The sequence below is a fragment of the Dicentrarchus labrax genome, unplaced genomic scaffold (genome assembly GCF_905237075.1).
Source record: "Dicentrarchus labrax unplaced genomic scaffold, dlabrax2021, whole genome shotgun sequence".
Classification (NCBI taxonomy): Eukaryota; Metazoa; Chordata; class Actinopteri; family Moronidae; genus Dicentrarchus; species Dicentrarchus labrax.
The window spans coordinates 833382-964259 of record NW_026136714.1 but is presented as its reverse complement, the minus strand read 5'-3'; the positions used below and the strand labels follow the sequence as shown (position 1 = coordinate 964259).

Sequence of the window (130878 nt, the reverse complement as noted above, 5' to 3'; positions counted from 1 at the left end):
GGTTTGTTTGTAAAATATAAGATGATTTGTACAGACTGACTTTACTTAAAAATAATATAAATATAATAATAATATTAATATAATAAAAATACTACCAAAAATAATAGTATAATACCTCTTATAACAACTCATTTGTATGAAGAATATGCATTTAAGTTTATTCAGATAAATTCTGTTAACACATTTTAAATAAGTTTGGTGAAGTGCTGCATATGAGTGTAATATATAATATATTTACTAGTTTTATCTTTAATTAACTGACTGGAATTGGTGCGAGTTACCGTAACAATAAATACTTGAGTTACTTTCACTCAAATTCACAAACAGATTGTACAGTGTTTGTTCTCATTCCTCCAGAGGGATGTCTGAATGATGTCTGTGCAGAGTTTGACTCTAGAAAGATGTTTTGATGTCACTAAAAATCAGATTTTAAGGGGGCGGGGCCTACGAGTATGATTTCTGACATCACAAATAGTTCAGGAAGTTATACCTGGTCCAGTGTTCAACGTACACAGTGACATCCACCAGTGCACACACACTGAGGATGGACTTTACAGTAAAGGAGGAGACGTCTTGTGTTCAGCAGGAAAACTGAACATTTGTATATATTTATAGAGTCTGGACTTTTTAAAGAGGCAGAATAACTTTTTAAAGGATTTAAATGTGTAAATTCTATTTTCTTTTGCGTAAAAATCCAACATTGATGGTTGCAGGCAGACTACTTGTGTATGCCTGAAGGGGATCTTTAAATATGAATGAGAGTGTTCCTTGTTTAGACTACTGTCTGTCAGAGCCTTTATTCCACCCAGTCTCTACCAGTTCCTCTCCATTTGGCCCTCCACTCCATCAGCTTTATGAAGGCTGACTGCTGCTTTCCTCTCTGAGGCTGTTTCATCTACATCTGTTACCCCCCCCCCCCCCCCTCGTCAGCCCTAAGTGAGCGCCCCCCCCCCCCCTCCACCATCCCTCCTTTGTTTCACACTGATGTGCCGGCCCCCACCAAGTTGTCTGCTGGGGGATCTGCTGACACCAGCACTGGACATCCAGATCAACAATCTGCCGTGTTTATGCGCCAGTCTTTTCATTCTGAAGCTGAAGCACCATCCGGGGGATACTTAAGACGTATGGCGTGCACTTAACCACGTCAGCGAGCCTTTACGGGCATCTGAGTGCAGGTCGATGTGGTGCTCTTTGTTCCGACCGTTATCAGAGCAATTAAAAGGCCCACAGTACCCATTGATGTGGAGCTATGCAGATTAAACCCAGTGGATGTGTGCGTGTCCAGGGAATTTCACTAAGTGCTCACTTTCATTCTGGTTTCTCCTGCTGTGTGGGGAGAGGAGGAGGAGGTCCTCGGCCAGCTTGTTTGGCAATAAGTCAATATAGAGAACAAAGAAAGTCACCTGTGGATGGAGGCCTGGAAGGTTCCTTTTCACTGTGTGATGGACAATATTCCTCCTGGACGAGTGAGGTTGCAACAACATAAAAATATAGCTACTGAAGGACCAAATGTGCTTTAAAATGTGAAAAAATGCCACTGTTTAAAGAACTGTGCTCCTTACAAGCAATGAAAACTCAGTTATTTAAGACAGATTTTATAAAATAAGTATTTTGGAGTTTGTACCTGAATCTAAGATCAATAATTAGCACAAAAAAGAGATTACAATAAGACACAATTTCTTCAAACAACATACTACCATAATAAGAAGTGACTTTGCCTTAAATGAAAGCAACGGTAACATTTTTTTTTTATGATTCTTTATTAAAACAATGAAAAACTAAACAGCTGCTTCATTTCCAACATTGGGAAACGACGACTTCCTCAACAAGTTGTGCAAGTTTTACTCTTAAAATAAGGAAAATAAAATGTGGCTCTATGGTCTCGACTGAGTGCAGCAGCATATAAATATATTTTCTGAAGTAATGTCCTCCTTCAAAACAAAACCATGGATGAAATGTTAAAAAAAACAGGTATTAGTTGGATTTAAAATCCATTTAGAGCGAGGCATTGTCATTGGCTGCCTGGTAACATGGTTACCTGGTTACCTGCCCATGGTTACCAGGCGGCCAATCAGTGCCTGGCTGCCAAAACTCATCTCATTTCATCAGTGTAGCAGCATCTGGAGGTAGAAAATGTCCCCATATAAAAGAAAGATATACTGTAAGTGAGCCCTGAAATATACGGACACTCCCTTTAATGCAGCTGCTGACTGTTTGCTGGTTTACTGAACACATTTCAATAATTAAGTTGTCATTTTGTTTTCATACCTTTATACATATTTGAATTTACTTTATTTAGAGCAACGAGCAGGAGATGTTTGAGGCCTAAAATGGCTCATGAAGACACCTCCCCTTTCTAATATAATCATCTTTTAAAACAAACACTGAAATATTGAAAGAAATGTGCCATTATTTTACCAGATAAATACATTGGTTGGAGGAATATTGAGACCTGTATGAGGGATGTTTTGAGTTAATTTATGATATAATGATTTATGAAATACAAAGAAATGTGATCATTGTGTTTACTTATCTTTTCACTCACCTGCTTCCTCCTGGATTCGGCGTCACAGGGCGCTGATTGGTCGCCTTTCAGCAGGTGATTGAGATGTCCTGTGTGTGAGTGAGATGGCGGAGAACGAACCAACCACAGCGCTCTCAAGGAAATGTGTGTGTCTGATCCTTTTTTTTACATTTTTTTTTTTGTTGGAAAAGTCAAGCGGAGCGTGTAGATAAATAAATGATATTTCAGTTACTGTGAAGAGACGATATCTCCGTGTGTGCTTTATGAATCCTCACCGAACTCCAGGCGGCTTCATAGAAGATTCATTAGTCATCATTATACTGAGATGTGTTAAGAATCTTTATTAGAGACATTTGAACAAAGAACATGTAGATATCGATTGTAGTGAAGGAAGTAGATTGTTCTAATGAAGAGTTTAAATTGCTCATGTGGACCAAACCAAATGTAATCTTAAACTAAGAGTTGCCGAGCACGAGGCGGCCATTAGGAACATGGACTCTGCCATTGCTAGGCACTGTAGGGAGAAGAACCATGGTTTGATTAACCAGCTCTTAGGAAGAGAGGCACAACTGAACCTTGATGACGCACAGGATTGGAGTCGTTTCTTGTACTCGTATCTCTCTCTCTACTTTCTATCGAATAACAAATCAGTGGTTTGAACTGAAGGACCGAGTTATGGAGAACTGAACTGATCTAACAATGTGTATCACGTCCATATTGACAAAAGTTTAAACATTTATATTCGTGTAGGCGATGTAGGCAGCTTAGAGTGGACTTTAAACAGGTTCTATACATCCAAAGAACTTCTATAAAATCCAGAACAGACCAGAATTGGGGTTTTTTTGTCAAATTGTGGAGCCACAACAAACTAGTGAAGAGGACCTGCATCTTATCGGGACCCTGCTTTTAATTGTTTTACAGTAAATATACAATATACAGTGAACAGAACAAAAACATTCATTTCAGAATTACACTGACTAAAACAAATCCTTTTTGTGTTGAAGACAAATATATTTAGCTGGCTGTCAATCACCTCGTTTTCAAACGTTCGGAGGATTTCGACCAAAAATAAATTAGTTCGGATCCTGAAAAGTTGGGAACCAAAAACAGCAACGTTTTCCTCGGGAACCAAAGTGGGCGTGTCTACGGGTCGTGTTGCGGTGCCCTCAGTTTGTGTCCGATTACTTTGGTCCCACTCAGAACGGCTGGAAACGAGGGCTGGTTCACTGGATAGCACCACAGTTCCAAGAATCTTAAACGGAACCGGTTCAAGAAGCAGAATTAATTTGGTGGAAAAGAAGCCTAAACGGACTTTTCTCACTTTATTTGTTACCAGGTATTTAAATGTTAGGTATATTTCCCGTTCATCCATTCAAACGTTACATTGGGGTTAGTTACAATGTGTTGAATATTCCTGGAACATCACTGGCTTAATCACTGTTTCCTATTGTGAACTATTGCGTGTATGTCTATAAATACAGATTACATCCCTGAAGGAAGTGGGGATAAATCCTCCTGATGTATTATCATGCATGGTGTCCCGAGCAATATCCTGTGGCAAATATATGATTTTATCTTTACTGGCTTTAATGAAAAAGCTGGCTTCTGGGAGATAAAATCTCATCTCAGAATTTGAATTTCATCACACTGACCTTCTCGCCCAGCAGTGCAGATTCCTGTAAAGATCTCTCTCTTTTTTTATCCTCATTAAACTGAGCAAATGAACAGTGTGCAGCTGGGGAAGCCTGAGGTCGGACATGCTGCTGCAGGAAGCCTCCCAGATAATGAATCTCACTGAATCAAATCCTCACACCGCCACAACTGTTCCTGCAGGATGGTCTCCCCCTCCCTCCTCCCCCCTCCTCCACTCCCCCCTGGACTTTACGGCAGTCATTAGCAGCTCATATCCACCCAGCCTGTGTTGTTCAGTCATGAAAAGGAGCCAACAGCCCCCCCATTTTGAAGCTTTTTAAGGCTCATTGAGATGGAGAACGAGAGTCGTGCGATGCTTTATGATGCCGGTGGGTAAACCTCAGCAGGTGAGCTGGAGTCACGGTAATACAAGGTCTTTAATGCATGCTGGGCCTGTCGAGACTACAGAGTGCTCCCCATTAGATCAACAAAGAGCAAATACAAACAAACAGCACCAGAGGATGTGCTGCTTATCAGAGCCGGCCGGCATGCAGATGTGCACCCGCAAACACTTTTACAATCCACTGATTGGTCCAATACACTTCCTGTATGCAGAACCTGGGCTGGGTGAAATACATCTACACCTTCCAGCTATGTTTGGATACATTTGGTTATTATATAATATAAAACCAATCAATGACACTGTTTAAAAAATAGGGGACATAAAGAGCGATAATAAGAATGAAAGAAATGAATATAGTTATAATATTAGTAATAAATCGAGTTAATAATGGTAGAAACAATCTTAAGATATAAAAAATCTGAAAACAAGTGTGAGAAATAAGAACAATGATGTAAAAAAGAGGTGAACTTAATTATAAACAAGATCATAAAATAATTTTAAATATAAAAATATAAAACTGTTTTCTTGCCGTATTTAAGGTGAATAATCCAAAATTACATTAGTTGTTTAATTAATGGGTAGAAAAGATTAAGAATATATGAATATTTACACAAACCAGACATCGGATGACGTCACTTTTAGGATTTTATTTTCAGATCACATCACAATTTGAAGACAGACATTAATTGCACACTTACGTTTTTACTCTCTCTCTTTTTCTTTTACAAAAATAATATTTCCACTTGGAGATGAGATGAAATACAAAATAAATAGACAATTCAACAGTAAAACAATCATGGAGCAGCACACTTTCAGTCCCCTACAACCGGAGCCTGAACCCTGCCGGTTCTGAGCGGAAGGCAGCAACAGGCGGCTCCTCCTCGCCATCTTTCAGTCTTTGCTGTTGTTGTTGTTGTTGTTGTTGTTGTGGCGGTCCTGTGGCCCTCAGCCTCGTCTGGGCATGCATCCTCAGAGCTGTGAGCGGCGGGTCGGCCCGCAGCCCCCGTGCAGTCACTCTCAGTCAGTTAACGCTGAAGATCCGCTCACCAGCAGGAATAAGAGAACAGCGGGTACTGGCTCCACTCAGCCACGTTGCCATGGTGATAGCCGTGGTGCACAGCTTGCGTGGTGTAGTCAGCGGTCAGGTGGTGAGGCGGGGGGTACTGGGCGGGACCGGGGCCGCCCCACTGACCCAGGGGCTGCTCGGCGCCATATGGGCTGTAGATGTGGTGGCCGATCACCCCCCCGGGCTTGCCGGCCTGGGCCATGGTCATGTTTAGGACCCCGGTGTAGTCCTGCGGGGTGGGGAGGTGCTGGGGGCCGCAAGGGGAAGGGCCGATCTCGTGTGTGCGAGGCTTTGAAGAGTCGTGGTTGGGCACGGTGGCGACGTCGGGGACTCTGGACTCAAAGCTGCTGCGTCCGGACCCGCTGTTGCTGCTGCCGATGCTGGAGGACGGCGAGGGAGACTTTCCGTACTCGTGGAACCTGAAGAGGAAAAGAAAGCGGTCAGAGTTCTGTTCATCGCCACAACACTGAGATCGTATTTGCTACATAACTTTATCGTCATTCACCTGTACGGCTGGTAGGAGGCTGGAGCAGGAACAAGCTGCTCTGTGTTGTACATGTCTCTGGGGTCTGCCCCAGCGGGGGAGTCCGTCCTCACGCTGTGCTCCTTCTCTGCAGCCCACGGGGAGTAACGCTCCTCTTTAACTGCCTCATCCTCTTTCCTTTTGGGCAGGTCGACTTCCTCTCCGTCGTAACCCTCGTAGGATGACGGGCAGAAATCTGAGAAGACGCAAGTCATCAGGTTAACTTCAAGAGTAAAGGACACAACAGATAAAACATCATCAGGAGGGAGAGAGACTGAATACGGTACCTGGTGGACTGTCCTCCTCAGAGTCCCTGTTCAAGATGTCCGACATCCTGGCTCGTTTCTCCAGGCAGGCTGGGCTCTTGTTGGCACGTCTGCAGAGGAACATCAGATTCATTAAACCAACACTGCTTACATACATCACTTAAAGCCCCCCCCTCAATCAGAAAGAACTGTTCCTTCTTGTTCCTACAGTGTGATGGTTGAACGATGTCTGTTCAGTTTGACTCTACAAGGATGTTTTCACATTCAGCTGCTGATAGTGGAAAATTTCTCTGAGCTCATTGAAAATCTGATACTTAAGGGGCGGGGCCTACGAGCATGATTTGTGACATCACAGTCAACCCTGGTCCACTCTGCAACTTATACAGTGTGCTGTAGATGCTGTTTAAGGGTTTTAATGTGAAAATTATGCACAGATTACTGTTCAAATCAGACTATTTGTATGTATCTTAATAAAAGTCTGGAGGGGATCTTTAAGGAAATCCGCATATTTTCAAGTAAAGCAACCAAACTGTGTGTAACTTTGTGTGAAACCCACCTCTTTTTATTGGTGCCTTCATCCCGGAAACCTTTTGCAAACGGGTTGTGATCGATCTTCAGCTTTGTGATCTGTTGGTGGGGAAATTAAATCAGTTAAAACCTCAATAATGAGTGACCAGATGTTCTGCTGTGGGGGGGGTTCGGTTTGCAGGGATAAGAAACTGACCTTGGTGTTCTGGTAGGCTGTGACTGCGGTGAAGGAGGTCTCGGGGAAGGTGAAGGTCTGGAAAACACTCCAGCGGACGCTGAATAGGTCGTCAGCCTGGACGATGTGGAAGCGTGGGTGGTAGCGATGCATGGAGTGCAAAATGATCTGCAGATAGGGAGAGGGTGATTCATTCAGTTTTAAAGCACTTTACAAGTATCCACTTCTGTGAGTGTTACCAGTTTGTCCACCAAGGACTTCAATTATCCACCGTCCTTTTGAAAAAGTAGTGTGGATATCATTTAGAATTGTTGTGAAGCGCTCCACTTTGAGGGCTCTTACTTACATGGCCGTGCTGGTCGAGTGTATTGTTGGTGAGCTTGAGCTTGAGGAAGGAGACGGACTGCTTCATCCAGTGGCTCCCTGGGGCCGGAGAGTCGGGGTGGAGGTAGGTCCTGCAGGGAGGCTGGGGCTCCGCTTTTCCTGCCACCTCCCATTTCTCTTTATTCCACTGTAGGAAGGAGACAGATTGTCAGTCAGAGATTGAGAGAGGGGATTCACAGAAGGAGCTTCACCTTCTTCCCTCCCCGCAGTGTGAGAGTGGGACGATAGAGAGCGGAGAGAGTGACTGCTGGCTGTACCACCCACAGAGATAGGAGGTAGTACAGTGGGCTCCCAGCAGGGGATAGAAAAACAGGAAGAGATAGCACCCTTTGATGTGCAATGTCAGGAGAAGGGGGGTGGGGGGTGTCTTGTCTGGGGATACTGGTGACCACTGAGGGGATACCTCCTGCCAAAGCCATGGCTGTGGTGAGTCAAGGCTGCTTTTTACAGGCTGATAATAAGATGAGAAAAAGAAGTGCTGCCTTACCTTATACCTGAATCCATCCTCAGGGACCATGTCCACCAGTAAGATGTACTTGGCACATGGAATCAGGCCCGAGAGGTTAATTTTACAGTGTGGGAACATCCTCCTGGAACACAGCGTGCGAGAAAAATCAGCAAAACAGCAACAGAGGATGCAAACATTTGGCATTAAATGGAACTTTCTCTGTCGTCTTACCTGCCGGGTTTAGTGATGATCATCTCTGTCCCTATTTCATGGAAGGTCTTCCAGAGTTCGGGGTCCTCCAGAGTCATCCTGATGTTGCCCTGGTGATAGGCATCGGGGCCAGCAGCCATGGAGGAGGGAGGAGGGCCGCTGAAGTTGGGCTTCAAGTCTGGAAGTAGATAAAATTCATCACAGCCTTGCTTCATGACCGAGAGAGGGGAGTCTCTCTCGGACAAAGACAGACCGATCGGGGGAGTGGTGAATGAGTGAATCCAGTGAAAGAAAGTCAACACTCACCTCTGATGGACTGCATGCTTCAGGTTCAGCTGTAGCACAGTGAAAGCTTGAAGAGGTTCATGCACCGAAGGCCAATAATCAATCCAAGTGTCCGTGAAATCCAAGTGTTTCTTCAGCTCCTTGTGTGTAAAAAAAAACCAACAGCCAAGAAATCCAGCAGCTCAGGGAGTCAGGAGGTTAGTCAGTGTTGTTGCAGGAGATAATTCAGAGCTGGTGAGTCCTTCAGAAAGAGGTGACCATGACTTTTAAGGAGAGCCGAGGGGTGGGTGGGGTCAAGAGAGCCGTTCCCAGGCTTTGAAGTGGCACAATGATGAGTCAGTGCCCCGCTGTGATTGGAAGGTGCTGGAAATCAAAGAGACTTAACAGAGCCTTGATACCGTCCCCACAGGAAGGGGGACGGAGGAAACGCATCTTTATTAACTGCTAAGAGACTTTAAAACAAATATGGACGCACTTCCCTGCTGCAGATCAGGGCTCGCAGCGGCACCACAATCTGTGTAAATATCATTCACACACACATAACCACGCAGCAAAATGACATTTAGTGTGTTTGTGCAAAGTGTTAAATACTCACTGTCACACTCTCTGACACAGCTGACAGAAATACAGTGAGAGGAACGTTTAAATGAGGTCCTCCTGTGTGTTTGTGTGTTGCATTCTGGTGAAAAATAGCAGAGTTTTCTTAAAGTAGAACCTTTATTCCAACACTTAATACAGAGCTTCCTTCACTTGCATCTGAAATTAGATTAAAACTAAATGCCATAAAATACATTTTATGACTTTAAATAAATGCTCACTTTTACACTTTTCTGCAATGTCAGCTTTCTCCATCAGAGGACTGACGCAGTGGGTGGGAAACTCTGTGTAAACCCATAATGGTGTAATGACAACATGCTCTCTTTCTGCAGGTAACTTTTACCTGGGGGGCGTCCTCTGAAGCCTGCTGCTGGTTGTGGTGGTTAGTGGTGGGGGGGTTGTGTATTGGGGTGTCTAGACAGGCCCATGCTCTGATAGATAATCTCATTAGGCTAGTTTCCCTTGAAGGGGGCCAGTTTCTGCATGTGGAGAAAGGCCTGCGTATAGGCAGGCAATTAACAGCCAGTTAGCACCACGAGCCCAAGTCAGCCCTGAATGGGACAGGAGGGGTCTGAGAATAAAGACCTGCCACAACAACCCGGCCGTCCTCCCACCATCCGCATCCAGGCAGAATCCACTGATGTCATTCACAGGCCTGTCTCCGTCCGTACCGTGTTACCACGGGCCAAAACAAATGCTAAACACCGCGGGCGTTAGCACACACACACACTTTTGTTTTCACTGACATGAAAATTTGAATTGAGGTGACTTTAACATCTCATTCAACCTCTTTTCTAGCAGAGACGCACCACTTCCACTCACATTGTATTCTCTGTATGTGTGCATACAATAGCTCCTGTGAGCTCGGCTCTCTCTCACACGCTTTCTGGAACCGTGTGGATGAAAAGGTTGGAGACCGTGTACAACGTATGGTCTGTGTGACCATGAGGGGCCCAGACCGTATCGGTGTACAGCAACAGCAGCCAGGAGGGCAAATCTATGGAAGCCTGTTTCTGCCAATGTGAAAATATTGAGAACATTTCTCGTTATAATGACTTGTGACTGTGGGCTTCCATACAAATCACAATGTGCACTTACACAAAGTCAGGTTTATAACACTGTTGTTATATGTTGCAGTTTATTTATTTTAAAGGCCTTATTTTCTATTTTTCTATATATATTGATATTATATTGTCTATCTTCACAATACAATCTAATTATTGGTGTCTTAATAAAAGTAAGGAACTATAAGGTAGTATTATCATATTGTTGTCAATGGGGGGCTAGCCATATGCTCATGCTATTTGGAAGACATTGGCACGGGTTTTACACGCCTTATTTTCTATTTTTCTATATATATAGTAACATAATGCACATATTTGATATATTTCGTATCATTTCTCTTTGTTTAGCAACTTCAGCAACTGTAACGTCACCCGATATCCCTGCTGGGATCAATAAAGTCTCTGTCTTATTTGCTTTTTCTATAAATCTAATGAGACCAAAATCTGTTCCTTAAAGAAGAACTTTCACCTTGAGAAAGCCCGTAAACGCTGCTGTTGGGTTTCAGTTCTGAACGGAGCACACTGGGACTTTTAGAAATGGTTCTGTGTACTAATCTCTCTCTGGTTTCTGAGCTTTGGCTTTTACCAGAATCTCCTCTTTTCCATTGCCCCGTAGTTTGTTTAACTATATTTATATTTTACTGCAAATGTTTCTAGAAGATAAAATGTGAACCAGAAAGGGAAAACACAGACACATCCATCGTCTGAGGACGACTGTGTGCTCTTTCCCCGTTAAAGACCTCATTACTCAGCCTTTCTCCCGTCCCACGTCCCCTTCAATAGCCCACTTAGCAGTTTATCAGTCCCTCCTGGATTTCACAGGCTTAAAAGGCCTCATTTCACGGCTGCTTTTCAGAAAACTTGTGATCTGTGTGTTGCCTTTTGTTGCAATAAAACTGTGAGAGAAAGTGAAAATTGCAAAAAATAGTTCTTCTTTTGTATAATTCATTAAAAATCGCCTCCAGGTGAGAATAATCGCACTTTTTGGAGGGTAAATGTGAAACCTTGTCTGTGTGGTCTGCAGCTTCACAACTACAAACGAGGAAGTGAGTTTGGTGACGCATGGTTTAACTTTTTGTGCAGGAAACCACAAAAAATTGGTCAAATTTGTGGAAAAGTTGCAGTGATTGGACAAAAGTTGGGGAGAATTCGTGGGATTACTTTCGACTCTGGATGGCATTATGAGGAATATCCTTAAAACCCCCGTACTCCAGCAGCATACATTAAAACTGAGCCCATAAATCAATCATAAAGTTTAGAAAATGTTAATAAACCAAGGGGAACACTGATTCTTTTCTCGCCTCTGAACAGCTCATATTTTCATTAAAGGCTAAACCAAGACGTTTATGAGAAGCGATGTAGTTTAAGGGCACTTCTAAGACATTTTCTGTCATTTTAAAGGTGATGTGTGCAGTGAAGGCAGCGCGGCGCTCTGCAGAATCAGCAGTTAGGTGCATAAAGAGAGCCAGAGAGTCTTCCCTGTGAAAATATTGACGAGCCGCTGAGAGCACGGGGGTCGATGCGGAATAAAAAGGATAATAACATTCAGCTTGTAATGATGCACTTAAAGAGATCTCTGCACAATCATTTACTCGCGTTAAATGCCCCCCGACTCTCCCAGCACCCCCCCCCCCCCCTTCCCCCCACCCCAACAACATTGGCCTTGAGGAAGTGCGATGTGTTTTTATCCTCCTTATGTGAAACCAATTGTTGCCGAGGAGTTATTAATCACAGGTTCAGTGTGGCTCTCCTCACTTCGAGCCTCTCCTCTGGGCCTGCAGGGGGAGGGGGGGGTCCCCTTAAAGCAGGGGTCTGAAATTGACTTGGGGCCACTGTTGGTGTTTTCATCTCACAGGAGGGCCACTTCAACGTTAAAGTACGACAAGAAAGTGCAATATTCTGAACATATTTCCATTAGTGAGCAGTTTCTGCATTTTACATCGTCTTTGTTGTTTTTAATTGTGTATGAAAGGGTATTTTAAATTAATATGAAACAACTAGAACAATAATAATTACAAAAAACATCATGTCGGAGGGCTAGAAATGGGCCCCTGGCGGTTTGGGATCCCGGGCTTACACGAGAGGTCCCGCAGCTCTGAGACGGAGAACGGTGGGAACGTAAAGAGATTGTGATGGTTAATTCTCTGCAGGACTCTGGAGCTCTAGCAGCAGAGTGTCAGGTCTGAGGTGTACATTTCAGCAGCGGCAGTGTCAATCCCATTACGCACTGGGTCTGGAGGTGACAGGTGTGACTGGTAAAGGCCTCAGCACGTGGCCCGGGGGCAGAGAGGCATGGCGGGGAGCTTATGTAACAGCAGCAGCCCCGGGGGCGATTTGGATCTGACACATCAGGGAGTTCATCTGGAGGAGACTGATAGGGGCCGCTCACTAAAAGCATTTTGTTAAAAGATCTAAATATACCGCATGAAGGCTCCTCAGGTTCCAGGAGTACACTGTAAGAAAATATCTGTACGTTTACGGGTTTTTAGCGTTTATTTTACAGATTTCTTTCTGTATTTTTTAAATACAAAACATGAAATATTAATAAAATTTAAAAAATGCCTGTGAATTTACATGTCTTATGTGAAAATGTCCAGCAATAATTACTGTTATTACACAGATAATGACTTTTATTACAGTTCTATAACTTTTAAAATTCAGATTCAAATAAGAAAAAATCTAATAATAATAGCACTCTGCTGTAAATTTAGGGCTGATTATTTGTATTATAGCAGTTTTTGTCTGGGAAATATTTTTAATTAAACACTAAAAAGCCCCAAAAATTACAAGATTTTACATCAAATTAAAGCCAAAAACTTATTTTAAGTATAGATAATTGCTGTATTTGTTATTTTACTGTGTTTTTTGTGCTCCAGCTGCTGGAATATTACAGAATAAATAATGAGGGTTGACAGGAAGAATCCTTCAGGACTGCAGCCCAACATCTCCGGTCTGATTCCACTGTGGTCTTCCTCCCCGCGTCCACTCCCATGATCACCTTCAGCAGTGACGTTCCACCTCCCAGGTGTCAGTCTTTGGCCATTTGCTTTAACTGCACAGATCCCCTTGTGCTCAACAGTTAACAGCTGCCAATATACAGCCAGGGCCCGGGGATCAGACGGCTCTCCGGCAGCCCAATAAAGAGCCCCCCGGAGCAGACTGACGAGAAATCTCACACCTTTCGCTCACATTAGCCATGCAGCATGCCCTTTTGATGCTTAATTGGCCACTTTGAGGGGCTTGTGGAGATAGCAGCCCCATGGCTGGAAACAACATGTCACAAGGCAGGACTCAGGAGAAAGGACTTTACCTGACAACTGCTGGATTAGGATTTGGTTTTATCTGCTCTGAGTTGTGATTAGAGGATTCAGACTCTGAACTCAACAGATCTGATTTTATTAAGGTATTTTAATTCCTCATTTTCACTGAGATTATAAAAAAAACAAACCCTTTTCCTGTCTGGCGTCCCCGTCCTAACTCCGGAGTGGCCGTGATCTCACATGCAACCGGCTACAGGGGCCGGGTGAGCTCACATTTGGCCCCCCACATAAGAAAACAAACCTCAGATCTAGCTTGCCTGGCAAAGGGGGCAAATGACAACTTCACAGCACTTCATAAGAAACTCCTGGAAGTTGCTAATGAAGACTAATGACTTCCCTCGTGTCGGAGACTTCACACCAGCGTGTACGAGCCCTTTGACCACAAAGTCAATGTGGTCAGCGGGGTGGTCCGCGGCCCCCGCCGGAGGAAGGCGCTTCATATTTATTCTAGACTGCAAAATGATTTTAAAGCAAGATTTTACAAATAACTTTCCAAATGTTCTGTTAAAGGATTTTTTCCTTATCATTTACTCTTATTCAACTAGAATAAAAATAATCATTTATTTAACTCTAACAGTGAAATGTGGAGATCCACAGTGAGGGAATTTATTGAATATAACACTGAAATATTTATCTTCATTTCATCTTGAACCTCATGTTTCTGTGGTTGTATAAATAAGTTTGTTTCTTCTTCTTCTATTCTTTACTTTTACTATTTATGTGTGTGTGTGTGTGTGTGTGTGTGTGTGTGTGTGTGTGTATAGAGGTTGTTTATGCTGTGTCATCTTGTTTGTATTCTTTGTAACAATGCAATTTTTTTATGTTCATATTTTTGCTAAAATGGGTGGGCTTTTGATTTGTACTATTGTGCAATTAAACTAAACTTAGAAAAAACCAAACCAAATTAAACTAACTAAAACTAAACTAAACTTAGTAAAACTAACTCAACTGAACTAAATTAAACCCTTTGAGCCAGTGTTTGTGACTTTGGGCTACATAAATCAGAAATTACTCTAAAATAAATTAATGTTCTTGTCATTTAAAAAAGAAAGTGAATATTCTTTATATTCTTTGTTGAGTGAAACAGCTCCTTCAACCTTTGTGTGTCTGAATTGTGTTTAAAGCCACTTTTACCTGCTGGAATAAAGGAAAAGAGCACATTCATCCTTCCTTAGTGAACTGATCCTGGTTCAGTCCATCATTCCAGTTTGTTTATAATGACTCATATTAGAGGAGACAGATTTCCTGATCTGCTCCATTTTAGTTTTACACAATTTGCTAATTCACTTTTAACTTTTATTTGACATTAAATAAATAGCTACAAATGTGTCGAGAAGAAATAAGTTAACATTGTGCTGTGATTGTTGTTTTATGGGAGTTTATTTGTTGGCTCCACAGCAGTTTTTATAGGTTTTTAATTGAATTCTGCTTAGTTTTAAAGTAAGTTTGCTTTATTTAGTTTTTAATTGTTTCAAAAGTTTAGTTTAGTTTCAGTTCTTTTTATTATAATGGAGGGGTTCAATAGTTCAGAACAGATATTACAACACAAACACACTCTCAGTCTCTATAAACCCCATCGCCTCCTCGTGTCAGTCGACGTATGTTAAACACGTTGGTTGGATGTTACTGTCGTCTGTTTGAGAGTCTTAAATGTTCTGATAAAAACTGTTTTTAATGCATTAATAATTCATTACAACAATATTTACTGCCTGCTGGTGCATTCAGTCCACCTTCATTAAACATTATACCTGTAACGACTGTGTGTGTTAACACCCTGTTAATGTTTAATGAGCAACTGCGCACATTTATCTGACATTATAAAAGACCATAAAACCACATTACTGTTCTGCCCCGTCTGTAACACAGGATTATGAACCCTCGCAGTTTAAAGACATTAACTGTTACTGTACTCACCCTGAGGAAGAGATACAGTTGTGTGTCCACAGCGGGGTTTCTGCACGTTACATTGAAGACCTCTTTTACATCTAAACTGCTATAAAAAGTATGAAGGATATAAAGGAAATCCTTTATAAAGGCGAGACTGAAAATATAACTATATAATAATTCTGAATATTAGAGACTTTTTTATTGAAATATTTAGAGTTTTTAAGACCCTGCAGACCACAGGTCTAATAAAGCAGTTAGTCACAGGTGGTGTTGGTAAAGTGGCCCCTCAGGTGGAGTACTGCTGAGACTTCACACAGACCACAGATGGAGCGAGGGACCCCTGTGGAGAACATTTTATGCAGATCTGCTCATTTAAGTAGCACACAGAACAAAACATGTGTTTCTCAAATATATTTTTGGTTTGACATCTATAATGCATTCAGTCCAGACATAGAGAACAGTTCCCCTCCGGCAGCCTGAGCCGGGGGGGCGGCGGGGGGGCAGGGCCGGTCCCTCTTTAGCTGTGGTACATTCCCAGAAGCTCAACAGAACAATTATAGAAAACTATCTTACACCAAAAAAACCAAAAATAAAACAAAATACAAAACAGTTTCTTTATACCAAGGGTGATAGTTTACAATTATTCATTTGTGTTCACTTTTTAAAAAGGAGTTTTAGACACTTTCAAGAAACACAATCAGTAAATATCTCTCTTTTTTTTATAGAAAACAATCTGTAAAAAACATTCTGTTGTCTTCCTCTGAGTTCAGCTAGAATTGTGACAAATTTACCAAAATGGTTTCAATGGAAAGGCATCAGTATCAGAGTCTCCCTCCGCGCGCGCTTCCATCCCACCGAACTCAGGAACAGCACGTCTGTCTACGCTTCCTGAGCCGACCGACATCGGAGCGACCCTCGCCTCACGCACGCTCCTCCAGCTTAATACTCGAACCGTTAAAGCCAGACGTGTTGGAAAGATACTTGGATTATGACACGTACAAAAGCTAATTCATAACAACTGAAACCTCCGCCCCACGAAATTCAGATCAGTGCTGGTGACAGGACGTCTTCCTGGTAAGAACTGCTCCTCTTAGCTACAAATGCACACCAAAAGAAAAGGAAAAAAAAAAAAATATATATAAGACAAAATATTACAAGTAATACAGTGAGTACAAAAGTAGCACAAAGTGAAGTGCTAGCTGAAAGACATCCCCAATGTTGAGTGTAAACATTTCCAATCTGCTACAGGTTGAGAGGCTCCGCAGACGGACCTCGAACGCAGCCGACGCTCCTTCGCCTCCGTGTTCATTGAAATACATCGCGTACCGAAAGCAGTGCGTCTCGCAGGATGAAATTCTCATGCCAAAGAAAAAACAGATCAGAGTTGAGGACGGCGGGTTCATGCGGCTGAGCGTCGGTCCACACTGAGGCAGCTCGGACCGGCTGCGGCTCGGAGGTACGGTCGGCACACCACGTAAAGAAACAGATGCATAAACACGAGACCGGTTGGCTTTAAAAGGTCTGTGTCGCCAGCAGGTCCAGTTGGGTGCAGATGTGTGATATGCATATAATGGCACATTACAGACATGCTGTGAGACTAAAAGCCGCCGCCGTCTGTCACATGACAGGCGAGGAGAATACTGCATTTTCTTCAGTTTGGGAGCTTTTTTTTTTTTCTTTTTAAATAATGCACGTGAGGGAGTAATAGCATCAACACAGACAGCTGCAGTGACGTGTACCATTCCTTTTTTTTAAGTTTGTGTGTGTTTTTAAAGACGGGGGCGCGGGGGTTTGGCGGAGCGCTCGTTCAGTCTCGTTCAGTCTCAGATGTCCATGTAATCGTCCTCCTCCTCCTCGTCCGACTCGCTCTCCAGAGACGACTCCTGGCTGGACGTCTCCTGCACCTCCAGCGCCGGCTGGCTCAGAGTGTCCTTTTTGACCGTGGCTGCGGACTGAGATGACAGGATGACGTTCTGTGTGGGAGGAGACAGCAGGGGGCGCTGGTGAGTGTCAGAGCACATTACAGTTTAAACACAGGTGCTTGGTTAGGGCTGGGTACCGGTTCCGGTTCACTTTTTAAAACCGGTCGCGATACCGTGACTCTGAAAGCGGTTCCTGAACGATACATTCTTTAATTTGAGATACATTTGAACAGGAAATGACATTACGCTTTATCAAAACTAAATATGTCGGCGATCTGAAGCGTAGATCTGAGTGAGGGACTACAATACAACATTGATTATTTCCAGGATATTTTCGGCATTTTAATAATTTTCCAGGTGTTTCCATGACTGGAAAACTAGTCTCTAAATTTCCAGGTTTTCCAGGACACATGGGAACCCTGGAAAGTTACTTTCTGTGTGCTAAAGAGCAGCTCGCCCGGGTCAGACAAATATTCACCGTGTCAACCTTTGCCGTCAGAAACGCGCTCCATCGCCGCGGTGGCGAGGAGAGGACGGGCCGGCGCCTCCGTCCCGGTGGACGTTATGGTGAACAGTCACCGTGTACACATACAGGTTACTGCAGAGGCTAGCTAACAAGCAGCTGCTCACTGGAGACTCACTGATACTCGATGGTTGGTTCGGTGCCTTAAACGTTCGGTACCCAGCGCTTTCCGCTCACACGGACACACTCACCTTGAGTCTTTGTTTGGTTTCCTCTGAGATGCTGCCTTTGGGGGAGAGGAGTGTGGGTGTCGGAGGCGTTACTGTGATTTCTGGCGGGAACTTGGTGACGGTGGAAGGGATGAAAAGCTTTGGCATGTTGGGCGGGACACGGGAGCGGATCCGGTTGGGGTCTGGAAGCTTCGACTCGTTGCTGGCATACTGCTGCTGGTCTGAGAGAGAAGAACACGTTGCCAAACATTAGACCATTTCCAGGGCGTATGAACCCCGCCCCCCCTGCCCCGCCACACCGCGGACTCAACGGTTCTGACCTGGGCAAGGTTGTGCGGTGCTACATGTGGCGGGTTCTTCCTGGAACCAGCCCGCTGCGGACTCTTGCCCTTGAGATACCGTGGCGAGTTTCATCTGTTGACAAAGGTGTGACTCCTGCTGTCGGTACGAGAGTCCCTCCGAGGGCTCCTCCCGCTCCTCTGTGGGCCAGAACAACACAAACAACAACGACCGTGTTAAATCAGCACTAGAACCCATCACAGATATATCGGTGTCGGCGGATGTTACCGATATTTATTTATTATTTCCAGGATTTTTGGTCATTTTAAGCAAAATCCAGGTGTTTTCCAAGACGGGAAAACTAGTCTCCAAAAGGTTTTCCATGTTTTCCATGTTGGGTGGGAACCCTGTGTTATATAATGATAAAAAAAAAAATGCATCCAGTAATATATTGGTGTCACTGTGAGGTTTATCCAGCAGAGTGCGCTGTGATTCACATTAACAATGTCTCTTTTCATTTAGGGCTGAAAGATTTATCACAATTAAATGTTTCCTGTGAGTGGATATTGATAATTATTGATCATTTAGAATAAAATGTAACCTCTTTATTTATGTGTTAATTCATGTTTTGTATGCTGCCTTTGGATTGTTTCTTGAGATTTATTATTAATAATTTATTAATATTATTATCAATATTCTATTAATTTGAATGGTTTTCTAACTTGCTGTTTATAAAGTGTCTATTGTCAATATGTACGTATTGTTTTATTGTGCAGGACTATTTTCATTCCATCTCAAACATTCCCTGTATCGGTCGTCCATAGTCTGTGAATGTGTCTGCTCTAATATCGGTACTGGTCTCAGAAATCCTGTATTGATCACGCTCTGATCAGCTTTACAAAAACAACCACAGTCAAACTGTTTGTGTGTAAATTAAGAGATGAAATGTGAAAGTAGAAACACCCCCCCAGCAGAGAATGTGAAAGGTGTTTGAATTATCTGTTATTTAATCTGGAAACACTTTTAATTATTAAGAAGTATTATTTATTTGTGTTAATGAAGAAAAATCTAGTTTATTATGAATATTTTGAGAAAACAATTATGTCTTTCTTCTGTTTGTATTTGTACGTTGATTTAATGAGACGAGCTGTTGAGTGTGTTTATGTGGTTACAGTTAATTAGCTAATTAACTACAAGATCTATGAGTATCTGTAATGTGTCATCGAAGGGGGCCGATTCTTCCCATATATGATACCTGAAGATCACACAGGACTCTGTTTTTCTGCATCGGTTGGTCGATCAGTTCGACTAGAAACTTTGAATCCTCGAGCGTTTCTTTGCATTTTGTCTGGAAGGTGACGTGTAATTAATTTCCCGTCTGATGGCGACATTAAAGTTCCCTTCCCTGGAGCCATGTGAAGGGAACTAAGTGCAGACGTCCCCCTGCAGCTCAGACGAACACAAACCAAAACAAAAAATGATCTAATACGCTTTCAGGCTTCTCCACTAACGTTGCCTAGGAAACCATTACATAATACACAGTGCTGCAGTGCTGCTTGATGCTAACCTGTGTGTGTGTGTGTATGTGTGTGTGTGTATCTTTAACAACAGATCCACACACACTGATAACATGCAGCTAATAGTTACAGACAGCAGGCTTTATTGACGAGCTTATGGTTTCAGTCCGCTGCAGTCCGCTCTCTTCCTGATGACATAAAGCCGACGGGTCACATGACCTCCCGCTGTGTAGATAGGTGATACGTTGGCCGTGAAGCAGCATTGAGGGTTTCCAATTAAGGACAAAAACAAAGACGTATGCTGCGGAGAGCTCTGCCAGACAGATAATTCATCATAGGTTTGAACTTTGATGCAAAAATAGAAAATGTTTAAAATATCACAATAATAAAGGAAAGAAGCATTTTTGCCTTTTCATCAGTAATGTTTGGTTTCATACAGATTGAACAGTCTTCTGCCCCTCCAACTGACAATACAGTCGCTTTTGGTTGCTCTAAGTGCCTTTTTAGTATTTTATAATCTTTTATTTTCACATTTTATAGTAAGTTTTATTCTGTTCCTGTTTAACATTTATGCACATGCATGTTTTGTATTTTTATTTCTATATAAAATAGTAACCAGTGTGCTGTCTCTGCCAGCTCTCCCTCAGAAAAGAGGTTTCAATCTGAGGCGACTTCCAGGTTAAATAATAAATAACACTTTACATTCTATCGATGTGGCACGCACTCTAATTTGTACAGCAACTCTTTTGCTATATAAATAAACCTGACTATATGAAATACTGTAAGAGAGGATGGGAAACATGTTAATAGAACAGCACCCATGTCCTCATATACTACATGTGTCAAAACACAGCTGGTCGGGCTTTTTGTTGCATGGAAATAAATGTTATTTGGTTGGATGGTTCCTCTGGATTCTGTGTAATACTGGGTGATACGGATTCTTAAAGCAACAACTGTGTTGAGTTTGTTACCTGCAAGATATTTACTGAGGTCAGATTAAGCTACGTTTACAGAAACTGCAGTAAAAAAAAACAACAACAACAACCTTTTTGACATGAATAATAGGGTAAACACGGCTGTTACCAATGATCCTAATTGAGGTTTCATTCCATTTAGTGTAGCAGAGCCTCTCCAGTGAGTCTACATGCACAACAGCAGCACCCTGACTGTTTGAACTTATTGCAACAGCACTTTAATTAGTGGTTAAGGCGTTGGTAACACCTGTGTTTACCCTACCATTTCATTTCAAAATGGCTGCTGTGAAAAAGGTCCAAGAGCTGAAAAAAGAGCCCTCTGACACTTGGTGCAGGAATTTCATATTTAGATATTAAACATGAGATTAACTGTAATGTATCCTGCAGAATATTCTTTATGAGGATCAGCAGTTATTATGACAAACCCCTCCAGAAGCTCGCGCAGCCAGAGAGAGAGTCACAATCTGGAGGACACTGATTTCTAAAACTCTTGTTGGGGGAAACCCAAAAGGCAGAATATAACCAGGCCAGAGTCTGCTGTTATGTAACAGATCTGTGGAAGTCCACAGGCGCCCCCCGCTGGTCACACGGACTACAGCACTTTTAGGATCTTCACCAACTGAACTGACAACTGCTTCACCTCAGCAGCCCTGCTAGACCACATGATTTAAACCAAAAACATCAACTTTAAAGTCCTCCTGGCATCAGAATGCGCGCTAAGCTAAGATGAGTTTTATGACACTGTGGCAAACACAAACACATACGGGTGGAGGCGTGTCGGAGCGGGGGCCACTGTACCTGTGTGTGGTAGGAAGGCCATGGCTGCAGCGGGGTGGCTGGCTGCTCTCCTGTGCTGTGGCTGATCGTGGAAGCCCGAGGCTTGAGGTCTGGACAGCTTGCTCAGGGGCTCGTACACCACTTTGGCTTGGCCGTCCTGGGCGGACAGCGGGTGGCAGGCGGCGTGGCTGAGCAGGACCGGCGTCGGCAGGGAGGCGGGGAAGAAGATGTCTCGGTGGTCCTTGTACTTGGGTGTGGTCGGGGCATCGCCTGCAGACTGTTGGAGACAGAAGAAGAAGAGCAGTGGTGGTGAGGAGGTGTGACTGACCTTGGGCATCCCATCTGCAGCGCTAACCCTCCTGCTCAGGTAGATTTCTGAGAACCGTACATCCTCTCTCTCTCTCCCTGGAGACAGAGCCCGGTCAGAGACTCAGTGCCAGAGAGGGAAAAAAACAAGAAGAGTGAGCCACAGTCGATACCACTGCACGTCTCAAACACACATCAGCTACATTAGTCCCTGCTCTTTCACAGAAGAAGTAATGAAATCCTTTACAGAGTTGCGCAGTCGTCCCGAGGGGGTTCAGAGGCTCACTTGTGTGCTGGACTGTGTGTTGGGTGCTGGCGAGGAGCACGGCTCTACACCACACTAAATCCCTCTGAGCCACTTTCCTGCCTGTCCTTTTGAGGACCACTTATAAAACACAAGAGCTGCACAAACAACCTGTGACAACAGCCGCCCTGCTCCCACAGCCGCTGTCATGGCAACGCAGAGGAGCACAGTCAAAAGAAATGAATACACCTTCTCTAGTTTTCTATTTAAAAAATGGATGAAAAGTTGGATGAAAACTAGCCTTCATAAGCCTGGAAATCCAGCTCTTCAGTTGTAAGCCTGAAACATGATTTTATATTCACAGAAGTGTACTGCATTAATTATAAAAGCATGAGTATGACTTTATATTTGCTACACAGAGCGCTTCTATGTCAGAGGTATGTTTGATTATTAAATGGATTACAGTTTTGTTAAGGTTTCAAAAGCCTCGAGGCCACATCACGCTGCTGACATGGCGAGCAGGCTCTGACAGAGACAGTATGTTAACGCCAGATAATTTGGCAATAACACAGCTCTCATAGCATTTTTTCTCAGGCTCTCCACTGGGAGTTGAAGTCAAATTGTGCTCTGAATCAGAGCCGTGTATGATGCAGCTCCCTACGGGATTCACACAGGCAAATCAAACAGAGTAGCCTTCCAAAAGCTTAGGCAGCAACAGATCCTTCAGCCCGACACAGAGCGCCACAGCAGCTTCAAGCATGCTCCGGCTCCGACGCCAGCTTTGATGATTCATATCTCATGAATTAAACATCGCCAACAAAGACACCAACAAGTCAGCTGGACCGTGTGCATTAGAAAAACACTGTACCTGAGAAAATTGCAGCACATAGCATGCAGCCAGGCTGTAGGCTCCTCGGGTGTCTGCTGTGCGGTACGAGTGGGCTGCTGGCAGCCACACCGAGGTCCCACAACGTGAGCTGAAAGATGGTTCTTTGCAATTATCGAGATTGGGCTTTAAATCAGATTAGAGCAGCTGTAGATGTCGCATACAGGTTCGGTCATCTTTCCAACACAATTGAAAGACCGGCCGACCGAACATTTTAATTAAATTGCCTGCCCAAATGGGACTGACAGCGGAGCTCCTTTGTGAAGCAAATGTCTGTATTCTTTGATGAGTAAAACCTCCACGTCCTTCCAAAATCTGCTGATATACAGGAGACTAATAAAGTACCTCTATCCAGCCTCTCAAAGAGACACACCAACTGTCCAAGTAGGAGAGAGTAAAAAGATGATGAAAATATATCTTTGAGTGACAGTAACAAAGAGCACAGGTCATATAGTCTTGACATGCTCTCCTCCTGATACGGGGGTAGCTAACAACACGCAGAGCCCAACACAGCCGGTGTTTCAGATCAGCACTACGCGGGCAGATCGTGCTCTGCACTTGTGGGGGCTTGAGGGAATGTGTGAATCTGTAAGAAGCAGGCAAAGAATTCTTCACGTCCTCCAGCCGGGAGCTCCGAGGTGCCTACTCACATTTCCTGCTACACACAAATACAACCGAATGCAAAACCACGACATGAGCTGCAGTAATTACACATAAACAGCGGTTAGATTAGACTGCAGGACGAGCTGGTGTGCAGAGAAACCCTGTCGTATTAGCACCGTACGGGGGCTGGTGTGGTTGACCTGAAGCAACCCGATCTAAGGAGCAAAGCAGGGAGAAGCACATTTCTCTACACAGCGCGGAGGAATGGAATAAAATCCCAAATGGAAATTTAAAAATGAATGTGTGAAGTTAACATAGTGAAACATCTTTTGAGGCCTTTTATTAGGTGTAACAAACGTGATATTGGTAGCATACTGTATATGTGTTACTCTCTCTTCCTGCCTGCCTCCTAGCCTAGACTTCAGGAGTCTTATGGAAACACAGATTTCATTGAATTTAACTTCCAACATTCCCTCCATCTTACATTAATGTCATTTGTCTTTAAATCTTGGTTCCATAAATGTAAACTAGACTGCATCAAACTATCTATAAAGAAGGTTTCTGTTGGAATCTGTAAACTCTACAGTTAATTTATTACTTGTTTCTGGATCACATATCATTTCCTTTAAATCGCTCTGCTGTCCAAAGGTTTGGAAACACTTCTAAGTTGCATATTCATTAGACAAACCAAATTTGTTCTGCAGATCGGTCCAAGAACTAAATGTTTGCATTCATTAAATTAAATTAAATAGTTGCTATCCCTCCGGCCTCTCTGTACAGCAGGTTCATGGTGAGTTTTAAAGCGCTATCTAAGGAAGGATTGTTCCATAAAGACTCTTGATGTTGCTGTAAGTTTCTTACTATAACATTAACAGAACTGAAGCTTTTATCCTTTGATAATGTAAATGTCTATGAAAGAGGGTTGAGGACAGACTTGGTGCTCTTCCATTGTGTTTTTGGCTTTATGATGTAGATAAAATGCTTGAGGAGTAAAGTGATATAATTCTAGATTCACTTCCAGGTTTGCCTTCATTTGAATTCTATGAGTTCTTTTTATTTAATTATTACTGTTATGTTATGTTAAAGAATATTTTGCTTGGGTAATTTGTACTGTTGAAAACAGATAATTATGAACAGATTTACTTAATTATGGTCAAAATGTGTTAACTTGTACGACAGTCAAGGTCACACAGTTAGATTAATTTACTGTAATGGACTTGTTTTTCCCCGCTCTCTTTCCTGTTTTCTTACAGTGTAATGAAAAGGTTACCTGGTCTTCTAACCTCTTTCTATTTCTTTAAAAATAAATAACTTTCAATCCAAGTTAACACATTTCTTTGTTACTATACATCCCTGTGTTCAGAAAGTGAATTCCCTTATTTTTCTCTCTCTCTCTCTCTTTAAACATTTTGGAAGCCATGTCATTTTAATAGTCAGGAGTCTTCCTGTAAAGGTTTTAGAAAGATTTGAACTGAATCTGTCACCAATTTAACAACAAATGGTCATAATGAAATAAACCTGTATGTTCAAATTTAAGGAAGGTTTAATTTTGATGAGTTTGAAGTTGGTATTATAACTTATTTATATTATATATATGAATTGTGTCTTCTGACATTTTAATTATAAACACCTTTTCTTTCAGTCCCTTTCGATTTCTTTCATCACCTCCAATTAGATTTCTAATGTTTGTCTGCATGAAGTAACCGATTATAAATTAGACTTAATTTCATTGCATGGAACTTAAAAAATTAATCTGAAATACATTTTTTAAATTTTTGTTGCAGACCTGAGGTGCAGCAAGATATTAAGGACATTTCTACATGGAAACAAACAATTGAAGTGCCCACACAGCTGTTTCAGTAATTACATAAGATAGTGATTCCAACCAGGCTTTTACACATTTGAGGAATGTTGCATGTAGCTCTGTGCCTCATCTGCACCATTATCTCTACGATGTTGAGTTTAGGCGTTAAAATTAGACAAACCAATGCACAGACAAACACGAAGGAAGACAAACAAAAAGACTCATGCAGAAAATAAGATGATAGGATCAGTGAACTAGGAAAAGAGAGATTTCATTTTGCCCACAGCTACTTCTCATGAGCCCGAGGTTCGGGGAACATCACCGTGACAACAGGATGTGGGCAGAGAGACCCTTGTTGACTGTGTGGGCAGGAGGAGGGATGTGAGGAAGAGGGAGTAACCGACACAGGATGAGGCAGAGCAGCTAATGATTCGATGAGGAATATGAGTGCTGAAGACAAAGCGGAGTTAATAGTTGGTTTAGCACCAGCAGAGCACATCAGACATACTTATTTAATGTATTTAGAGACTTCTGTCATTTTGCCTTGTAAATCATATGCAGACTGCCCCTGCAAATAAGCAGCATGCATACCAAAGCTCAGCTGAAACCGATGACAAGTTTGGCAACTACTGTGTGAGGCTGAGGGGACAACAGGGAGCATTCACACCACGCTCTGGGCTATATTTAGGCCTGGCAGGCTGGAGCAGGATTGACTTGGATAAATCTTGAGAATTTACTTCAAGTTACTTATCAGTTTAGCACATTTTACTACATATGCTACATGTTACTTCCCCACATATAACACAGCAACAAAATATTCATCCTTAAAGTGGCAATCCTCGAGATTTGAGTCCCGGGTGATTTGTTGACACCTAGTTACTGCCAATAAGAGCAGATGTGCTTTAATACTACTGTTATATACCGTGTTTGATAAAAGAAGTCAGGCAACAATTGGCCTTTTTCTCCTCTTTTTTCTTTGAGCAACTGTGATCTGATTTTATGCTGCACACGGCATGAGTCTGCAAAAGTGAAAGGAGTTGGTTACCTTGCTGAGAAGTTGAAGGTGTGCAGCCTGTCGCCTGCAGCTCCTCATCTAATAGCTCACTGTGGCTGCTCCTTCTTGTTCCATTACTCACTGCAATATTTCAAACTCATCTGCCCTCAAAATTTTCCCAAAACGACCGCCGTCTTGGTTTGTAGACGACATTTTTAATGAACGGTAGCGTGTGTGCTGACAAACACATGGCATTTCCTGTGACTAGTAGATAACAAAAAAGACATTTTTAATGTGGAGCTGCAGCAGTAGGACATGTTTGGTTTGCAGGAACTTAAAGGACCAGAGTGTAGGATTTTACTGGTGTAGCTGCAGATCACCCTCCCCTCACCCTCAAAACACAAACACCCCTATCTAGAGCCATTCTAAGGCAACAAAAACATAATGATTCCTATATTAGGCTGATTATGCACTGATGAAAACAAACCTATGCACATTATATTTTTCCTTTCTGCCAACAGAACATCAGAAAAACTACACACTCAACCTTTAATACAGCATTTCGTATGTTACACATGTAAGGTACTGTATTTAAATGTTACAGTACTTTCATCACTGGGCCATAAGCTCAGTCACCATTGTGTTATCTCATTTGGTGAAAGGTAGTGACTTTTATTTAAAGCAGTAACAAGGAACTTTTTATTGATTCGTGTGGCCCCTGGTGGACAAAAGCAGTTCCATTGATTTTAAGGGGAATGTGCATTCATATTAACTATATAGAAATAACCAGTCTTCTCCTTGATGGTCTGCTGTGCTTATGTAGGTCACACAGAGGCATCAGTATTAAACTGAGACAGTTCCATAACCAGTTAAAATCTTTGAGATTGCCACTTTAAACTTGCTATTATGAGCTAAATAGGAGTAAATGATCAATTAGCATTTAACCTGCTTGGTTTGGCAGATGGGGAATGTACAACATCAGGATGGAACATTTTAGTTTGGCGGGTAAAGCTCGCCATGCTGGGGGGACCAGGCTTTAATTAGCCCCGAGTTCAGTGCCATGATGGTTGCAGCTAATCAGAAATGATGTGCTTGGGCAAACTTTTACCTGCGGCAATCAAAGACATAATGTTGTTACGAAATGATCATTTAATGGCTGCATATTATGTAAAACAGTGTTCATCAAGTCAGCAAATTAAAGCTGCTGCCTTAAATCATTTGAGCAGGAGGGGGAAAAACAAGCATTTGGCATCAACTTGGATAACTCAGGGACAGATAGTACATTTAGCTCTCTGCATAAAGTACAGTGTGAGCTACGATGCACAGGGAAGAGAAACTGTAGAGGTAGCAGAAAGATGGCAGGTGAGCGTGCTGAGTTTTTACCTGTCTTTGGGCAGAAGTGGCCAACTGTATCTGGCAGAACTTCACAGCTTGGTCCAGAGCTACATCCTCATCAACCTGAGACAGGAGAACAGGCAGAACGAGGACATTAGGGCAGAGACACACATCTTCATTTGCACATGGTTATATTCCACACTGTCAAATCCTTTCACACCTCTCTTTCTATTCAGTTCATTATGCAACGTGGGAGCAGAGAGCGTACTACTGCAGATTAATCATATATACGTCTGAGGTGAGCTGTCCTGTGTACGAACCACGTTAATTACTCACCAAGTCTCCACAATAAATGCCAAACCAACAACTAATTCTTTTCTGATTCTGTATCAAAGCCAGCAGGATTTCTTCCGAGCTTCTGCCTCTGATCGTAGCACGAGTAAAGAAAGGCTCACATTAAGGGCCCAACAGCTAGTGGATGTGTGGGAGTTGGCAAGCTTAGCTACAACCCAACATCGTACACTTAGCGGTAATCTTGTTCACACAGCTGTTATGTTGCCTCCAGCAGCCTGTTGAATGCAGCGGTTCAGGGACACCCCAAACGGAGGGATTTTTCACAGCAGCCTCATTCTACTTTTAAAAATGATGCCAATTGTTAAATGGACTGAGTCAAGCTTCGGCGCATCAGAGACGACAGCTCTTAGCTTTTCAATTCATGTCTGGCTCACTGCAAACCACACACAGACGCCAAGTGATGACTTATCAATATCACTATTAAAATAAATATTAGAATTTCAACAAGGCTTGGCTTTCACATCAATAAAAACCATCCACTTAATGTGACATACAGAGTACTTCCTGCCATCACAATAATGTATGTCTAGACCACACAGCTCAGAGGCTCTTTGAAATGTTCCACCTTTAACGTGAGCTGCAAGAAAGGAAAATATCTGACTGAAATACGCAGAAGTAATAACACAAACATAAACACGGATGAAATAGATGAAAGGCACGGATCTGAAGTGTAACTGCATGCAGCTGTGCAATGCATCCGACCATAAAACCACAAAGAGTCTGCAGTTTGTGCAAGTAGGTGCACTATCAGAAATGCTTCTGGAAAATGTCCAAGCGTATTAATTGCATAACTCATTTGGTGACAGGAAACATGTCGTGGCTGGTTCTGGCTACTCTCTCTCTCTGATGGGTGTGTCTGAAATATTCCCGTTGCTGTCTCTTGAAGAGCACAGGAACAGATCTTAGCTGCAGCACGAGAACCTAAAACAAAAAAACAGAAGCTGCTGAAGCTCCTCCAATTTCTTCTCTCTCCTCAGCTGCCCGTCGCCTACTACTCTCCCACTCCTGCTACAGCTCTCTGGCATTACACAGCCAGTGACAAGGCAACTTCTGTGGGGCTGGCATTGATCTTCAGCTCAATATGGCTATATAAGCTGATGTGGGCTGTTCTGTGTACGCCATAGAAAGCGCTAGAGTTGGAGGAACATTTGCTCTAGAGAGACACAACTTACACTTCCTGTGCAAGTTCACATAATGACCTACAAATTTCACAGAAGTTATACAGACAGCAACCCTCTCCCTGCTTCTAAAATCTGAATTAAAATACATGATTATACATTTTCTTAACAGACAAATGTCCCACAATATTGCTATAATCTTGTATAATATCTGTCTCTGTGTTGGCACTGTGCCAGTACACATTATTACTCTTTGACACCAGTTCTACAGCCATTAAATACAAGTATTTCACCATTAGAGCTGCTATCTACATCTATTTTGATTGAGTAATCAGTTTGAGTCATTTTTAAAGGATAAAAGTGATTTAAGCTTCTCAAATGTAAATATTTCTTTAGTTTCCTTCAAGAAACTGAATATCTTTGGTTTCTTTTGGCTGTGGGAAACAGTTATCAATATTATTCACCATTTTCTGGCCAAAACAACTGATGGATTAATGGATAATGAAAGAAATGGTTAGCTGCAGCCCTATTCACCATTCAACAGTCTCTGTATGGCAGCATAAACTGGCCGACAGACACTAGGAAATGATTCAGCACTTCAAATCACTGCAATTTATAAATTGCGGCAATGCGGTGATGAGAAATTTATCAAGTTTAATCAAGAGCGGTAAGAAAAAAAAAATCAACAATGACTGATATCAACAGCAGCCAGCTCCCCACATACTTGTAACATCACGTAAAAAAAAAAAGTCGCAGTTTCTTAGAAATACCCAGTTGGGCTACTTTTAGAATCAAAAACCTGTTTCAGGAGAACAGCAGAAAGTAACCCAAATTCAACCTGTGACTCTGGTCTGAGTGTAGAAGCACAACCGCAGTTCATGTGTTGGATTTGTCGCAGCGCTTGAAAGCTGAAAGAGGGGAAGTCCCTATTGAACAGTGGGTGTAAGGTTTCTAATTCAGTTAGAAAAGGGGTTTCCCAAGACCAGAGTATTTTAGGAGGGCTTATATCGAGTGTGAATGACTTTGCAAAAATTATAGAAGCGCATGTATTCACAAGAATTATCAGTGTGCGCACAGGAAGTGTTGATGAGGCCCACCTGTTTTATGAGCATATACGTCTCTGACATGATCTTCTCAATGCGTCCCAGGTCGTAGGTCATGACTTTCTGGCCTTGCTGCCAAACCCTGTAGGCATCGAGCAATAAGGTTTTTCCAGACTCCACATCCTCAAGAAGCTTCCTTTTTCTGTTTGGCCTCCGTAGTGACCCCTGATCAGTCCCACTGCCTGCCACAGTGACCTTGGGTGCTGAGGCTTGGAGCTGCTGCTGTCTGGAACTAATACTTAGCTCCTCTAGAGACAGCTCTGGTGTCCGGCTGCTGTCAGTCACTTTCTGCTGGGGCTCCGCGGCACTCAGGGAGGTCTCAGCCTCTGTTTGGTTGCCCTGAGAATCTGTGATAGCAGAGGGCCTCCTCCAGCTGACAGGGTCCATCTCCATGGGTTCCTCAGGCCCCGCTTTTTGCCCCTCACTCCCAGAAGTCTCCAACTTCCCAGGGAAGCTCTCTGGAACCTTACTACCTTTATCTATGGATGGCAGCGGCGGGGTGAGTTGTGCCTGGGAGGCTTCCCTGGGCCCTGTGTCAGTGGCACAGGCTCCCTCAGTGAGCCCAGGCTTCTTAGGCAGTGCATGTTTGCTGTCCTCTGAACTGGGCCTGTTGGATGCGTCCGTTGTGGTCATCTCCCCCATGGAGGGCGCAGGCGCTTTGTGAAGCTGCTCAGACACCTGAAAGAGAACAGAACCTGTCAAAACATGCAGTGGGTGCATGCCAGACGTCTGAAACACTGAGCGGCTCTCAGCTCTTAGTATGTGTGTAGTGATCTGTGCTTCCTTACCCCTGTGAGACTGTTCAGATTGTCCTCCAGGACTTTTACAGTTAGGAAAAATGCTCTCTTGGCCAAAACCTGGCGATCAACATCCCGTAAATACTTCCTTTGAGAAAGAGAGAGAAGCGAGAGGAGAGGTGTCAGGAAACAAATACATAAGAGAAACAGAAACAGCAGGATTGTACAAACAGGGTCCCTTACTTTCCCTGGTCAGGGGTTCTCTGCAGCATGAACGAGACTTTCAGCAGAGTATCGTGATCCTTTAGCTGAGACAGCACCTCCAGCAAGAGGACAATGGATCGGTTCATATGAGATGCAAAACTTCCTGGGCGATCAATCTCATCTACCGGAATACGCCAGATGCCCTGGAGGTGGCGAGGAGAAGAAAAAGAGAAGCAGAAGGAGTTAAGTTTGACAAGCAACAAACAGACTTTCTGACCCTCAGACGGGCTTAAACAGGTGATGAACTTCCTTTTAAAATAGAAAATTTAATTGAATAGAAAAGTCATCTTATCAATACCAGCAGAAGAAAATTCATATCGTGCTTCCCTACACAAAAATACTGCTGGCACAGACACACTTGTTGGTGTGACTGTGCGAGGAGGAGGAGCTGCTCACACGTAACTAGTTTCAGATCTGACTGTACAACAAGCCAACAGGCTAATTTGTTAAATTCTGAAAGTTTATATTTTCATGACGGCTCTCTAGGTTTTCAAAAAGGCACACAGAAACAATTAACATGGAGAGATGGAAAACCTGAAAGTTGAGGAGAAAACCAGAGGAATTAATGGAAGTTAAAAACATGGCAGTCAGAGAAGAAAGCCCTAATGAGGGGATGGAAAGGCAGCAGGAGAGATCTTGTGGCCATGTAGGAGGTGGGAAGGGAGGGACGAGGGGGGCTTTCTCTCTGGGCACACATGATAGGCAGCCTCATTAGTGCTCAGCTCTGTCCAAGCAATGCAACAGACCAGCAGACTGGCTGCCAACAAACACAGTCCTCCTTTGCAGTAAGCGTGATGAGTGTTTTACTATTTTTTTTCTGATGGACGAGTCCACCTTTTCAGCGAGCACATGTCCCCTCAGCAGGTGAAGCGAGGCGAGGTTCTGCTCTCTGAAGCTACTGATGCGAGTGCAGATGGTGGCCTAGGCTGTGTACAGTCATAAAGCACATGGCACAGAGTACAGCTTCTGGCCCCAGAAAATGTGTGTGAGACAAAACAAAGATGACCATATCAGGATGGAACAAAACAAATGAGATGGCTCTATCAGCTGCTGAAGGCAGCAGGGAGCGCGGTGCTCCTCCTCACAGACAGCTCCAGATTGTCAGATGACATTTTCAAAGCCACTGGAGAGGAACAAAACAGGAAAGAGAGGCAAAAGAAACCCATCAAAACAGAATCATGCTCCCGAGGAGGGACTTACAGTCTGCTCACAGAGAATGTGTCAAATCTAAAATGTAATATCCACACTCATCCCAGGAAACACCCGCCCATGTTTAAACCTATAATCTGTAACATTTACGCAGTCATACAAATGTCTATAAACTCTACAGGGATGTGCTATATATAGTTGAGTTATGTACTTCCATTATCACAAATGTTTCCAACAATGTTCAAACTCAGAGAAATCTGTCATTTCATTCAGGTAACGCTGCGTTTCACCGGATAACTGTGTGGATAATTGGACTCCTGAACGATGAACACTGAAGGAATCCTAACCGGGAGAAGCTGACTGCAATGGCGGTGAAGACAACAACTGCCACGATCCCACACTGCTTCACAACGTCAAACTTCGTCTTTTTATTGATAGGAAAGCTCAAGAAAGACATGGAAGGGGGAGAGCAAAGGGCCACAGGTCGGACTCAAACTCATGCCCAAACTCATACTCTGTAGGTACATGGGGCGCCACCGCTATCAGGACGCCCCAAAACTTCGTCTTTAGTTATTGTTTTGATATGAGAGAGAGCCCCTTGCGGGAGAAATGACATACTGTATGTTTAATACAAGACTTCCTTTGCAAAATGCTAAACCAAGGATGTGTTTGTTTTTTGTTCATGGAGGCAGAACAAATCTCCTCTTCTTAGAATATTTATTTATTATTTCAATTAAGATGTCACAGGATCCAATTCAACCAAAAACTCTGAAGAACAAATGTATGGCTCCAGTGCCGGTGTGAAAATGAGAAGATTTATTATTATTATCTGATGCAATCAGGCAGAGCTTGGGAAGGTTTTAACCTTTCAATGCACAGATTACCAAAAGCCTCCAGAACAGGAGCGGGACAAGTATGATGAGGGGGTGGGCTCCGCTCACTTAGAAAAAACATCTCTAATGGAGGAGAGTTGTTCTTCATCAGAAAACCATCCAACCACAGCAAATCTGTTTAGGGGGAAGCAGAGCCATGGCTTTACACAGATTATACTGTAGCACAACAGCTAAAGCAGATTTGTAAGACTTTAACTGCAATGATTTTAAGCATCTTTTTTTTTTTTTACCCCCCCGCTTTTTTTTGTGGGCAAAAATATGACAACTGCTTGATATCTGGAGCAACAGCTTTGGCACAGATGTGGCCAATACATCAGACAGAGATTAAGATGCATAGCAAATAAGGGATGACCAAGGGATGAATGCACGACGAGAGTGGTACATGTAGACTATTTCAGGTTTTAAAGGGTTTCTGTGTTTGGTTGTAGAGGTTGAGGAGAAAGAAATAAACAGTGCACACGTCATATTATAAAGTAATCTTAATTAGTCACTCATTCATGTGTTACAAACAGCAACATAAACGAGTACAGGGACTAAGATCTGATAGTGCCACTACTTCCTTGTGTGAACGTCTGAGCAAAACGCACAACTGGTGAACAACATCTGGAGGAAACCCGTCAACCTGTTGGCTTATTTGCTTCATCTTCTCATGTCTTAACAAACCTTCAGTAGCAGGAAAGGCCCAAAATATGAACCACAGTAAAACTTACTACATGCAGGGAAGTTTCACTCACTGTTAATGTGTTTTGTAACAACCAGCAGCTCACCGGTAACAACAATTTCACTATAAATCCAAGCAATACGTGCTAATTCTAGCAGCATTTGGCAGGTGGGTGGTGTAATTTTACATCGGTCTATATTCTTCTCTACATTTGACATGCAGAAATGCAAACAGTTAAGACCTTCAGGAGGAGTACATGCATTTTATCTGCTCTTCTACAAGAGTGCCACTGATTTAAAAAACACCACAGAACACAAGTATAACACAAACTCTCACACAATGACACAGGAAACTCTGCTCGCACAAAAATTAAAACCAACTTGTGCTCCATTTTCTAAAAGTCAGAGGGAAAGGGAGAAAGCGACTCACCATCACCAAAGAAAGCTACTCCACGGTGCCTGTGTTAGTATTCTTTTGGACAGTTTCCTGCTGGCGGTAGCAGCACCAGCAGCCCTGGCAGTGCCTCCACCCTGAAAGAGGCTCACGCTCAGAGAGCAAGGGGTGGGCTGCATTTGGGTGCTAGGGCAGCGAGAGCTGCGGGAGAGGAGAAGAGGAAAACACAGCTGCACACGGCAGAGCAGGAACAGGAGAAAAGGAGAACGGCAGCTACCTTGGCAGGAGGAGAAATGGGGCTGGAGTCAGGGCCTATAAGCTCAGTATGCCACTGACAGACAAGCTGACTCGTTCTTCTCCTGGTTTCAAACCCTGCCATCTCAAAACAAAAACACCCACGCACTCCATCTCCGCTCTCCCCTGACCCCAGCCTGCTGGAGTTCTTCCCCCCCTCCTCCCTTGTCTTCTCTCGCACTATACACAGCGTACAGCCAATCCTCGTAGGCCTCTGCCAGCCAATCGCAGGCGAGCAGAGAAACTCCCGCCCATTAGTGCACACCCACACAATACACACACAAACAGAGGAGTGAGAGAGAGAGAGAGAGAGTAATGAGGAAACAGAACGAGTGCAACAGAGAGAGGAGATGAGTAGAGCGAATAAGAGCCAGGGGGAGGGGTAGAGCGTGATCACCCTGAAGACGGAGCAACAGGAAAAGAACAAGAGAACATAAACTGACTGAAAAATGAACTCAGCGCCACCACATCAATGTAGTGGGAGGCATCGAGAGGGTGGCGCACCAATAGTGAAAAAGAAGCAAAAACCTGAGTGAAAAAAGGACAGGTTTGTGTAAGTAAAACCCCACAGAAACCACAGGCTGATGAACACTGCTGTCTATACACACACACACTCACACACTCACAGTATTTCCTCAGCCAGCAGCATACAGCCCTCACCTTCTTCCTTTCCTCTCTTTAAACTCTGGTCGTGTCTCTCCAGCTGGCCACCATAAACATATTAAGCAAACACACCTTGTTTTTCCTGCTTCCTGTTGTGTGCGTGAGGAGGGGAAAATAAAATGCTGAAAAATGTCAACTCAACTGAAGACAGAAGCAGAAGAAAGCAACTGAAAAACATACTGGCAGCAAGACTTAATCCTCCAACATGCAAATCAAAATATCAACTTCTACAGAATGTATTCATTGGGCCAATACTCCTCCCCTAAGAAAAAAAAAAAACAGGTTCTCCTGAGTGGAGCTCCACCTACAGCACACTGCACAGCTGAACACACAAATGTTTGAGTCATACATCAAACCGAGGCAACTAATGCAAGTGTAACTGTTCCCCTGAAGACTGTCCTAACCTAATATAACGAGACACTGAGGCTTACCTATAAGCAAAGTTACATTCAAGCAGTCAAATCAAACATGATTGCTCATTCTGAAAAGACAAAACATGTTCTCTGAGAAGTTACGTGACCAGGATGGATTTGAGTTTTTCTGAAATGCAGCAACAAGGACATCCATTTTCTCTGGAGCTTCGTAGAGAGTGAACGCGTGAGTGGGTGGAAGAATATGTAAGCAAGAGTATGTGTGTGGTGTGTGTGTGTGTGTGTGTGTGAGGAGTGTGTGTGTGAGTGTGTGTGTCGGGTTGAGGGGGAGGAGGGAGGAGGTAACACCGTGCCTGAGTGAACACACAGGGACTCCTCACGATCACTCGACAGTAGTCCTGAGCAGCCACAGGGCCTGGTATTAAAGCTGCATTAGAACCAATATCATTCGATTCAGCCTTGATATTCTGTTAGCAGGGCCGGGAATGATTGTATTACAATAATGACATTATTACAACAATTTGCAATAGTTTGCGAGGTCTATGTTACATCACAATATCTGTCTTATTCAAAAGCTTCAGCGTGTAACATTTAGGAGGATCTATTGGCAGAAATATAATATAATATTCATAGGTATGTTTTCATTAGTGTATAATCACCTGAATATAAGAATCGTTGTGTTTTTGTGACCTTATAATGAGCTGTTTATATCTACAGAGGGTCTTCTTACAGTAGCCCAAAATGGACAAACCAAACACCGGCTGTACATAGGGTCTTTCAGGTTTTCGCAGGAAGTGTAGTTTGTCCCACACATTTCACAGTCTGTTCTTATTCCCAGGTCATCAAATACGAACACCAGCAGTGTTCAGTGAGTTGCAATCTGAAATTTCACCCCTAGATGCCGCTAAATCCTTCACACTGGTGCTTTAAGGTGGAGGATGTACCACTAACATAGCCTCACAGAGCAGATTTCTTTAACTGTAGTACAAGCAGCTGAAATGAAGCAGAGTAGTGAGTATAAGCCATTTTAACATGCATACTGAACACTTTCCCAACACTTCTGCCTCAGTGTCACAACACCAATTTTCACAACATCAGCTGTCAGTGTGTCAATGATGTATTGCCATAGACTGTTAAAAGATCCAGTGTGTAGGATTTAGTGGCATCTAGTGGTGAAGTTAAGAGATTACAACCATCTGAATACCACTCAACCTTTGAAGCTTGTAGAAGAAACTACGGTGGCTGCGACACTCGCAAAAAACACAACAGTGCCTTGAGTGGAGCCCGTGTTTGGTTTGTCTGTTCTGGGCTACTGTAGAAACATGTAGCATGTCGTCCAATGTGGAAGAGGACCAACTCCCTCTGTAAACTTTTTACACCGCGTACCACCTCAGAAAATATCAGCCTACTCATAACGGTGGTACTCAGTAGTTCCCATTTGGAGCCACGACTGCAGTGTTTTTGAACCACACATTTGACCTCTGCTTTCCATCTTACCATCTTACCATCACATTTTAACCCCTAACTAATCAAGGATGTATGCATGTGCTACTACACAGCACTCATACTGAAACTCAATATTTCAGGAAATGCAAAACTTATTTTGAAAAAATATTTTGAAGTTTTTAAAACTAGAGGCGGCCTGCATACCTCCGGTGATAGATGTACCATAGTTTGAGAACCAGATTATACACTAATAAAAACATACATATGAATATTATATTCCATTTCTGCCAACAGATCCTCCTAAATGTTACACACTGGACCTTTAAATGAGCAACTAGATAACCATTATTAGTTTATTATAGGTTTAAAAGTGAGGAGGCTCTCCTAGAAAGCACTCACGCTCACAACCGCACCAATAAATTATGCAACACAAACTCATCTGGATCATTTCTAAACAGCAGTATATAGGTTACTTCATGCGGGCCACAGTTAATGTAACCCAGCCAAAGCGCGGAGGAAAAGTGGGGCATCATGACCTACATTAGGGAACTCAGTATTCAGCAACAGGCTCAGTGAGGTGCGTACTCAGCTGAGAGTCAAGTCTCCTTGACATCAAAGTGCCATGCGCGGTGCCACATGTTCGACGTGATCGACAGTCAATTTGTGGCTCTTGTGCGGGTCGTTCTGTCACTGCAGAGACAACCTGAACACATACAATACATTCATCAAACGCTCACAGTGAGTGATCAGTCAGGCTCCAAGCTGTCGGCCACCAGCTGAGATTGACTTGCCTAAAAGTATACGGGTTAGAAGAGAAGACTTGAAGGGTTCTGCATCAAATTCCGCTTCCACCTGGCAAATCCTGTGTGCTGAACAATACCTTTCTATCCACAAGCAGAAAGCTCCTGTCTGCTCACGAAGCTGACAAAATGAAGGGTGAAGATACAAGCTATGTAATGTGTTTCAGAAAAACTTCTTTTTTTTTAATTAACTGTCCAAAACTCAAACTCAATAAAAAAAAATGTTTGATTAATATTTAGAAGGGTTTACATTGTCCTATGGTAGAGAGAGAGGGCTTCGTCTGAAGGGAACAGTAAAGCTCCAACAGTTGGTGTGCCAGGGTGGCAGGTTTGCCTCCAGAAGGGGCTCTGTGAGAACCCAGTGGGAGCCAGAGCGTTGCAGAGCTTTCCTCCAGCTCAGACCTGGCCCACATCGCTTCAACAGTCTGTTACCAGAAGCCTTCTGGAGTCAGCACTTGACTCTACAGCCTACACCATCAACTATGTCCAAAATGATGTGCACCGCCAAAATATGTCCTGACAGCTGACTGATACGAGGCGCTGACATGATGTGATATTCTGCTTGTATATCTGCTCTGTAACAAAAGTGAGAGCATTTAGGCTTTGACAAATCACACAAAAAGTATGCCAATATCGGCACGTATTTAAAAGACATAATATCTGCTTCAAATGAACAGAGGTAAATAAACTGACATGCAGAACAGATGACAGACTCAGTAATCTCCTCCACTGGAACCCAACAGAGGTCTTGTAATTCTGAGAGGCAGATAACTCAACAATCTCCCACTGTGTGACTCCATTTATAGCAGCGCTTGTATCGAGTGATCCATATTTAGGGCTGATTTTTTTTGTGCATCCAATTCAATTATGTAAATAATGTGTGTGAAAAGGGTAAACCGAACTGTAGTACGCCAATCATCCGCTCACAGCAAACACGCAGACAGCTCATTAGTCACAAACGTGGGGAGACACTTCACAGGTTCTTCCTCTGGGAGTTTCCATTAGCTAATACTGTGCAGTTAGCTCTTACGGTGAAGCTTTTTTTACTTACAAGTATTTTATGAACAGTGCTTCTGTGTGTGGTAGTTGTGAGGTATTCTGTTTATGTTTGCAAATGGAAGATAAATGTATTCCAAACCCTCTTCTAGCTGTGAAATGATTCTATATCTGTGCACTGATAGGCAGCCAGAGGTGAGATAAACAACTGAAAACCAACTAGCAGACCAATAAGAGAATGACTTCAGTGTCCACACATTTACCCAGCAACTAGGGATGCCCCGATCTGGATCAGTGTCATTTAAAGCAGTGTTTCCCAAACTGCTTTTTCTGGGGACCCACTTTCTAGGAATGACCAACCATGGCGACCCAATTCACAGTGAGAAGAGCAAATCTGTGCATAAATGGACTTTCCTGACCCTTTTTACTGCACTTGAACCGGTAAATCGCTCACTTAATGAGACAAAATGAGAACGTTAAGGAAAGGTTACCTCATCAGTAAAACAATGTGCATTTCTTTTTTATCACAGTGCATTTCACAGAAGTTAAGGAACTCATTTTTGCATCATCAGCAACACATGTGAGTGTCCCCATCTAGAACCAGTGTTTGGTTTGTCTGTTCAGGGCTACTGTAGGAACACGGCGGTTCAACATGGAAGGTGACCCGCTGTAGATATAAACGACTCATTCTAAGGCAACAAAACCACAACGATTCTTATCTTCAGGTGACTATACACTAATGAAAACATACCTATGAATATTATATGCAATTTCTGCCAATAGAGGGTCTTAAATGTTACACACTGGAACTTTAAATACTGAGTATCCGTTGATCCCGAGAGACAGACAGCCGAGAGTTGACACCAGCTGCACTGTGCATGAAAGCTTGAGGGGTAAAAACATTTGTGTGACAGCTGATAAAAACCAAGGATAGGATCGGGCTCAATCAGCAGATAATCAGCAGATACCGATCAGTTACAACATGCCTTGATCGGCCCAGATACAGATCTTTAAACATTAGTTCAACCAAGGTGCTTTTTGGAGTCTGTCAGGTCAGTACACGCTTAAGCGAAGTCTGACCTGACATCGGCACACAGCCAACGGCTGTGCAGGCTACCAGCGAACATATAATACCTTTAATTCATTTTCTGTTTAACTAAAGAATACTTATGGTAACACCTCCGATATGAATATCCAAGCCTTGCAATAGCTACCATTTAGCCCGTCAGATAATAGATTACAAGTAGGAATTTCCTTAAAAGTCACTCTGAGAAACATAAACAACTTTAAGTCCCAAGTCAGACGAACTAAATGTTTTCTGTTACTTACGTAACAATGGTAATGAGATCTCTGTGTGAGTAACGTAATGCCAATAAATCCAGCGATGACAGTCGTCTGACGTGAGGTGACATAATGACATGAACAGGAGGAAGTAAACACACAGGCAACTTACATTGAACAGGTTTGTCTTGTTTCTTTCACAGAAAAGTCCTTGTGCTGGCATGTGCTTCAGCTGTTGCCATGGGACACTGCTTCCTAGCAACACATCTCGAGCCCACTGTAGGTTCTGTGGTGAGAAATAAATAAATAAAAGAAAGATCACATACATGTGTATGTACACTTTTATATATACACGCACACACAGAAATCCTGATGAGGAAACCGAGAGGATACCCCTCCTTCATCAGAATAGATTGACAGAAGTGATAAACAGATGTATCTTTGCATGCAGTATTTAATATCTGCTAAAAAGGGGAAAAAAAAAAGAGAAAAGTAAATTATGCTCATTTGCAATCAGGAAAATGCAGACCTCTTTTCCCAGCGTGATGACTCACAAATCAGTGTCTACACCAGAGCTGTTTGAATAGATAGCAAGCCAACGCCACTTCATGTTATCTCTCACAAACCCGGTAGCATATAGCATGAAATTACAGGCTCCCTCTCCTCCCATCTCTGGAGTGAGGATGAAGTGGGCCAGTCAGAGCGAGTGGAGCGGTTTTTCTTGAAAACAAAAAGCGGCAAGATGCTTTTAACACTGGATGTGTCGGGTTGTGAGGGCAGCAAAGCAACCCGTGTCAACAGCATCACATCAACTGTCCGTGTCATCAAGTCGCTGCCTGGGTGCGTTCGCTTTCATCCAGGCTTCTGATGACTCCACTGGAGGCGAGAACGGAGGGAAACCTCACCACCTGTGTGAGCTTCCGTTTAAAAGTTATTCTATTTCAAATTGAACCTGAAGGAAGCTCTTTATTTAACTTTGTAATTTTAGTGCTTGTGACTATTAAGATGTAGCATATTAGGAGGACACTACAACTGGGAGCCATAAAACCCAGATTCAGTACTGTGGTCGAATGAGGATATTACAAAAGGGGCTCGAACATCATTTTATTACATTTAAAGATTCCACTGAGATTTTCAAGTTCAGCTTTGAATGTCTGCAGTCATATTACTATAAACAATAATGTAAATCCTCATTTTAAATAAAGTGATTCATTGGATTAAATGAGTACGATGGAACACAAGATTCAGAGTTGGACTTGGAGAGAGAGAGAGTGGTCGAGCTGGGTGAAGGATGAACGGAGAGAGGGAGCCCGGTTAGCGAGAACAAAGTTGTGAATCAGAGAAAATAAAAAGTTATTTGATTGTTTCACAGCGGTTCTCGAGCACAAATAAACAGCTGTACAACCCTGCAGGAAGAAGCCACGTTGCCCGGGGTTTCTGCAGGTTTCAACAGGATATATTTAAGACCTTTTTAGAGCCGTTATAAACACAATTTAATATTTTAATATTTTATGATTGGAATTGGTTCCATCTATGTTTCATTTTGTAGTTGTTGCAGCATGATCGATACAAATTCCCCAAAAAACATGACGGCGAGACTGAAAAATGCAACTTTATACAAATAACTTCAACCTGTCAAAGTTACATTTAAAACATCTGAAGGCCTAAATTTCAGACAATTGGATTTCAGACAGACATTGTGTGAATATCTGCAGCCAAAGCCACACTTCATCCCGTCCAGTGTGTATGTGTAGAGCTCAGCCTTGGTCAAACAGACACACAGACAGCAATGTAACCTCGGTTGGCACATTTGTGTGCGCAGCAGTCAAACATTGATTTAGAATTCGAATGTCAACGTTATGAACGAAGCTTCGAACTGCTTGTAACAGCCCTGTTAGAAAAGATAAAATATAAATAGCCCTTTTCAAACCCAATTCACCCTTATTGAGTAGGGACAAAGGCTTTATTAAAAAGGTTCGACAAACGGAGGGCTGACAGAAGGATGCCACCACAGTAAAGCTCGACACAAACTCCCTGTGCCAAACTGGCTGAGAGAGCACTGCGCTACCACCCACGCACACCTCTGCCCACAGAGCCTTATAGCCAACACAGGCTGTTTCAGCAACTCGTGTATCACTGCAGACCCGGCAGAAAACCCAAGGAAAACAAGATGAAACAGCCATGGCAGCTCTGATACAATTGTCACTAAAACAAATTAATGCAAATGTCACTTTTGAAGAAATTGTAGGAATTCTTAGCGAGCCCCATCTTCTGTAAATGTCACCATTAATGGCAGGGGATACTGATTATAGGTGTACGGCGTAGGTTTAATGGATGACTCGGCCTTTGAAATGCAACGAGGATGGACCAGTGCCATCAGTTAACAGGGGCGGACTGACCTGATGAGTCTTGCTGTTGGAGTAGAAGAAGGCCAGGCGGTAGAGACTCTTGTAGTGCTGAGGGAAGCGGCTGAGGCAGAGGAAGAGAGCGCGGACGCACATTTCCACCAGCATTCGTCTTTGGTCGGTGCGTTCCGCGGGTAGCGCCTTGGGCACCTCGATCACCTCAACGGGGGGCTCTGGCTTCCTCTTTCCCTCGCTGGCTGGGGTTTGAGGAGCGGCCTGTTGAGAGGGGGCTGACTTTGGAGGGGTGGCTGGGACAGGCAGAGGATTGGGACAAGGGTCAGTGGAGACCTTGGGGGCTGAAGCCTCGGGGAGCGTCACCACCACAGATTCGACTACTTCCTGGATAACTTTTTCTTCGGTCTGGATGCCAGAATGTTCTCCATGTGAGGCTGAAAGTAGGATTTAAATCAAAGACTTTAGGACTTTAATTCCACTGACTGTGCACACATTGAAGTACTTTTAGCTGAATGTAGTCAGTTAATGTGACATAACAGACAAAACAAACTAGTGGTACAGGTGAACGATCCGCCTCTTCCATCCGAGCGTACCTGTGTCCTCAGATGCAGACTGCCCATCCTTCACAGGAGTCGTGCTTTCTGATGACGACGAGCTGGCTTTCCCAGAAGCGGGTTTGTGGCTGCTGTCCTGGGAGCTGGCGGGATCTGTAAAGGCATCCTGGGTGGAGTTGGAGTCAGAGAGCATCACCACCTCACTGTCCTGACTGCGCTCTGCCAAAAACAAAAAACATCATGGGTGATGCTGCCAGTTGCACGGACCCAGGTCCAGACAAATTACTTCAGCCTTTAGGAGTAAACACACATATAAATACATTTTTCAGGTCCAAAAAGTGACAAAAAGTTACGTACTATAAGTGTTTATACAGTAATTTGTTGGTCAGTAAATTGAGGTTATTTTATTGTATGAATTTAAACCAATTATCCAAAATGAAGTGTAATTGCACACTGTAACAGCAGGCTGTGTAGGTCTGTTTCAAGCTGTTGGTTGATGACTTGTTTTTAAATGCCAAACATTCCCTGTTGTAATGTGGGGGAAAAAATAAATACAATTATGAAACAAAAATAGGTCATGAGCCACAAATCCTTATTAGTGCGTCCCTAATGACACATTGTTATAAAGGAGAGATGGTTTGTTTTTGTAAGTGGTCCAAAACCAAAATGCCAGCATTCCTCTTAATTGCCGTGTTGTGCAGCCTCAGCAATAAAAAATAAAAAAAGTCCTTGGCAGGGAACTGTAAATAACACAATCAGTGGGGCAACAAGCTTTTGCTATTTCAGTGAATAATGCACACAAGGGACTTTTCAAAAGATTCACAGTCATGAGCTAACAGCAAAGTTACTATGGTACTGTAACATTTGTGTAAACTGACAACTGTATATTGGGTGCTTCCTACAAGAATGCACTTTATTTAGGGTTAAAGACACAGCCTCTTAAGAGAGTTTGGTGGGTTTGAAGAGCAGTACCATTCAGGGAAGCCAGCCACATTGCAGACCTGGGCAGGCAGTAATCATGGTCAAACTCTGGTGAGGCTGTTGAAGATATGGGGAGCTGGTTTTAAAATAGAATCAAGAAAAAGCTGTATGTCTGAATTTATATTCAAAGAAATCAGCAATTTTCCTCAAAAATCAATCATTTACCTTTCATGACAAGTGAGGACAGATTTAATGCCACTCCCCTTGAATATGTAGAACCTGAGTCAGACACAAATATCTATGAGACCACACAAAACGTGCAGTGCAAGCGTTTGGAAATGTCAATCAATTATTCCCTCCTAAACTTAAAAACACATAACAGATCTCCAGTCAGTAAAGCAGCAACATGAATAAAAACACATGATACAAATCCAGAAAGTTGAAGACGATGAACAGGAGATCATAAAAACAAAAAAAAAGGAGCATTTTCCCAGATAATGATTGATAAAGCAATGTCTGAATCAGGCCCTACACCACCTTGATGTCACCTTGATGTGCTTTCAGACTCAAGCCAGAAACATTGGACACCTACAGGCAAACATGTGCATGGTGGGGTACTTTCTGACTTCAGTCTCAGGGTTGCGTGCCGATAACAGGCCAGCCGCATTCTTCCCGACTCTGCATTTTCACACTAATTGGCGATAATTGGAAATTATATCCAATTAGTGGAAAACAGCATTCACGCGAGCTTTTTGAAAAACATCTCCGGGGAGTTTGACTTTCTGTCAAATTAAGCCCACACCAAGCTCAAATTAAAATGTGACCACATGATACACCAGACATTTTTTAGCGTATTGTGATAGAGGGACTGACTTTTTGTCCAGTCGTGAAGACATTCACCCCCATTAGAACTACATGCATATAAATGGCAAAGCAGGTGGTAAAAAGCAAGCAGGCAAAGAGGTAGCAGGCAGGTAGGTAGGTAGGAAGGAATCTGGAAAGGGTGACAAAACTGGCAACATGGGCAATATGGCTGCGTTATTTGCACATTCAAGCTAAACATGACACATGGGGTGGGTGGACAGATGTCACTGGTTTTTGTCATATGGAAAGAATGACCAGCATTTCGGCCTCTGATTCAAAATACTCTGCTCAGGGTTAGAACTAATGAAACTGTTGACTCCCAATCCCTGGAATTAACTTCACCATACACTCAATGTGACAGTATGTGGCTGTTTTCTGTTAATTCTGACATCGCGGTTACACAGTAAAACACACAGTAAAACATCCTCAGACACACACACACAGACACACACACACACACACACACACACACACACACACACACACACACACACACACACACACACACACACACACACACACACACACAGTGTCATAGTGTTCAAGACAATCATGATTGCAACACTGCAAGTACAATAGCTTACATAAAGATGGTTAATGTGACTCAAAAAGGCCACTGTGGTTGTGTGCAGATGTACATTACTGGAAGCAACAATGTACTTCTAACACACTAACTGTTTTTCATGTTCAGCTTCATGAGAAAAACAAACATTTCTACACATTTGGGTTATAAACACTGAAAACATTCCTGATTATCAGAACTGCCATACATGCACATGACAGCTTTTATTCTTAACGATATAATAAAATCCCCAAATAGTCAGAATTTTGCGACTTTCAGCAAAACCTAATATGATGACTTCTGTTTATAACTTCACCATATAACTGGATTATATTAATTATATATGATGGATGAATTTAACTTTTAATTCTGAACCTTTTTCAGTGCTCAACAATGAGGATTGCCCAGTTGCTTGGGGAAAGTAAAATGCTGCACAATTAATCAAAACATGATCAAAATTGCAATATGCAAATCGCAAGCGCTGCAACCTTTTAAATCAGTAAAATATGTGATAAAAGCAGCATTATAATGAAGTACTGTAGAGCTGCGGAGAGGTCCTGACCTGCAAATCTTGTTCTCCAGATTTAAGAAAACATGTTTGTTTGGTAAAGACACAAACAAATGATGATTTTTTTGACGATTCTAACCTTTTATTTGGGCTGAAAATTACATTTGTGATGAAAGAAATTATAATTTGTGAAGCAAATTCAATATGATGTTTTTACCATCTCGTGCAGCTCTACAAACATCATCTCAATTTGTTACAGGAGAAAGTAAAAATTGACTTCAGGCAAGTAGATTTGTGACCCACTTTCCCCAAACCCATTAACGTTGAACCCTGTTTTTAGAGAAGTCTGTGATTGTTGCTGTTTGTGTAATGTACGTGTTTCTTCTGCTGCACTCAGGGGCCTCTTGAAAAGGAGATCTTAATCTCAATAAATTACCTGATTAAGTAAAGGTTATAATAACAAGGGAGGTGATTGCTGATAAATATGCAACCACTGTAACCAAGACTTAGTTATTATTGGCAAAGCACTCTGTATTTAACACCTGGAATATCTGACAATGCAAACAACTGTTTAACCAACTGTGCCAAACACACAGTGAAGCAGCAATCAGGATCACTGACAATTTATAATTTGGTAGCAATCGACAGAGACCTGATTGAGGCGACACAAAACACCCACAGGGCTGCAATATGGCACAGATGTCTCCATGATGCTATAGGCTGAAGGAAGTTACAACAAAGCAACAATTTTAGGAGAAGCAAGATGATTGGTGAGCAAAGAAATAAATCCAGCAAATAAGCAGCGACTAGAAATTGATGTTATTCCAGCGCACACACACACTCACACACACTCTCTCACACACACACACACACACACACACACACATATCTTAATGCTCTGCAAAACTCTAATCTCTTTGTTTCAACACTGCTGCTTTGTCAGGCATAGCGAATTAGTGAAATAATCAGCAGCCATATTGCCCATTTCACCACATCCCAATCACCCAGTGCATGGGGATCATCGTAACTGAAACCAAAGCCATTAAGCATGGTGATTAGCAATCTGAGCACTCCCCAGTGGGCTTCCTGTCCCAGTGCAGAAAGGGCAAAGAGCCCAACCCCAGAGACAGTGTCTAGGACTGGGACTGTACCATCAGCCTGCTGCTCCTCATGCCGCTGCTGCTGCCACTGCTGCCGTCGGAGTGTTTTGCGTTTGGCGTAATCGTGGTCAAACGGCGTGGCCACGTAAGGAGGGGATGTCAGACCTGGGGTGGCAGCTGATGGATGGGAGGAGCTGAGGACGTTCCCTATGCAAACTGAAGAGCAATTAAAGTCTTCGTCCATCATGGAGGGGGGTTTCTCCCTGTAATGAATCAAGAACGACGTTGAGATCGAACGTTCAGCCATGAGATTGAATTCTTTTTCGTCATTCCTGCTGGGTTATACATCAGTAGCTTACTTTTCATGGGACCTAGGCATGCTTGGCATACTCTTCTCTTCCCCCCTCGCAAATGGGCCGGTAGCAGCCTCAACCAGCAAGCTGAACAGCAGCTCGTGGTCCAGGTCAGGCTCACTGCCCTCTAGTAGTTTTAGGATGGTGGCACTGAGGCGGAAATGCAGCTAGAAGAAAAGAAGTTGGAATCAGGAAGTTTAACGGTGTCTTTAAATGTGAATTGCTTCCAAATCATTATCTTACATAACACAATCAATGTGACACAACATGAAACTACTTGAGCTACCAGCCACAGGTAGTTTACCTCCAGGGCCTCCATGGCCAGGTCAGGTGGATTGTGGTAATGGATTTTCCGGGGGTACCTGGCAGCTTCTTCATGCAGATAGTGTGCAGCCTACAAGTGTGAAGAGGAGAGACAGTCACGGACACAACACAATCACCTGGCAATACAAAAGAACAGACGAATGTAGGGAAGGAGCGCAGTAAGGAGTAGAAGACAGCTATGTGTGTCGACATCAGGGTTCACTGCGTTCACACTGCAACCCCCCACCCCACCCTTCATCCTCTGCTGACCTCTGTGACACAGCGTTTCATACAGGTTCTTCTGCCTCCACTGATCTAATCAGAACAACAGAGCTGTGACTAACTCCATACATTGTTCATTCGAAGAAGAAAAAACATCTTGCGAGGGTGGAAGGGCAGTGATCTTTGTTTCTGTAGGTGGGTTATGAAACAACTCCAGGGAGAGCGAGAAAAATGTCTGCAATCACCTTAGTACCGAAGGATTATTCCAATTACTTTCAACTAAGGCTTTAATTTCCCTGGCTGTTATCATAATGACAATTATATTGAACCTTTCTTGTCTTATTTCACTGACTTCTAATGTTTGCCCATTACACGGAAGTACTCAAATATTTGTTTATTATTAAAATTGTGTTTAATCAAGGACCTCAGGAAATGATTAATTTGAAACTCACTCTGTATGCAGGTCACATTGCAGTGTGTACTATTGTGTTAAACTGCCTGTATTTCTGTATTCACTGTATTTCTGACAGAGGGCTACTTCTACTACAATTCTCACCTAAATCGATCAATTACAATAACTGGAATAACGCCAGAGTAAATGAACACGTCATCGCTGCCGGTCAGGTAAAACTTGAACTTATAACCTGGGGTCGTTTACCTTTTTGTAAAGTTGCAGATATTCCACTGGTGTCTGTTTGCGTTTCTCGGCAATCTTCCCCAGCATGTAGTGAATGAGCCACTCTTCTTCGTCACTGTCACACTCGCAACGGGAAGCTCCCTGGAAACACTGGAACGCTGTTTCCAACATGGAGTCTCTCCTTTCTTCCATCTGAAACGACACACACAGACACAGACACACAGACACACAGACACACACACACACACACACACACACACACACACACACACACACACACACACACACACACACACACACACACACACAGTGGAGCCTTCGTGAGTTATTTGGCTCAGGGTGACGGATCAATTGACTCTACGACTCAATCACATGTGGAAGCAAGTGTGGAAGCAGAAGTGACATCTGTTTAGCTCGCACGTAGAAAATCTGACACAAAAGCTGACTTAACATAAACTGACAGGGAACACAGATGGGCAACAAGATAACTGTGCTCACCTGTTTAATCACCTCTGGGGGGAGCTCGTTGCGCCACTGCTTGAGCTGCCGCGAAGCAAACGTGTGCAGCGCATACGAGATGGTACCGTACTCGATCCACAGAGACAGGTTGGAGCTGTCTATCTCCAGGGCTCGCTTAAAGCAGTTAAGGACGGCCTGGGAGTGTTTCCAGATGGGAACGTCACTTTTCAGCTCGTTGGAGTTGAGCTTTTCCTGGATGCGGCTCGCCCTAGCTAAAGCCATACCTGCCCAGGAGTCAAACCTGAGGAAAGAAATGTTTTTAGTAAAGTCACTGCACTTAATGAATCTGAGTATCATTCGTTCTTTTCATACTTAATATAGAATCCAAAATCAGAAAATGAAAAAATGATTTGTTATTTTGTCATTCTTTTATAAATCCAAAACAAAACTACTTTTGATTTTATGTTCAAGTCTAAAATGGGAAATGAAAAAAACAGCTACGGGCAGAAATTGATTCTGTTTTTTATATTTCTGTTTCCAATTAGTGTAACCAGGGAGTTTGGCTACTGACTTCTTTGTGTGTTGGACTTAATAGTCTAACTGTAACAGCAAATACACACAGCGATGGTGCTACCTGATCTAATGTAATGAATATGACCTGGAACATGAATATAAGTGTTATAAAATGTCACTTTAAAGTCTTCACAGATAACGAAGAAACAGCAAAATGTAGCATATAAAGTACAAAAAATAAGCAGTTATTATGTTTTTCTGTTGGATTCATAAATTAATAATGAAAGAATGATTCATTTTCAGATTTTTGATTGGATATTGAATATGAAAAGAACAAATGATACACAGATTTTGATGTATAATTGTAAAATACAACATAAACCCTAAACATTCGCATTTATTTGCCAATATTCCTACCATACATTTTACCTTCAAAACAAAATTGGATTATGTTTTATAATGTGCACCAGCATCGACACTAGAGCAGAGAAATGAGCTACCTGTTGGGACACACGCATATATCATGCATGTAGAACTTGATGGCTTTAGACTGCTCCTTGTTCTTGAAATGGTAATCAGCCAACAGGTAGTAGATCTCATCAATGATTGGAGGGGCAGGAGCGCTGCCCTCAGGAAGGCAGGGGGCCTTAAAGAGATCACAAATTAAACATTTCTTTAAAAATAATCATCATGATTCTCAAAATGAAGAGAAAAACGTTCAACTGTTTAGCATGTCTGACTCAGTGGTGTTGTTCATTCAGTGTGGGCCCACCGACTGACCTTTTCTGTCATGCACTCAATGTAGGCTGCCACTTCATCCATGGTGAGGATGGGGGTGTCACTGGTGGGGGCGATGCCCGCAAACCTCCTCAACAGATTGGCCAATTCTGCAGACACCGTGCTGGTCTTGTAGCTGTCAAACTCAGGCAGCGACTTTGGTTTGAAATACTGGAACATAAAGAGGGCATCGCACCACAGCAACTCAACCTGCAAAACACAGATTCATTCCACAGTGAACATTAGTGTCACGGTCCACGGTAATAGAGTGTAACACACAGCACCGGAGCAAATTAGTGGCGTTGAGGTCTCCTGGGGGCTCTTGTCTTGCACTGTGGTATTAATTACAGTCAAAATGCCAGTCATCTAAATGCACAGCTGTGGGAATGACAGCCACCTGGTGGCTGGACACGTGCATTACAGAAACACACAAGACCAGAGGCTGCAGCCACAAAGCTTCCCGGGGCAAATGAGCAGAGTTGGACAAGTTACTGAAAATTAGTAATTAGTTAGTTACTTCTCTCAAAAGTAATTTAATTACTTTACCAATTATCGCATATAAAAGTGATTAGTTACTGGGAAAGTAACGTTTGTGTTACCTTTAAATGTATGCTTCAGTTATCTTATTAATGCACACAGCTGTCAGCTATATCGTGTTTCTGTGTTTAATCAAGTTATTAATCCTCCCAACTACCAGAGGGGACAGCAAGGACTAGCGTTCAATAAGCTACACTTATTGTCTTGGTTAGTAGACAGGAGGATTTAGTAGAAGACCCACACAGATGTACACATTAACCGAGTTTTGCTACTGTAGTTAGTTCATTTGTGATTATATTTTATGAGCAGAAAGCAAGATCACATTGCCGGAGCCTTCTAGGGCACCATATGGTCAGGTGATGTTAGATAATAAACCGGAAAATCGCAGGGATATGCTCGGATTTGCTTCTCCGTCGACTTCTTGTCCACTATTTTCAGTTAAGACAAAAGTAATGAGCACATTTCAGTAATTGTAATTGCATTACTTTATCTGAAAATGTAATCAGTTACTTTACTAGCATTACTTTACAACGTGTTACTGCCAACACTGGCCCTGAATCACAGTATTATTAGAATTATGAGACTGTGGGAGACTCATGTTCTAAATTCAAGTCAACCTGGCTCACCTCTGCTGTTAAGACGGCTCCAAAAGGTGAACAAATGAACGTTAGGAGTGTCTGGCTTCACGAGGTGGAGACAGAAGAGGGCACAAAAAGCTAAACCACAGATCTGACTGTGCAGGTATGTCGTTTGTGGTTCATCTAAAACGTGTTCACATTTCTCCCTCAGTGAATTAACGCTATTATGCCATTAATGCAATTTCATGTCCCACCCAATTTATTTCAATGACACCAGACGTGTGCACTCTGCAAGCCGACAAAACAACATTAATGGATAAAGCGGCCATTAAAAGCAGGCTTCCTCGGTGCTGTGAGGGTCAACGAGAGCACATGTTTGCGTCACTGGCAGCCTGCTCCCGTTCAAACACTCTACGCGTGTACGTCTGCCAATACAGGTGAGAAATCATACCAATTAGTCAAAGCCTTGAGGCATTTTCACCACCTCTTCACTATTTCACCGCCTCTTCAACGCCATTTAGCCATTATCTAAATACCAGCTCACACACATTTGGACTTTTTTTTGTTTTACATTCTCAATTACATAACATGTTGACTTTTAGAAGCGTCGGAGGGAGTGACCTGTGGAGATGAGTGGTCCTCAAGGTAGCGGGCCTTGCTCTTCTTACTGGGGTAGCCATAGAGGCAGAAGAAGCACTGTTCCAAAGCCATCTCCAACTCCTCTTTGTAGGGGTGAGACGTATTGCTGGATGAGGCTGCAAGCTCTTTTTCCAAAACCCGAACCTACACCAAACATAAGAATAAAGCTCCATCAGTCACACTAACACACAGAAATATAGGTCAGGTCTATGAGCAAGAAAGCACAGCAGATATTATTTCAATCTTTCCATTTCTTTTTGAATTAAAGAAGGCATTCGCAGTCCTACAGACAAATCTTCAAACTTACAAAGAACTTGAGGAGGGCTCCCTGTGAGTTGCAGCACAAGGAGCGTCGGCCGAGATACTCATGGGCTGTGTTCAGAAGCATCAGGGAGGAGGGCAGCATGGGAGTGTCTGAGTCATCTGAAAGTGAGACTCGGCAGGGTCACTGAGTGTAGCGACTACCACGGCGTTAACACCGAGGGAAAACTGAAGGCATGAAAACAAGAAGTCAACAAACCTTCATCATCCCCTACAGACATATGCTGTCGAAGCATACAGTCAAACGCAGCCTCCTCGTGTTTGATAATGCGATACAGGACAATCCAAGGCAGCACCGAGAAGAAGTAAGGCTCCTTGGGATCGTCGGAAGTGCTCATGCTAAGATCGATCAGCTGAGAACACAACAGAAACCACACAATGAATTAAAATCCCACAAAGGCTTATCAGTCTCTTATTACAGTATCACTTTAACTGCGTTGCATTTAGCTTCTTTCTAACCTGAATTAGGTTGTTTGCCAGTCGAGCCATGCTAGAGAAGTGGGGGACTTTGCTCAGGAGCGCTGGGTCTTTGGTGAAGCAGACCTCAATGCCATCGAGCAGCTTTCGAATGGTGCTGACCCACTCCTCCTTAGTGGGGGGTGGGCTGTTTGAAGCAGAGTTGAGCTGCTGCAGGGCTTCATTCAAAGCCAGCTCGCTGCACTCCAAACACTGCTGGTGGTCCTCCATCTTCAGCAGCGAGTTCTGGCCAGAAAATTCAGTGAATAAGAAGCGTCAGCCATTGAGAACGTTATATACAGAATCAAATTGATACTGTTGTAGCATATCTTACCTGCATTAGCATCAGCTGAGCCGGCCGCTCTGGTGCTGAGCTCACAAACTCCAGAGGTTTACTCCTGCTGCCATAATTAAGAGTGGGCTGCAGCAGGCGCACAACAGACTCAAAGTCTGCAGACTCAAACAGACGCTGGATCTCCTCCAAAGACTGACAGCGCTCCAGAGACTTCAGCCTCTTGTCAATCTGTCCATGGGGATAGAGGAAACCCAAAATAAACCCACACACAAAACAGCTAGAATTCACTATTATGCAAAAAAAAGAAGTGAAGATCAACAGAAAAACTGAGATACTCAAAGTATGGACGAGCAATATTTCTTTTCATATCTAATGAAAGTGTTAAGGACATTTTATTTTATATATGAATGATAATATGTTTTATCAGCCAGCACACTGACCTCCTCCACAGAGATTGCTGCATCTACACGCAGGTTAGGCAGGTTGATGGTGTAATGTTTCCCTTCAGGAGTTTTTGGTTTGCTCTGCAGCAGGCCTGTACAGACATCATAGCTCTCCAGGGCCAACTCCATGTCTCCCTGAAAAATCAAAAGGCACACTTTACAAGTCACATCTGGCTGAGCTGAGTGGAAAGGACTCACACAGCAAAATGTAGACTGTACCTGCAGGGCCAGGAATCGTGCCTTGAGCCAATAGACACGCACCATGACGTCCAGCCAGTGGTCCTCAAACAGATCCTTTTGGGATGAACCTAAGGCCAGGAGTAATAAATCACCCTGGAAGTGCTGCCCAGGAAATTCTGAGTCAGCCGCATCACTGCCGGGACCAGTGCTGCTTCTTCTCGGAGACACTAGACAAAGAAAAAAACATTATAACAAGTGTAAACATCTGCATTTGTTCCCCACAAGTGACTCATATTTTAAAAAATCCTGTACATTATCATGTTTAGAACTGTAACTACAGTGCCCCCTTCAGGACAATCCGTTTTTCAAAACTCAAAAAGGGAACAAAGACATTTAGCCCATTTAGGTGTGATTAATATTTTATCTGCAGTGCTTGAGATGTGACATGTAACACACTGACAAACCTTACAGCAACCCTGTGGGCTACGTAGTGTAGCTTCGACACACTGCAGCACAGTAAAGCATCAAACAGGTTTATCTAAATCTAATCAGAGCAGATGTGTGTTAGCTGTTACTTACCAGTCTTCCCTTTGTTGTGTGACCATTGTTCCAACTGCAACTCCATACACGCCAAGCTCATGGCCAACATTTCCTGTACATGTAGCAGATATAAAGACATATTAGAGGTCATTATGTGTGGCTAATATGAGGCTAACTCTGATGAAAAACTATAGTTATGTCCCTGATTTCCTTTTAAGAAGAAAATCTAAACCTGTACTAGACCCTGGAGTCTGCTGACAACGGCCAAGTTTTGATTGCAATGCTCTATTATGTATCATATGTGTTTTGATTTGATCGCAAACTGATCAAAAAATCATGCTGTGATCAAAAACGTTTGACATTTATGTAACTTTTGTTCTGGAAATTGCTCAGGAAACCTCTTTATTGTCAGTATAGCTAGGAAAGCCATCCAGAGGCCGTCTAGTGTGTGGTTGTACAGTTTCATGAGGCTGTGATTATCTTAGAGGTCCCAGTAGGTCCCCGTGGAATCTTTAAGATGGAAGTACAACAAAGATTTTACATTTCATATCACACCAAAGTGAACCCTTTAAAATAAAAACTCTTAATAACGACACATTGCTGTGAGTCTCGGGCTTACAGGAAATCTAAAACTGCAATCAGATTCAAGAAATGAACCAGTTTATTTACCCGGATGTGGTGGCTGCTGCAGTCCCGAAGCAGAGGGTTAGGAAGACCACTGCTGTGCTTCCTCCAGGTCTGATAGACCTCCAGTACGACAGCAGACAGCCCCCGAGGCCACTCCTCCAGGAACTTCTGACCCACTGCTTTCAGATAGCGCATCATCAGGTCCAGTATGCCTCCATTGGTCATATTATTGAGCAGGAAATTGTGGACATCCTGTTGCTCTACAGAAGGAAATGAACAATTTGTTGATGTGACAGAAACAGCAACAAGGCATGACAGTGTGCTGTAAATACACATCAATGCTACGCTACGTACCAGATTCCATGTATTCAACTGAGTCAACAGGCAAGCAACTCCCATGTAGAGGCTGCATGTCCTCCTTCCCATCACACTGCGTCTCCAGATTACTCAGACTCTCATCGTCGTTATCAGGATCAAACTTCCTTAGCCTAAGACCAACCAGAAAGTGTTTAATCAACAGAACCAGAAGGAGCCATGTGTTTATGTATTGTGTATTAGGTTTAGAGTTAGCTACCTGGAAGGCAGGTATTTAAAAAGCAGTTCCTGAAAATCAATCTTCTCTTCCTTCTTGCATTTTGTGTTTCGAACACGCGCCGAGCGTCGCTTGGCTGTCTCCCCGCTATCTTCCACTGTGCGCTTCCTTTTCGGAGCTTTCTTCACTTTATCCGTCAGTGACACTTCCATTGCTGTCGCTGTGAACATGCAGCAGGACAAAGAAAAAGAACATCTCATAGAATATTACTTAGACAGCTGCTAAGAAAGCAAATAATTAAGAGGAACTACTCACCGACTGGGGGAGCAGAGGTGGTGACCTCCACGGTGGTCTGGCTGGGGGTGATCTGAGGCTGCATGCCGGGCTGGGGCAGCACTGCTGGCTCAGGGAGGACCATTGGTGGCAGGGAGGAGCTGGGGCTGCTGCTCAGCACAGTGGTCTGGCCCATACTGACGGGGCTGCTGGGTTGGGGGAGGTTCTGCAGGCAGTTTGGGTCGCGGTACTCTGATAAGTCAATTCTGCGGCCAAGACTCGGCCGTGGGGGCTCACACGTGGTCTGATGTCTGTACATCGCAAGAAGGCTTTCGCCCACATGCTTCCATCTGAGATACAAAAAGAGAACAGTTCATTAAGGAGGTCAAAGTTTAGTTCATTGTCAGTGGAGATCAACCAACAATGTACAGTATATCCCTTCTCAGCATGTTCTAGCTCTGCCTGAGTATTTACTGGTCTATCCTCAGGAAGACAAATTCAAACTAAACCCCCCAGGCTGGAAAAAGAAAACACTCAGAGCGACGCAGTACTCACGAGAGGCAGCGGATGGGCTGAACCAGGACGAGATCAGGTTTTGGTTCACATTTAGAGAGAGCCTGTCTGCGCTTCCGCATCTCCAGTGCCTCTTCCACGATGGATTCACGCTCCTCTTTCTCCACTTCCACATAGTGAATGGACATATCACTGCAAATGACCCACAGCAAAGCACAGAGGTTCGTCAGTGATGTGAAAGCATAGAGCTGCAGCTAGAGCAGTCTGAGACAGATAGAGGAATAAAAGGTGAGGTGACTTCACCATTTCATGAACATCTGCATCGTATCCCTCTTCAGACAAGGCTGCTCCTCAAAGATTTTCTCCTTCAGCACCAGGCCTTTAGTGTAACAGTGATCCCTCTCTAGGGCTTTGGCGATGAAGTACAAACAGCCTGGAAATAAGCATGCATATGACAGTTACTGTTCTTTCCGTACTTGAGCTGCATTGGTAATGAGAATGGATACGGCACAAAGAGCTTATGATGATGTATTACATACAGGTGTAGTCGCTGAGTGTGTAGAGAATAGTTATGAGGTTGTCCAGGCAGGGCCAGTGGTCTGGGTTGCAGTGCAATCCCTCTTCGAAGGCGTGTCGAGCCAGAGGAATGCGCACCAGTCGCACAGCAACCTGACCGATTTTGTACCACATGTTCACGTCGGTGGAATCCAACATAACCGCCTGAGAGGACAAACAGAGCAGACAATATAGTATGAACACCCAGCACAGTGTTCTTGATGTGCATTAAAGGCATACTGAGTAGGATTTTCCTTAAAAAAACAACGTACAGACTCATACAATCATAATCCCTCTCAAGCTGCCTGTATTTTCTTATCTTGCTCTGTACGGGACATTTATGGGCGTCAACCTTTGGGCAGCACAGTGTCTGAGGTAGCAAATAGATTGCTGTCTCTCTCTCTCTGTCTGCTCTCCAGCGCTGGCACAGCACTAAAATGAAGTGTGGAGATAGGACTGGCCATGCGAGACAATGGACGCGTAAACAGCTGCAGCTCTGTGGGTCTGTTTGACCGAGGGCGGGGCTGAGTTGGATACAGCAGACAGTGCAGCTTCGACACAAAATCCAGCAATGTGCACATTTCTGTAAGACTGGGCGAACGGGTGGGGGTCCTTTAGAGCGTAACTAAGGCTGCAACTAACAATTATTTTCATCATCGTTTAATCTGCTGATTATTTTCACGATTAACAGATCAATGTTATGCTGTGTCTGAGTCTATAAAATGTCAGAAAATTGGGAGAAATGCTCATTTCAATTTCCCAGAGTGACGTCTTCAAATTGCTTCTTCAAAACCCATCATTAATGACATAAAAGTCCTCACATTTCAGAGCTGAAACAGCAAATGGTTGACATTTTTTGATGATCAAGATAGCTGTATATACCATTGCTCTCAGTTGAGTTGAGTAATGGTGCATTTACAAACAGTACAGAAAAATCCACCTCAATATGCCTTTAAAGACACATTTAGTTGCACGAAGCGGTATGACGCCAAGAACGATAAACTGTTTTATAGTTTTACCTCCAAATAAAACTCCATAGCGGTCTCCAAGTCATCCCGCGTTGCAGCCATACTAGCCAAGTTTTTAAAAGTAGAATATTTCAGCATCAGTCCGGGATGCTTGAGACCCACTCGCTGATCATCCGAGGGCAACGCCTAAAGAATTAGAGGATAAATCAAATTTGGCACCAAAAAACACAGAGTAAAGCAGATTAATTCTTCTCCTGTACAAGGTCAGGGTTTGTATGAACGTAAAAGTTAAATTCAAAGTTTATTTAATCAGTAAAACTGAATTTTGGCTCTTTAAAACTGAATTTTGGCTCTTTAATCTGAATTTTTAGACATGAATTGTTGGCACAGTATTGCAGAGAAAATAAGAGAAATATTTGGGACAGCTCTACCGGTTGTTTTTGCACAACTGAATTTGGATATAAGAAGTTAAATTAGGGGAAATAAATCCTGACCATGTCTGGATATCACTCAGAATCATTATTGTGATTATGTGACAGCACTACGCCGGTCCCAATTACATCCCAGATATTTTTATACTCTGCAACCATATAAACAAAGACTTTGTGACAAACCTTGACAGGACTGTATGCTGAGTGATATTTTACCTCTTTGAGCAGCGGAGTTTTGAGGAGTTCATGATAAGCCTTGGCAGACTCCTCCAACTTGTCATGTTTTTGCAGATCTAACGCTTTGTGGTATAAAGCGAATGCCTCGGCTTCCTGTGGACAGAGATCAAAGACAAATCAGACAACTTCATTTTAGATCTACAGAGTCTGCATTAGTGGACGGGCCCGCTGATTCTTCTGCACATAGTCTGTACCTGAGCCTCTTTTGTCTGACTCTTGGTACTTCTCAGTGGGTCTTGGGATTCATCCGCAGCTGTCGAAGCAGCATTCAGTGCTGCTATGCGAATCTGTAAAGAAACACAGGAAAAGAAGGCAAAGCCCTTAAGCAGGCAGATATACAGGGGAGGGTAGAACAGTCTGCACAATCCAGTGATGTGTGAGTCGGCTCTTTTCTTTCTCTGATGATTGATACAGGACAGGATAATAGGATGAGTCTAGTATTTGTTAAATATGATCCAGAAATTTCTCACTTAACTAACTGAATAATTTAAAGATCCAGAGTGTAGGATTTAGTGGCATTTATCAGTGTAGTTGCAGATTCACGTTCCTCCTCACCACTACAGCGGCTGCAAAAGTTGTTTCATAAACTTTCTAGAGACAGTTTTGGTTCTGGGCTACTGTAGAGACATGGTGGCCCAACGTCTGTAGATAAAAATGTCTCATTCTGAAGTAACAAATTCTTCTTTTTAGGTGATTATATTAATGAAAACACATCTATGAAAATCACATATAGTTATATAATAGTTACACACCGGACCTTTAAGTGATATATGTGCACACATCCCAATTACAGGTCAAAACGTTGTTGAAATGTTAAATAAATAAATTATAAAAGCCAGAAGAGGTACTAAATGAAGAGAGTGGACTCTTCTTGCTGAGCTGAGCTAAAAAGAGACAGAATTCGCATCACTAGGACAAACACAAGGAGTACTGACTCAGAACAGCTTCCCTGGATAAACTCCATGTTTTAAAAGGTCTTACCATTTTAATATGTGGAGAACGGACCGCCCACCTTCACGGTTTGCAGCTTCTGATTGGATCTTAGGAACATATGGAAAGAGAGCAAAATGAGAAAGATAAAAGAAGGAAAGATTCAGCAGGAAACAGAAAAACATACAACTCATAAAACCTTTAGAGAAAACGAATGCTGGAACGTTACATACACACATATCTATCTAATTACAGCCATGGGAAACAATGGTTGTCACAGTATTTGTCTCAGCACATATAAATCCCTGTATTTTGTGTTCGAGCTCTCAAATTCTGACACAAAAAAACTCTTATTCGTCCATAAATTAATAAAAACTACCAAGACGTTTAAGATCCAGCAGAGAGACACATTTCCAACAGACAGTAACCTACAATGGCTTTTATTTACTAATGCCTCGTCTTCATTCGTTATTCATTCACTCAGTGCAGCGCTTCAATTATAGATCTAAAGCCTGAAGACTTGAACACAAGCTGTACTGACAGAGCCTTCACTCTCTGATCCACTATTGTCTCTCTCTCTCTCTTTATACTGGTATATAGGAGCAATATTCACAGGAAATAATCTACACAAACCTCCTGCAGCTACTGGGCTCACTGTGCAGTTGTTCTCTACTCTTACTGCTGTGCATTAAAATACAACGTGAATATGAATGAACACAAGAGAGAGAGAGAGAGAGAGAGAGAGAGAGAGAGAGAGAGAGAGAGAGAGAGAGCTTCTGGGGCTAACCAAGCAATGCAACCAGGTGTAGTCAGACGTTAGCACAGTTGCTAACAGAAAGGAGCTTGGGATTGACTAGCTACCCCCCCTTAAACATAGCCTGGTTAGCTTAGCACTGCTGGTAGCCTCGCTGGAGAGTCACACACACACACATCAGGAGGTAAATACGTCCTCCATAGCGACCTTAGCATCACTAGCAGGTGTTAGCTACGTGAGCTAACGGTTAGCTACTGTTTCACCGGGTGAGGAGCTCGGCGACTTACCGCTCATTCCCGGCTCATTCCCGGCTCATTCCCGGCTCATTCCCGGCTCATTCCCGGTTCAATCCCGGTTCACCTACATGTGTGAACGTTGCTGTTACGACAACGAGCCGGTGAGACGTTACAAAAGACAAACAAACAAACAAACAAACAAACAAACGGCGGGGAGAGGACGAAAGTTTCAAACTTCATTTATTCTCCATCCTTTGTTGTTGTCAACGTCAGGGGCGTTTGCGTCACGGCGTGACGTTCGCTGCCCGCCGTTTAGTAACGTCGTCCCTGATTGGTCAATACGCCGTGGGTGTAGTCATGTGACCAATGAAACCAGACCAGCCGCACACACACACAGCGGTGAAGTCAGTTGGAGGTAAATGAGCTGCAGGTACTAAATGAAACGCAGAATGTGTGATAATATAGACACACGTAACTATTTAACTTTAGTTTTTACTCATACATTTGAAAGTTGCGTTAAAATATATCTTAAAATACAGTTTTTGGCCTATTTTTATAGTAAAAACACCAAATTATATAGACAACAATTTAACTTTACTTTTTACCCATGTGCATTGTGCGATTCTGAAAACAAGTTTTTTAAACCTTTCAGAGTTGTGTTAAACCTTGACTTAAAGTACATTCATTAGCCTATATTTATTTAAATTATAGAAAGCCACCTTAGCACATAAGATAAGATGTTCCTTTATTGATCTCCCATATAGAGGGAACTGGCACAGCAGCACAGGGCAATGTCGTACACAGAATAAAGAAAATACAATACAAATCTAATAAAATATATAAACTGTATAGAGTAAAATAGAATATAATACGCCTGTGTGTATGTAAATGTGCACAATTGTTTGCGATCTCATAATGCTTAATTACAAGGGTGATCAAACCAGCAGCCTGTATAGCCAATACGGGGAAAAGGACAGTTGTCACTGCTCAGTGGTTGTTTTCTGCAGCCCTAACCAATCCCAGTCTGATGAGGGCTTTTTTCTGATCGACTAAACCTGCAAAGACCTGCATTTTCTATTCAGTTTTCAATCATGCAACCACATATCCTACAGAAAGCACAGCATTACTATAGCCTCATAGACATCTGCTGTATTAAATATGCAGTTTATGTAAATCAGAGAATAACCAGGAAGCATACACATCAATAATTCCTTATACATCAGCACACTCTGTCCTATACATTTGTAGTCAGCGTTTGTGACGTGTAACCTGCAGGGGACACAGACAACCACTAGAGGGAAGACTTTTATTTTATAATCCAGTTTTCCTCTGAGATTGATGTGGTATTTTTTTAATCACAGGATCTTCCAAACTGTCTGATCTCCAGATGATTTTCCTTGCATTGGCTTACCGGGACATTTAATTGTGACACTTCAGATCTAAATAATATTGTCACTTATATATGTCATCTGCTTCAAAAGGTGCTTTTCCTCCCCTCTTCCATCATGCAGTATTTCTACACCTACATGACAGATACATTATGTCTTTGTCAGGATTTTTATTGGAACAACTTCTGCAGTTTTGGGGGAGTAACAGTATACTGTTTTTGTCCTCAGTGACCCTGTGTGTTGCAGTCCCTTGTTGCTTATCCCCGCCTACTCCACCCACCCACACTCATCCTCACCCCACCCCATCTCTCCCTTGGCAGAGACTGGCTGGCTGGCACCATTATCAATTCCTTCTGTCAGCATGCCTGCAAAAAATAGCTTACGTCATAGTCATTACTGGCTCTATAAAAGCCAGGGTAATGCAGATTCACAGTGCAGTCAACCCAGCCACATTCCTAGACGTAGAGCAGCCCGTCGCTCAAGTCATGACGTCCACCGGCTTTGACCCTTACTTCCCTTCTACTTACAAGAGGAGAGTGGTTGTGCGCAATGCAGGATATGGAGCTGGTGGAGGAATAGGATCCAGGTCTGCCTACTTCAGCCACTCTGCCCCAATAACTTCCTATGCATCCTCACGCAGAAGTTATCCAACACACACCAGAGCTATCTCTGGCTACTCCTCCGTGCTCTCTGCTCCAGTGTCTGCGGCCGCCACTGAGCTGCGCCTTGACCAAGCAGCCCAGGTCAGCTCCGAGTTCATAGCAATAAGGACCCATGAGAAGGCTGAGCTGCAGGACCTGAATGACCGCTTTGCCAGCTTCATTGACAGGGTCCATGAGCTGGAGCAGCAGAACAAGTTGCTGGAGACCGAACTCCTGCTGCTCAGGCAGAGGCAGGTGCAGCCGTCCAACATCCGGGCCCTGTATGAGCACGAGATCCGCCAGCTGCGCGCCGCCGTTGAAGATGCCCGCCATGAGAAGCAAGCAGCCCAGGCCCACAGGGATGAGATGGAAGATGTGCTGAGGAACATGCAGAAGCGCTTTGAGGAGGAAGTGGTCGGCAGAGAGGAAGCAGAGGGCAGGCTCATGGAGGCCAGGAAGGAAGCAGACGAGGCCGTACTGGGCCGGGCTGAGCTGGAGAAAAGGGTTGGGACCCTGCTGGACCAGCTGGCCTTCCTGAAGCGCCTCTGTGAGAGTGAGATTGCTGAGCTGCAGGCCCAAATTCAGTTCAGCTCAGAGGTGTCAGTGGAGATGGAGGTCGCCAAACCTGACCTGTCCGCTGCTCTCCGAGACATCCGAGCCCAGTATGAGAAGCTGGCGCAACACAACCTTCAATCGGCCGAAGAATGGTTCTGCAGCAAGATGAATGTGATGACAGTGGGCTCCGGACGCAACACGGAGAGCGCCCGTAACGCCAAGGATGAGGTTGGAGAGTACCGCCGGCTCCTCAGTTCCAGGATGCTGGAGATCGACGCCTGCCGTGAGATGAATCAAGCTCTGGAAAACCAGCTGCAGGACGTGGAGGAGAAACAGAGTGCTGAGATCTCTGCACTGCAGGTGAGGAACACGAAGACACAGAGCTCCAAATATCGGATTGTTTCTTAAAAATCTGTGAATTTCTACATTTCTGCCAGTGAGGCCTGTTATTGAGCATGAAATGATATGCCAATGTTTTCCTGCAGCCCATAATGTGCCACTAACATGTTGCTTTATCTTCTCTGTGCAGGACACAATAGGTCAACTGGAGGATGAGTTGAGGGCAAACAAGAACGACATGGCTCGCTACCTGAAAGATTATCAGGACCTCTTGAACGTGAAGATGGCCTTGGATATTGAAATTGCAGCCTACAGGTGAGACTTTCCGGTGTTTTGTATATTGTGTTGTGATTGTGGGGTTTAAATAAATGCCACCAGCGCCAATAATTTAGCATTTATTGTGATGTGTGTGTGTGTGTTTCATTCTGTTAGGAAGCTCCTTGAGGGAGAGGAGAGCCGTTTAAATGTGGCGGGAATGGCGTCTGCCAACGTTTACTCCCAGGCCATGTATGCCTCTCCGTTCTACGGAAGAACACAGTTCTCTGTGCAGTCTGAGCTGAGCTCTGCAGCTCCGTACCTGCTGAGCTCCCGCTTCTATACTTCATCACTCCCCACCGAGGAGACAATATCCGCAAGCCAAGCACAGCAGGCGGAGGCCAGCCCCCCTCAGGAGGAGGAGGAAGAGCAGGTTGAAGAGGAAGAGAAGGAGGAAGAGGAAGTGGAGGAGCAGGGAGAGGAGAAGGAAGAGGAGGAAGAGAAGGAGGAAGAGGAAGAGAAGGAGGAAGAGGGTGAGGAGGCAGAGGCAGAAGAAAAGGAGGAGGAAAAACAAGAAGAGGGAGAGGAGGAAGCAGGTGGAGAAGGTTAGTGTGGTCATTTTGTTGGTGTGTGTGTGTGTGTGTGTGTCGGTAAATTAATTCTAACTTCTCTCCCTCCTCACATGGTTCTGGAAATGAAGAGGGCGAGGCAGAGGATGGAGACAAGGAAGATGAGGAAGGAGGAGAGGAGAGCCCGGCTCAGGAAGAGGAGGTCGCCGAGCAGAAGGAGGAAGAGGGTGATGATGAGGGTGAGAAGGGGGAGAAAGAAACTGAAAAACAAGAGGAGGAGTCTGAAGAGAAAGATGAAAAAACAACCGATAAAAAAGCTTAAATTCGAACGCTTAAAAAAAACGCCTGCTAGCATTGTGGCTGAAAGATCTGTTCTCTGCTGCTCTATCGGTACAGAGATTATTCTCTCATTCCTCTCGAAATCAGAAGACAACATGCGGGTGAACAAATTCTCTGTATGATCAACTGGAGCGGCTCACAGCATGTACGCACACTCCACCAGCAAAGATACTAAAACACTGTAAAAGCTAATCAGTAAGTCGACGATGACTGTATGAAAGAGAAATTCTGCTTTGTGGAGATTTGTTTGCAAACACCTGTGTGCTTTACTGTCACCAAAACATGCCTGAACACTATGTATGTGCAATACCAGTTTGAAATGCCTTACTTCAAGTCCTCACTGAGTGCTTTAAGTCCATGATGTGCTGCATTGAACTCCAATAAAGCCTTCTCAACCTAGAGCCGGCCCCAGGCTTTTCTGTTACACTTACAGGAGCAATGAATTATCAAGTCAAACAACATTCAGCACAAACAAACACATTAGCAGAGAATCCTAGTCCACGTCCAGGCTCTGTGACTCACTTTCACAAACAAGGATAGATAGTTGTACTTGCTAATTAGCACAGGGCTCCATTTTCATTCAGCGTTCAAAACAAAACGTTCCTTTCTCGCCAGAATGTTAATGGAGGTTAATGGAAACAGTACACAGATGGCAGCCAAAGAGCCCTCGGTACCATCCATATTGATAAATCGGTCCACAATCGACTGCAAGGGAGGGCTGCAGCAAAGCAGCAAAGTCAGCAAGTCTGACTTGTTTTAGGTTCTCTCAGCAAATGCATGAAAAAAACAACTTATTCAACCAAAAAAAAATCACATATCAGACGGAACTAAGCTTCACATTTTTAACCTGATCTGCTTATAAAGCCTCATTACAGTTTTCTTGACGTGTGCTAAAAGTCTGGTATATCAGAAATGAGTTACAGCGGCATGTTTATCTTTATCTCAAGTCAGCAGGTCGCCTCCATCCTGATGCGCCTACAGTCTCTGTGTGATCAGCCAGCTGACACCGGTGTTTTTCCCGCTGCCTCGCCCTCATCCACATCACTGTCCATAAATCAGGGCGCACTGAAACCTTTATGACTCAGCTAGTCTGCTGCACCAAAGAATCTGGACAAGTGTCAACTCACGCAGGACGGCAACAGAGTGGGGAAGAGGGAGAGCAATTTCATTATTTCATTTAGAGGGGGGAGAGATTAAAGAGGAATCAGGGAGAGAGAGGAGGACTATCTCACTGCACTAAACCTTGATAGAGGACAGACTGTCTTTTTTTACCCAGCGAAGAGGTTGAGAGGCCAGGGGCGTCCTCAAGGCATCTGCAGAGATGCAATAACTATCAAGCAAATGAACCCCATACACACACTCTCCTTCCTCTCTCTCTCCTCACACACACACACACACACACACACACACACACACACACACACACACACACACACACACATTTGAACAGGAGTGGATGTGCAGTGGGAGCTTCTGTTTGATCTACCTGAAGCACACTTTGAAATATTGCATCATCTTATAATTGTGACACACTGTTTGCACATGTGGTGCATGCTCCAGAAGATCTTACGTGTGTCAGAGCAATGCCCCAGTCTCCCTTTCCGTCCGCCTTGTCCTTGGTTTACCCCGGCCCTGAGCTAAACTACCCCATCCTCCTCCTTCTGTTGCTCTCAGTCCAAAGGAGCACTCAATTTAATCATTAGAAATTCCACTTTGCAATGAATTTGGCTTCGCTTACACACACCTTTCAGCACTCAAAGAGATAGCAATACTGTTAATGTTTTCATATTGATTACAAGTACAATAATGATATACTGGCTGGATATTAAAGCTCAGACCACCCTGCACACAGAATGCTGAAGTAGAGCTCTTCACAATAGTAACAGTAAACCACCAGCAGCATATACAGATACTCCCTCAGGTGCTCATATGTATCATTTGTGTCGCATGCAGCGAGGGGAAGCTGTGTGTGTGTGTGTGTGTGTGTGTGTGTGTGTGTGTGTGTGTGTGTGTGTGTGTGCTGGTGCATCTTAGGGCATTGTGGGACACAGATCTCCTGTAAATGTAACATATCAAAGCGAAGCTGTATTATTTTTATCACATTTCATCTCTCAGATATTGAGTTTCATCCCCTGCTTCATCTGTCACATTTGGGCTGGGAACGGACGGGTGTATAAATCTTATAACTCCCTCCGCCTCTTGTGGGCACACACTGTGTCAGAGGGAGGGAGGCCCATCACTGAGCCCACTGAGGAACCCCCCCCAGACGTGCGATCCTTTTGATGAAAAACAAAGAGCTGAAGGTGCAGTGGGAGCCTTCAGCAGCAGCAGCAGCTATAGTTTCCTGTGAAAAGGTAAGAGAGGTAAGTTTCAGTACTGTACAGTTACCCCAAAATAGATAAGATTGTGTTCAATGGAAAAGTTTCTGTGTTGGCTTCTACATTCAGACTCAAAAGTCAATAACACACTTTTGATAGTCACATTATTCTTAATGGCTTCACAAAATCACCACACCTAAATTATGGAAATGAAAAAAAACCGGCCAATTAACGTAGATGTCTTTGTAGAATTTAACAGCACTGACTTTGTAAAGTCTGGCCAGCTCCCAGAGTCATGAAACAAAGTCTACACGAGGAAAACAATATCAGCTTTCCATTACAACAAATGCATATTACATTTCAGGAGGAAACAGAATACAGTAATATACTGTTTTGGACTACATGTCAGAAATTTAATCTGCAAACCAGAGTAGCAACACTGGTCGTTTGGGTTTGTTCTCAGGCCCAGATGATAACATTTAAAGGGACGGTTCATCCCAGAATCAAAAGTACATATTGTTTCTCTTCCCTGTGGTGCTATGTATCCATATAGACTGTTTTGGTGTGACTTGCTGAGTTTGTGTAGTTATTGACCATAGAGATGTTTGCCTTCTCTCCAATACAGTGGAACCAGATGGAACAAAAATGTATTTTAAAAACTCAACAGCAATGTCTCTTTCCAGAAATCATGACCCGGTTACTCAATGTAATCCACAATCGTTGTGAGCTGTTTGGAACTATTTTTCAAATGGTGCTTTAAGCATAAGTCTTTGGAAAGACTTTCACCTTGACAGAAGCACTTGTCGTCCTGATTATGTTTTTTTTTAATTAGGTGGGTGTGCTTACTCCCCTCAGACGGCTCAGGCCCCTGGACCAGACAGCGAGGGTGGTCAAGCTGCAGCCTGCTGTAGCCGCGCTTTGTCTCCACAAAGAAAAGGAAGTCTTAGATAAGAGCTGTGGCTCCCTCTGCTGATCTCAGACAACCACCTAATTAAAAGACTGCTGAATGAGCCTTCACATTGGCCTGGAAGACAGCAGACAGAGACTATTTCATTTAAAGATGTGGTGCTCTCGTTCTAAAAATAGATACTCGCTTCTCCTGGTGCACACATAGCCACAGTTTTCAGATGGCCTTATGTACCCACTACAGGGGTACAAAGGATGCTTCACTGAGTCAGATGGAGACAAATGGGCGAGCCTCAGGGCACATCCTTCCTCATGCATCACAACCTGGAAATGAGATGTTAGACTTGTGGATATAAATGTGCTAACCCTAACTCACCTGAAGAAGATTCTGTGATCATATGTGTTAACACTATGTATTTCCTGCTGTCATGTGTGACTTTCTTCAGATTGTGCTGCAAGTGAAACCTTTCTGTGCAAAATAACACAGTTCATCTGGTCAGACTGTGTCATTCTAACATCAATATACATAGCACAGATTAAAGAGTCAATGTACAGGAATTCATATAGGCATAAAGAGCCCTTCACAGTGCCCTACTAGTGGACTTAGTGTAGTAAAATTCCAACCAAGCAACCATAAATGCATCACAAGATTCGGCACACTGGTGCCACTTTATTATTTTTTCTCCCCTCCACCACTACATGTAGATGACTTTGAGCTTGCATCATTACACAGTGACGATGGTGCAGGATTTGACATCATGCAGCAAGCGCTAAAGAAACATCTTTTTATAGAACATTCTGTAAAAGTAGAAAAGTTTCGATATACTTGCACCAAAAGTCAACTGCAAATCAAATTCGGCCCCCGGGTGTTGAGCCCTTGTGCACAGATAGTGCATTGACCTATCTGCTACAGCACTGCAGGACCGGGCTATTACCTGATTCTGCTGCCAGACAGCCAGGTGGATGCTGAGGCCCAATTTGCCTCTGGCGTCATATGGCCCTGGCAGTGGACCCATAAATCCATTAGGCCTTTTGTCTGCTTTTGTCTCAGGAATTGAACACCTCAGTGGGGGCTTCAACCGGTGTTTAGAGGCCTTAGCACTCAGGATTCTCTGAAGCATTGTAGTTCCTCACATCATAGAAATCACAGTTCACTGCCTTTAGTAATGTCAGCCACCGAATAACAGTGGAGTCAAGTCAGGTCAAGCTTTACTTGAAAGGTACATTTCATACATATGGATGCTCAATGTGCTTCGTCTCTGTGCATCCCATAACAATAAAACACACACTGGCACATGCACTCAAGCATGCACACACACACACAAACACTGATTGAATGCTGGAGTGTTGGAAGGTGGGTGGTAGATGGGGAGCATATGTATTATTCTTTCAACTGTCTGTCATGCTAAATGTTCATTCATTGTGTGCCGAGTGTGCCTGTTTGGCAACACACAGAGAAGCCCTCAGGCAGAGTAAACAGGCGGGATACTGTAGTTGCAGGACACAAACAGTAGCTTCATCTCTTTATTATCTAAAATAAGTGCGGCCCACACCAGTCTTCACTGTCATCCAATGTTCAGCTGTTCCATGTGTGCACCTGTTTCCGTTCACAGCACGCATCTGCACATGTGTTTGTTGCGTTTACCAGCGTTATTAAAACGTTGCAGCTAGCGAGGGGGTTTAAATAGAAAGTCTGAGACATAACACAATCTGATTTAAATTACATGATGAGGCCAGTGGGGATCTCCCGTAAAGACTCAGCCTGTCTACTCCTATTGCTTATGTAGCATTCAACTCCGGATGAACCCTAGAGTTCAACGCGTCAAGCTGTCACACGCACTAATGCAAGACATGCACACACACACACACACACACACACACACACACACACACACACCAAGACACCGGCATCTGGATTTAATGATTGCACTAAAAGGTTCTGTGTGGGATGAGAAAAATAGAGGCAAGCAGATAAGTAAAAGACCATGCCACAACAGCCCAATCTTAAGCATTGTCAGCGACTAACAGTCTGCTGTATGCAATAGCACAAAGCAGTCAGGGGATGGCAATATTGTATTCCTTTTTGCAGATTAGATTGTTTTTAACTTTTGATCACCCAGCAGCAACTCTCCACATTTCACCAGGAGGTGTGAGACACTTTGGGTAAAGAATGAGGAGAATCAGAGGTGAAAAGGGCATGAGGAGATTTAAAGCCCGCTTTTTACAATAAATTCAAACACTACAGCTACAAAGCACCAACAGCTCAGACAGAAAAATAGAGCACAATAACCATATGCAATACATAACCTTGGAAACTCTACATATGGCTGCAAAATATTTCTCCAGTAGCTGCTTTTCTGAATGAGCTCAGTCATTGTGTTGGAATCGTTCAGCTGTGTGAGGAAGAAAATAAAATTCACAGGTTTCTACTTCATTCTAACTTCACTTTAGTATTATGTGGCAAAAGGGGCAGAGCATTTCAAAAATATTATTATCTGAAGGCATCATTTTTTTAAAATCTTCTGTTCTTGATTATAGTCCTGGCCGATAAACAGCCTCTTACAGGGCTGTTTTGTAGTTGCCATATGTTCAATAGTTTGTCCTTTGCAACATAATAAGATTCAATAATAGCTTTTCAATCAGACTGGGTTCTGTTGGTACTAATTCACCACAGGCTGTGTTTTAAAGCAGCCACACAATGGATTGAACAAAATGGACATCGCCCTGTCACAGTGAAACAACAAAAGCGCTGGATGGCTGAACATTATTGACAGCACCATTTGGCAGAAAAAAAAGAAAATGGGCAAACAAAAGGCTAAGTGGGCTACCAGATCTTAGCCAGCAGCTGTAAATGGCTGTACTGGGCGGGGAAGGAGGGTGTGATATACCGGCCGTGTTGGAGTGACATTTAAATTGAAGCCAATTGCCTCACTGATGGACAACACGATTGCTTCGCCCCTCTATATGCTTTTCTAAACAATGAATTGTGTAGCTTGTATGAGATAGCCCGCACAGGGAATTCAAATATAGCCTCATGTGATGTATACATGTGATTATATTAGCTCTAGTCCACTGGTTCACCGTGGGTCGCCATAGCTGCAGAGGCCCTCTTGGTTTTAAGAAGTTGTCATTTTTATTGTTTATCTTATTATTTAAGATGAAGACCTGAACAAAGTTATATCCACAGAGCCTTCACTCTCTGATACAAATAAATGTTAAAACAACCAAAGAGCTAACAGAACAATGAGAAGAAAACACTGAATTTGCCCAACAAGAAGTTTATTAAGAATGTATGATTGTTAAAAATTATACAAAGAATTCCTAAAACTGGTCTCTGATCAGTATTCACAGGAAGAACTGTTTGGGTTCATTGTACAGTTTATCTGTTGTTCTGTTTCTCCTTTGCGCTGTGAAGAGGAGGGTGAAGCGAGGGGGGGGCGCAATCTGCCGCTTTACCACTAGATGCCACTAAATCCTCCACACACTGGGTCCTTTAAAATCCGAGTCAGAGCGAGCACAGCGGCGTGGAGTTTGCAATTCAATCTCATTTTAAATTAAAAACAATAACCTGGTGATCATTTATTTATGGCACATAAGTGATTTATAAGTCTATTAATTATTCCCCTCCAGATTGTCTGAAACTGTTCTGAAACTGAGACTCCATCAGGAGTCCTTGAAGCAAAACGAGGGACAGTTCAGTCTCATTACATTTCCCTTTTCCCTGGATTCAATCTGAGTTCATTTGAGGATTTATGAGGAATTGTTACAGTTCTGGACTGATGTCTGCGGGAGGAAGGGGCTCTCTTTCGGGGAAGGCTCCTGGAGACAGAGGCTTGATGTAGTGCGGTGGTTTGTGGGGGTTGAGGCTCATGGTTCACGCCTCTCCCTCCTCTCCCCTCCCCGTTTACAAGTCATGATGGCGGAACTGTAAACTTCGGGACGAGAGTCCACCGCCCCGTCCTCGCTCAGAAATTGTACATAGTTATTATTTATTTATTCAGCCGACTTTATACACTCTCTCCCCCCCCCCTCCCTCCCCCAGCTATGACCCGTTGGATTCCCACTAAGAAGGAGAAGTACGGAGTGGGTGAGTAAATGTGTCTGCGTGTTGTTTTGCTGGCCGAGGGAACAACCTGAAGGGAAACAGGGCTGGAGCTGGGAAACACAAGTTACCGCCGACTCCTGTTGTTGTTGTTGACTGCGTCGGGTGTAAACACAAACAACTGTAAACACCCAGCTGGACTTCACAAACTTTAATGTGTTGCACTGAGCTCGATATTCAGCCTGCTCGCTGTCTGCAGATGTGTGTGTGTGTGTGTGTGTGTGTGTGTCCCATTCTAGGTGGTGAGGAAAAATGGAAAAGAGCCAAGTGTTCAATGAGCATACCAGTCGTTCCTGTGCGTGATCTCCCTGAACTGACTTGTTGGAGTTACAGTGAACTTCAGTGAATCCTCAATTTTGCTGGAAGGTCCCTTGAAGCCCCCCCCCCTTCAAGGGCTCCTGTAGGGCCCCACATGGGACCCCTGTACTGTATGCATGTCAGATAAGAGTGGAATTTGCATAGGCAGTTTGTCTGCGGCTCGGCTTCGCTTTCAGGGCTTTTATCTGACGTTTGAGGCTATCAGGCACTTTTAGTTTTGGGAATTGTTTTTGAATTTGCAGCAAGGTGTGGCCCCGTCATGTGTGTGTGTGTGTGTGTGTGTGTGTGTGTGTGAGCTTGCAGACTACATGTTCCTGCTATCAGGTACTCCTCCACACCCTCAAGGCAAATCAGAGACGGCTCTATGGGGAATTCCTGTCAGGTTTACTGTAATGACTTTATTGTCAGCGCAGGTTGGCCGGTCAGTGCTTACAGTCCTGACTCACCGCTGAATCCGGGCTTAAAGCTGCACACTCTTTTACAGACGGTTTCCTGGTGTGCAGCAGATGTTTGTAGGAAAGTGAACAGTGTGTAGTCTTTCTGTAGGAACACCTGGAAATGGATTAAAATGACCAAATATCCTGTAAATAATCGGTGTTGTCCTGGAAGTGTTTGTATTTCCTCAGATCGCCTGGCTGCGTGTGTTGTTTGAAACCTGACTGTTGGTCGGATAAACAGCTGGGAAGGGTTGTCAAAGTGGAACTGACCTGCGGGAATGTTTTCAGCATCGAGTCTATCTTTTCCAGAGCTGCGAGCAAAATTTTCTCATATCTACGGAAGCCCATTTCCACCAATGTGACAAAAACAAAAGAAGTCTTTATGAAGAGAAACTTCCTCAAAATAATGACTTAGTATCTTAAAATATTGAGAATTTGTCTCAGTTACTATCACAAAGTCAGATTTTTGAGATAGTCAAAATATTGAGAAACTTTCTCATTTAAGTCAATATTTTGGGAAACTTCCTCATTATAGCGACTTACAGAATCCTTATTTTACCGTCACATTGGCGGAAATGAGCTTCCATGCGTACGCACACAGCCTGAAGAAGGTCACATTTCATTTTGCTGTGGTTGATAAATAGATGCACAGTGATGTTAACTGTACGTGCAATGAACACTTTAACTGTGTTAAGCTGTGGCCATATTAATGTTGTCAGTTTACCCTGAACTGCGGCCTATATGAGTGTTTGTAGGGAGGCGCTGTCCTGTATTGTCAAGAAAAACTCGTGGAAAGTGATCTCTTAAAGAGATAGGGACTCCTGGGATCTTCTCTGGGTTTAAAGACGGTGCTGCTGTTGTGACTGAAAACATTTTTAACCCACAGATCCAGGTGTTTACGGAGCGCTCTGCAGCTCAATCACTAACCCCCTGTTGCTTATATATGACCTTGTTTTAGCAGCTGATGTTGAGGAATTTCTTTTTTTTGTGTTAATCCTTTTATATCCCAGTATGGCGTTCAAAAGTGTCGCTCTGCAGGATTGTGTAGGCTGTGCCATTCTCCTGCCATACGCCTCAGAAACAGGGCAGGAGTCACTAACACTGTACTTAATCCTTAAAATGCCATCGGACCCTGTACAAGGTCTTACGTTCTTAATCCGATTAGTCATCCCAGGCTGTGCCCAAAAACAGGCGACTACATTTGAGGATGAAAGAAGAAGATCGCAAGGTTTCTGATACTATCAGTAATATCATGCTCGCTAACAGGGAAATGTGGATAATGTGTCAGCTTAAGATATCACAATCTTCAATGGTGAATTTGTGACACCATCATAATAGGATATCTTCCTCATTTTTACATCCTGAGGAGAAGCTGAGACTCGAGTGAAGCATTGAAATGAGCAGGTGAGGAGCGCGTGGTGCACTCCCTGGTTGGCTTCACTCACTGCATCCTGTTTTACATTGCTTGCATCCATAATGGATTTCCAAGGCATCCCAAGGCTTTTATTAGGTTTCAGGACAAGGTCTCCTTAATGAGGGGTCAAGTAAATGCTTACATGAATCTTAATAAAACCCCTGATAGAGCTTTTTATTGACAACTCAAATAAACAACATTACACACTTGAGGGCCAACTGAGGCCCTCGCTGAATAATCCGGGGAGTTCAAGGGAACGCCGCTTTATTTTTTTTACACATCAAAGTCTGTTTACAGGTCCGAGGGAGTACTACTGCATATGTTAGAGAAGTTGCATAAATTCTTTCTGTGGCACAATGTGATAAACTGCCTCTAGTGATGTCACTTGAGTCGGTGTCAGTTGATGCTGAGGACTACAAATTAAAAAAACCGGTGAGGTTGCACCGTAGTAATTTGTCATTTAGTGGCTTGAGGCTACGTTAGCTGCTGCTAGAAGAACACACCCAAACCTCTAACTGAACGGGCAGCGGTTTTGTTGTGTTGCATTGTGGGTAATGTAGGCACCAGGTTTTGAGGGAAGAAGAATAAGTGGAATATAAAACACAATATATCTGGTTCTGCTGCACCGATTTTGATCCTTTTTTCTATTGTTTTTTAAACTGTTCATTGTGAGTATGCTGATTTTATAGTGGTGCAGGATTGATGCTGAATTGGTGTTCACTGCTACTAAATGTTGAACCAAAACTACAGCCTATCAGACTCCATTTAAAAAAACTGTAATTTTACCTTGCAATTAATCGTGAAACACAATTTAAAGTGGATTAAAACAAAATAAAACTCATAAAACCATCTTTGTTAGTTTTTCCAACAATCACCAACTCTGGTTTGGTCAAAATAAATCCTTAACTCACAGAGTTAAATGTAAAAATATTCTTAAAACCGGCTGCAGTGTAATCCTTGCGGCCATCAAAGTGCATCCACTAACAGTAGTTGTTGTTTGTTCCACTAACAGTAGTTGTTGTTTGTTCCACTAACAGTAGTTGTTGTTTGTTCCACTGACAGACTCAGGTTGTTATTGTCAGTGTCTGACAGCATTATGGAAAGGATCCCTACAGAGATAGACCTTTAGTTTAACCACAAACAGCCGTAATATCACTATCACTCTCCACCAGACTCCAGAGACAAAAACACTCATTTTACCTTCAGATCATCGTAACTTCATTAAAGTGGACAGAAACAGAATTAAACTCATTAAAAGTGTCTCTGTTAGTCTTTCCAACAATCACCATCTCTGGTTTGGTGGAAATAAATCCTTAATTCAGAGAGAAAGATGAGAAAAAAAACATTCTCTGCTCAGGACGCCGCCACTCAACTATATATTTACAAAGCAAATTTTCTGCTATATTAATGTTTAAAGGTCATATAAACTAGTTCAAATGTCTTAAAAGCAGAACTGCTTCTTCTCCCTTATTATATGCAATATATTTCATTTTAAAACAGTTGGGTGCAAGACGTCTCCAACTTCACTGTCAGGTGCACTCTCAGTGTTTGTGCACTGGAGACATCAGATGTCCACATCACAATTGTGTAAGCTGCATATTGGGCCACTATTGGCCTCCAAACAGGTTGTGATGTTCTCGTGTGTAACCTTTTGTAAAAACAGCTTTCTGGTGTCAAACTGTGCACAGTGAAGCTCAAACGTCCACGTTAAGTACAAAAGTATTATATTTACTATATTTTAATGCATTGCAGCAAACCCCTGGAGTTTACATGTTGTGGGATCTTCTATATACTGTAAAATAATGTATTCATGATGATTATGATGCTTTGCAGAAGACTACTTTCTTCTGTAATTACCTCCGGTTGTCTTCAGGGAACTGCCATTAAAGCTGCTGGAGTCATAAAGACTAATGCCTGCACTCACTGTGGTTGTGTGAAAACGGTTTCAAGTACGCTGCCACAACTTCCACTTTGCAATATTATGCAATAAATAACAACCTTAGAGATATAATATGTAACATTTGAGCGATCAAAAGTCTAAAAATGACTATAAATTATTATTAATTATATATTTAGGTGATTTGTGTACTTATTATCCAGAGAAGTTCAGAGAAGTCTGTGGTTTTATTCAGGTAACAGGATGTTTTCTGCTGCTTAGGTGACATATTTTATGGATATTTTATATTACATTCAAAACTGTACAATGAACCCAAACAGTGAACTCAGTAACTGCAGGAAGTTTGTGTGAAACCAGAGATTCTGATGAATTTTGAGCAGATTATTTTCTGTTTAAGGGAACTTTTACATTTTTAACAACCATACAGACTTAATAAGCTTGTTTTCGGAGTTTTTTGTTGTCCCTGATGCTTGTTCTGTTAGACCATTTACTTTACATTTACTGTTCTTCACAGAATTGAACCAAAAGTTGAGATATAGAACTACTGTGTATTTTTACGTTTTCTTACAACCTTCTTAAAATCAAGAAGGCCTTGCAACCCCCCCCCCATTAAGCTTTTGGCGACCCCTAGTGTTTATGAAACCACTCATCTAAGATAACCGTGTTTTATGTATCGGGCCATCGTTGGCTGTGCTCTCTAAATATCGGCCGACCGCTGACCCTTAATATTTCGATGAAAACAATCATTCATCTTCTTTTGCCAAATTGCTCACAAATTGGGTTCAAATTTGCGACACATTTGGATGGAAACACGGCTATTCTTTCAGTGTTGTGTTGTTGTTTTGTTATGAGAGACCCCCTAGCGGCAGAAATGACATAATTAGCGTTTTATAAAGATGCACAGCTTCAGGTTGTTTTCTCTGCAGGTGATACATGCTGTGTGGGCGTCCTATTTGCAAAACAAATCTGAAGCAGTTGAGATTCGCCGCCTCCACAGATCACAATCAATACGTCCCCGTTTGTTTGTTCATCTCGCAGTGTCGAGCCTGATTGCTGCCAGCGAGATAAGTGTTGCCCTTGCTCTCCGTTTCGATGGATTGACGAGATGGTCGCTCAGTCATTCAAAACTCAGACATAATTTCAGAGTAATTTCTTTAGGAACTTGGAGTAAGTGCTTCTTTCTCCTTCAGATAAGACAATTGTAATTTTCTGTCTGTTAAATGTTGCAGCAGGGTTTTTAACCAGAATTAAAAGATGCCCACACTGGTCTAATTTGATCCCTTTTTGCACTATTAGCTTTGAACTTGAGAATTAACTTTCTGATTTATGGATAACCTATAAGGACTTATTAGCTGGAGCACAGATTTAAGAGCTGCAGATTGGTTCTGGCGGTCTAGACAGTAGACGGGAGGCAGGAGGCTTCTCTGCCGAGGCCTTTATGTTGTGAAACGTCCTGCCTGAAGAGAATTGGCTCAAAAACAAAGCTTAAATAGACCTGCTTTTACCTAATGGCTTCTTGTAGAGATACTGTAGCTGTTTGGTAGAAATTTGTATGATTGAATACTAGTTTTATCAGAAAGATGATACATAACTGAGTGGTAGCTTTCTGGAGACCTTTACGAATTTATAACAGAAAGAGTTTTTTAAGCAATACCTCTGTCTCTCATTGATTTTAAACTAAAATACTTCCCTTTCTATTACGTTATGGACTTATTGTAAGATATATGTGGTATGTAATTATAGATGTTGACTTTTAAGAATGTCACCAACCTTTGAGCCAACATGCAGGGGCGTGTCCAGGGCATGAAGTACGTGTCTCAGCTTTCCTGTTTATTCCCTATTTATGCATTTCCAGCACTTTTTATGGACCCAGTATGCAGAAATATTCAAATACACTAGGTGAAAGTAACACATTTATTCTATGTGCAAAAATCTGCATTGCATTAGCATAAAGAGGGAGACTCGTGGGTACCCATAGAACCCTTTTTTATTCAGATATCTTAAGGTCAGAGGTCAAGGGATTCCTTTGTAAATAGCCATGCCAGGGTTTCCACTGACATTGTTATATTGTCTGTTAGGCACAGGAATGAATCTATGCCACAATTTAAGTATTTATTTGAGCACAGTTTTTGTTAAGGGAGCCAGAGAGTTCATTTTATTCATTGTGTTTGGTTGTGTGGTTTTATTTATCAGGTATATTTATAAAGTATAAGTGCCCTCGGGTCAAAAACATGTTCCTACAGTGTGATGGTTGAATGGTTCAGTGCAGAGTTTGACTCTAGAAGGATGTTTTCACATTCATCTGCTGAAAGTGGAAAGTTTCTCTGAGCTCATTGGAAATCAAACTTCAAGGGGACATAACAGACAGTGCGATCCACCAGTGCACACACACTGAGAATGGACAGTGGAGGAGGAGACATCTTGTTTCCAGCTGGAAAACTTAACGTAGTGATTTAATGATGATGAGACGGAGTAGATGAGTTTTTAAGCATTTTAATTCAACCTTTTTTTTGCATATCAGACAAACATTATTGTTCTAAGCTCCTTCTACATATGTTTTAATACCTGTCAGGAGAGGTTGAAGTTCTCTTTGTGTTTGCTTATCTAATTATATCAGGGGCATAAAATGGTCTTAAAATGACAATAATGTTGTTTATCCTCAGACAGTACTGCGCCCAACTTACGTTTTATGGTCATTTTTTATGTTTTCAGTCGTCTTGCATGTAAAATGTTTTGCTTACAAGCTCTAGTGTACAAGGAAAAACTGATAACTGAGTCTGTTTGTGCGGCACGGCTTATGTCTGTCCCATTACTGCCTTTATTATTTCAGTTCTTTCATGTATTAGATTGAAAGGTTTTCCAGCTGAGAATCAGAATGAAGTCAGTGGACCTATTTTCTGTCCAATTGTGTGTTCAGTGACTGGTTGCTAGACTCTTCTATCTTGCATCATTTTCCTGTGTGTGTGTGTGTGTGTGTGTGTGTGTGTGTGTGTGTTTTCCACTCCTTTTTATTTGAGTTTTATACTGGCTATAAGTTGGAATAGTTGTTTATGTCTTGCCTCCACGCCCGTTCGGTGATGAGAACAGTAGATCCTCACTGAATGGCGTTAGGTTTGTTGAGCTGCCAGCAGCTGCTCAAACTGCTCAGCGGTAGTGTTCTTTAATTGTTTTCTAATCCGCTCCTATGGTAAATCATTTAGGTTGAATCAAACAGACTTTGATTTAAAATGAGTGTGCGTGTGTTACTTGAACCTACACAGATATAGAGGCCTTATTGGGATGTAGGAACAGCAGCTACAGGCTCAGTGGTCCGACTTTGAGAGGAAGACAGTGTGTCTCAGAGTTGTACAGATGAGCTGTGCTGCCAAGGCCCAGACTGTTGCCTTTAGTTTAGACAGTGTGGCATCACAACACGCTCAACTGGGCTCCTGCCACTGGCGCATTGCCAGGCTGTTGCCAGGCCCGGACACTGTGTCAAGTCGCTGAATGGACCATTGTCACTCTCGGCATGACCAGAGGCAGATGTCATTTCTTCAGTGCACGTTTCATTCGACATTGTTCCGGCTGCACAAATTATTTCCTGCTGAAAACAAAATACTTTTCGGGCGAAATCACAGTATGTCAGTGACTTCTTTTTAAATAAAACAACACAGCGTGCCAGCGTGTTAGCTCTAAAGGCCGGAACTTTCTGTTCAGAACATTGTGGGTTGGTTGTTATCTGGGATCAGTCGAAGGATTAAAACAAGACTTTCACTTTTAAAAGAAGAAATAACAACAATCTCCTCTTACAACGAACAGTTGATTTGTTTGCAATAAAGCGCTCCCGCTCAGTTCAGTACGTTCGGGGGTTTTGCCGCCATACTTGGTCTGGAATCTGGTCTTTAGCATTGTTATTTCTGGCCGTAGTAAAAGTTGCATAGATGCACTTTAAGGTTGAAAATCACTGTTCACCGACGCTCGATAGGATTTCTTCCAGTTGATACGATAACTGATAATTACCTGCTTCTCATGGCCGATACCGATAAGATAACTGCTCATTTTGCATGCTTGTATTTTAAAATACATATATGTTTGAAACTGGACTGTTGGGAGGATAACCTGGAACGAACTTGCACCGATGTTATTGACATTGTTTGTATTTTTTCCGGAGCAGCGAGCAGAATTGTTGTTGTGGTTAATAAATATATGTACAGAGATGTATATGTGCTGTGCATGTGCAACAAACACTTTCTACTTCTTCTTTTAGTAGAACAAATTCTACTTTATTTGAACTGTTACTTATTGGCTGTGGCCAAAGTCATGTATGTAATGAATAAAACTGGGGTTAAATGTATGAATACGAGGTAAATTATATGAAATGTGGTCCTGTATTGGCAAGAAAACTCCTACAAAAATGTCCTGGAAAATGTTTCTTAAAGAGATTGGGATCAGAGTGGGTTCATATTAGGAACAGTGCTCCTAACCCAACACATGGAGGCAGAAATTGGTCCTTTAATTCCCTTCTGATGTGAGTTGACCTTTACCGCCGAGAAACTTTCAGTCCCGTTTTTCCCCCAAAAACAGAAAACACAAACAGCGAGAGAGTGGACACAAACAACAGCTGGAATGTCTGTAAAATGCTGTGAGAGTATTTCAGAAATGACTTCCATTACTACATCAACTGTAAGTGAACATTACAAAACAAAATAAAACTTACATATAGAAAGACAAAAAACATGAACGAACAAACGGTTCAGAGATGTTCTGCTTATTTGCAGCTTTAAAGAAATTTCTCCATTTTATAAATAATAGAAAAAAAGACCCTTTCTATGTGGACTGTGCATCGATATGACTTTACAAATGTACTCAGAAGGCTTGAGTTAAATATTCTATAACATGTAAAAACCAATATGGGATTTTTATATCAATGTTAGAAGGGGGAAATTCACCGATGGCGGCTGAAATAGTGCGTTTTCTAACTTGAATGAAAGCTTTGCATGTATTTCTACATGTATTTCTTTTGGCTTCATCCGAGATCGATTAACTTCGATCCCCGTCCCGTCCGATCTACTGACAAACGCACATGCTCTGCAGAAGCACAGAGATGGAGATGTATGCCTCCTCTCGTATGATAATGCGAGAGAGAAGCAGAAAGAGGTGTGTGTGTGTGTGTGTGTGTGTGTGTGTGTGTGTGTGTGTGTGTGCAGTGATGGGCAGTAAAGCCTCGGTCACACTACATGACTTTCGAAGTGGTCAGATCACTACAGTTCACACTACACAACTTACTGTCTTGTAATCGTTGTCGGGATGTTCACACTACCAGGCTGATGAGCAGCAACAGGGGGTCACACACTACGAGATCTTCCACCACCAGTCTGACTGCTCGCCAAACTATATTTCATCAGGAGTCATTAATAACACCATTAATAGCAAGCAGGAAAGGAGTTGCTCAACCATTTACAGCATACTGCCATTAGAAACTGAGTGAAACAGCCTGATCAGCCAGCGTCAGTAATCAATACACACATTATTAGAGCATTAATCAAACTAATGACTAGCGGCAGTTTAACCGCAGACAACATTATCGTACTTTAGCAGTTACCTTGTGTTTCTGTTGTGGAGACAAAATGTTTTAAAAATGTGTATCGGTTTGAATTTAACTAAAAGCTCCCTGCACCAAACTCCCTTTGAGAAATATCACTTTTTAATAATTCCTAATGTGTCTGTAAAAACACGAGAAACCAGAAACACGAGTTATTTGCCCTCAGTCTTCTTGTCAATTCAGCATTAATATGATCCATAAAGATAATCTGCATTCTGTACAGACACATGTTGATTTGCCTCTAATCTGGAGGTATTTGTGGATGATCTCCCAAAATAGTTGTTGTAGTGTGAGAGAGTTTTAGTGCATACATCAAACTCCCAAAATTGAAACCCTACTACCTACTCAACAAACATAAAGTTGAATATTTGGGTTCAGCACATCATTTTTTCTGCAGTATGTACCGGAAAATATGTCTGCTCTGAGCCAACATTGGCTCATCAATATAGTGTGGACATTCAAATTTTGACTTAAGCAGAAAAATAAAGTGAGAAAGTAAGAAAGTGTCAGAGTTTCAGAAGATTTCAGTACTTATTTTCCCTTTTGATGAGCGGATGAGGGATCTCACAGTACGCCGTCATTCATACCAACCTTTGCAGGTGATTTTTTAACAACATAGCCAGCGTGGGCCTAACCTAATATTTTAAGAAGCCATGGGCTGGTTACACAAAGGCAGACTAGAAACCGATTCCCTATGGAGGTGGTTTGTCTGGGCAAATGTGTCTTTATGGAAAAGCTAGAAAAATCTATCCGTAAGGAGGAAGTCATGGAGAGAGAGGGGTAGTCACATTCAGTCAAGTCAAGTTTTGGTATTCAGACTGAGGTGTGATAAGCTGAGCCAGTTGAAGCGTGCTGTGAAATCTAGCCTCCAGCAACAAGCATTATCACCATGCAAGTCAGGGCAGAGCTCTGCTCATACTTCCTCTGTCTCACTAAGAGAATGAGTGGCTGCGCTCTATTGCAGCTCCCTCAAGTCATGACAAAGACCTTTGCTACAGTATTGTTTGCCAAGGTTTCTCTTTTGCAACGTCTGTCAGTTTTGTGCGTGTACGTGCATGTGCCTGTGTTCGCGTACGCACAAGTATTCTTGTGTGATCCCTCCCTTACGTGTCCTGGTTAGGGAGTTACAAAAGGAAAGACAGGAGTCGCCTCCAGGAAAGCTGTTAGGTTAATAAAGTGTGTGTGGGCAGGGGCAGGGGCAGGGCTCGCAGGTGAGCCAGCTGGCAGACACCGGACCTGCAGAGTGTGACTGTTGACCAAAGGCCGCAGTGCTACGATGATATCAGAGGATGTGATGCCTTTGCCGTTTTAGCCCTGCTCCTCACTTTTGACACAGAAACTAGCAGCTGCAGCACATTCCCATTTACTGCAACGTTTAACGCAGCCTCAGGGCATCCATTTCAATTAAGAATCGTCAAAATGCTTTAAAGGTTTGAGTCACACGGTTCTGCTGCACAAACACACAAACCGCTGTTAGAGGGAGCAGCAAGATGAGGAATAAATCAAAAGATCGAGATCCTTCTCGTCCAAGTTCTGCGGCAAGGAGGGTGAATTGGTTTCCTTTTCCTGGGAGAAAGCTCTGCAAATCTCTGATCCAGAACTTTTTTTAAAAGCAGGTTCGCTCCTCTGTGCAGTGAGTGATTGGAAAGGGATTTGGGGTTTTTCTTGATCCAGTGGACCTTGAGGAGGAACAAAACTCGCCAGTCAAACTGTCGGCCGAATTATTTTCTTTAACTGTTTTTTATTATTTTTTTGTTAAATGTTGTGTGCGTTCCTCCATAATGAGACTGTCCTTCTTTGTCCTTCAGCAATCTACAATTATGATCCCAGTGGTGAGCAGGAGCTGTGTCTGCAGGTGGGGGACACGGTGCACATACTTGAGAAATTGGAAGGTGAGTGAGCTGCAACAGGCCCCAACACATCCCTCTTTCCCCGGCTCTAAAGCAAGCTGGCACAGGAAGCTCAGTGAAATGCTGAACTAACCGGCACTCAATATTCCATGCATAATAATGTAAATGAGCCCACCACATTGTCCTCCTGACAGGGTGGACTATCATCACCCCTGTCTTGTCCACTGCCTCCCCCTCACTGTAACACGTATCTCTATTAATTTATGTTTCCTCAGGCTGGTACAGGGGCTACACGCTACACAATAAATCACAGAAGGTAAGGGCATCATTAGCACTCCATTATCCCGTAACCAATGCTGTGATGTATATATACTGATTACTTCATTGTTTCCTCAGGGCATTTTCCCAGCTTCCTACATCCACTTAAAGGAGGCTACAGTCGAGGGAATAGGGTGAGCTCGCACATCAGCAAACATATCGTGATGATAATCCACTTTGCTTTTGGTTTGCCGCCCTGCTTTGTCATTTGCCAATAACACAGCAGTGCACTTGTAATTATCATAAGTGAGGATTCAGTAATGCTTTTCTTGGCTGTGTAGGGAAACCATCCAACTATTTATCTTGTATAGAAATGTGCTCGCATCTGTCCAAATGTATATGACATGATCTGTGAGTGATGAGCCGCTTTGTCAATATCTTATTATTCTCTTCTTTTTGTTTTGTGGCCGGTAGCCAGCAGGAAATAATTATTCCAGCAGATTTACCCCTGGTGCTGGAGCTCGGGGCTACTCTGAGGGAATGGGCACAGATATGGCACAAGCTGTTCGTGGTATGTGTGGATCAGACCCTCTGTTTCTAGTAGTCTTGCACACCACTTTCTTCTTTTCTTTCCTACCTGTGAAGAATGCTTTGCTATGAACTTTTCCATGTTTGTCTGACAGGCGAACAAAACGACCCTGTTCAGGAGCGTTCAGCAAATGGCCTACAGCCTCATCGAATATCGATCTCAGATAGTGTCGGGAACGCTGCCTAAGGATGACCTTGTGGAGCTCAAAAAGAAAGTCACAGCAAAGATTGATTATGGAAACCGGTATGAATCCTGCTTCCTTATTGCACTGCAATAAACACAGCTGTAAAGTTATATGTGTGTCACGGCTCTGAGAGCGTCTCTGTGAACGGATGCTGTTTGATCCTCCAGGATTCTGGGGTTGGACCTGGTGGTGCGAGATGAAGCAGGAAACACGCTGGATCCTGACCGGACCAGTACGGTCAGCCTGTTCCGGGCGCACGAGACTGCTTCCCGCAGTGTGGATGACAGGATACAAGAAGAGAAGGTGGATTAAGATTTGTTCAGAATAGAAATGTTCTGATACCATTTCTTCCTTCCAGGCACCCGAACGTTGCTTATTGACCGATACCGCGTACCGAATCATACCGATCAGTGTGATTGTAACAAGTGTTTTAAAGCTCTTTTAGGTCTTTTCCACCAACATGGAACCAGCTCTGTTCCGGTTCAGGCACCTAGCTTTAAACCTTTCAGAGCATTTCAACCAAACATTAACTGGTTCCGAACCTGAAAAATTGCAGCTTTTCCTCTGGAACCAAATTGAGCATGTCATAATCTACAGGAGCATTGTGCAACTGACACAACACCACACCAACAGAGAGCCTGTTGATGACAATTACAGTGGAAACACAGGCTGGTTCACTAGATAGCACCCACGGAATTGGTTCAAGAACCAGAGCTAATTTGGTGGAAAAACACCATTTTATTGGTCGATAGACCAGAAAGCGCTGTATAAATACAAGTCCAATTACAAGCCTTGCCTTAGGGCTATGTTATCCCTTTTGTTATGATGCATGTTCGGGGCTGAACTATTAATCACAGACGCAAATCTGAAGTACTGTAGGGCTGCAGAGACCCCAACGAATGACACAGTCATTATGTTAATAGTTTTTTTCAATGAAAATTAAATTTGTGATGCAAAAATGAACATTCCCACTAATCATGAATCCTATCGCAGTATCTGTCTAAATAAGTCTTTTTACCGTATCCTGTAGCCTTTAATGTATACTCAAACCAAAAGAGTAAACAATATTATTATGTACAAGAATGCCCCTAAATAAGTGGCCTTAAATATATATATTTTTTAACACTCAAAATAACTTACTTATTCATTCTTCATCTGAAAAAAAATATATATTTTGAAATTACATGCAGATTATGTTACATTTGAGCATACAGCATGATCTAGGGTTTCTAAAAGTCACCATCAAGAAATTTCATCATGACAGCCACCCTGAACTTCTATGGGGCCCTTCTGAACAAAAAACATGCTGTCATTCTGAGTTGACTATGAGTCAGAGAATGGCGGGTCATGAATTCGCTATGCTCGGGGAAAAAATGGTGGTATTGGTATCGGAACAACTCTAGTTCATAATAACAGTCACGTTTTCCCCACAGTAGAAGTCCATCTCAATAACATCTGTGTCTCTGCACTGCCTGTCTGCTTTTTCTGCAGACGCGGCTACAAAACCTGGAAATGAGGCGTCAGACCCTGTTCAGTACAGTGCACACCTACAGCCTGCTCATGAACCTCAAGAACTTTGTGTGCAACATCGGAGAAGATGCTGAACTGCTCATGTCTCTGTATGACCCCGACCAGTCTGAATTCATCAGGTTTGCTCCTCACTTTTTCTCCTAACTCTTAATGTTTGTCATATGACATGACAGTAGAACACGAGACAGATAATCTGTGAAAGAATCAGGTCCCTCTGGCGCCTCCTAGTGCTCCTAATGGCATTTACAAGAAGCCACCGGGCCTGAACGAAAACAACCAGTCAACAAAGATAGTTGATTTGTTGAGTCTCATTCCCAGGGCATCTAATACAAATACTCTCTACTTGTTGGGACTCTGGGAATGAGACTCAACAATCAACTATCTTCAAACCTCCAACCCAAAGCGTCTTTATATCTTTCTCAGCTCTGATTGGTTTTTGTTTGGGCCCGGTGGTTTCTTGCAAATACCATTAAGAGCACAAAAAGGAGCCGGAGGAACCAGATTTTTTCACAGATTATCCCTCTCATGTGCTGCTGTCGGGATGTAGTGAAGATTTCAGCAAATAGGACAAAAAGTTATTTTCATAAAAGTTACCTACTGCAGCTTTAAGTACCAAGCTGAGGTTATTTGTCATTTTGGGTTCACTGTGTTTTGTCAGATGATTTCAGTTGAGACCAACAAGCTGTTTAAGTTGCTGTTACTGACGGTTTTCCTCGCATTGGCCTGTTGGTCCAAAAAATGTCAAACTCTTTGAAGATTCGCAGGGTGCAGAATTCAATTTTTGAACCCAGCAAGCAGAAATTTTTTACACTGTGTCTTTCAAAATGTCCCCTATGAGACAGGTCTGCAGGGAGAAATAAGCCCTTAGATTATTGCTATTCAAAACATGCAATCATCATAGAATTTGCTTTGGACTTCATGTGGTAAGACAGATACAATAATGCAGAGTTTTTACATTAGTTGCTTTTGTATTTTGCTATCTCTCCTGATGCCTTAGACAATGTGATATCTAACTGTGATTCCCATTTAAATTCATGCAGCGAGAACTTCCTGGTGCGTTGGGACAGTATGGGGATGCCTAAAGAAATTGAAAAACTCAACAACCTGCCAGCGCTATTCACGGTAACTGAATCCCAACCCACTGACTGTATTCCCTCTGCTTCGGATTTAAGCAGTCCAAACGCTGCCTGAAATCTTTGACAAAGAAAGACAATTTGTTCCTGGAACGTTCCTAATTTACTGAAAGTTTCTCTGAATGGCTCACATTCACGGCACAAATCTGAATACATTTGCCTCCGTTATAATTCTACTGTTTATGTTAATGACACAGTCAGCAGTTTCCCCCGCAAACAACTCATTGTGTTAATTGGAATGTGTGCCACCAGGAATTAGTGGTTCAGAATGTGATAAAACCAGATTCATGAGGACTCAAAGCTTATATTTACTTTCTCAAAGTCCAGACTGCTTTGACTTGAAAACATCCAGAAAAATAAACGCTTAAAGATGCTGGGAAGGTGATATGTTTGAGGGTTTTGCTGCATGCTTTCATCCTGTAATATTGGCCATCTGGTCTGCAGCTCCAGCCATACGAGTGCACACAGTAACAGGATGGTGATACGTACTGCCAGCCTTCTTTTCTATGTAATGCACCTCATCACTCGGTATGCCATATTAAATCATCTTTGTCCTTCCTGTCCAGGACCTGAGCAGCAGCGACCTGATGAGGCAGCGGCTCTTCCTGGTGTGTCAGATCATCAGAGTGGGCAGCATGGAGCTCAAAGAGGGCAAGAAACACACCGGAGGACTGAGGAGGCCGTTTGGCGTGGCCGGTGAGCTCCTGATATTTGTTTGAGCTATACAAAAGTCAATTCAACAAACAAAAAAATGCTCTGGCTGCTGCAGTTGCTTGAATAGTTCTGTCGAGGTGTAGAAATAAAAGATCTGTGTGCTAAATGAAATGGGAACACCTGCTTCATGACCTAGAAAATGCCTCCACTCTGCCTTGGCAAAGGAGTCGGTGGAAATTGGTTTAGCACCCGTCTTTTTGTTTTTGGCCAGATGATTAGTGGATTTGATGAGGAATGGTTTCCTCTGCAGTTCCAGCAAATGGACTGAAACCAGAGTCAGAAAGAGCGTTCAACTCAGAAGTCACATTATTTTTAGCCATGAAAAAAAAAAAAACTTGGAAGAAAAAACAAAAAACAAAAGAGCTGCGTGGAATCAACAGTTCAGAGGCAGAACCCTCAGTCTGTTTTACTATGCTGGCTGTCTGCAACGCCAGGCAACCTGGCAACAGGTGAGTGAGATCCAGCACCTGGCTCTGCTTCTGTTTAAAAGTAGAAAATACAGTTTGCAAAGTTGCAGTGAGGAAATTCACTTTCCAAACTATTTAAACTGCCTGCTTTGCTGTTGTTTTTGCAATAACTGGCTTGCATCTGCATCCTCAACCACACTGATGTTCCCTGTGCCACTGCAGTGATGGACATTACAGACGTCGCCCATGGCAAGACAGACGATGAGGACAAACAACACTTCATCCCTTTTCAGCAGTGAGTGTTTTGATGTTGTTGTCACACTGTTAACCGGCTCAGTCTTGTTTTGTAATGTCACACAATGGAGCACAAATAATGGAGAAGAATTGGAAGTAGGGCTTATGTTTGCTTACTGTGTTCCATCACGTCTTTCTCAAGGATGCAGTTCAGCTTTTCCAATGTTGCATTTCAAGGACAAATTTGAAAACTTTTTTTGCTGCCTTCAAAGACGACCTTCAAGGCCATGTTTTCATAGCGCCTGCACAATGGGGGGATGAGGACGATTCACAGGGATCCTAGATAGAGGAGCCCCAAAAATATCTCGACTGATTCTCGACATCTAAACCAAAAATTTTCTAAGGTTTTACTCTATTTGTCTCTTCTCGCTGTGTCACAGTTCAACCGTCTTCTTCAGGAGGTAAAGACAAAAACATGCTTTTGTTGAATAGAGAATTTGTCAGGACTCATCTGGATGATTATTTGAAACAATAAATGTGGATTTTTATGACATTTTTTAACCTGAGATACAGAATTCTTTTACGTTTTGTATCTGGAGGGACTAATTCAGACTGAAGCATAGTTTGTGTTTGCACATTTGTGTTTTTTTTCATAAGTAAAGTGAGTAAAAGTTTCCTCAATATACGTTTTTCTGCTCGTCAATATCCTCCAAATGTGTTCCTTACAAAAGACAAATTGTACCACAGAACAAGCTTTCCAGCCTTGACAAATTAATTTATTTTTCATTAACACTGAGTGACTTATATGCCACTAGTAATCATGAACTGGATAATTACAAATTAATAACAAAAAGGTCAGGCTAAATGAATTTTACAATGAACAATGGAAAAAGTATAAAATTGTAAGCTGGAAATAACTACTAATACAGTCTTTTTCAGTTGCACCTTTTCTAAAACACTCCTGCAGCTCCCAATTACCATATCAATCTAGCACAACACTTAATTTGTCCTGCAAAAGGCCGTCAAAACATTAACTCATGAGTCAGAAGGAAATATCAGTGGATTCATCACTGCCCACAAAATCACACATCCTTTTATCACTGCTTAAAGCGTTAGTCCTGCTTCTTTGAAGTGGGTTTATATGAGGTACGTATCCATAGTCAGTGTACATAGACTGCGGTCAGCTGGAGAAGCAGACAGCGGTACCGGGACAGAAGCTAAGCTGTGGACGGGGGCAGCAAGAATATGTGTTTTAGCCACCGTTATATCAATCTCCTCAAAGCCGCCAGACTCCTTTGACAAAAACTTTAATTTTACCTTGGAGAACACAGGGCTTTTCTGGTCTATCACTGCCTTGATTGGTTAGTTTCTTTCTGCTACTCTGTGACTTCTGTTTTTTAACACTTTTGGATCTGAACTAATTGAGGCTGTGCTGCCGTCAGAGGCAACAATAGACGGGCAACTGCTGTGTCCTGCAAGCTTAAATGGCTGTTTTTTTAAAGGGAGTCTGGTTTTTGTGAAGAGAGCGATATGATGGCTTCAGTTCCTTCTCGGAAAATGTTGTCTAACGGTGGGGTAAAGTGGTGAAAATATAACAAAAACTTAAACTGATTCTTTTTAGGTGGCTAAAATACGTGTTATTGCTGCCCCCGTCCACAGCAGGGCGTCGCTCCGGTACTGGTACTCCTAACCGCCATCTACTATAGATAATCCACTGACTACAAGAACCTCTTACAACCTTGCTTCCAAAAAATCCAAACTACCCCTTTAACTCAGACTGTCGATAAGGAACTTACATTGAAGTCCACTGACATTTTGTTTCTGTAACAGTGAGCCAAACAGTGATGTCCAATATCCACTGCAGCCAACTGAATGGTATTCATCAAAACTCAAATGCCAGTTTCAACTAACGGTGTTTACCTCTATTCACTGAAACCTCCTCACAGTAACAGCAATGTAAAGAAAATACAGAGAGTGAAAGCTAATAAAAGACTGTACAGTGAAGAATCCTAACACTGTGAGCACTGACAGGTGAAGAGAATAACACTGATTATCTCATTATCAGGGCTCCTGTCAGTGGGGGGGATATATCAGACGTAGAAGCAGGAAAAATTGTCTCTTGTAGGGTGTTCCCGGTGTGCAGTGGTCAGTACCCATCAGTACCCGTGTGGTCCGATCCAACAGACGAGCTACTGTAGCTCAACCTGCTGAAACAGTCAATGCTGGTTCTGATAGAAAGGGGTCAGAACACACAGTGCAGAGCAGTCTGTTGGTCTGGGGCTGCAGAACATTATGACCACCAGCCTCCCAGAGCCAGTAGCAAGGTTTTAGCCTCTTGTTGTCATAAAAAAAAAGCTAATTAAGATGTGAAAGTGAAACATTTGAGTTTGGCCGAAACTCTTTGCATGTGGGGATTTACACGATTAGCACATCTCTACCCGTCTGAGAGTTACACAATTCATTAGAAAAGCAGTATCATCCAATTGGGTCATCAAGCCCTCGATCAATTCAAAACATTTGTACTCATTTGAATTCTGCAAAGCAACAAGAAACACATTTCCTGTGTTGAACTGTGCATTTGAGAATTGCAGTGTTTTAAGAATCCTGATTTTCATTTGACAGGTGCAACCTAACAACTATAATAACACGACAATTTTAGCTACTAATGTGTTGAATTGTGTATTTTAAAATACACACACGAGCAGTGTTATAGAGCTGTGTATGGCACTGGCACCCTGCACTAGCACTGTGTTAGTTTTCTCTGTGGTAGTCACTTGAGGTAAGTGGGGTGTGGGAAGGGATAATGGCGCATCTTGTCAAGAGCTCCTGAAAGCCTCACGTCGCCTTTGCAGCTCCTCTGTCCATTTGTTTGTCACCTGTCAGAGTCGCTGGCAGCTGATTTTTCTTATTCTCGTCCCGATGCTTCTCTCCCAGGATAGCTATGGAGACCTACATCCGTCAGAGGCAGCTCATCATGTCTCCGCTCATCCCGTCTCGAGTCATAGGAGAGAACGAGCCGCTCACTGCTGTCTTCAACAAAGTCATTGCCACGCGGGAGGTCAATCACAAAGGCCAGGGTAAAATAAAGCGCTCACAGACAGCGCGTTCCCCCTGGGATCGCAGAGGGTTGCTTTAAATTGACCTTTTTGTTTTGTGGGAAATAAATGATGTGTGAGGGGGTCTACGGGGTGTGTCCTTTCGCTCTCCGCCTCATTGAATTTCTTTACATGTTTGCTGGCAGGGCTGTTTGTGACCCTGAAGCTCCTCCCGGGGGATGTCGCCCAAGTCAGGAAGGACTACCCCCACTTTGTGGACCGCAGCACTGCTATCGTCAGGAAAATGGGCTTTCCAGAAATCATCCTCCCAGGTGGATTAAAGTCTTTGTTGCTGGGCATTTGCTCTACATACGCCACGGCCGTGTACATTATAATTGCTCACAAAAGCGTGAGGGGGGGGTTCATAAATTCTCGGCACATCACCTGATCATCTGTTGTCCTTTCTCCAGGAAACGTGAGGAATGATATTTACGTGACCTTGCTGCAGGGGGAGTTCGACCGCGGTAAAAAGAAGACCCCGAAAAACGTAGAGGTCATACTGAGTGTGCATGATGACGAAGGCAATCCCGTGGAGGTAAAACACACCTGTGATTGCAACAAACGGACTCACTGTGCTAACATCTTCTTATTATAACTCTTGAAATAAAGCGGCAGACACCAAACATTAGGTTAAATACAGGTGTTAGCAGTGATACTAATTAAGGTTCAATTCCATTCAGGTCAAACAAAGACCCTTCCTAAGCCCCGCCCCTTTTTGCTCTCTCCTCCAATAACAGTTGAGTAAGACTTGGTCAACTTCCTCCTTTCCTGTACCTAGATATGCTACGCGTGGTTGTCTTTTCATTGTAGATTAGCCTAGCACGTAGCATATCTACTCATAGGAAAGGAGGATGTTGACCAAGGTTTGCTCAACTGTTATTGGAGCACAGAGCGAAAAGGCGTGGGCTTAGGAAAGGTCCTCCAGCTCTTCCTTGAGGTTGATATTTGTGGTTGGACGAGATAAAACCTGGTACACACTCACGTCCCTCTCAGGAGGAATTTTGTCAGTTTATCCCCTGGTTGTCACCCAGTTAGAAGTAGTTTCCCACTCTTTATTGAAGCCGCATTTCCATCATATTCCGCCTAAATCTGCATAGCTGGTGACTTTGTGGTGACTCACAGTTTTCCCCGTTGGGCGTAGCGAAGACGGTGACAGGTTAACCTGCACTTGACCCACATGTGTGCACAGCCCCATGTTGACAGCCTTCCTGGCTTTCTCCACAGACGGTGGAGAAACACCAGAATTTTTAGAAAAACTGGAGTTCAAAATGTGGGACATTGTCTCAAAATGTGGGACACGGGACGAGGGATAAAAAGGCTGTGCACACCTGGTCGCCCTGCTAATATGGGAGCTGTTAAACATTTTATCTGGTAAACAGCGGCGTGTTATCATTGTCATTATAAGCTTTTAAGCATTCTAATAATTTAAAGATTAAAAGCAATAAATGAGGGAGACACAATGCAACCAAAAACACACACCAGTAATCAGAGATGCTATTAAAAAGAGATTAAAAGCAGTGCAGTGCTGAAATAAAATCAAATAAAAGATTAAAATTAAATGATTAAATAATAAAATAAAGATACAAAGGACATATTGTATGAATTCACATAAAAGCCTGATTATTTAAATGCATTTTTAATATGTACATGCATAATTTTAACATTTACCAGGTTCAAAGAGCTTATTTTGATCAGGTTTATGTGACTGTGCTCACATTGTCTTGTATTTCTGTGATTTTGGGACCTTTTTTCTGTCAAAGTTAATTGCAAGCACATCAAATAGCAAATTTATTTAGCTCCTATCGTGCTAACCGATCTCCTCCCTTCAATTTCTATAGAAAGCGATATTTCCTGGAGCGGGTTATGATGGTATCACAGAGTACAAGTCTGTCATTTACTACCAGGTGAAGCAGCCTTGTTGGAATGAAACAGTCAAGGTAAGCTCATGTCAAGAACCCGAGTGTGCAGCTTCCAACACGATATCTCATGTTCTCTAATTAGTTTTTCAAATGGATTCACGGTAGCTCAATACAGTAATCTTCTAGGGACGATATGGGCACAGAATGTGCTACTCATACAAATCTGCCACCAGATATCTTCCATAGGTATAATTCTGTATTCACACCCACTCTCTCCCCCCCCATGCAAGGTGACAATCCCCATTGAAGATGTGTGCCGCTGTCACCTGAGGGTGATGTTTCGGCACCGATCCTCCCAGGACTGTGAGTGACTGCGCCCTATTTGTATGACAAACGCCCACGTGTAATCCTGCCGCCATGTTAAATACATTTTATGCTCCTGTGCTTCCTTCAGCTAGGGACAAATCGGAGAAGCCCTTCGGTATGGCCTTCGTCCGACTCATGAGAGGAGACGGGACCACGCTGGCTGACGGCAGGCACGAACTTATCGTCTATAAGGTACCGCGGCAGGATTGCGGATTTGTAAAAACTTAATTCACTTCTCTTATCTTTGAAATAAGCAGGAGGTTGTTTTTTATTTAATTACACAAAAACCGGTGTCTTGAATAGCTGACAGTGGGTAGATGGATTATGCATGAGTCTCTGCTCAATCAATAAATATGAAATTAGATCTCAGTCGATCAATATGCTTCATGATTTATTCCCTGTTTTATGATTTTTTTCAGGTTGATGTGAAAAAGGCAGAAGATGCAAAGGTTTATCTCACCTTGCCAGCGACTTGGACTGAAGTGGAGGAGAAGGAGAAGCAAATGGGGAAGCAGTTCCACCATTCGGGAGTGATTCCTGTGACCAAAGACAGCTTCCAGATCGCCACGCTCACCTGCTCCACGAAACTCACTCAGAAGGGTACCGTAGGGCGCCGTTTCTATTCCTCCCCGGTCTGTGATAATTAAAAGATCCCCTGTCACAAGTTATCTTGACTGATCCCACAGCGAATGGAGGCGCAGAGCCGTCATCATTTCCTCCCCCCAGAAATTAATTATGCCGATCTGATGTTTTGCTGATGTGTTGATGTTGATTGATGCAGATCTAATTAGGTTTATATTGAAATTTCAGCCTTTTAACGCAATTAGCTTAGCTGATTTTGTAACAGAGGAGGTGTCTCTCCAACTGAATGTAAACTTAGGGTTCCCAAGCATCCTGGAAAACCTAGTTTTCCACTCATAGAAACAGCTGGAAATTGATTAAATTGGCCAAATATCCTGGAAATAATCTATGTTGTCAGATCTACGCCTCAGATTGCGAACTTGCAGCGATCTTTTCAGTTTGTTTTTTCCCAGTGGAAAAATGCCTTGTTGTTGTGGTTAATAAATAACATGCACAGCAATGTTAATTGTACATGCAACAAACACTTTCTACTTCTTTTAATAGTTGGAAGATTAATTTTCTGTAAGTATACTTAATTTGTTACTCATGTGCTGTGGCTAAAGTCAGGTTACGGTTACAGGAGAGTACACAGCGGAAAAGTAGGTAAATTAGGTGGAATAAAAGGAATAAAACGGAGTTAAATGCATCAATACGAGGCCCACTGCTGCTGGTAGATTACATGCCCATTTGTGAGCAACTCCTGTCCTCTATTGTCAAGAAAAACTCCTGGAAAATGTCCTAGAAAATGATTTCTTCAGGCGAGTGGGAACCCTGATGCTGACGTGTTCCTGGTTTCTTTCCAGTGGATTTACTCGGGCTGTTGAACTGGAGGTCCAACCCTGAAGACCTGGACCAGATTCTGAAGAGGCTGATGGAGGTCGAGGGAAGCGAGATTGTCAAAGTGAGTTCTCTTTGCGCCACGAATGCCGCGCTAAATATTTAACAGGCTGCTATATTTTATAGATGTTTCATAATGTCTTTTAAATGGCGTTTTTGAAACCCGGTTTCTGTTTCATGTGCAGTTTCTCCAGGATACTCTTGATGCCCTGTTCAACATCATGATGGAGACCTCAGAAAAGGACACCTATGATACCCTGGTGTTCGATGCCTTGGTTAGTCTGTTTCCAGGGCATAGTGCCAATGGGTGATGGCATTACATTACATATACTGATATACAGTATAGAAATATATATATTTCTATATTAGGGATGCACAATAATATATGAGGTCGAAAATGTATACAAAATACATTTTTATTATTTTGTATTAGCCAATAGTACGATGCCAACATTGCTTTCATTGACTTAAAGCAGCATTATGTAAGATTTGGTATTTGTTAATTTGGCAACCCCAGTTTCAATCCCAATATGGACAGCTGTACTTTTGGTATGATTACGTTACTTAAGAAGGACAACTCGACGCCAAAACCCTCGCCAACGACTGAAAGTCTGTACGAGATTTACTCTTGTCCGACTTAGCTTCCTAAGTCGGCCTCATCCCAGGCCTAAAAGCGTCCTCCTCCCGGCAGTCGAAGCTCCTGTGCTAACAGTATCAACACCAGCTCGATCCCAGTCCCAGGTGTCCAGGGCAGTATGCTAAGTTAACTAACTAACTAACAGCAGCTACATTTGGCAGCAGTTAATTTACTGTCCATTGGGAAACTCTGCTAATCACAAAGATTTGAGGTGGAGCAGTCAGAGGGAAAACAGAAAACATTTTCTCCATAAAATCTGATCCAGTTTCACCAAATTCAGTGACATAGCTGGTGGTTCACTCACTACATCTTAGCCTTTCTTACCCTGCAGGTGTGCATAAACTACAGGACATGAACTTGTTCTTATTTTTATTGGCCATGGATGTAGGTCATTATTGGTATCAATTGAAAAAGATCCATATCGTGAAGCCGTAATATCCCTAATATATATAAATATATATGTTTTTTCCTGTGGCTCCTTCACAATAAAAGCCAGTACATGCCTCCCTCCACACCTTTCCGACGTTCTGAAACAGACAATATGAATACATTTGCACCCACAGTGATTGGCCAGGTGTGCGGTGGCGAGGAAGGTTTGAACTTCACTCTCACTAGCTTTCTTGTAAGAGTTCATCTGGAAAAACAGATAGATGAATAAAATTAAATGAATAAACCAACATCAGTTTGATTGATATTCCCCTGAGTGCATGATAAAAAAAAACATGATTTATGGAAATGAGAAAAAGAAGATATCAAAACAACCCAACACCAGTTTAATTGATATTCCCTGGGTTGCAAACAAAAAAAACATAGGAAAATAAATAAAAACAGATATATCTGTTTTTGCCAATGAACCCTTCTGCTTGTGTCACTTTTTATGTGCATAACTGAGTGCAGCAATGTGACTGCCTTCCAGCAGCGACTGTATGGAAATGTATGCTGTTACACACATATTTAACTATTTTGCTCCCCTCTATAACGGCTGGGTTGTAACCCCGCCTTCGAGTGCCAGACAAACAACACGTTGTACAAACTAGTTCTGTTCAGTAACTTAGTGCAGCTCTGATACAGCGTCAGGAGAGTGAACCGCAGATAGTGAAATCAGTTGGATAAAAACAGCAACAATCTATTACATGCATGCACTATTTCCTGTAAATCCCTAAGGGGAAGGTCATTTGAGCCAGAGCGGGAATGGTGGACTCTGCCACTTAAAGGTCCAGTATGTAACATTTAGGAGGATCTATTGGCAGAAAATGGAATATAATATTCAAACGTACATGAAAATAAGAAGTGTTTTCGTTACCGTTTTTATCTACAGAGGGAGGCATAGATATAGAAACGTAGACACTGTGTTCTCGATTTGACGAGCATCTGCGTAGTCGCCATATTGCGGAGGTCAGATCAGCTAGTTAACAATACTGAGAGATTCAGACTTCACTACAAAATCGACTGTAACTTGCTTGGTTCTGAATTTTCGTGAATTCGTTATAAACGGGAGAATTGAAGCTGCTACTGGCTACTTGTTTGAATTCATTCAGTCACTGGGGGCGGAGCTAATCCGCTCAAAAAACAGTCAAGAGACTCTTTTTGGAAAAATATTCAAAACAGGCACTGCTAGTCAGAGAACCATCAAAATACAGTAAACAATGAATACATGTATACTGTGTGTGTGTGTGTGTGAGAGAGAGAGAGAGAGAGAGAAGAGAGAGAGCTGGTGCATAAAGCATCAACAGATGCTACAGATTACTGTCTAACCAGGAAACTGTGCAGGGGGGAAAGAATTCACCGGTTGAATTATATTTATCCTGTGGACAAATTTCACATTTCACAGAAACAAGCAACCAGGCGGCTTTATAACAATATATTAAATTAGATATAGAAATCTACATTTTTGGAGAAACTGAGAAGAGATAAAACTCTAAATTTATACTCAATGCTGCCTGTTCATAGATCAGAGCCTGCATGTCCCAGTGGAAGTTGTGGCTATTCAGAAGGTTAACTTTTTGGCATAGAGCCGATCTGCCTCCAGCAGCTGAATAAATTCCAACATTCTCCAACTTTCTCACATTTATAACAAACTAAATTTCATGGAAATTGGTTCAGATGAAAGCAAGTTGCAGTGGATTTTGTAGTGAAGTCTGAATCTCTTAGTATTGTTAACTGACCTCCGCAATATGATGACCACGCAGACGCATACAGCAGCGGTCAGCGAGGTATCTGTGTTTCTGTATCTATGGGGAGCGGGTCCTCTTCTACAGAGTCCGCCATGTTGAACCGCCTTGTTTATAGCCCAGAACGGACAAACCGAACACTGGCTCTAGATTTTCTTTCACATCTCTGAGTTGCAATCTGCAGCTTTGCCACTAGATGCCACTAAAACCTACACACTGGTCCTTTATCAGCGGATACAAAGGATCACGGCTCTGATTTTGTTTCCCTCCCTTATTTATAACCAGGTGTTCATAATCACACTTATTGGCGACATCAAATTCCAGCACTTCAACCCAGTCCTGGAAACCTACATCAACAAGCACTTCAGTGCCACTTTGGCTTACATGTGAGTCTCCGTTCTTTATTTCTCACCTTTGATGGCTTACGCCCCTTCGCGCTGTTTATTTTTAGTGCTCGTCTTCTTCACCCACGTCCAAATTACCAGCCGCCCTTGATCCTCTGACTCATTCACTAATTTCTCAGGAAGCTAACCAGGGTCCTCAACTACTACGTGGGCCACGTGGAGGAGCCCGTCCTGACCGAGAGGCTCTATGCGGCACTCAAAGCCCTCAAGTACCTGTTCAGGTTTATTGTACAGTCCCGGGTCCTCTATCTCAGGTACATCAGAATCAATTTTTCTCTGTCATATTTTAAGGATGAGTACTTCTGATATAACGCCTGGCTTTGATTCTCAGATTCTACGGGAACAGCGAGGATGGGGACGCTTTCTTCAACTCCATTCGCACCCTTTTCCTGTCTTTCAACACTCTCATGGACAGACCGCTGGACGAGGGAGTGAAGATAAAGGTACGCTGAGGAGAAAAGTTGATGTTTGGTGGCTGTTTGTTAGATTTTTTTTATTATTTTCACGAATTAATCATTTTCTAGCGTGAAAATTAAACTAGACCTTATGAAGACGTTGCTTTAATTGTCAGTGAATTCAGTAATCCTGCTGTGAATATGTGTTACACTGTTATGGACAAGTTATTGATAAATTTAACAAATGAACTGCAACAGGAGTGTCTGCAGTCCCAGTAAGGTGAGGAAAAGCGTACGACAGAATAAAAAAACCTCCCTGTGTTTCAGCCTGCTGAGATGTGACTCTTTGCTTTACAGGGAGCAATATTGAAATACCTCCCGAGCATCATTAATGACATCCAGACTGTGTTTGATCCCGTGGAACTCAGGTAACTCTCCAGAGGGTTTACGCAGCAGGAAATGATAATTGCCTTTCTCAGTGCAAATTATCATATTTACGTCTGAGTAAAAGAGGCGTCATATTCAATTCTTGCTGCTGTAAAATCAACTCATCATGTGTGCCCCTCATTAGCCCTCTGTGGCAATAATTACTAGATGTGAAATGTGAATCGCATTAAAATTGTCACACCTACTCCTTTGGCTCTTTTCTTTCGCTCTGTTTCCAGCGTCCTTCTAGCGAAGTTCATTGAGAGCATTCCTGACTCTCAGCTCGTGCGTCAGAAGCTGGGCTGCATGTGTAAAATGGTGGAGAGTGACCTTTTCAGGCAGCCAGGTAGGAGTCCTCCAGGCTCAGAAATCACATAATGACTTTTCACAAGCTGAAAAGTCATTTCACTCTGCTCCGCATTACACCAACATACGAGTTTGTCAGGTCAGCTCCATTAGGAGGAAATGTGCTGTGTGATCCAGTGAGTCTTTCTCTCCTCCACAGATTGTCGGGACGTGCTTCTGCCGCTTGTTACTGACCAGCTGAGCGGGCAGCTTGACGACCACTCGAGTAAACCCGACCACGAGGGCTGTGCCCAGCTGCTCAGCACGGTGTTGGACAACCTGGACCGCAAGGACGTGGTGAGGAGTCTGAATGAACCTGTGGACACACAGATTAAGTTTAAAGGGTCGGTATGCACAAATTACAGAACAGTCAGAAGGAGTTGTGGGTATTAGCGTCCTCCACAGGGTGGCCGGACTCACCGTTAGAGAAACTGCTGCTGTTTTCTATCAAAAGGAGCCAGTTGAGGTTCGACCCTCTCTTTAGGGGTTTTCTGGGCAACTGGAAGGAAGCCCGGGGCTGACCCAGAGCATGCTGGAGGCCTTACATATCCCATCTGGCCTGGTAGCATGTAGTTGCCCCCCCGCCCCCTGGAGGGGCTGAAAGAGGTGGCTAAAGAAAGGGACGTCTGGGCTAACCGTGTTCAGCCCGCTGCCACCGTGACCTCGACCCAAATAAACGGTTTAAACTGAATGGTTTTATTTGCAGGAGATTTCTGTCTCCACCCCGACACAATGGAGGCGAATGGAATTTTGTTTGTGACGCTCACAGCATTGAAAAATGTCAGAAAAACATCTCTTCCCACAAAGGATGTCCCAGCTTCTCTGGATAATCCAGAAACCTCACTGAGAACAGTTTTTGACATCAGAAAATAGTGACAAATGTCAATCACAGTCTCATAAAGTCTGAGGTGACACCTTTAAAGTTCCCCTCCAGGCATGTATTAAGACATATATACAAATAGTCTGCTTAGAATAACAATGTGTATGTTTTGTCTGCCAAAAAAAGCAACATGTTCCACATTAAAAGCCTTAAAAAAAATGTCTATAAATATGCAAGTTTAGTTTTCCAGTTTCCTGCTGGACACAAGAAGTCCATTCTCAGTGTGTGTGCACTGGTGGATCACACTGTATGCGTTGGATACTGGACCAGGGTTGACTTCCTGATCCATTTATGATGATTAACAGTAATAACTGGAACAGTATTTCTAGGAAGACACACTGCTGTTGTAATAATAGATTCCTTTCACCTCCATTACATTATAGTGGAAGAGAGAAATCTCAGAGACATTTACCTCCAAACCTGAGCAAATAAAACCAAAACAATCTCCAAGAATGTGGGAGAATTGTGTTGTTCTTTCCCTTTTTTTGTTGTAATTTGTGTGAGCCAACCTTCTGCAGACTGCCTGTGTCGCTGCGTTTCAGCCGGTAATTGTACCTGCGGCTGTTCTGTCTGTGCAGGGTCCAACCAGAGGCCACGTTCAGCTGATAATGGAGCGGCTTCTTCGCAGGGTTAATCGGACGGTCATCAGCATGGACAGATCTTCTCCTCTCATCGTAAGACACACTGCGGTGTCACAGAGGAAGTATCTCCTTGACGACTGCACCCTCAGCATTAATTTCAATATTAATAATACTGACATTAACACTTTATATGAAGGTGCACATATTCACTATTAACTAGTAACCTATTAACATGCATATTAGTAGCATATTGGCTCGTTAGTCATTATAAAGCAGTTCTTAATGCATTATTCTGAAACCGTTTTCCCTCATTAACCTCCTAATTACTGCTTATTGATAGTAAGTAAGGAAGTTGCTATACATGAATTATGATCTTAATGCGCTTTGCTCAGGATGGGCCTTTATATGGTGTTAGTACCACCAGAATACTAATGAATATAATCTATTCTGTTCCTTTGTAAGTGTTAATAGTGTCAAAATAACCTTAAATAAAGTCTTAGAATATGTCCCTCTTTCTACATTGAGCTGTTCCCACGCATCCTGGAAATTAATTAGAATGAACAAATATCCTGGAAATGTTGTTGTCTTAAAAGTTTTTAATTGTATATTAGCCCCTCACTCAGATCGCCCACATAAACCTAAGGGAAGCTCAGTGGAAGTGCTGCAGACGATCTTATCTACATGCATACAGCCTAATAAAGATCAAAGTTGTTGCTGTAGTTGATAAATACACACACAGTGATGTTAACTGTACGTGCATCAAACACTTTAACTTTCTATAAGATTACTTTTTTGTAAAATAAATTCATTCTACTTGATTTGAGGCTGTAAACTGAAGTCAATTCGGCTGTGGCGAGAACAGCATTGTGGTCTTAAACTTTAAACTTTGATCATTTTAAAATTGCAAAAGATTTCAATACAAATTGAAAACAAGTTTAATAATTCGTATAAGTTTCCAAGACTTTGGCCCACTCTGAGGAAAGTATATTAGTTATGAGAATGAGGAATGAGGAAAATATTCTGGGGGTAAAAATACTTAATTTAGAGTTATAAGAACACTTGAAGAACAGACATTTAATAAGTGTTAAATAAGGAATAAACGTAAGGCCTATACTGAGCAAAGCGCACAAGATCATCAGAGTCTTAATTAATGCAGAATAATGCACAATAAGTGCTTGTATAATGACTAATAAAGAGTCAATATGCTACTTATATGCATGCTAATAAATCACAAGTGTGTACTTTAACATAAAGTGTGACCCTTCATTCATATGGTAGCACACCAGTCTTTTAAGAGTCATAACAATAACAAAAAGACAATGTAAGTGCAGTTTGTTTTTTGGGAGAAATGCCTCTCAGTGAAATCATGTGAGTAATAGTGGACTCCTCTGCGGCAGGGCCACTATCTCGCCTGCATGACGGCCATCCTGAAGCAAATGGATGACATGCATTACGCCCACTACATCAGCACCTTCAAGACCAGACAGGATATCATTGTAAGTGTCCCGGTTCCTCCCCTGTTGGCTACAACTTGTCCTGAAACATCTCATCAATAACAGGCATTAAACCAGCCCGGCCACTTACTGCTCCTTAAGAGAATATTGATTATAGACATTTCATGCGATGGATTGGACTGACATGATGAGGATGTCAGTGGGCCTCCATTAAGCCGTGTGTGTGTGTGTGTGTGTGTGTGTGTGTGTGTGTGTGTGTGTGTGTGTGTGTGTGTGTGTGTGTGTGTGTGTGTGTGTGTGTGTGTGTGTGTGTGTGTGTGTGTGTGTGTGGAGACATGTCGCAGTGCTGGATTTGCTTAGTGTGGGTCTATTGGATATTACTGTTATTGTCTTTAAAGCGGCAGTGTGCATACACTCGCAGTAAAGATTTTATTCTCGTGCTGCCCTCAGGACTTCCTCATGGAGACATTCATCATGTTCAAGGACCTCATGGGAAACGTCTTCCCTGTCGACTGGATGATCATGAACCTGGTGCAGATGCAGGTCTTCCTGAGGGCCATAAACCAGTACTCGGACGTCCTCAACATGTACTTTCTGGACCAGGCGCATTTTGAACTGCAGGTGTGTCTGGAGGTCACATTTTTTATTAAACACAAAGTCAAAAGCTGGTGTTATGAGAAGGTAATTATGGTATTAATATTTGAAAACCTCTGCTTCGCCCTCGCAGCTGTGGAATAACTACTTTCATTTGACTGTGGCGTTCCTCACCCACACGACACTGCAGCTGGAGTCCTTCTCTCAAGAGAAACGAAACAAGATACTGAACAAGTGAGATCATTTACAATTAATCAAAAAGATTATTAAAATAGAGAGAACTTAATTTAACTGCTCTTTGATTTAAATTGACTACAGATACGGGGACATGAGGAAGAATATTGGATTTAAGATCAGAGATATGTGGTACAATCTCGGTGAGTATTTTGCTGCTATTATCATAGAGTTTGTGGAATAGTTTATTCAGTGCCTGCCAGTAATGCAAGGGGAATAACAAGACAATATTTTATATTGTCCAGTTTCACAGTGTGTTGTTTTGTTTACCACATTATTAGATTTGTCCTCTGTTTGTCGAGGAATGAAAGTGCAGCTTATTGCCTTCTCAAATCATACTATGATATTTCTGTGTGATAATGTTTTGTTGTCCCTCAGGCCCCCACAAAATGAAGTTCATCCCAGCCATGGTCGGGCCCATTCTGGAGGTCACTCTGGTGCCCGAGCCCGAACTCAGGAAAGCCACCATCCCCATCTTCTTTGATATGATGCAGTGTGAGCACAACTTCAACCCTGGACGCACGTTTGAAACGGTAGCTACCTCAGAAGTTCAGCTCGTTGTTGTCTTTTGGTTGGAACTCGGCTGGAGCTGCTCCTGGCTAAATATGACATTTAATATGTGTATAATGGCATGTTTTTTTTTTTTTCTAATTCCCTTCTTATCTTTGCAGTTTGAGAATGAACTGATAACAAAGTTGGATCAAGAGGTAGAAGGAGGCCGAGGAGATCAGCAGTACAAAGTCCTGCTGGAGAAAACGTAAGGCAGAGGAGGATCAAACAGAGAATATTTCTTTTATTCTGAAAGTTGTTTAAGTAGTACAACGCTCCAATCAAAAATCCTTCAATTCTGTGTGATAGAGAATTCACATAGGATTACTGCCAGCTTCAACAAAGGCCTTTATGATTGTGTTTTTTAAAAATCCTCCAGGAGACAGAAGGTCTGTTAGAATTGTGAGCAACCTCTAATCAATAGAAAACCCTCGGAGACAGAATATACGATCCCAAACCATTGCAAAAGCAGGTTTTAATGCGGTCTGTAAGAGTACTGTGTGAATCTGTCTGTGTGTGCAGGTTACTGGAGCACTGCAGACGCCACAGATACCTGTCACAGTCAGGAGAGGAGCTGGCTCTGCTGCTGAGCAGCCTGCTGGAGAATCTCCTGGCGTACCGCACCATCACACACGATGAGAGCCCCGAGCACCGCATGAGCTGCACCGTCAACGTGCTGGTACGCCTACTGTATATTTGCCAAAGGGGGGGTTACGCTGTGTGCGAATGTACAGAAGCAATCATGTGTGCTGTTCTGCAAATTGCGTGAGAGAAAATGTTTTCAAGAGTGTGCATTTAAGGTTTTTTCTCTTGCAGAATTTCTACAAAGAAAAGAAGAGGGAGGATATTTACATCCGGTGAGTCAGACAGACACACGGGGCGTCTGGTTTTTTGGACCAAATGCCTAACAGTGTATAACTGATGTACTCTTGTAACCAGGTACTTGTACAAGCTGCGAGATTTGCACCTGGATTGTGAGAACTACACAGAGGCGGCCTACACTCTGCTGCTACATGCTGAATTACTTGAGGTTTCTGACACATCAAAGTCTCTTTTTTTCTTTTCAGTCTAAACAAGATCAGAATTTTATGTTTTTTATGCTGTTTAATCTTTGCTGATATCAACATGCTTCTGAATGTTAATTTGCTTCACCCAGTGGTCTGACAAAACCTGCGCACCTCATCTGATACCGAGGGATGGGGAGCACGTCTGGACCCAGCAGGAGCTTAAAGAGAGGCTCTTCCAGGAGATCATATGCTATTTGGACAAGGGCAAGGTGAGTATTAACCGCTGTGCACATGAGCCGGTGTCAAAAGTTAGTGTTGTGAAACCTGTGGGGGGGAAGTTACTTCAGCTCGCCCAGCAGCCGCAGGGTTCTTTGTTGTGTCACCGGCTGCTACTGTACACATCCACTGTTCTGAGGTGGGGGGTTTCGCCTCGGGGAGCCAGATGGCGAGTCTAGCTAATGCCTCTGTGTTGTTTTTTTTAATGTTCTTGTTTTATGTTCCCTTTTAATTGAGCGATGCACGTGTCTCCTCAGATGTGGGAGAAGGCTATCGAGCTGGGCAAGCAGCTGGCCAAGATGCACGAGAGCCACATGTTTGACTTCATGGAGCTGAGCGAGCTGCTGGTAAGAGTGCAAGTGATTCTAAAGCTTTATAAAGCGATATGAAAACAACTTGAATGTAGATGGTGTAGTGTTACTGCCTCATTAAGACGTTTGAGATTGGTGTGGACAACAGTGTTCCAGCTCGTACGACGCTGCGTGAGATTAGTTTTAAAAACAACTTGAGGAGATTGGGAAGAGGTAATTGTGTGTTAACCTGTTTACCAGAGAGTGCTTTGTCATGCTGTAGAGTTTAACAGCAATCTGAAGGCTCTATTTATAGTCTCTCAGCAACTGTGGTTTAGTATGATTGTGCTCCACTAATCTTCTCATAATTACATAAAAGAAAACAAGAGCAACACGCATTCCTTTTTTGCAGATGTAATTGCAATTTATTTGGAATGATTTTGTTTTGTTCTACTACTAATTATACAACATACTAAATATGTGCTGCAGTCTTACCATCTTCTTTGTCCTCTGTCACAGAAAAAACAAGCCAACTTCTATGAAAATATCATGCATGCGATGCGGCCACAGCCAGAGTACTTCGCTGTAGGATATTATGGCCTTGGATTCCCTTCTTTCCTCCGGGTGAGGAAATGATTACCTATTTCAATAAATACAGACGTGGAGAAACCATCGTGGGCAGTGGTTATGCAATGAGACGGCTTTTTGGAGACATTTCCCGGGGCTATGTGCAATAATGCCGATAAAGGTTATTGGCTTTTTGATGACACAAGAGAATGTCAGAGTGAACAGTCCTGTCACGGTGTTGCACACCTTTCATATATTTTGGAGAATGAGTTTGATCATAATTCTAGCTTTTTATTGAGTTTGTTTGTGTTGCTCGCTGAAATGTTCCGCTACAGAACAAGATGTTCATCTACAGAGGGAAGGAGTACGAGTGGCTGGAAGACTTCAGCTTAAAGCTGCTCTCTCAGTTCCCCAACGCAACGCGTATGACCAGCACAGCGCCCCCTGGAGACAACATCAGCAACTCATCTGGACAGTGTATCCTTATATAATAACTCCTGCTATATGAGCAGCATGGCTCTGGGGAAGTTAATGAGGTTTAATTAGTGGGTTTAAGTGAAATATCTCAACAGCTATTGGATGAATTATCCCCCTCAGACATCATCACGTCAATATTTAAAGTTCCCCTCCAGCCAAAAATCTGTTTTACTTCTAGTTCCTACAGTGTGATGTTTGATCTTCACTGTGCAGAATGATGTCTGTACAGAGTTTGACACTAGAAGGATGTTTTCACATTCATCTGCTGAATGTGGGAAGTTTCCCTGTGCTCTTAAGAAGTCTATCCTTTCTTCTTTTTTGGGGGGTGGGGGACTTTTCATGCCTTTATTTGGTTAGTGACAGCTTTAAGATAGACTGGAAAGTGGAGAGAGAGAGAGAGATGATGACACGCAGCAAAGGGCCGCAGGTTGTGGGAAAAAGTAGGAGACATCTTGTGTCCAACAGGAAAACTTTAGAAATGAACCAAACTTGCATATTCATGGATTAATGAAGAGCAGATTACTTTTTAAGGATTTCAATGTGGACATTTCACAATACATGTCTGTAGGGGATCTTTACATTTCTCTGATACTGATTGGTTTACTACTGACACTCCATCATCCTCAGCTGTATTTAGTTTTTCAAAATGGTGAACATGGTAAATATACGTGCTGAGCAGCGTATTAGCACTGACATTGTGAGGATGTTAGTGTTAAGCTCCGAGCAAAGTGCAGCCTCACAGAGCTGCTAGCATGGCTCTGGGCTCTCAGTCATGACAATTATAGATTTAAAAGAAAATCACATTCAATACAAGTTTGCATTGTCTGCTCCTCCACTCTATTTCTGGTCTTATCCTTAGCTGAACCTCACAGACATCCAGTGCTTTACTGTCAAGCCTGTTCTCACCGTGCCGCCCCAGTTTAAAGACAAGGGGGTTCCAGAGCAGATATTAAAGTGCGTAACAGAACACTTAAAGGCTGATTTATTTTCTCGTGAATACCCTGGGATTTATAGTTCTCTGGTCAGACTGCTAACTCACCGCTGTCCTTCCCTGTTCTCTTGCAGCTATTACAGAACCAATGAAGTGGACCAGTTCCAGTATTCCAGGCCCTTCAGGAAAGGTGAAAAGGACCCAGACAATGAATTTGCAGTGAGCACTTTTTAAATTTACTCTAAAGCACTAAGCTCATACGTGTGAGCACACGCCCATAAATTCCTCAAAAATGCATAAACAACCCTGCCTCTGCGCATACCTCACTCTGAAGATTAATAACAACATTAAAATGCCACCCTTTAATATTTTATTGATATTTATTCTGCCCGACAGACCATGTGGATCGAGAGAACAACTTACATTACCGCCTATCGCTTCCCAGGGATTCTGAAATGGTTTGAAGTAAAATCGGTCTCTGTGGTAAGAAAACAACCTTGATGCTAGAACTGTGCTGTTTTTTTCTTTGTCTTTAAAAATTCCTCACATCCACTGTTTCATTCTCCCGATGTGCAGGAGGAGATCAGTCCTTTGGCGAACGCTGTGGAGACCATGGAGATGGCCAATGAAAAGCTGAGTAACCTCGTGCAGCAGCAGGCCTGTGATCGCTCGCTGTCCATCAACCCACTGTCCATGATGCTCAGCGGCATTGTTGACCCTGCTGTCATGGGCGGCTTCTCCAACTATGAGAAGGTTTGACTTTTTTTAGTTCAGACACGAATAAACAAACCGCATTTAAACGGGTCCTCTTGAGGGGTTTGAGATCTTAAAATAACCTTGGAACAAACAAATACAAAATACCACTTCACAGGTAACATACAGAGATATTAAATAATCCCAACCATCATAGACAATATCATCAATAAATCCTAATAAGCGTAATAATTAGCGTGCTAACCGTAGCTAACTTGCACTAAACAAAAAGCAGAGCAAAGGCTGATGGACGCTGGCGGAGCTAAAAGAAAAGTCAGAGGACTCATTCAACGTTAAAGGACCAGTGTGTGGGATTTAGTGGCATCTGGTGGTGAAGTTGCAGATGACAACCTGGGAATGAGAGTGTGTAGGAGAAACTACGGTGGCCAAAAACTTGTGAAAAAGGCTTTAAGTCCCCATCTAGAGCCAGTGTGGGGTTTGTCCGTTCTGGGCTACTGTAAATATATGGTGGACTAGAAGAGGACCTGCTCCCTCTGTAGATAAATACGTCTCATTCTAAGGTAACAAAAACATAATGATTCTTATATTCAGGTGATTATACACTAATGAAAACATACCTATGAATATTATATTCCATTTGTGACTGCAGATCCTCCTAAATGTTACACACTGGAGCTTTAACTCAGAAATACATTCAGGTAGAAACCTCATTTACAATATAGCCGAATAAAAACAGCTGGCAGCTGTTGATCGTGTTCAATAAGGGCTCACATTTAAAGACAGCACAGTTATGTTAGGGGTTGGGAAAAAATAGTAAGGGCCTAATAAATCAATAAATAAAACACAGTGTCTGTCACGGCTTACAGAGAGAGAGAGGGTCATCCAATCCTCAGTATTATCACCAGCAATAAATCTTAGTGCAGGGTCAGAGACAGCAGCCAATGGCTTCAGAGTATCACTGTAATCCAAGACTGATAGCGCCTCAATAAGGGTCTTTCTACAATGCCGAGGAACACATGTTTTATTCCTGTAGAAGAAGCCATTTTTCCCCTTAATGGATTCATCCTCTGGGGACCATGAACATCTGAACATTTTATCTCAGTCCGTCCAGTCGTTGTTGAGATATTTCAGTCCGGAACAAAGTGGTCGACCCACAGGCTGACATCTACAGAGCCAGTGCCGCTGGTAATACATCATATTTGGACAGCACTTAGGCCTAGAGTACCAGTCTTCAAATCCACTATGCAGGAGTACAGAGCCCCCCCAAAATTGTGTCCCACTCCTTACAGGCTGCACTGTATTTGTTGGATTTTAGCTGTTTGCTAAATCAGATTCTGCGTGTGTGCACAGTTGGCTCTAAAGTAATTGATTTGGAAAAGAATATACTGCTATAAAACATTGCCAAACTACACTAATAAGAGATAAATCATACAACTGCAAACATTAATATGAATTTGTGAGTCCCTTTTTCATTAACATGAGTTCCGGCTGGCCTCAAGCCTGTTTTGAGTTACAAAGTTTTATTCATAAGGGGGCCGCGTGGCCTCTTTGTCATGCTGTGGAAACCTGTTCATTGTTGCTTGCAGCTATATTTTAAGCAAGCTGCCCAATTTTAATCCTCTTCTTCATCCTCTATAGGCTTTCTTTACCGACACCTACATCCAAGAGCACCCAGAGGACCACGAGCGCATTGAGGTCCTCAAACACCTCATCGCCCTGCAGGTAGATCCCTCCGCCGTCATTGTCGCCGACGCTGGCCTCCGAGCAGAGCATGTTTTGTAACACTAAAGTGCGTGTTCGTCCCCTCTAGATCCCTCTCCTGGCAGATGGGATCCGCCTCCACGGGGAGAAGACGACAGAGCAGCTGAAGCCCTTGCACAACCGTCTGGTTACTTGCTTCCAGGACCTTCGGGAGAAAGTGGAGAAGCATTATGGCGTCATAACCTTGGTGCGTTGCCAGCCGCAAACTCAATTTAATGTAAGAGGGTGCCAACTTAAGCTATTGGCCCTCTTGCCTTCCTATCAAACGCCTTTCATTCAAAGCAGTGTACATAATATTAGCGCAGGACCATAAATCTTCCTTTAGCCGGTCCGTTGCAACCCCCCCGAGTTTTGCCTGTCATTGTGCTCCTCCCCTGCCAAGATTCCCCCGGTGATGCTTAATCCCATTTGTGTGTCCCAGCCCTGCTCTCTCACCGAGAGGAAGAAGAGTCGCGTGGGCTCGATGGTGATGCCCTACATCCTGTCCTCCACCCTGCGTCGCATGTCCACTGTCTCCACCCTCTCCAACGCCTCCTCCGGCCTCTCCAGCGGCTCCGCATCCTCAGATGGACCCTCCTGCATTTCCTCCCAAGAGTCAGTCTGCATCCTCTCCCTGCTTCCTTTGTCTACCTTTTCCCTCTGTCTAAGTTTTTGTCTTGCCGTCACGATGCTTTCCTTAAACACTGACTTTTTTGCTCAGATCAAAAGCACTGTGTGTCTTTATGACTGTACATCTGTCTGCGTCTCTTTCTCTGCCCCCGGTTATTCACAAGCAGTTCCTTGTTGTCCCGCCCCAGCGATCGCAGGACCTCGGTTTTATCCCGCTCGGAGGAGGACAACAGGATTGCTAGAAAGAACAGGAAGGAGTGGAGTGTGAGCAAATCCCAGGTGCTGCTGGAGAGGCAGTCGGACGCAGACGAGGTGAGGCCTTATGTTCAGGTGCTATTTTTACACATGTTCTGCTATTTTCACACTTTCTTCAGGTGATTATATAAGCTGTTTACAAAACCATGTCATCCTAATATTAAGTTTCTGTTACTCAGCTGTGAACTGGGAGAAGCCACATTGTGCTTGACTGTTTTACATGGATGCCTCCGTCTTCGTTTTTATTCCAGACTCCTCCAGAGAAGCAGCAGAGGCCCAAGAGTTTACAATTCGGGGACCGACGGCTCACCCTCTCGCTGTTCCAGGGTGTTTCATCCCAGCTGAGCCTGTCTAACCCTCTCAGCCCGCTACCTGCCTCTCCACACACACCGCGCACACCACGCAGCTCCAGTATGTAGCAAAACCTCTGCCCTGACAAACACCACAGTGCATGTACTCTCTCTTAAAAATATGCCTTACACACACACACACACACACACACACAGTGAGGAGGAATATCCTGCCTACTAACCTTTTGTAAGCACATTCTGGTCTGTAGCCCTAATCAGGTCACACACACTCACTCACGGATGCATGTGGTCTGAAACGCTTTTATTTCCTCTCTCCTGTGCTAGGTTATTCATCGCTTCTCAGTGACAATGATGTCAATGCCTTTGACACCCCAGGGACCCCCCCACCCATGCCTCCGAAGAAACACCCGCACGAGATTGACAACCCCGGCTTCCCTTCAGAGGTACATCTGCTCGGAGAAAATAGCACACCCTCGCTAATGCATATTTAATGACGTGTAAACGTTAAAATATTCTGTTTTTTATTTTTATTTTAAAGTCCTAACGTGAACTCTCTTCTCTCTTCTCTCCCCACAGTTCACTCCGCCGCTGCCAATGAAAATTGAGAGCAAGCCTCCGCCCCCGCCTCCCAAAACGCGGAAGTCAATGTTCCCGTCTTACGAGCACACACCTCAATAAGGCCCTTAAGTTTCCCCCACTTCTTCTGCACAGTTTCATTTGTGGCGCCGTGGATGCGGATCTACGTGGGACATGTCCCAAATGTTCAAATATCTTTCTGATGCCAGTCACTAATAATTCCGAGCAGTCCTTTGTTCTCAAGCTTTAGCTGTTGCTTTGTATTTAAGCTGCGAGGAAGAATATGTTAGGGGGTTATTGTCGGAAGAGGGTACTACTGTGCAGAAATCAATATATGATTTTTGGGTACATGAGGTCACTACAGCCCTGGATTCAGTGTGCTTTTTAAGAGGTAATGAAACAGTGATTAGATGCTTCTTTTTTTTCGGGATGTTGTACAGACTTTATCACTCGCAGGGAAAAGGAATGACCAATGCTGCAATGTAATATTTCACTTTTTATGTGTTGGAGTGACACTGGATGATTTTCCCCCTTTAGCTGCATTCCAGACGGGAAAAAGCTGCATTAGAACTTGATCAAGAGCAGGGAATACAATGTACAGAATGTAACTGAATATTTTGTGTTCGATGGTGGTGTTCAGTAATGTTATGATCAAACCCGTTTTCGTAAACCACACTGGATGGCATTAATGAATGTGCAGCAGATTACGTGTTTGTTGTGATGTTTTGATGTATGAACTGAATACTGTAACTGGTTCTTCCAGACTGCATCACGTTGATGTTCAGTGGAAGTAAGTTTGACATTTTGGGGAAAATACACTGTCTTGCAGAGATCAGATGTGAAGATTTATACCACTCTCATGTCTGTAACGGAAAATATGTAGCTGGAGTCAGAGGTCGGTAAGCTTAGCCCATGAATGACAGTTTTCCTTAAACTAAAACACATCGCTTTGCTTACTTATATTGAACTGTAAGCCGTGTATCGTGACCACAGATTGCTCCTGATGGTCGGTGTAGCTCGCTGCCATCAGTGTGTTTACGTGAAAAGGTGAATGAGCAGCTAAAATCTTGTAAAACACTTTGGATAAAAGCAATAAAAAATACAAGTTGTTGGACATATTACAGAGATCATTTACTGGTTAAATCGCAGTCCGAGGTTTCAGTATCTGTAGCAGGGAAGTCATAGTTGTCCAAAAATGGCTGCCACACTATAAAATACTCGAGTGGATCCCCTGGTTGAGTTCTTTAGCTTCTTAAGCTTTAAATGTGCCACCACACTTCCAGCCGACCAATACTTCGTCAGGGCCCGCACCAAAGACTGCTGTTACAGGGTCAGGGCTGATTTCCTTGTCACAAATAGAAGAAAATGTCTCAGAAATAGACGACCAAAATTGTAATAACCAGAACATATGATAAAGGGCGTCTGGAGCTTGATGGATCTACGCCTGGATACATCCTGGCAAACCTGTAGGGCTGCACAGTTCATCAGATATTATCAAAATTGCAATATGACCCAGTGCGTTATTCAAATCGCAGGTAAAATGTGTGAAACAGCGTTAGAATGAATTACTTCCATTAGTTCAAAGTGCTGCTGTTACCTTCACACGGAGCCAGGCTAGCTGTTTCCCCCTGTTTCCAGTCTTTATGCTAAGCTAAGCTAATCTCCAGCTACCTATCGACAGACAGGAGAGTGGTATCGATCTTCTCATATAACTGTCAGCGAGAAAGTAAATAAGCGCACCTCCCAGAAATTCAAACTGGTCCTTTAAAGAACCCTAAACGCTGTATGGTACAAGCATAAATACCTTTTTGAAGTTCACTTTAGTTTTCTATTTCAGGTGTTGGTAGTTTTTCTTTTTTATCGGTTCATTATTGAGATTTAAATTATTGTTATTCATTGAATTTTGATTCGTGTGCGTACAAAGACGGTTTATTTTTACGCAGCATAAATTCTAATAAATTTCAATTTACTGCTTTAACTGTTAAATTTTTTCAAAAGAAGCAACACAATTTCTGTGCCTTGAGAATCTTGAATCTATACATGTAAGTTGTTTTTAAATGGATCAGAGTTGATTGATATTGATAATTGAGGGTCAGTATTTTAGTTTTATTTCTTAGATTTTAAATGTTTTACAAGGGATTGATTTCTTTTTTGTATGATACACATTTCCTAACAAGCATCAAAGAAATTTTATACAAACATTGCCTCAAGAGATATATATAATGATCTTTTTTATGAACAAGCTGTTGTTGACTGAACAAAAATAAAGACTTACTGAAAGAACAGCTCCCATTTGTCGATGACCTTGGATCTTCTCCATGTCTTAACTATGATTGTGTTAACATAGTGAATACAGATCACTCTCTGTGCCCTTTGCATGCTGCTGATAGCAAGAGAAATTACTAATACAACCTCAAACATTGAACAAACTGGCACGGAAGTGGTGATTTATGTAGTACACAATTAGAGGGAAAATGATGCCTCTGTAGCTGCAGGAGCTATAGAGCAGGGTTGGACTAATTACTCAAAATATGTAATTTATTACTCATTACTCTTTTCAAAAATAATATTATTTTATTTATCACTCCCTGCCAACAGTAATTAGTTACACGACTTTTCTGCTACTCCACATTGTAATGCGGTAAAAAGAAAATGTTGAAATGGATTACATCAAAACTTTACATTTAAAAAGATTCTTGAATAAGCAGCTTTGTGACACTAACTTAGCCCAACCCAATATTCAGACATACGACGATTAAAATCCAGTTTTATCTGTTAAAATCAAAGTGATGTGAATATTTACAGCCACTGAATGCAAGCACCTTCCATCTCCCAAGCTCCACAATTACAAAAATGAATCCGAAGGATGTGATTGGATTGTTGCATTTCAAATCAGTCGGAGGTGCCAACAAAAGTAAGGTTGTTGGGAGGTAACTGTGATATTATTACTGACATTTATTAGTAATGAGTTACTGCCCAACACCGCTATAAAGAGGCATTATCATGGGAGGCCGTGTGAGATGTTTATAGGAGTTGTGTGACAGGTTCTGGTCTTGCTAATCTAGATTGCTAATGGCCCTTTCCTTCCTGTCAGATAGTGAAGTATGGGACATCGCTCTCCCTGCAACTCTCAGGAGCAATAACTTTGATGTGATGTTCACCCATGCAAGGAGAGCGGCGGCGTTGCAACTGCCAGGTTTTTTGCAAGGGCCAGGAACATCACCATGGAAACGATCTCCATGCTGCAGACATGTTGCTGTAGTAGCTGAGGACATCGATCACTTCCTTTTATTAAACATAACAGACGTGTTTCCAGCCTCCTCTCAGCGGACAATACGCCAGTGACACATCTGTGTCTAACTTTGAGTTGTAACATAGTCTGAGGTCACACACACACACACACACACACACACACAAACACACACACACACACAGTTTCCATTACCTTGAGACAACGCTCAGTGGAAAGCAGCTGGAAAGCTTTTTCCCCAGCAGAAAGCCACACAGATGGTCACTTGAATATAATTTTACAAGGTGGAACTATTTACTGAAGTGAAATTTTGAGTAGGGTGCAGTGAGGTCTGAGAGAGTCTTAAAGCTGCAGTAACTTTTATAAAAATAACTTTCTTGTCACATTTGCTGAAACTTTCATTATATCCTGACTGTAGAACATGAGACAGATAATCTGCAAACATCAGGTTCCTCTGGCTCCTCCCAGAGCTCCTAATGAGTCGAGAAACATAGTTGATTGTTGAGTCTTGTTCCCAGGTCATCAAATATCTGGGATGCTGGGAATATCTTTCTCAGTTCCAATTGGTTGTTTTCATTCGGGCCCGGTGAATTCTTTCAGATGCCATTAGTGGCACTAGGAGGAGCCAGAGGAAGCTGATGTTTGCACAGATGATTTGTCTCATGTTGTTCTGTCCGGTTGTAGTGAAAGTTCCAGAAAATGTTTGTATAAAAATGACCTACTGCAGCTTTAAGTTCAATAATCAGAATTTTAGGCAACATTTGTATTGATCATGCTGTTACAACTACAAAACCAAACCATCATATTTATTTTTTGCCAGTATGGACGTAAAAGATCGAGCATGATTTGTGAACTTCTTCAGTGTGATCCAGCAGTGCACAGACACTGAGGATGAACTTTACAGTGAAGGAGGAGACATCTTGTGTCCAGCAGGAAAACTTTAGAAATGAGCAGAATATACATATTCATAGAATCTTTAAATTTTTGATGAGGTAGAGGGAGTAGATGACTTTTTAAAGATTTTAATGTGGAAATTATTCTTTTTTTTCATCTCAGACACACATTATTGTTCCCAGCAGGCTATTTGTAAATGTCTTAATATGTGCCTGGAGGTCTTTAAGTAAAGGATCTAAAGTCTTTCTGTCATTTCAAACAAAGAAGTTTAAATATTTGCCTCCATAGTGGCTGTATTTTAGGACACTGAGCTGTTTTTGGCCCTGTCATTCCAAACCCAACTCCCTCCGACTGAGAGAGAAGGACAGGAGGGATGAAAGCCAAGGCCTTGGTACGACTTAACTCCCCTCCATCAAAGGAAGATATGCCCTTTCTTTACTTTGTCCATTTAGCTGCTGGAGGGATCCCGGGCCTGTGTGCGGGGTGGGATTAGCCACACTGTTGTATCTCTGCTTTGAACCTCACTAGGTGGTGCCAGAGGGTGTGAACTAATGGAGCATTGCAAAGAGGTCTGCTGACTTCTTTTTAAATCCTCTGTTTACTCAGGGTAGGTTTTACCGGGCATGAGTGCACTTTTCAGGAACACCCAGCTTCACACACCCACACACACACACACTGTGCACTCACACCTGGTAGCTGTCGAGGAGAGGCACTTCTGTCGAGGACCAACGAACACAAGAGAAGATTCCTCCATCACTTTTTATTTTTTCCTCTCTTTCCTAACCGGCGCAGGAGTTTGCACTGGCAGCACTCCAGTTACACAGTTGTCCCTGTGTGCAGCTTAAACCATCTGCAACCTGACTGAGTAAAAACAAAAAAAACTCTTAAAACCTCTGTGATGAAAGAAAAAAGAATCCAGGTTGTTCTTACTTTCTTGTTTTATTAATATGCTCTGTACTCTCACCACAGTCACATGTATTTTTCAACATTTTTAGATGGGTTAGGAGTTACATCACGTCCAGGCAACCATGCCTGGGGATCTATTTTACAGTCCTGGCTATTATTTGTCCTCCTGAAATATTCATTCACAGGTGCAGTCTGATGAGCTTGTGATTTGGATGGAAAGCTGGTTACCTGGCCACGTCGCTTGAACAGCTCTACCAACAGGCTAACACAGCAAAAATACCTTATTGATGTAAGGAATTGTAATTAATGGTGATACAGCGGGACAGTTGAATCATTACTGAAATTGCTAGTGCAAAAGATAAAAGAATAAGTTTCTTCAAAGTTTTTAATAAGTTCAGACAATGACCAATTGATTTCAGCACAAAGACCTTCAGTGCGAAGCAAACTGGCTTCTCAGTTTTTACATTTTGCAGGAGAGCTGAGTTTCGCCTTTTGTTCAGGCACCTTCATACAAGACAAACACGGATATTCATCCAGGCAGACGTTAAAGCCGTGAATCAGAGCTTTCCAGAGTGTCGCCTTCCCGTAGATCAGCACCATGGCGGTGACAGTCGTGTAGATGGACGTGAAGAAGAACGTGAGCATGATGATGTTCTCGTGGTTCACCACTATCTGGTACTGGACGTACAGGTCGACCACGAGGAAGAGGATGAAGGCGGCCACTATAGACAGCGCCATCCGGATCACCCTCAGCTGAGAGCCCAGCTTCGGGCAGTGGGCTCCGTTGGTGCTGGCTTTCATGTGACGGAGATGGACAGCCAGGTGGATGGAGATGGAGATGCAGCATTTCACCATGAGCACGCCTGGCAGGACGTCGGTGATGAGCAGATACATGGTCTCGTAGATCTTGCCGGGGCGGGTGTCGGGGATTATAACCCCACAGTCTCGGTACTCTCTGGTGTAGTTGTCCGGGTGGAACACCACGAGCATCGGCATGCAGGTGCCCAGGCCACACAGAGGGATGAGAAAAACAGCTAAAGTCACGTGCTTGAGGATGGCGGCCTGGATCTGCGTGTAGCAGTGGTTGGGCGTGCTCACCAGCTTGGTGCTGTAGTAAAAGGTGAGAAAGCTGGTGTCCCACATGATGGTGAACTTGAGGCTGAAGACCAGCAGCAGCATGATAGTGTAGACGTTCTGGGTGATGTGGCACTCATTATCCACCTCGGTCATGGTCATCCAGAAGTAGCAGACCAGCATGTGAGCCACGTCTGCCACCGCCAGCGCCACCATGATGGTCTCACTGGGATTCCACTTCTTCTTCTGCCTGTAGTTCCACAGACTCATCAGGAGGATGTAGACATTAAAGAAGACAGTCGTGATGGCCAGCAGACCCGTCATTACCCAGAGGACCAATTTACTTGCCCCTAACATAATGATACCCTTTACCCCAAACAGTCTGCAGGGTAAACCTTCAGGAGAATAACTTCTATAGCACTCAGCAGTCTGTGTGTGGGGCTCTCAAGTGTTTTGTTTTCGCTGCGTTCAAAGAGATGACAAGAAGGCAAAAAATTATGCACACACACAGCAAACCAGACGATTCTTCATTTCTGCCACAGAATGGAATCAGTCACAGTTTGTCAGCGGGGCCTGGGGAAAAGATTCACACATTTAGCTTTTGCAATACATAAAAAGGCTCATTTAAACTCTGCTATTATGGTTAAAAATATATGTGAAATCTACAGTTTAGTTGGTCATATGCAACATGAGGTGAAGAGTAGGAGTGTAGGTAAGGAGCAATTAGAGTAATCTTCCATTCTTTCCTCAAACGGAGCTCCCATGGGTTGAACAAGGCTTTTCTATCACTCTGAATCCTACTCAAGGTCTCTGCTTACATTCTTTGCCTGCTAGTCGTCACACTACTTTGTCTGACTCAATACCTTTGGCTGCAGCTGAAGAATCCTTTTGTTTTGTTTTGTTTATCCAAGCATTAATCCTCGCCTGAAGTTGTCCGCACGATGCACACAGCAAGGTGAAGTCCTTGGATTTAAGCGTTCCTTGACTGGGATTTATATATGAGCATTAGGTGTGATTTGCATCGGGTATGACCACAGGTAGTGGTGACGGTGTATTTGCATTGACACTGGGAGTGCATGATATGTGCTCATTATGTATATCCGGTGACTTTACTGTATGTCAATCAGTGCAGCGTGACAGCTCAGCCAATCCGCAGACCACACACCGCCGGACACTGCATGCAAATGGTTATTCCTGCAGCTCGGCCACATATTTACAAAACCAACACACCAACACACACACACACACACACACACACACACACACACACACACACGCTCCAATTTACCTGATAAGAAAAGCAAATCACCTTAGAATCACCTTCAGGAGATTCGCTAATGCAACACCTTATCACTGGAGGACACTAGCTTCTCAGACAGACAGACAACAAGATGTTGACTTGAATTATATTTTACTTTATATTTTATTTAGATTTTCTGTTTGCTTGCTTTTTTTTTAGGATCCTAATTAAATAAGCAATTAATATGACTTGCCAAGGTCCTTACCCATGTTGTTTCTTCATGAATAGCAACTTACCTTAGTTAAATTCAAAACAAACAATCCAAAGCCACATTTCAAGGGCAGATTCTGCCTTTTTGCACAATAACATAAAAAAAAAGAAGCTCTTTTTCATGCAGAAGCTCTTTGAATCTAAATGTGACAGAGCACTCTGCAGTGTGAGGCTTTGCTTTTTAAAAATAATTACTAACCCTGTTAGAAGTTCTGCCCTCTAAGAAAAAGTTATTATTAAAAGAGGAGATTATGTAGTTTCCGGGTGAGGTTGCCAGAAAATTATTTGTAATTAATTATTGTATCTATTTCCACAGTTAAAGCATAAATCAAAGGACGGACGCCTGTGCGTACATGAAAAAGCTTTCGTACACAAAGAACTGGTCCTCCTGATGGATGTGTACAAATTTGAATTGAGCAAACAGAGAGATACACAAACGTTGACAGTTTTCAATTTGTCTTCATTTGGAGCAAACAAGAGGAACACTGCAGAGGCACGCAGAAAAACTACTGACACAACATGTGAGTGAGAGAGTGTGTGCATGTGTGTGTGCATGTGTGTGTGCATGTGTGTGCTGTGGCGGGGCTAATGCAAACTAAAGTGCTGCTGATTAAATTTTCAAGAAAAAGCTAATCTAAAGGGAAGCGTGTCTAAAATTGAAAGTCTCATTTTGATGCATTTTATTTCTGATGATTTGAAATAGTAACACAGTTTCTAAACAAATGGATTTGTGGATCAGAGCCCTTAAAGGTCCAGTGTGAGAGATTTAGGAGGAGCTATGGAATATAAAAACATCGGGTATGCAGGGTTGGGAGGGTTACTTTAAAAATGTAATCCAACACAGTTAATAATTACCTGTTAAAAATGTACTGTAATACCAAATATGCAAATAAAGACAAGGAAAGAAAATCAATAAAATAACTTTTTCGTATCCTATAAGACAACAGAATAATGTTACCTTGGAAAGAAAATGGAAACTGATATTTTTAGCATCTGCTTTTTATTTTTATCCTAAAGTTGTTCAGTTGAGTTACTTTAACTTTACATTTTGTAAGTTAAAAAATCATTTTCAATCAAGTAGCTTTAGTAATTTTACTTAATTTTTAAATGTTTATTTGTATTGTGAAGAAAAAACCTAGTAAAAAGTACATAAGAATGTTTTTAACTTACAAAATTGAGTTTTTCTAAATTAAAATAACTTAGACATTACAGTGATGGTATAATTGGTAAACTGTAGGTTTAGCTATGGTTTCACTCCACAGCAGACTCATGAGGACTCATTTCCACGGTAGTATAGCGTTTCTTTATTTTTAAAGGACCAGCATGTAGGATTTAGTGACATCTAGCAGTGTGGTTGCAGATTTCAACTCCATCATCCCGTTCCAAGCAGGAGGGAGAAACTACGTGAACAAAAGAAAAAAAAAAAGAAGAAGACCCGCTCCCTGTCTGTAATCTGTTACCCAACCCTGTAGATATGATTTAATTTGTGTATAATCACCTAAGAATAGTTGTGTTTTTGTTACCTTAGTATACGTTTTTATCTAAGGGTCCGGTGTTTAACCACCATTTTTCTACAGTAGCCTAGAACAAACCGTTTTTAGTGCATTTCACTCCATGGAAGGAGAGGTTGAAGCGAGGAGTTCCAGTCTGCAATATGCCGCTAAATGCCACTAAATCCTACACACTGGTCCTGGACCGCTCGCCTTCAAAGTAGCAGAAACTGCGGTGTGTTGTTCGTTCTGGGCTACTGTAGAAACATGGAGGTTCAAGAACTAGAAGAGACCCACTTCCACCGTACACTCTAAGAAGTAAGTCACCACTTTAATAAATGTGTGGTTGCAAAATAAAACGTTAAATTTATTGATTTAGATAAAACGTTTAAGTTGCAAACATTATTCTGATGAGTTGAATGTGGAAAAAGTCAACTAATCAAATTAAAAACTAGAAGAAAAGCTTATAGCACATTTGTAGAACATAATTTAATTAGAAGTTGCCATAACTCCAAAAGATTAATGCAAACTGTGGAGCCAGAACATTTGTTTTTTATAGTCTAGATAAAAACCGCTTAAAAAAACCATACCTATGAATATTATATTACATTTCTGCAAATACATACTCCTAAACGTTACACACTGGACCTTTAAGGGGGGCCTCGGTGGAGCGTATTACCAAGGGCCCACCAACACTCACCACTTCTTGCAGCTCTTATTAATTCGACACACACCTTTTGAAGATGGGATCAGGCCGATACAGACGTGAGGTGAAGCCGTGGGCTCAGTGCTGAGTCTGGATTCTGAGTGTGGCAGCTGCAGGTTAGAGCCTCTACTAGCTGTTACATTAATTACTAGTTCGCTGGCTGCTTGGCAAAAATCGGAGAAACACACAAACACAAACAAGGCAATTTTGCAGCGCTTTGTTCTGCAAATGAAAAATTTTCCAGGAGGCAAAATTGACTTCACTGTCTCCCACTTGTCTGACTCAAAGTTTGAATTCATATTGATCCAGTTACAGCCCCGAATCTAATCAGCCGGCTATGAAATGACAGATTGTACTGACCATGTTTATGCACCAAATCAGAATTTCAACCCCCACTTTTTGTACCATCTTCAGTCTGAACGCACTCTCTAAACTCCTACACGTAATAAAGTTGTGTTTGACCCCCTAACCGTTTACATAATTGGACTGTTTTTCTATAGTCGTACCTAATTCTGCATGTCAAAACAATACGTCTGATTCCATTACGATGCCAAAGTACAACTTATTCAATTAAGTTTTATCTATTTTCAGAGAGATAACTGTTAAACAGCGAGTGCGAGGGATGTTTCAAATGTTATTCTACTGTGTTTCGTTAGCACAGATATCATCAAACAATTAAAGATGCAGCCGAGGCACAAAAATTGGATTTAAATCTCCTCACTGACTTACCAGTTAAAAAAATGTTTTATTGTACTTTTAAAAAGTAATACATTGATTGAGCTATATATACACATCATAGGAGAAAAAAAAGCACCAATAAAAATACATCTTTTTTAATATATATATATACACACACATTTCACACACAGTTTTAGCTAAATCAGTGTAATAATGAGTTGGACTGTGAGAGCCTTATTCCTAGTGCATTATAAAAGTTCAAGAGTTGTCCAAGAGTTCCCAGTAGTTGTATACCAGCTCTCCTAGTATCCTCCAGTTAAATATATTGCATTGCACGATTTCTCATGTACATACTTTACATAGCCTATTCTTTAAAAACAGTATTTTCTTCTGAAAGGCTTCATTTTATACAAAAGACTATCAGGCAGTTGCAGTTAGACGGGGTATCCGTATCGATGGTCGTATTTGAGGGGAGCAGGGCTGCCACTGGGCATCGATGTGCCGTTAGTCCCGCCGATGAAGACGCTGCTGCGGCCTGATTCGCTGCGTATGGGCTGGTTGTTCCTCACGGAGCTGTATTGCACGCCGGGGTGTGTGCGGTACCCCATCACCGAGCGGAAACTGGAGTTCCTGCTGTTGGGTTTGCTCTCCGGGGCCTGAACGTCCTCCCTGAGGAAACAACAACAGCAGTCACATCATCCACGGGTTTTACATCATTTTACCGGCTGTTTTTTAAAAATTGTTTCCAGCTCAGATACGGTACCTGATTTCATTTTCGACCTCTTTCTCGTAGCGGCGCTTGTGACAGCAGCAGATCAGGAGCCAGATGAGAAGCAGGAGGAGGAGCAGCAGCAGGAGGGCGCCAATCACCGCCCCAGCTATGACACCCGCCTTGTTGGTAGCTGGAAGAGAGGACATGGAGCTTTAAAGAGGTCATATTAAGATCTATTTTCAGGTTATACTTGTATTTCTGGGGGTCTGCATTAAAACATTTCCATCCTTTAATGGTCAAACAACATGTTGTTGTTCTCATACTGGCTGCAACATGGCTGCAGGACTGGCCCCTGAAGGCCCACCCCTAAAGAAGAGCCATGTCTGCTCTGATTGGTCAGCTTCACATAAACGTGAGCCAGTGTAGTGTCGGGTTTACGCAGGTATACAAAGAATACTTCAGTCCACATCATTCAGCGTTCAGTGTCCTTTGAGATGATTTTTCCCCCTTCCTAGGATGGCGAAGACATAATTGTCCAATTTCCATGAGTGGATGGAGTAAGGAGTAAGAAATACTTCACTCTAAATACACAATTATGACATCGTCTCACCCGCCAGTACTGATTGCAAAATCTGTTCCTCTTCTGTGGCTAATGTTCATTTCATAATGATCATTGCTGCCTGAAGTCAAGCAGCAGAATGAAGTGACAATGTGCAAATACTACTGGCTGAATCTGCCAATAATGGGATGGAAGATTGTAACCAAGCTGCAACCTCTGTGGAAGCAAGTGGAGCCAACATGGAAGTTACACAAGCTGCAGTTCCTCTAACGGCCACTAGAGGCACTGGGTCTCCATAAGGCCTCATATTAAAATGCCTAACTTTACAGCAGAAATAAACACGTTTACAGCCTGGTATAAAAACTGTTTTGCTCTCTAGAGGTAATTTCCTCATTCATGACAACTGTACGGGGGGGGTGAATTCTTATATAACTCACCTGTTTAATTGTATAAAGGCTTAAAGTTGTGTTTAATTTAGGGTGTGGCTGCTTTGACTGACTGTAAAGAATTTCCTTGCATATTTACTGTAGGTGAATGGCAGCAAGTTTCTGTGTTTTGATTTACAAAAAAACAACTTTAATTGTACTGCAATGCAAATTACAGCAAATAGAAGAACTGTGTTACTACAAAACAGTATTTTACTGTATTTTTACTGTATTTTGTCATTTTTACAGTTAAATTAACATTGATATATTACTGCTAATTATAATAATTACTTTTAATTATCAATTATTATTACTAGTCTTAATTCTATTATATATAATCTTAAATTACTAATATTGTAATATAAGAATACTAAAATATACTGTAAAATATTCCTGCTTGGTAAAAACGACCCACAATGCATTATAAACTCAGCTTTTTTACTGTACTGTGCTTCTAAATATACAGCGACATCTAAGAGTGTGGGTGTTAATTTTCTGTAACCGGGCTTCATTCAGCTCCACAGACGCTCCACCGCTCTGACCGTGCGTGGGTCGGAGCCGACCACACTAACCTACGGGGGACGTCACGGAGACTATGACCATTTTTAACTACACAGTCTATAGCTGTAGAAGAAAAGGCCGAAGACAAACAAGGTGTGTCAGGCAGTGCAGGAGCTGAAGACTCTTTACTATATAACACACTAAAGCACAGGGAAAATCCCAACAAAATACACAATATGGCCTCTTTAAGACCAAGCAGCTCTTTCCTCACTGCAGTCATGAATTCCAGCTTTTAGAGGCTTACATGTGATGTTACTACTGGAATTTCAGACTAGAGCAAATATTTAAGCCATGGAGTAGAGAAATAAAAAGGTTCCTTTAGGATGTGAGAGTGTTAACCTACTTAAGAGTGAAATTAGATGATAATATCATAGACTTACGGTTGTATGCATGCAGTGCATATTTACACTGTGCCTTGCCGACGGGGTTTTTCGCCTCACACACATAACTTCCAACGTTGCTGTCTGTATGGTTCTTTATCAAAAGCTCCCCAGTCTGTAGGTCTTAATGGAAGAAGACAACGTTCAGTACATAACATATTACACAAACACAGCATCGTGGAAAAGCCTTTTCTGTCTGTCATCCTCACCTTGGGTTGCAGTGGATGGCATTGTACCTCCACTCTCTCTCGCCCACGTGTAACCGATAGGGTTGGATCCCTGAGAGGACTTACAGCGGAGGGAGACGGGTCCGCCTTTCTCCTCGCCGCCTTCTACCCAACACTTTGGCACAGACGGGGGAACTAGTGAAAGGAGATGAATAAACACAATAAACAGTTTTTAGAGTCATGCTTGAGCACGTTAGTTTATCACGGGAGGGGTTGAAAGGTGAAACAAACTGAGGTATAGAGAATAGGTGTGACTGAGACAGGAACCTCTACATTCCAGGTGAGTGAGTGCAACATAAAAACAGAGCGAGACATCTTAGAAAAATGAACAGGTGAAACCGGTAAAAAGGAATTCCTCCTCACCCATCACAACCAGAGTGACTTTTCGTGTGTCAACACCCGGCGCCTTCTTGACTTTACACTGGTAGGTGGCTGTATCTGAGACCTTCACATCAGAGAATGCGATGGAAGCGTCTCCCAGCTTGGGGTCCCCTGTGAACTTGAGCCTTCGGGAGATGCTGGGGTCGCCGTACCGGTGCGTCTGACCTCCTGTGAACGATAAGATCTGCAAAGATAGTGTTGAGTGATGACACTTCATCAAAGCTGGTTTTTCCACTAAGAGCCCAAAGCTAAGAGACAACCCCCCCGCTTTCCCCTCACTCTTTGCTGAAGGACAGGTTCCTCAGAGAGACACTTCTATTGAATGACCAAGGCCAGAATATGGAGTGAAACTAAGTTGAATGAATGTGATTTAAGTAGAGCTTGCTGATGCTACCCTGCTGGCTTATTTCACTAAAAACTTTTATAGTTTTTGTTCCCTTATTATGAGTAATGTTGGCTAAAAATGACGTACCAGTCTGTCTTTCTGTGTCATGTCTGGGCTGACGTTGGACCACTCGATGTCCAGCTCTCCTGTGTCTTCAGGCCCGGGGGAGTAGGTGCATCTCAGGTTGACTGTCTCCCCCTGGGCCTGCTGAATGGTCTGCGGCCCCGTGGTTGTCACTTCCATCGCCTCCGTCACATCTGATTGTTCAGAAAAATGCAGATTAGTCTAACTCATAACCTCTTCCTACTTCCTATTTTCATAATCATCTACCCAGGCCAAAAGAGAAACAGAAAGAAAAATACAGGAAAAAACAAATTTCTCTCTCTAACACATTAATATTTTCACCACTTAATGGCATTCAAGCTCTGGGCCTGAGCTCATAAACAGTCTCAGAGTGGAGTAGGTGCTGATCTGAGACTAATTGGCCTCTTAAGTCAAACTGAGGAGGATTTGAGGCTTTGGAGCTGGAATAAAAGTGGTATCTTTGCGAAAATGAGTTACGTATTAATTTAAAACTCTTGAGGCTCATTAGCTGTCAGAAATATATTGGTAAATGAAATGTGAATAGATGAGCAAACATGAAAAATGTACTTGACAAGTGGCAGTTAAAAGCTGTCTCTGAGTTGACACACACCCTGCTGACTCACTGTTTATGGCCGTGGATTTTAATTATTGCTGATAGCTTTGACGTTTATAGAAAGAACGCAGTCTTGATTATTATTACGCTTTTCGACAGATCTAAATTATTTATCTCTGTGGTGTCCTTTCGACTTCTCCGACATCTGGAGCAAACGTATCTTCACCGTTTCCACATTTAGATGTTTAACCTTCGCCAAATATCTTAATGGACCATGCTGATAAATCAAATCAGCCTCTCTTCTGACACCGCTCATGGTTAAATCTGCTCTGAGCGCTCTGGATGCAACAAAACAAAGTATGTCAGAGGTATTTATGAAAGCGTGTAAATGGCAGATGTGATGAAGGGAGACTGAGAAAAGCTCAAATTAGTCACTCAAACGTTTGCACTGCTCGAGCCCCCCTCGGGCGAAATGCTGGGATGGAAGCAGGACGTGTTTTCCATGTGGAGAAGCGGCTAAGCTAACGTGCTAGTGAGCGCAGTTACACACAAAAGCTGCAGCTATTCAAATCCTGTGCTCCTCACTGGCCCAGACAATGCGGGCTCAGATAACACATACTGGAACTTAAAGAATGAATCAGGGCAATAAACTACAGATCTAATGAGGCGGTAGAACACGACGATTAGGGGTTAAGAGTTTTGCATGAGTTCGGTATGTGCACTGTTTATTCTGCTGCATCGATTTGTTTTTACTTGTTTTTATGCTGTTTGTGTATTAGAATAGACAGCTTGGACGGAGGCCAGGGACTAATTTCTTCACTGGGGACAATAAAGTATGTCACCAAAGTCAAATGCTGTGAAATGTAACACATTCATTTAGAGTAATTTTAAAAAATAAAGTGTCAAAAACACGTATTGTGATTATTGTAAGTGGTTACGTTCAATTAAAAAAGACGTGTTCGGAAAGATTTGGAAATAAAATAATTCACTGACTGATTCCTATTCAACACTTTACTAAAGTGCCACAATAATGGCCTTTTATCAATGGCTTTTCTCAGCAAATACAGATATACGCGGTTGTTTGTGATTTAATAAGTATATATTTCTGCCACCCCTTAAAGCTGCAGTAGGTAACTTTTATAAAAATAACTCCTTCTCATATTTGCTAAAACGTTCACTGTGTCCTGACAGTAGTACAAGAGACAGATAATCTGTCCTCTGGCTCGTTCTAGTGCTCCTAATGGCAGAATCCACCGGGCCTGAACGAAAACAACCAATCAGAGCTGAGAAACATATACAGACGCTTTGGGTTGGAGGCTTGAAGATAGTTGATTGCAGCGTCTCAAAAGGGACCCAAAGTGTTTGTATCTGATGAATTTTTGGGAATGAGACTCATTCTTTCTCAGCTCTGATTGGTTGTTTTCGTTCAGGCCGGGTGGATTCTTGCAAATCCCATTAGGAGCTCTAGAACAAGATTATCTATCTCACTACTACTACTACTACCGTCAGGATGTAGTGAAAAGTTTCACTAAAACTTATTTTTTATTTATATGTATTTAAATGTGTTCATGCCACCCTCTTCCTCTAGATCCGCCCCTGGTCTCAGGATCTTACTTTAAAAAATACACACACCAGTTTAGCAACAGGAGTACGTCTGAAAAGAGCTGTGAATGTTATGCAGGGTATCTGTCAGCCACCCACATTATATACACATGGTTCACTGATTGTCTGCAATGCGATTCACCCAGTGGTATTACTGTCAGCTAAGAGCATGTCACACTGGCCCGTCTATAGCATGAATCACAGATGGTTCAACCTAGAAAAAACACCTGTTCTGTTAGTGCTCTCAAATTCTCTACTCTCTATGATTAGAATATTTAAGCCTTCCTGTAAACAGGGCAGCCAGCGGGGTAAAAAAGGGCTTTAACAGGCAATCAAATGTGTGTATTTGCTTTGGCTGTACGAATGTGAAACCTATTGCACACTGCTGAGATAAAAAAACTCACCTGTCTTCAGCTGAATTGTTAACAGAAACAGCACAGCCACCTTTAGCCCCACGCGTGTGAACACAGGCTCCATTATAACCCTGAGAACAACATGAAGGGAAGAAATTATTCACAGAGTGGACTATCGACTGCCTGGGAACGCTTTTATATTGCCTCTAATTTAATTTCTCTGAGGTGAAAAGATCTGTACTGTATGGCTGTCGTCCTCCTCCCTAATACAGCTGTTTACCTGCAATCTAACATGCTGCCTTACTGCTCTTATTTAAGTTAAGAGTAAGTGAGGTCTAAAACAAGCACTACTAAGAACATCAAATGGAGAAAGAACAGCTCTGACATACCTTAAAGTGAAGGGATGATCCAAAGTTAAAGTACGTCCTGCGAGGCCGGCTGGAGTTTCAGGACTGTTGAGAACTGCTTATTTTGTTCCCAGGTGAAACTCAGCAGCAGTAACTATAGCCACACCCTCTGTCCATAGTGCAGCGGCTGGCCACTCCTAGAGCTGGGAACAGTGCAACCCTCCCTCAAACGGGTTTTATTTTAGGAAACTCTTTTGTTGATTGGGACTGTGTTCATAACATGACATAATAATAAAAATAGGAATCAGAATAAAGAGTATTTGTTAGTGGTGCTGTTTGTTTCCTTATTACAGGCCTATGGACGGTCCATGTTACAGAGATTAATGAGCTGAGTAGTTCCACAACTATGTTGCTGTGCTGCTTTTACTCCTGGTCAACATATCTATCATCTGTCATTACATCATAACTTCATGTGTGAAATTGTGAATCAAAATAAACTAAAGTTAATGCATAAATGCAGCTAGAAAGTAGGGAATTTCTCCCAATGATTGAAATGTTCTTGCATGTTCTTAAGGGTTTAATTGAACAGCAATGTGACGTCTTTAAGTTTGAATGGGCCAACAGGTTGTACATTGCATATTCCCCCCAACCCTTCCCCGACACACCCTCCAGACACACCCATGAAAACACACTCGTTGTTGTTTATAGATGGTTGATTTGCACCTCGGGCCTTGAAAGAGACAGAGCTACCAGCTGCAGTGAAACTGCTGCAACCAGGGCGGGTCTGGAGAGGGAGGGTGGCAGAAGTATATGCTGATTTAATCACAAACAATCACACGTATCAGTATTTGTTTAAAAAAAGTCCCCAAATGAAGATATGTAAACTCAGAAACATAAGGAGCGCTCTGGTAGCTCACCTGGTAGAGCTGGCTCCCCATGTACCATGGCTGAGTCCTTGCTGCAGGGTGGGAACAACAGGGGAGCTGGGCTCCTCTTAATAAGACATGAGCTCCCCTGAAAACACGATTTGAGAAAGTTTGGGGGGGGTCTGTAAAATATAGACACTATCAAGCCCTCCAGGTTGTTGCTGGGGTTTTTTTTCTGCCTGAAATGTCTGATTTCACGGCAGCCTTTCCAGAAAATTGCAATGCATGTTGTGATGTTTTTAGGCTTTTTGTTCGCAATAAAACTGTTCCAGTGAGAATAAAATTACACTGTTTGGATGCGCACACGTCTGCATCTTCAACACTAGAAACAAGGAAGTGAGTTTGGTGACGTATGACTCAACATTTAATGCAGGAAACTACGATTGGACAAATGTGCAGAAAAGTTGCAGCGATGGGACTAAAGTGCAAAGTCACGCAGAATTCACAGAGATTGTTTGAATTTGCATTAAGTGCTGCGATCACAACTTCCTGAAAGGGACTGAAATGGGCTATTTTTGCCATGAATTTTTATTTTTCTGCATCTTCATCATGGATTGTGCAAGAGGATGACTCATCACTAATTCACTTTAGAAAGGATGCTAATGTTCTTGCCATCATCACTGAAGTGTGACAGCCCAATATCATTCACTTCAGATCAGAAAATATCAGAAAGCCGCGGTGTAGTCCGCACGCTGCCTCTCTCTGGCGGCCATCGGTTCGAATCCCACCTGCGCCCTTTGCTCTCCTCTCTCTCTCGCTGTCACTATCCATTAAAGGCAATAAAAGCCTGAAAAAATATATAAACCCCCCCCCAAACATTACATTATTGGGGCACATTAGCAAAGCATTTCTTTTTTTCATTCAACTTAATTCTGTCACTTAGTCTAAAGGGGCTACAACAGATTATTCAATTATGTGTGTTCAATTCCAATTTTAACACGCTATTTAAAACATGAATCTAAATGAATGTGTTATATCTGACAGCGTTTGACTCTAAACTGAGGTGACAGGGCATTTTTTTAGATCTGCCCCTGCCTGCAACCGCCGCTGCGTTCAGCCTGTAAATAAGCCTTTATTCAATGATTAATCACAGAGACCGCAGCTACTTTGAGCTGTTTGGACCAGCCCACAGTGTCACAACTTCTTATCAGCTGTGAATGATTTACCAAAAGTGGAGTTAGGATTTAGTTGAACAGCTCCAGATGAGTGACCCCTGAGGTTTATATCATCTGTTTTAATGTACCCAATCTCTCTGTGGCTGATGATCCAAAAAAAACCCAAAAGAAAGACATTTTGGATGAAGTCGGACGGGGCGGTGAAATTATTCCGTATTGATTGTGTGAGAGGC

At 42.7% G+C, this 130878-nt stretch overlaps 6 protein-coding genes and 1 long non-coding RNA gene across 13 annotated transcripts; 2 read left to right on the top strand and 5 right to left on the bottom strand.

Annotated features, from left to right (window-relative positions):
• Nucleotides 1-3393: 3393 nt before the first annotated feature.
• LOC127376500 (uncharacterized) lies at nucleotides 3394-4275 on the bottom strand. The gene is made up of 2 exons (XR_007887531.1): nucleotides 4177-4275; nucleotides 3394-3776 (listed from the first exon to the last, which is right to left on the bottom strand). It is a non-coding gene; the product is annotated as an uncharacterized LOC127376500 (long non-coding RNA).
• Nucleotides 4276-5191: 916 nt separating this feature from the next.
• Nucleotides 5192-8856, bottom strand: tbx16 (T-box transcription factor 16). The gene is made up of 9 exons (XM_051423434.1): nucleotides 8466-8856; nucleotides 8181-8337; nucleotides 7989-8091; nucleotides 7464-7628; nucleotides 7139-7285; nucleotides 6971-7041; nucleotides 6436-6524; nucleotides 6131-6344; nucleotides 5192-6044 (listed from the first exon to the last, which is right to left on the bottom strand). The coding sequence occupies exons 1-9, from the start codon at nucleotides 8479-8481 to the stop codon at nucleotides 5603-5605; spliced, it is 1404 nt and encodes a 467-aa protein (XP_051279394.1). The 5' UTR covers nucleotides 8482-8856; the 3' UTR covers nucleotides 5192-5602.
• A 6633-nt stretch (nucleotides 8857-15489) lies between these two features.
• Nucleotides 15490-60631, bottom strand: cabin1 (calcineurin binding protein 1). 6 transcript variants are annotated; one of them, XM_051421929.1, is made up of 40 exons: nucleotides 60399-60631; nucleotides 59409-59467; nucleotides 58622-58714; nucleotides 58407-58520; nucleotides 57811-57945; nucleotides 56776-56956; nucleotides 56540-56669; nucleotides 56279-56428; nucleotides 55766-56073; nucleotides 55493-55670; nucleotides 55273-55406; nucleotides 54961-55178; nucleotides 54331-54403; nucleotides 53791-53978; nucleotides 53569-53706; nucleotides 53168-53356; nucleotides 52837-53079; nucleotides 52577-52730; nucleotides 52364-52479; nucleotides 52039-52200; nucleotides 50306-50512; nucleotides 50026-50171; nucleotides 49052-49313; nucleotides 48575-48745; nucleotides 47696-47785; nucleotides 47398-47558; nucleotides 47090-47301; nucleotides 44230-44283; nucleotides 44056-44121; nucleotides 43123-43302; nucleotides 42569-42963; nucleotides 40342-40455; nucleotides 31202-31365; nucleotides 31010-31106; nucleotides 30216-30899; nucleotides 27695-27769; nucleotides 21496-21751; nucleotides 18248-18406; nucleotides 17949-18148; nucleotides 15490-17285 (listed from the first exon to the last, which is right to left on the bottom strand). In XM_051421929.1, the coding sequence occupies exons 2-40, from the start codon at nucleotides 59409-59411 to the stop codon at nucleotides 17136-17138; spliced, it is 6750 nt and encodes a 2249-aa protein (XP_051277889.1). In that variant the 5' UTR covers nucleotides 59412-59467; nucleotides 60399-60631; the 3' UTR covers nucleotides 15490-17135. The 6 variants fall into 6 exon arrangements, with proteins under 6 accessions (XP_051277889.1, XP_051277892.1, XP_051277891.1 ...); XM_051421932.1 differs by having other exon boundaries at nucleotides 47204-47301; XM_051421931.1 differs by lacking the exon at nucleotides 44230-44283.
• Nucleotides 60632-61843: 1212 nt separating this feature from the next.
• Nucleotides 61844-64834, top strand: LOC127376504 (neurofilament light polypeptide-like). The gene is made up of 4 exons (XM_051423448.1): nucleotides 61844-63291; nucleotides 63461-63585; nucleotides 63703-64130; nucleotides 64226-64834. Exons 1-4 carry the CDS (start codon nucleotides 61888-61890, stop codon nucleotides 64414-64416), a joined length of 2148 nt encoding a protein of 715 aa, XP_051279408.1. The 5' UTR covers nucleotides 61844-61887; the 3' UTR covers nucleotides 64417-64834.
• A 6725-nt stretch (nucleotides 64835-71559) lies between these two features.
• Nucleotides 71560-113812, top strand: dock5 (dedicator of cytokinesis 5). Of its 2 annotated transcripts, none has more exons than XM_051422190.1 (51): nucleotides 71560-71744; nucleotides 83215-83298; nucleotides 83532-83572; nucleotides 83653-83708; nucleotides 83989-84085; nucleotides 84198-84346; nucleotides 84455-84590; nucleotides 85779-85936; nucleotides 86858-86939; nucleotides 87517-87646; nucleotides 88294-88366; nucleotides 91240-91382; nucleotides 91547-91672; nucleotides 91811-91935; nucleotides 93239-93337; nucleotides 93550-93622; nucleotides 93714-93817; nucleotides 94045-94225; nucleotides 95050-95147; nucleotides 95269-95358; nucleotides 98177-98277; nucleotides 98415-98549; nucleotides 98627-98738; nucleotides 99048-99118; nucleotides 99356-99462; nucleotides 99622-99758; nucleotides 100920-101015; nucleotides 102320-102418; nucleotides 102827-102997; nucleotides 103104-103204; nucleotides 103289-103347; nucleotides 103583-103737; nucleotides 103876-103961; nucleotides 104276-104432; nucleotides 104570-104610; nucleotides 104693-104783; nucleotides 104910-105029; nucleotides 105294-105383; nucleotides 105846-105950; nucleotides 106229-106370; nucleotides 107243-107324; nucleotides 107436-107520; nucleotides 107698-107784; nucleotides 107878-108054; nucleotides 109654-109737; nucleotides 109826-109963; nucleotides 110198-110370; nucleotides 110574-110697; nucleotides 110892-111051; nucleotides 111276-111394; nucleotides 111528-113812. In XM_051422190.1, the coding sequence occupies exons 1-51, from the start codon at nucleotides 71702-71704 to the stop codon at nucleotides 111627-111629; spliced, it is 5595 nt and encodes a 1864-aa protein (XP_051278150.1). In that variant the 5' UTR covers nucleotides 71560-71701; the 3' UTR covers nucleotides 111630-113812. The 2 variants fall into 2 exon arrangements, with proteins under 2 accessions (XP_051278150.1, XP_051278148.1); XM_051422188.1 differs by having other exon boundaries at nucleotides 110553-110697.
• Nucleotides 113813-116679: 2867 nt separating this feature from the next.
• On the bottom strand, nucleotides 116680-118591 carry LOC127376101 (uncharacterized). The gene is made up of 2 exons (XM_051422686.1): nucleotides 118515-118591; nucleotides 116680-118224 (listed from the first exon to the last, which is right to left on the bottom strand). Exon 2 carries the CDS (start codon nucleotides 118006-118008, stop codon nucleotides 117031-117033), a length of 978 nt encoding a protein of 325 aa, XP_051278646.1. The 5' UTR covers nucleotides 118009-118224; nucleotides 118515-118591; the 3' UTR covers nucleotides 116680-117030.
• A 3491-nt stretch (nucleotides 118592-122082) lies between these two features.
• Nucleotides 122083-128763, bottom strand: vsig8b (V-set and immunoglobulin domain containing 8b). The gene is made up of 8 exons (XM_051423214.1): nucleotides 128647-128763; nucleotides 128309-128388; nucleotides 125753-125922; nucleotides 125263-125464; nucleotides 124882-125034; nucleotides 124673-124795; nucleotides 122799-122937; nucleotides 122083-122704 (listed from the first exon to the last, which is right to left on the bottom strand). The coding sequence occupies exons 2-8, from the start codon at nucleotides 128379-128381 to the stop codon at nucleotides 122470-122472; spliced, it is 1095 nt and encodes a 364-aa protein (XP_051279174.1). The 5' UTR covers nucleotides 128382-128388; nucleotides 128647-128763; the 3' UTR covers nucleotides 122083-122469.
• Nucleotides 128764-130878: the final 2115 nt, after the last annotated feature.

Coding starts and splice junctions, on each gene's coding strand:
- dock5 (XM_051422188.1), top strand. CDS start 71,702: ATGACCCGTTGGATTCCCACTAAGAAGGAGAAGTACGGAGTGG. Junction 84,347..84,454: donor AAGATTGATTATGGAAACCG/GTATGAATCCTG, acceptor TTGATCCTCCAG/GATTCTGGGGTTGGACCTGG. Junction 111,052..111,275: donor GCGCACACCACGCAGCTCCA/GTATGTAGCAAA, acceptor CTCCTGTGCTAG/GTTATTCATCGCTTCTCAGT.
- vsig8b (XM_051423214.1), bottom strand. CDS start 128,381: ATGGAGCCTGTGTTCACACGCGTGGGGCTAAAGGTGGCTGTGCTGTTT. Junction 122,938..124,672: donor TGCACTGCATGCATACAACC/GTAAGTCTATGA, acceptor CCTCTCTTCCAG/CTACCAACAAGGCGGGTGTC. Junction 122,705..122,798: donor GAGGTCGAAAATGAAATCAG/GTACCGTATCTG, acceptor TTGTTTCCTCAG/GGAGGACGTTCAGGCCCCGG.
- LOC127376101 (XM_051422686.1), bottom strand. CDS start 118,008: ATGTTAGGGGCAAGTAAATTGGTCCTCTGGGTAATGACGGGTCTGCTG.
- cabin1 (XM_051421929.1), bottom strand. Junction 44,122..44,229: donor GTCCTCACTTGTCATGAAAG/GTAAATGATTGA, acceptor TATCTTCAACAG/CCTCACCAGAGTTTGACCAT. Junction 30,900..31,009: donor ATCTGAACAGTCTCACAGGG/GTAAGGAAGCAC, acceptor GTTCTCTTTCAG/GTGTCTGAGCAGCTTCACAA.
- LOC127376504 (XM_051423448.1), top strand. CDS start 61,888: ATGTCTTTGTCAGGATTTTTATTGGAACAACTTCTGCAGTTTTGGGGG. Junction 63,292..63,460: donor CTGAGATCTCTGCACTGCAG/GTGAGGAACACG, acceptor TTCTCTGTGCAG/GACACAATAGGTCAACTGGA. Junction 63,586..63,702: donor ATTGAAATTGCAGCCTACAG/GTGAGACTTTCC, acceptor TCATTCTGTTAG/GAAGCTCCTTGAGGGAGAGG.
- tbx16 (XM_051423434.1), bottom strand. Junction 7,042..7,138: donor CAGCCTACCAGAACACCAAG/GTCAGTTTCTTA, acceptor CCCCACCAACAG/ATCACAAAGCTGAAGATCGA. Junction 6,045..6,130: donor GCCTCCTACCAGCCGTACAG/GTGAATGACGAT, acceptor TTTCCTCTTCAG/GTTCCACGAGTACGGAAAGT.